A 144,179-nucleotide genomic window follows, 5' to 3' on the forward strand; every position below is an offset into this window, starting at 1 on the left:
AATCACCATAGAAATGCAAAATTTAAATGGCAACTGTGCAATAGAGATTCTCATACTAAGTGAAATAAGTTGGAAAGAGGACAAATACCATATGATATCACTTAAACGTGGAATCTAAAATATGACACAAATGAACCTATCTAAGAAACAGAAGCAGACTCACAGACATGGAGAACAGCCTTGTGGTTGCCAAGGGGGAGGGAGGGTGTGGGGGAGGGATGGAGTGGGAGCTTAGGGTTGACAGATGCAAACTATTATATATGGAAGGGATTAAACAACAAGGTCCTACTGTGTAGCAAAGTCTTACTGTATTTTCAACGTCCTATGATAAACCATAATGGAAAAGAACATTTAAAAAGAGTATATGTATGTATGTATGTATGTATATATAACAGAATCACGTTGCAGATATTAACACAACATTGTAAGTCAACTATACTTCAATTAAAAAAAAATTGCAATGGGCGTTCCCGTCGTGGTGCAGCAGAAATGAATCCAACTAGGAACCATGAGGTTGTGGGTTCGATCCCTGGCCTTGTTCAGTAGATTAAGGATCCGGCGTTGCCGTGATCTGTGGTGTAGGTCACAGATGCAGCTCGGATCCCACATTGCTATGGCTCTGGTGTAGGCCGGCAGCTGTAGCTCCAATTCGACCCCTAGCCTGAGAACCTCCATATACCGCAAGAGTGGCCTGCAAAAAGCAAAAAAAAAAAAAAAAAGGGCAATGAGATGCCACTACACCCCCCATAAGAATGGCCAAAACTGTAGACAACCCAGTTGCTGGTGAAGCCATTAGAATTTCTGTATACTTCCAGAAGGAATATAAGTTGGTACAATCACTTTGGAAAACTGTGGCAAAAGCTACTAAAGCTGAACATATGGCTGCCTGATGACCCAGCATTTCCACTCCTAGATTCCAAAAGACACGTGCAAGAATGTTCATAGCAGCACCACCTGCAACAGATAAAAAACCAGAAGCTACTGGTCTCCCAACAGAGAAGGAAGCCCCTCATCCGCCCACCCCCATCCTCTGAGGACTGAACATGTGAATTTAAGATGAAGCATGGAGAGCTGGGTAAAATACCAGAAAGCACTTTCTGACAGTAAGGTTGTTCCTGGAAGTCTTTAGGGGAGAAGTTTCATATGGTCGGGAAAGAATTTGCAGTGCTTACTGCTAAAGGCAGGAACCGAGAGGGTGAAGTTTCTAAGTTTTCTTGCCTGAGATTCTGTTTCAGTGGAAGTGGTGATTCTCTGAGACTCGGATGATGGGGAGAGAGGTAAAAGGAGTGAGGAAGTAAAGTAGGAACTGAATAGCTTGCTGGTTCACCTCAAGGTGTTAACATTTATCCATTTTCCTCTATTGTTCTTTTTCCAACAGATCTCTGGGCTTGAGTTGCCTTGAACCTTGCTCAGCTGCAGGTCTAGATGGTGAGGTGACTCTGCAGGGCTTCAGCTAAGGCAGGAGACAGGGCAACCACAAATGGTCTAGCTTGCAAGCTTGAGGGTTTTTTGTTTTTTAGCTTTTTGCTTTTTAGCATCACACTGGCGGCATACGGAGGTTCCCAGGCTAGGGGTTGAAACAGCTACAGCTGCCAGCCTACACCACAGCCCACAGCAACACAGGATTGAGCTGTGTCTTTGACCTACACCACAGCAACACTGGATTCTCAACCCGCTGATCGAGGTCAGGGATTGAACCCGAAACTTCGTGGTTACTAGTCAGATTCGTTTCCGCTGTGCCACAACGGGCACTCCCACTTGAGGCTTTTTGCAGGCAGAGCCCTTGAAGCCTTGCCCCCTGGCTGCTGCTACTTTCACTGGGTTCCAGCAACCTGAGGGAGACTCCCCTACGTCTCACTCTACCCCTGCAGAATGAGGCTTTGCTGCGCCTTCAGAGGTGTTAGTGACACTGGGTCTCTGAGCTGAACTGGTGGCACACCTGTTTCTTGGGGATGAAGATCACCCCAGGGAAGCAGGGCTACTCCCAGTCTGAATTCTTCTGGGACCTTGGCTGACCTTGAATCAAGACTGGGTTGGAGGGGTAAGAATCAAAGCCCATAATACTAGTACTCTAAGGAAAATGAGGGGTGAAAAGGAGGTAGGGACTAAAGTGGGGGCTCTCATCCAGAAGGGGCCTGACACTCAGGGGCCCTCATTACTCAGGGTCACCTGGCAGGGGAGCGGGTGAGGGACGAGGGCTTCTGGGGGATGGGAAGATTCAGCCCCACTCCTAGGCGCTGAGAGGGGAGAGCCAGGCGGCCAGGGTTAGGAGGCAGCTCGGGGCATGGAGACATCATGGTGGGTCCCAGGGCCAACCACCAGAGCTTGAATCCTTGTTCAGGATACTCATCTGTTAAGAACGTGAGTTTTTTGTTTTGTTTTGTTTTTTTGTCTTTTTGCCTTTTCTGGGGCTGCTCTCACAGCATATGGAGGTTCCCAGGCTAGGGGTCTGTCTAATCAGAGCTGTAGCCACCGGCCTATGCCAGAGCCACAGCAACGCCAGATCTGAGCTGCGTCTGCAACCTACACCACAGCTTAGGGCAATGCTAGATCCTTAACCCACTGAGCAAGGCCAGGGATCAAACCCTCAACCTCATGGTTCCTAGTCGGATTTGTTAACCACTGCACCACAACGGGAACTCCAAGAACGTGAGTTTTTAACCTCTCTGTACCTCGGAGTGCTTACCACTAAAATGAATAATTCTTACCACTAAATCAATAATCACGCCTGCATCATAGGGTTGTTAGGAAGGTTAAATGAGATTAAGCCGTCAGAAGGCCTAGGGGATGCTAACGGAGCTCTCTCTGACAATGGCCTTCACCCCTTGGCCCTCGTCTTCAGTCCTTACTAGCCACATGCAGCCACCTCAGGTGGCTAGGGAGGCTGAGGAAGTGAGATTTTTAACTGCTTTAAGTTTTTCTTGATTTAAATTTAAATAGCTGCAGTGGCTAGCAGATGCCTTGTTGAATAGGCAGGCTTAGAATAATGCCTGGCAAGTGGCACGTGCTTGATGAAGATTAGCTATTGTTTCAAGGAAAAGAAAGGCTTTTCAAGGAAAAGCCTCGGGCCATCAGAGCCTTCCTCTCAACCTTAGGTTTTAGGGGTAAGGCCCAGAGAGGTGAAGTAATCTGTGCAAAGGTACTCAGCCATAAAGCTGGCTGGGATTGGAGCCACACCACTCCCTGGGACTGGAGGCCCAAGGAAAGACTTGACATCATGTCTCTGTGTTAGAGTCAAAAGAGAGAACAAACGGAGGAAATTATCAAAACCCTAGAATTTAGGACAGGAGTCCACTGATGACGGAGCCAGACTGAGAATGAAGTTCTGGGCCTGACCTGCAGGGGGCAGACGATACCATGAGGCACTTGATCACCACCCTCTTTCCTTCTCCCTCCTTAGAAACCTGGAGAGAGCGTGGAGAGGCCAACAGGAAAGTTTGTTTCAGGTCTGCAGCGACCCCTTGTGGCTACGTGGACAATTGCCCTAACAAAGGACTCCATACTAAAACATCATTCTCCATCCATCCATCCGATTTTTTTATTTTTCAGCTCTTGATCAATCCCCAGCCCATCCTTGCCTCTAGGAGCTCAGGAGGAGACAGACAGATATTCAGTGCAGTCTCTGTGCTTCTTAAAGCATTTTTCCATTATCCTGTTTCATCACATTGTATTCAATTTGTTTTATTGTCTTTCTCCAGCTCCAGTCTGTGATCTCCCTAAAGCCAAGGGCCAAGTCTAATCATCATGGTGTCTCCAGGCTTAGCAGTGTAAGAGCTTCAAGATACACCCAAGTGGAATTGTTAGAAGTTTTGGAGTCAGAGTTGAGTTCTAATTCTGGTTCTGCTGCTTGCTATGTGGGCGAGAAGGCTGGGGAGGATGGCTTAATCTCACTAAGCTTAGGCGTTAAGTCTCCATGATGGTAATAACGATGTTGGTTTCTAGCATTGTGGAGAGGACTGCACTTAGGCACACATGATATTTTGTACACTCATCCCTCCGCCTGAAATTGAGTCCACGGGTACATCTTCTTATCTTCTTAGGTGCCTTGTACCAGCAATGCTCTCTGAACCTTTCTCTCCCATGAGTTCAGTCATGGTGTCTTTTTTTTTTTTTTAAGGTTTTTATTTTTTCTATCATAGTTGATTTACATTGTTCTGTCAATTTCTGCTGTAGAGCAAAGTGACTCGGTCATATATACATATATATATACACACACACACAATCTTTTTCTCACATTATCCTCCATCACGTTCCATCACAAGTAATTAGATATGGTTTCCTGTGCTATACAGCAGGATCTCATTGCTTATCCACTCCAAATGCAATAGTTTGCATCTACTAACCCCAAACTCCCTGTCCATCCCACTCCCTCTCCCTCCCCCACTCCCCCTTGGCAACCACAAGTCTGTTCTCCATGTCCATGAGTTTGTTTCTTTTCAGTAGACAGGTTCATTTGCAGTCATGCCCTCTTGACCAGATTGTTTCCACAGAGGCTTCTGAAAGATGCTTAAGTCTCTTTCTCTTTCATCTTCAAACCAAACCAAACCACTTCAGCTTCCACAAATGCCCTTCACAATCACTCTCTTCCAAATGGTGGAATATGATGGCCCTTTCCAGCCGGAGTTCTGAGGCTCACTGATGTGTCTCAAATGGCTGTAGGCATTATAAGATATTGATCTTCACAGCCCTCAGGGCAGCTGGGTGGGGCCACACTTCCAGCAGGGAGCAGCTACCTAGTGTGCCATGTAAATAAAACTTGCTCACCTACCCAGTGTGCCATGTAAATAACACGTTCTATATGCACCACAAAGCCAAAGTGTTTGGGAGGCACTGACGTGCATTCTCCCGTCTCCGTCTTCATTCTTCTTAACCTGCTCCAGTTTGACTCCAGCCTCCTTCCCGTCTCCAGTGCATCCAACGGACGGGTTTTTGTCCACGTTCTGTTTGATTTCAGGCTCTCGTCGTTACTGCTGATTCCTCTCTCCTTCCCTACACGCTGGGTCACCAGGACACCTCTCCTGATGCAGCCTCTGCTCCCTCCTTCAGTGGCTTTGAAGAAGATTTTCCAACCCCAGTCCAGGGCCCATTTCTCTTTTCACTCTCGGCATCTCTTGCTAAGTATTCCTATCTGTGCCCGTGGTTCAAACGATCACTTCTAATGCCATGGCTCCCAGATTTGTCTTGCTGTCCCAAGCCATGACCTTGCATTTAAGACAGGAAACAGCTCACTGAGAGCTCCACCTGGAGGTCTCAGACGTTTCTTAGCTCCTCCTGTCAAGACTGAACCCAGCCTCTGCCTTCTAACCCGGTCCTCTTCTGGTGTTCCCTGGGTTCACTGGCAGTGCCACTCACCTTCCAGCTGTGCAAGTCACAAACCTGGGTGTCATGATTGTGATTTGCGCCAAAGGGCAAAGTAGCCCAGCAAACATGTTGGCATATTTCACCATGACCCTTGTGAGTAACAGATGTCATGTATGTGTGCGTGCACACGTGCTTTGTATTTCAGTTGTTTACAAGTTCCCCAAGGTCAGCCTGCCCCAGTCCCGGTCATGTCTCATAGATTTCAATGTATATAACCATTCCTAAGGGAGCTCTTTCCTGACCGCTGCCCCCCACCCCCGGCTGGTTCAGGGGCACCGACATCTGTCTCAGCACTTAGCACATCCACCTGGCACTGCAATCGCCTCGTGTGTGCATTCCCCCCCCCGCCCACAGGACTGCAAGCTCTCCGAGGGCATGGGGCATGTTTGTCCTGCTCTTTGCTGTGCCTTCAGTGCCTGGTTCAACGAATACATGTAGGAATGGAGACTGAGATAAATACGTGGACTTTAGGATAGATCTCCCTACCTAAGCTGCTCCGTTGATGCTGAGTTAGCTTAGTATCCAAATAATTCAATACCTCTCTTCTTCCTTTCCTGGCAATGGGAGATCATTAATTTCTTTTGGCGGGGAGGCTTGCATTGAATTATTGCCATTCCTTTGAAACACGACTCCACCCCGGAGCTCCCATCATGGCTCAGCGGTAATGAACCTGCTTAATATCCTTGAGGACAGGGTTCAATCCCTGGCCTGCTCAGTGGGTTAAAGGAGCCAGCATTATCATTAGCTCTGGTGTAGTTCGCAGATATGGCGTGGACCCCAAGTTGCCATGGCTGTGGCTGTGATGTAGGCAGGCAGCTGTGGCTGCAATTCATCCTCTAGCCTGGGAACCTCCATATGCTACAGTGCAGCCCTAAAAAGACAACCCCCCCAAACAAAAACAAAACCCTAAAAAGCCCCACCTCTATTTTCTTACTTTTAACTGTAAACATACACATTATTACTATACATGACCATGTATTTTCCTAAGCAGCGGGTTAACAAATTCTCAGTTGTGCTTTACATAGGGCAGCCTTGACTAGAAGCCTGTGGTCACCCAAAGCAGCCTTAGAAATCAGGGAATGGCTCCAGAGAAGGAGCTGGAAACTGATGGAGGCATTCTTTCCTAGAGACTGAGGAAGAGGAGCATATATAATTAAAGCAATAAATTAGATTGGGGAGGGGGCTGTCTGTTTACCATTGTCAGACATAATCTATTTCATGCATTTACACAGAATGCATAAAATAGGTCAGATTTAATCTTTTTCAGTTTGCTTATTTTCTCCTCCGGTTCCCTGTGTAGACGCAGAACCCAGAGGAAAACGGGAAGACTATAGACTTCGTGTTTAGAGAAGGTGGTTTGAAAGGATTCAGTGCACTGGACCCTGCGAGGAGGTGGATGCCCAGGAGCAAAGAAAAAAACTAAAAAGAGGCAACGAGGTATATGGGGAAGAGAACAGCCCTGGGTTAGAACCCCTGCTGGGCTGCATTCACTGTGCGGCTTGGATCTCACTCTCATTCCTCTCCCCGCTGCGTTCATTCCCTCCACTCCTGCCATCGCCGAGTTCTCTCTCCACTGGGTTCTTTTCATCCACATATGGACATGCACAAACATCACCCCCGAAATACGCTCGCCCTCTGCCTTCCCCATCCCTTTCAGTTCCCACCTATGTTTCTCCTCCCTTTACTGCCCAGCAGCTTAAAAGAGTCACCCACCCTCACCGTCCCCTCTTCTGCAACCTGTACTTACTCCTCAGTCCCTGATGATCTGGCTTCAGCCCTCACTGCACCGCTGACCTGCTTTTGTCACAGTCACAGTGACTCCTGGGTGGCCAGCCCCAAAGACCCTTGCCTGCCCTCCAATCACCTGATACTCAGCCCCATCTCTTGAAATACTTTTCTTTCGTGGCATCTGTCCCCCCGCTCCCAGTCCTCTTACCTCTCTGGCTGCTCCTTCTCATGCTGTTTGCTGGACCCTCCTCTTCCTCTTGATACTGAGCATAGGGATCCTCAGAGTTCAGTCCTGGGGTCTCTTTTCTTCCTTCCCCCTCCCTTTCCCATCTCTTCTTGCTTCTTTTCACCACTATTGGCATTGTCTCCCTAGTCCTACAGCTTTCTCTTTCTTTCTTTCTCCTTTATTTTTTCTTTCTTTCTTTCTTCCTTCCTTCCTTAGGACAGCACCATGGTATATGGAAGTTCCCAAGCTAGGGGTCAAATTGGAGCTGCAGCTGCCCACCTATGCCACAGCCATGGCAACACCAGATCCCAGCTGCATCTGCGACCTATGCTGCAGCGTGGCAATACCAGATCCTTAACTCACTGAGCGAAGCCAGGGATGGAACCTGCATCCTCATGGATGCTAGTCAGATTCTTAACCTGCTGAACCACAATGGGAACTCTCCTACAGCTTTAAATAGTGTATGGTAACCCCAAATTTATGTGTTTGGACCTCAACCGACCTCTCTGGTGTACTTTGACCCCAAACATAAAGGGTTGGCTCTCCTCCACTACTTGGGTAGTTCACAAATAGCTCATACTTAACACAGTTGAAATAAAACCCCCATCCCTCTCCTTCTGGCTGGGAACAAACAAACAAAAAATCGAACCAAAGAAATGACCCTTTTCACCACCGCTGGCCTCCTCCCCATGTTTTCTCATCTCAGTGAGCACCACCACTAGTTACTCAAATAGAAACTTTAGAGTCATTCCCACAGCTAATCTATTACCCAGTTCTACTGGTTCCTCTCCAAAATATATCTCAAACTCACCTAATTCTCCCCATCTTTACTGCCACCATTATAGCAGAGCTCATGATACCCTTTGCCTACATTATTGTAAAATCTCTTAACCCCCTCAACCCTCTTACCCTCCCACGTGTTTCACACAGAAAAGACATGACCTACTCAGAATATAAACAGACCCAGTGTAAACACTCCTGTGCTTAAAACGTCCAATGTTTCCCCACTGCACTGAGAATAAAACATATCCCTTTTTATAGCGCCAGCAGAGGGGGGCCCTGTCTCTCCCACCTCATTTGAAGCCTCCCCCTTCCCTTTGCTGTAGACGATCCTTCAGTTCTGCTAACAACCACAGCGCCTCCCTCCTCACTGCCTTCACCTGCTGTTCACTTTGTGGTGAGGCTCTGCCCCGCCCTCACGCTTCCTCCCCTTGTGATGTGCGCATGCGCGCGCATGCGTGTGTAAGGATATAAACATTAAAAAGTCTAACAGATAACAAGAAACTTCTCGGTACCTAACCACCCAGCTCTATTTAATTCTAAAATGTTGTCATAACTGCTTCAGATTGTTGTCTTTCTTGAAGGCATAACGTAGTATGGAATCTGAAGACTTCCCCTTCTGCCTTTCCCCAAGTCTATTCTCCTCCCTTCCTTCCCAGAAGTAATTCCTGAACTTGGTATTTTCATACCCATGTTGTTTTTACACTTTCCTTACACGTGTGTGCATCCATCAATGATACGAGCATTGTTGGTATAGTTAAGTTTTATGAAAATGGTATTTTACTGTGGGAGGACTCCACAGCTCACTCTGTTCCTCAGCATGGTTTGTGTGATGGATCTATACTGACACATGCGGCTCTTGCTGTCGTTTCCACAGTGGCAGAGTGTTTCCTTGGACACGTGTGTGTATAACTTGATCTGTTCTCCTAATGAATGATAATGGTGACATTTTTGATTTGGGACCATTATAAACACCACTACAAAGAACATGCATTGCAGAAGAACTAAATAGGCATTTCTCCAAAGAAGACATACACAACAGGCACATGAAAAAATGTTCAACATCACTAATTATCAGGGAAATTCAAAGCAAAACTACAAGGAGTTACCACCTCACATCGGTCAGAATGGCCGTCATTAGTAAGTACACAAATAATAAATGCTGGAGAGGGTGTGGAGAAAAGGGTACCTGCCTTCACTGTTGGTGGGAATGTAAATTGGTACAACCACTATGGAAAACAGTAGGGAAGTACCTCAGAAAACTAAATATAGAACTACCATATGCTCCAGCAATCCCACTACTGGGCATATATCCAGAAAAAACTTTCATAGAAAAAATATGTGCACTCCTATGTTCATTGCAGCACTATTCATGATAGCCAAGACATGGAAACAACCTAAATGTCCAATGACAGATAAATGGATTAAGAAGATATGATACATTATATCTGGAATCTAATATATGGCACAAATGAACATGTACACAGAAAAGAAAATCATATACATGGAGAACAGACTTGTGGTTGCCAAGAGGGAGGGGTAGGGAGTGGGAGGGATTGGGAATTTAGGGTTAATAGATGCAAACTTTTGCCTTTGGAATGTATAAGCAATGGGATCCTGCTGTATAGCACTGGGAACTATGTCTAGTCATTGTGATGGAACAGGATAATGTGAGAAAAAATATATACATGTATGTGTGACTCAGTCATCTTGCTGTGCAGTAGAAAATTGATAGAACACTGTAAATCAGCTATAATGGAAAAATAAACATCATTATAAAAAATTAAAAAACTGTATAAAACTTCACAAAAAAGAAGATATGATATACACAATGGAATACTACTCAGCCATAAAAAATAACAAAATAATGCCATTTGCAGCAACATGGATGGAACTAGAGACTCTCATACTAAGTGAAGTAAGTCAGAAAAAGAAAGAGAAATACCATATGATATCACTTATACCTGGAATCTAATATAGGGCACAAATGAACCTTTCTACAGAAAAGAAACTCTCATGGACTTGGAGAACAGACTTGTGGTTGCCAAAAGGGAGGGGGAGGGAGTGGGATGGACTGGGAGTTTGGGGTTAGTAGATGTGAACTATTGCATTTGGAGTGGATAAGCAATGAGATCCCACTGTATAGCACAGGGAACTATATCTAGGCACTTGTGATGGAACATGAAGGAGGATAATGTGAGAAAAAGAATGTATATATATGCGTAACTGGGTCACTTTTCTGTACAGCAGGAATTGACAGAACATTGTAAATCAACTATAATAAAAACTCTTAAAAAAGAACAGGTGTACACATCTCCTTGTGCACACATTTGAGAGTTTCTCTAAGGTAAATAAAACCTTAAAACTGGAATTACGGAATAATAGCATATGCGCCTCTCCAACTTTACTAGATAGTGCCATGTTGCTCTTCAAAGATTTGAACTGATTTCCTCTCCCTTCGCAGCGAGGGCGTTTCCGGTCTCAATCGCTGAGCTGCCGCGCCTGATAAAGCCTCCAGGGGGCGCCGTGCAGCTGGCAGGGATTCAGAGCTGCCAGCGCTAAGAGCTGGTGAACTCAGCTCTTCTCCCTGCTAGATAGATAGTGGTTCTTGGCACCGCAGGTAGTCATTCTTGTGAATGGGATCCTAGAGGCGCGTTTAGGGTAGGCTTCAGCCCCTGGAGGTCGCTGGGAGGTGTGGTCTTAATCCTCCTCTCCTCCAGATCTTTTCTAAAATTTGAAAGAAATGCAAAGCAAAAACTTCTCCATCTTGAACTAAAACCAAAAAGGACTCGGGTTGCTAAAACAAACATCTATGTGCATAACATCCAAAATATACAATGCTAACATTTTAACATGTAATTTGCTTCAGATGTTTTGCTTGTTTGTTTATTTTAAGAAATAAAACATTTCAGTTACACTTGAAATTCTCCTATTCTTTTATTTCCTTGCTTTCCAGGAGGCAGATAATACCCTGAGTTTGGTGAGTATCCAAACCTTTTTTTTTTTTTTTTTTGTATAACATATGTAGGTATCCATAAATAATGTATAGTATTGTTTTTTTTTTTAATTTACACAAATAGTGTTCAGAATCCAATATTCTGCAGGTTTCTTCCCTGTGCACACAACATTGTTTCCAAGATAAATCTAGGTTGATATCTGTATACAGTGTTTATTCATTCTCCTAACAATGTATTTTTAGGTTGTTTTCAGGTTTGGGCTATTTAAATAATGCTGTATACACACTTCATCTGGATGTTTTTTTGTTTTGTTTTGTTTTTAATGCTGCACCTGCAGCATATGGATATTTCTGGGCTAGGGGTCAAATCGGAGCTGCATCTGCCAGCCTACTCCACAGCCACAGCAATGTGGAACCTGAGCCGCACTGGTGACCTACACCGCAGCTTGTGGCAATGCTGGATCCTTAACCCACTGAGCAAGGCCAGGGATTGAACCAGCATCTTCATGGACACTGTGTCATGTTCTTAACTGGCTGAGCCACCACTGGAACTCTGGGGGTAGAGATTTTTATGTTTTGTTTATTCTTACTTTTGAGCCCCTAGACGTGCGCCTGGCGCATAGTAGGGGTTCAATAAATTTGTATTGAGTTAATGAATAAATGAACAACTTTATACATGTTTCTAGGTTGCTCACATGCAGCCTTTGCCCAGAATATACATATAAAATCCAGTGAAGTGGCTGGATTTTCAGGTGAGCTCTCCACGTAACTCTCCAAGGCTCTTGTACTGATTTGTATATCCACCAACAAACTTAAGAGATTTCACTTCCCCTTAGCCTTGCCAACTTTGAAATTTGATGTATGTGTGTGTCCAACCTGATGTATATCAAATCACATATTCTTGTGGTAATTTGCATTTCCCTAATTTCTTTCTGACCCTCCCCCCCCCACCAATTGACTTCCTTTCTGGCTTTCAGGTTATCAGATGAGCAGAAGTGGGTGGGGGTGGATTGAGGCTCACTTGCAAACTGACTCCTTTGTGAGCCTGGAGTTTTTCATGCATTCCATGCCTCCTTCCCTTCCTGGAAGCCCTTTCTTTCTTTCTTTCTTTTTTTTTTTTTTTGTCTTTTTAGGGTGGCACCTGCAGCATATGGAAGTTCCTGGGCTAGGGGTTGAATCGGAGCTACATCTGCTGGCCAGATCCAAGCTGCGTCCATGACCTACACCACAGTTTGTGGCAATGCTGGATCCTTAACACACTACAGAGTGAGGCCAGGGATCAAAACTGCACCCTCATGGATACTGGTCCCACTGGGCCACAATGGGAACTCCTTCCTGGAAAGTTTTGAGTGCGTGTACAAGGCCAGATCTAGGACCTTTGAGGAGCAAAGTATGGAGGCTCAGGGCCACCCTCCCCGCCCAGTCCCACCTTGTGAGAGGCAGGAGAGGGCTCCCTGGGTGCCCATGCTGGTCTGTTATTCCCTGGGTCACTGGCTGGAGGAGGGTGCCATTGTGGAAAGCCCTGCGACCCAAGGTCCCTCTGAAGTTTGTAGCAGCCTCAATGCCTCTGAGGACCCCATGTGTTCCCGTGGTGGGAGCTGTCTTTGGAGTCCCTGGCACTGCCCCTCCTTGGCTCCCTCCATGCCCTCCACTTGCAGGAGAATATGCCATCTGGTCTGTTTGGCTCCTCTCTATTTGCCAGATCGACCACCATTTGGAGAAAAGAAGACATGTTTAAAGGTAAGGTGATGGATGCAATGGGAGAGAGGGCTGGGGAATGTGGGTGAAACTGAGGTGGAAAGTTTGAACTCACGGGGTACCCTTTGGCTTTGGGACAATAGGGAGAAATACTGGGGCACTGGGAAGAATGCAGCACCAGGGGTGACCACTCTTGGGGGCCTTTGGATTTGGTCAAAAGCCCAACATGTGAAATGTGACACCAGTGGATCAGCCAGAGCAGTGCCAGCTGCCATCTGAAAGGCACACATTTCTAGCATGTAGGGATGACACTTGAGATCCTATCCCATTTGAAAAGCATTAAAAAATCATAACCTGCCAATCCAGAGGTGAGCACTCTGATTTGACAACCCCTTCACTTTCTTTGGCAAAGCAAGAATGTCATTAACTTCCAGCAAGCACGGAAAGGTTCTTACTTAATGCTTCTCTTCTGAAAAGTCTTAAATATCAGCAGTGGTGAGACCTTGCCTCTCGTTAGCCGTGTTCAATCAGAAAGCACCGTACCACTGCTAATGGGGCCATTCTGTCACTGCGTAACTTAAGAAAAATGGAACCTAGTGACATGTCCTCTGCTGTGGACCAGATATAATTCTAACCCTTTGGCGTGAGGTTCTGCTGCCTTTTCACTGCCTTAATCCAACCATGTGTTTTCTGCTGCCTACTGGATGAGATTTCTGCCTCGTCCATGCCAACTGACTCCCTACATCTTTCCCTCGCCCTCACTGCCACCCATCCACCCTGCCCACCTCTCTCTCTAAGCCTCCCTCTGTGGACTCTGACACATGGCATGGGTCTATCTATCTATCTATCTATCTATCTATCTATCTATCTATCTTTTGCTTTTTAGGGCCACACCCTCAGCATATGGAATTTCTCAGGCTAGGGGTCAAATTGGAGTTGTAGCTGCTGGTCTACACCACAGCCACAGCAATGCAGGATCTGAGTCGTGTCTGCGACCTACACCACAGATCACGGCAACGCCGGACCTTTAACCCACTGAACAAGGCCAGGGATTGAACCTGCGTCCTCATGGATGCTAGTCAGATTTGTTTCTGCTGAGCCACAGCAGGAACTCCGGGCATGGGTATTTTTAATAACATCCAAGATGCGTGTGTCCTTTTAAGCTATCTGACCTTCACATCTCATTGAAGATCCAGCTTTTTGAATTTTACCAGATACACGCCTCTTATCTCTTCAGTTGCTCCAGCATTGCTTAAGTATTTATGTATTGCACCTTTTTAAATTGTATGTATCCATCTCACGTGCATGCTGAGGGGTGTACATGTGCCATATATCCCCCACTAGATCATACATCCCCTAGATTTCTTCTTCTCTCCCTACTTGTGCATCTATGTGCAGATACGCAGGCAGGTGACAACATGTTGGGTGATCAGCTGCCACATGCTTATAGAGCATCCAGGTGCCAGACATTGTGATGGATGCTACAGGTATGGGCACGGTCCTCAGAATCTAGTAGGAAAGAGAGAAATGAAACAACTGAGTGAATCATTATAGGTGAGCGGAGGGCTGCAAAGTAGAAGGACAGATGCTTTGGGAATATGTGTGAGTAGATGTGATGTGGGGGGTTGGGGGGGCTGTTGGAAATGATGCTAAACTTAGACCAGGAGTGGAGTTAGAATTTGGGAGCTAGACAGGGTTGGGGAACCCATTAGCTCAGACAAAGGGAATAGTGCGTGCCCAGAATGTCATGCAGGGAAAGCATAAAGCATCTGGCGGCAGGCAGGAAAGGGTTAATTCAGGTGGCAGTCTTGCCCCAACCTTATACATTCCCAAGGTCTTCAGGACTGCCCGCTTGACCACCTCCTGCAAGATGACCTCTGAGCTCTTGGAATATCTTACCTGATAAGAATGCTTTGTATACCTGAGTTCTTGGGCCAGGCCAGAGGGTCTATCTAATAGTGACATGGTGAATGCCTATTTGTATGTGCTGAGGCTGATCTGGGCCAACCACATCAGCCTGACCTCTGTGGGGGCTGGAGACCAAGGAGCTGAGATCAGTCATGCCTGTGTTGCCTACATGATACATGACCGACCCCCCACCAAAAACCCTGGACACCAAGGCTCAGGTGAACCACCCTGGTTGGCAGTATTTCTTATGTGTGGTCACACATTGCTGCTGAGAGAAATAAGCGATTAAGAGCAATTCTGGGGAGTTCTCAGTGTGGCACAGTGAAAAACCTGACTAGTACCCATGAGGATGCGGGTTTGATCTCTTGCCTTGCTCAGTGAGTGGGTTAATGATCCTGCGTTGCTGTGAACTGTGGTGTAGATTGCAGATACGGCTCGGTTCCCACATTGCTATGGCTGTGGCATAGGCCGGCAGCTGAAGGTCTGATTTGACCTCTAGCCTGGGAACTTCCATAAGCCTGTTAAAAAAAAAAAAAAAAAAAAGCATACCTGGAACCCTGCCCTGGCTTCTTCTGGACTCTGCCCCACACGCCTTTCTCCTTTGCTGATAGCAATTTATATCTTTCACTGAGTAATCCATCATAGAAAGGATAACAGCTTTCCTTCGAGTCCTTCTAGCAAATCACCAAACCCAAGGGTGGTCTTGGGGAGCCCACACACAGGGAGAGCAGAGAGAACAAGGGCTACGAGGGAGCAGAATGCATGAGGTGAGGAAGGAGATGGAGAAAGAGTCTGGATTCCTCGGGGCCTTATAGATCATGGTCAAGAATGACATGGTCCTGTCTGCGGGCTTAATTCCAATGTGATTATTTACCTCTATTCCATGGCCTTAGGCTGCATTGAGCCCTGACTAGACCTCACAAAAAGTTCCTATAGAAAAGATGCCAGTTGGAGTTCCCGTTGTGGCTCGGCAATTAACAAACCCGACTGGCAGCCATGAGGACACAGGTTTGATCCCTGGCCTTGCTCAGTGGGTTAAGGATCCAGTGCTGCTCTGAGCTGTGGTGTAGGTTGCAGACACGGCTTGGATCCCGTGTTGCTGTGGCTGTGGCATAAGCTGGCGGCTATAGCTCTGATTGTACCCTTAGCCTGGGAACCTCCATATGCCACAGGTGCTGCCCTAAAAAGAGAGAAAGACAAAAAAAGAGAAAGAGAACATGTCAGTCAGTGAATTTACTTGGGGTGGGGCTGGGGAGCCCAAGCGCACATAAAACTCACTGGAGGAGATGTGCAGTGTCACCTATCCAGATGGCTGTACTCCTTAGTTCTCGTATGGTCTGCCTTGACATTGGAGCAGAGCTGCTATTCAATATATATTGATAAAGGAGTAACCGTGGTGTGTTTATTATAAAAGCTTGAGGGGAAAAAAAAATCCCAGAACTGTTTTCCGTATTGAATCCCACATAATGAAAACTCAGAGGTGACATCACCAATCTGTTTCATGATCACATATCCATGGTGACAGAGTAAATCATGGGAAAAAGAGGGTGAGAGAGTGGTTGAAGCAATTGAAGCACTTTGTTGGCACAAAGGACTCCGTTATCAAGGTTGCAAATAAGTCATCAACTTCAGGCATGGACGTGCACCAAAGTGTTTCTTAAATTTCTGCTTGCTTGGTCAAGCGTGCTGCTTTCTCAAGAGTATGCCTTGAATCCATAATAGCCAGAGAATAATTTTAAAGTAATGAAAGAAGTGCTTATGTAATGCATTTCCAAATCAACAGGGGACTATATTTTTGATGGTGCAGGAGGCTTGAGGCAGAAGCCCGTTCGGGGTGATGGCTGTGCTGGTGGCCCTGTGCCTCTGATGGCCTGAGGAGCCAAGGGCCTCGATTCTGAGGATGACAAAGTGCTGCTGTGTAATTTCTAATTACAGTGAAGTCTCTTCTCTCCATTCCCAAGAGGGAAGGCGGTTTATACTTCAACAAACCCAGGTTTGAACCCTGTTCTAGCTGTGTGACTTTGGGGGTGTTACTTCAGCCCTCTGGGCTGCAGTGTACTGATCTCTGCAGTGGTTGTTATAAGTGGTTGTTTATAGGGTTGTTTTGAAGACTCAGTGAGATAATGCCTATAAAGCACTTGGCATAGCGCCTGGCATGCACTAAGGGCTCAAACGACAACACAACCAGAAAGGATATGAAGGTTTTTACTAAATCCTCAGACAGAAAGACATTTTCGAGGGCTCGATGCTGGTGCCTCGTGCCCTAAGACTCAGGCTGTGCAAGGACAGCCATGTGCTCTGAAGCGGATAAGAGTGGATGGGACAGAAGTGCCTAAGGAATCAGCCCTGGGGCTGCATTTTATTTTATCTTATTTATGTATTTAGGGTCACACCCATGGCATATGGAGGTTCCCAGGCTAGGGGTCGAATCAGAGCTGTAGCCACCAGCCTACACCACATCCACAACAACTCGGGATCCACCACAGCACATGGCAATGTGGGATCTTTAACCCACTGAGCAAGGCCAGGGATCAAACCTGTGTCCTCATGGATGCTAGTCAGATTCGTTTCCACTGAGCCATGACAGGAGCTCCTCAGGCGGCATTTTAAACAGCACTCAGGTGCTGCTGGCCTCAGTGTCAGATGCAGGGCTGTTCTTTGGCTTCCTAAGAGGATAAAGAGAGTGAATGCTGGAGGCTGTGCTGCGAAGATGGCCCTTGGGGTCAAGCTCTGATCATGAAGACAGACGCCCCCTCACACACTCTGTGTAACTGGGACCAGGAGAAGGTCTTGGCAGGTGGGATGTCTGGTTGAAGGAGCAAGAACCTGGAGTTACCACTTAGGTTTGATCCCAGCTCCTTGCTACAGGTGTGGGAAGCTCTTCGCCTGCCAGCGTGAGGTTTGGGCAAGTTACTGGTCCCTGAACCTTGGTTCCTTCATCTACACAGAGGGGAAAATATCTAGTTTGCAGAGGGACTGCAGGGATAAATTGATCCAGTGCAATGTGTGTGATACACCTGCTACATGGCAGGCACTTCATAAACGATGATGATTATAATGATATATGTAAGCAAAGTACAGTCATGACAAAATGTGAAATGCATTAGTGGTAATTGATATTGTTCTGTGATGAAGCAATCCTCTGAGATTAAATTAGTTTCTTTCTTAGGAAGAACAGCAAGATACAGACAGCAGCTTTGATAAGAATCTTGGCAGATGAATGCGCTTCATTCTGGGAAACGGTTTATGGTTTGGATCGAATCCCTGCCCCTGGTGACATGTTCATCACTGCCCCAAGAAGACCTGATGCAGGGGATGGGGGATATAAGGGGGACCATCAGTGACAAGTCACCCTATAGAATGTCATGAGCGGCTGTAAGGGATGGAGGGCAGCCGCAGTGGGTATGCAGGACGGAGGCCTCTCTTTGCAGCAGGGAGCTGTGTCTGGGACACGTGGTCTGGGAGGCTGTTATGGTACCTGGAGACCAGAGAGCTCACAGACCCCAGTCTGGGTATGCTGCAGGGGAAGTGGACGTGGGGTAGGCCAGGGAGGAACAGCCTCAGAGAAGGTTTCCTCCTATCCTGACTCCAGTAGCTTCTTCAACAGAACAGTTTTCTGAGAGAGGAACCCAAGAGGTGACAGGTGCAGAACCCAAGTCCTATGGAGGGATGCATTCCACACACAGAAAAGCCTCCACTCAGCAGGGAAGGCAGATCCCACGCCAGAGAGTAAACGTGAATGACACTTTACCAACATTGGGGTGGCGACCGATAGTACAGCTACGCCCACCAGCGACTAGTTGAGAATAATGCCCTCCTGGGTGTAGAGAGTTAAGGGTGTCTGTCACCTCTTGGAAGCCCAGCCTGGGGAAGGGAGGGAACGGGGATGGGTGCCAGACAAGGCTTGAAAAGGTGACAGTGTTTGATGGTGTGCGATGGGCTCTCTCTGCCCACGGGAGAGTGCCCCACAGGAGAAATCCCCAAACATGTTCCACTTCGACTCCCAGAGGAAATGAGAGCCTGTGGCTGCATCTGGTGCCTGCTGGTTTGATGCAGCAATCCTCAGTGGGGCCCGATTTTGTCTTCCTAGGGGACACTGGGCAACGTCTGGAGACCCTTTCAGTTGTCATATTTTGAGGGAGGCATCCAGTGGACAGAAGTCAGGGATCCTGCTGACCACCTTACAGAGTAGCGCTGGGGTTGAGCAAGCTGGGTCTGATGTGACACAGAGGTTCCCTGTCAGTGGAGGTGGCTTGTCCTCTCACACCTGTCACCCCAGCATGGGGTAGAATGGGCTAGTCTGCAATCCCTCATTGGTGGCCATATACTGAAGAGGGGGTGGTGGGGAGGCAGAAAATCGGGGGGGTAGGAATGAGCCCAAAGGGAGCCTCAGGCTAACCTCCCAAGGTAGATGGAAGGATAAGGGCAGGGTTTTTCACTTCCAGTCAACTCTTATTTAAAAACTGATTTCCTTAAGCACATAATTATATGTTTATTTCCCTGAGGAACTCTTGAGGCAGAGACCAAAATTATGGGGATGGAGGCAGCACGCAGGGCTTTAATGGGGTTAGAAAAATGTTCTCTCTCCTTTGAAGGAGGCTTGGGAGGAAGGGAAGGGCAGAGGACGTGGAGGGATGGAGCGAGATAGGAATGGAGGGGCAGAAAGCATGAGGATTGGTTCTGTGACCCCAGCAGGCTGGCATCAGAGTAGAAACATGAACTCTGGTGTGCAGCTTCATGCCTCATCCCTCTCTCCCCCCATCCTGGCAATGGAAGGGAAAAGATCCTGGAAGATCCTGCCCCACCACCTTCTCGTACACACATGCAAACATAATCATATACGCCTTTGGAAGATGTTCTGATTTGCCTCAAGAAATAGAACGGTCCATGCTGCTGGGGGAGGAGCAGGTGGGTGAGCAGGGCAGAGACTCTGATGAGAGAAGGGCAAGGACCTTAGTACCTCCTTTCTTCTGTGATTTTTCATTCCTCTGTTTTAGCCTGAATGCCTGGAATGGTGGGTTCTTCTCTTTAAGAGATGTCCTCACTGGGGTAGGCTGGATGGGGACCAAGGGAATAAAATGAAGAACTGATTACTCAGATTTGATACACAGAGAAAAGGGGGTGGGCGGTGGCGAGGGTACCTTCCACCTTTCTCGCGCTCTTAGATTGGCAAGATTCCTTTTGTGTTAAGAGTGCACGGGGGTTGAGCTGGGTGGACAGCAGTTGGAAGGAAGATGCAGTGAGGAGCGGGTGGCCTGGGGCTCGTGGTGACCTAGGCTACAGAGGATGGGGTCTCCAGGGCAACCCTTGCCTCCTCCCTCCATGTCTCCACTGGACCTGGAATGCATGTCTGTCACAGGGCTTATACGATGTGCTTGGACTGTTTCGTGACCGCCTCCTCTAGGAGGCTGTGACTTATGTCTCGCTCAGCTGGAGAACCTCTGCATCTAACATAGCCCGGTACTCAGGCACTCAGGTCACACGTCATGATGAATTCTGACCTTATCCAGCCTGGCCTGCCATCGTAAAAAAACGGACAGGAATTCAGGTAGCAGTTATAGCAAAGAGAGTCCATTTGGCTAGTCTATCCCATTCATCTTGTCTCTCAGAGCCCCGAGAGACAGATGTGTGTGTGTGATGTGGTCATGGTGATGGTGGAATGGCATCGGATGGGGAGGCAAAGCTAACATCTGAGAAACATGGCCAAGATTCGTAGCCCTGAACATCTTCATTTAATCATCAACTATCCCCTGCGTATCTTCCCAGAGAGGCTGGGTCCTGGCACCGCTCAGCCTGTGGCTTGTGGCTGTGGGGCAGCACACTGTGCTGGAGGTCATAGGTGAGCCTGGCAGCCCACGGCTGGGGAGAGGCGCCCAGCCCCTGGAAGATAAAGATGGGGATTATCTGTGAGCAATGCATCCTCCTGGCCTTCTCTTAGAGGGTGAAAGGGATGGTGCATGTGGGGTATGTGGGCCTGGACTGAGGGGCTGGGTCCAGAGCGGTCCTTCTGGCCTGCAAGCATCAGAGACCAGAGTGCCAAGATCTGTTTCCTTTTCATTGACCAGCATCTGCCCACCTCCCAACCAAGAAACATCAAATATCATCAAAGAGCAGATGCACAAGAGTTTCAGCATCTTAAGAGACTGAAAATGTGTCTTCTTGTGCTGGCCCACTTTCCAGAAGTGTGACCTTCGGCCATTCTGAGCCTTTGACACCTCATCCAAAGAACAGGGATGGCCCTTCTGCCTTTCCTGTCCCACAGGGCTACTGTGAGGCTCAAAAAAGTTGCTGTGTGGAAGCACTTTGTAAACTGTAAAGTGCTATGCCATGTGAGCTGGTTCTTTATTTATTCAAGGCAGCAGCAGAGGAATCCCCAACATCCATGCAGCTCCAGCCATCCCTCCTACCAGGACCTGCCTGCTGGGAAGGAAGAACAACTTTAGTCTCTTGAGCCAGCTGGGCACTGGAGGGATTAGCACTTTTAGTCCACGTGAATGTCTCTGGCCCCATCTAACGCACAGGTCAGGGCCATGGGGGCCCCGCAGAAGGGAGCTGAGGTCCCTTATTTAGTTCGCTGGTAGAACTGGAAGACTGCCTTCTCCTGCTCGTAGGTCTCAATGGAGCCGGGTCGGAGGCGCCGGATCTCAGCGATGGCGTCTCCTGCAGCCAGGCGCCGCTCCTTGACCAGGTAACAGGCCAGCATGGTGCCAGTGCGGCCAAAGCCCAGGGCACAGTGCACTCCCACCGCCTGTGAAGGGGGAGCTGGAGGAAGTGGAGGCCGATGTCCTCCCAACACTTTCCTGCCCTTCACTTGTAACATACAGCCAGGTTTTAAAGATGTGGGATAGCAAAGAATGAAAAAATCTGGTTAAGAATTTATTTTATATTGATTACACGTTGAAATGATAATATTTCGGACTTAACTGGGTTAAATTATATGATCAAAATGAATTTCTTCTGCTTCTTGTTTAACTTTTAAAAAATGCAGCTCCACTATATGTGGGCAGAACCTTACTCTGGAGACTGCTCACCCAGCCCCTGACTTCAACCCCCGTCTCTTTCAAGCCTGTCAACTCACGTTATGGGGTTCTTCGTTTTCTATACTCATCTCCTTTTCTCCATCTACCCCTCCCTCCTCCGCTTTTGTCTAGGTTGCACCTGTTTTCTGTCCCCGCCAGCCGGTCTTCCTCCAGTCTCTTTCCGTGACCTCCCCTGCTTTGCCTGCATCCTCGCTGACCCCTCCCAGACCCCTCCCTCCCTGCGCTGACCCCGCCCACTGACCTCTCCCCGGGCATTGGCCTCGTCCACGATCTGCACGAAGCGGTCAATCTGCTCTGGGCCTGGCGGGCAGAAGTCTGGAATGCGCAGTCGGTGCAGGGTGAGGCCGGGGCAGCTGTCGTGGTGCGGAGGCCCGCGTTCCGTCAGTGACACCAAGTGCCGTACACCCTGGTCCAGCAGGAACTGGTAGTGCGCGGGGAGCCGGGGCAGCGCCAGCCCTGCCAGCCGGCCGGGGAGCACCCACGAGAAGTTGGGGGGCTGCACGCCCATGGCTAGGAGAGGGCACAAGACAGCTGGTCACAGGGGGCGAGGCCGGCCGGTCCCGCTCCGCCCTCCCCCCTTCCGGGTCCGTGGGCCTTGTAACTCTCCACCTACCAAACACTGGCGCCTCCTGGGACCACGTGGTCTCCAGGACTCGACCTAGAGTGCGCCCTGCTCCGCCGCGGGGGATTGGTGGAGCCACTTGAGGGGCGGGGCTAGGGCGCTGAACGCTGAGCTCGGAAGACTGAGAGGAGCGATCCGGTCTGGCCCCAAGCAGGACACCAGTTGATTGGCTGGATGATCAATAGTGGGCGGGATTACTGCTGCGGTGCGCTTGGGGATTGGTGGACCATGCAAACAGCCAAGCAGGAAAACCTAGAGAGAATTCAGAATTGTTTTCTGTGGGGTAAGGAGCCCGGGGTCAGGCTCTGCTGCTCCCTGGCGGTGGAAGGGAGTTATTGCATCACTGACCAGCTGCCCTGCTGCCCAAGGGCCTGTCCTTGTCTTACTGTCTTCAAGATTGGATGCCCAAGGGTTTATGAGATGGCAAATCTACATCCGCTTTGGGGGGAGGAACCTCCTCTTCAATGACTCCGACAAGTCGTTATTGGTGATTTTATGAACTCGTCTAGTAAGCGGGAATCTGTACAGGGGACTGTTCTCATTTTCCATTGCTGGAAATGGTTTTTAAAAATGAGAGTTGCAGCCATCTGGTACTCTGAAGTCTTACCCGGGATAGTAATTATTTAAAATAATAATAACAACATGAGAACCAATAAACTGAGCATTTACCATGTGCCAGGTATTATTCTAAGTACTTTACATATTATTTAATTACATATTTAATTTGACATATATTACGACTTATTTAATTAACATATATTAACTTATTCATTTAGTCAATAATCTTTTGAAGTAGGTAAGCAAATTAACTCTCTTACAGATGAGAAAACTGAAGCTCTGTAGAAGTCCAGGAACTTGACCAGGAGATGACTGGTGGCGGATTTGAAACGGAGCAGCCTGGCTCCAGAATCAAAACGGTATTGTATTCTAAAGTTAAATGGAAGATTACTGCCTCTTTACATAACCCTCTTCAAACCCCTTAGCCGGGTTTCAGGATTTCTTAGTTTCTCTTCACAGCTCCTGATTTCCAGGTGCTCTGAATCACTCTTCCTTGGGGAAGCTTGAGTTTATCTGTCATTCATAAAAGGTGGAGAACTAGATGTGAACACAGTGTCTTAGCTGTGATCCGACTGGTTCATATCCTCGTTTGAACAATGTGCTCCTAGTGATGCAGACTAATTATAATTATGAAAATAGTTAACTTTTGTGAATTTATTTGCTTAGGTACCAGGCCCTGTGCCAGGTGCTTTCTGGAAGACCCTCAGGGGGGAAGGTATTTTTGTATCCCTTTTGCACATGAGTCATCTAAGGCTCAGAGAAGTTGGTTACCTTGGCCAAGCACACATAGCTAGTGAGCCGCTGGACTGGTTGAGCCACGGTCTCTGTCATTCGAAGCCCCGGCTCCTTAGCCATGAAGATGCACTTCCCTCCCTCTGTCCCCACCTCCCCCTGAGACACACATTTGGTTCCAGCAAAATGAAAAGGATTTTTTCTTCCCCCAAAGGTCGAAGCCTGCTCTGACCCTGTGGAAAATGCACTTACCCTTTACCCAGACAACTCTGAAGCTTTACCCCACCTACTCTCTCCACGTTCCAGGAGCTGCCAAATCGACCCTTTCCTCCCCTTCCTGACAATCACAGCCCTGATTAAGCCCTTCCTGTCTGCACTCCCATTTCCCACACAACTCCCTGTGACTCTTTCTAGCCTATCCCAAGTTATTCCTTTCCCCTCTTCCTACTGTGCCTTTCAGCCTCCAGTTGCACCCCCAACCCCCTGAAACTTCTCTTAATCCCTCACTCAGGGGTTTCTGGTTGCATGGCCCCTGGAGACAAGACCCCAGCCCTTGCTCCTTTCAGGGTGACCTTTTCTCAGTTCCTTTGCCTGGCTCTCCTTTCTTGGCTCCCTCCACTGTCAGAGAAAAACCTCCACATCTCTCCCCACCCACTCTATGCCCTTTGCCGGCCTCCTTGAAACCCAGCTCACAGCCCATCCTCAGAGGGAAGATGTTTCTGGAGGGGACAGAGCTTCCCGGTGAGCCTTTGCAGGGGTTGAAGTCCATCCATCCACCCACCTGGGCTTCTTTTGTAGGAATTCCTCCCCTGTCTCTGCTGCTCGGCCTCTGGCTTCCAACTTTGGTCCCAGGTCCGCGCCTTGGTCTGTGTCTCACTGACAAGGATACTATTAAGCTTCTGTCTTGGGCCCAGGAAACCTCACATTGAAAGAAAAACTCTGAGTTTCCATCGTGGCTCAGCGGAAACGAATCTGACCAGCATTCTTGAGGATGCTGGTTTGATCCCTGGCCTTGCTCAGTGGGTTAAGGATTAAGCGTTGCCATGGGCTGTGCGTGTAGGTTGCAGATGCAGCTTGGATCTGGTGTTGCTGTGGCTGTGGTGAAGGCCAGTGGCTACAGCTCCGATTCAACCCCTAGCCTGGGAACCTCCATATGCCATGGGTCTGGCCCTAAAAAGACCAAAGAAAAAAAGAAAGAAAGAAAGAAAAGTCCTTTCTGATGGCTTCCTGCCTAGGACCCCTGCAACTTAACAGTGTCACCTCTTCATTCGTGGCTCCCAGCCCCCTGCAATACTGAGCTTCCTTTCCTTTCTCTTCTGTAAAATGTTTCCTGACCTTTAGGAAGATTTAGCCTTTCTGTATTCCCATTGCACCTTATATAAATATGCACTCCCAGGATAGCAGTTATTTTATTGGATTGGGGTTATTTGTATCAGAGCCAGGATGGCATCGTTTCATCTTTGAATTTCACATGTCTTATACAGAGCCTGATACATGGCACTCAAAAATGTTAAATAGGAGTTCCCCTGTGGTGCAGCAGGTTAAGGATCTGGTGTTGTCATTGCAGTGGCTTAGATCACTGCTATGGTGCAGGTTTGATCCCTGGCCTGGGAACTTCCACATGCCATGGGTGCGGCCAAAAAAAAAATGTTAAATAGGAGTTCCTATTGTGGCTCAGTGGGTTAAGAACCCAACGTAGTGTCCATGAGGATGCAGGTTTGATCCCTGCCCTCGCTCAGTTAAGGATCTGGCGTTGCCATGAGTTGCAGCATAAGTCACAGATGTCGCTTGGATCTGCTATGGTATAGGCCAGCAACTGCAGCTCCTATTTGACCCATAGCCTGGGAACTTCCATGTGCTGCAGGGACAGCCCTAAAAAGAAAAGGAAAAAGTTAAATAAATGAAAAATAAATAAGTCGAATGCATAGGCAAGAGGGTTAAGGTACATTTCTGGGGGTGCAGGCTAGGCTCCAGGACTATGTGACAGTGTGTGTTTGTGTGTCTTTTTTTTTTTTTTTTCACCTGCAAAGTGAGTTTATTCAGGAATAGTAGAGAATTGCAGTTCACAACAAGCAAACTGGCACACCATAGGCAAATCTGGAGAACGGAGGAGAGGGGCTTGCTTCTACGGAGAAAAGGAGGGATTGAGGAGAGCTGTGATGGTTCTTCATTGGCTGCAGGTGGTGGGCAGCTTGTTGGTGGGTCAAGAGGGAACCTTTCTTCCTACTGGGGTGTTTGTCTTTTTAATTGCATGAGTTTGAGGACTGTTTGAGTGCTGTGTAGCACCTTCTTGAGGTGTGCTTTTCTTTCTTTCTTTCTTTGGTCTTTTTAGGGCCACACCTGCGGCATGTGGAGGTTCCCAGGCTAGGGGTCGAATCAGAGCTGTTGCCACTGGCATACACCACAGCCACAGCAACACCAGATCTGAGCCACATCTGTGACCTACACCACAGCTCACGATGACGCTGGATTCCTAACCCACTGAGTGAGGCCAGGGATCGAACCCGAGGCCTCTTGGATACTAGTTGGGTTCGTTAACCGCTGAGCCACAACAGGAACTCCTTAAGGTGTTACGTTTTACATGTCAGTGCTTTTAAGGAGAGAAAGATTGTGTCAGTACAATCCTGGCAAAGTCTAATTACTGTTTTGTAAAAGGGGATAAATACGTCTCGCTGTTTGCAGAGCTCTGCTCCGGTTTTTGTGTGTGTGTGTGGTCGATCGGGTGTGTATGTGAGTGTGTTGAGGGGGACGCTTTCCTGGAAAACAATCTGTTGACACTGATGTTGGGCTGACTAATAAGCTTCATTTCCCTGACTTTGGGGAATTTACAACATACTTGGGGGGATTTAGACTCACAAGTAATTGTTCTCCTAACATATGATAAAGTACTAAATTACTCATCAAAGACAATCAGATAATATATATTGAAAGTTCCCTGTGCGGTAAAAATAATAAGCACAAAAATGTCAGTAGGGGAAAGATAACCCTGGGTTGGAACCACTAGAAAGTGAAGACAGGGATTCCTTCCATTTTCTTCTCTGTCCCTTGTGAAATACTGGAAGTGGCTTTTTTTCAAAGTTCAACAGAACAGTGTGAGGGCATGCTAGCTCCCCCTTCTCCAGCAGATAAGAAAATTTTGACCTAGCTCTCTTTCATGTTGAGACCCCAGGTCCTTGGGGGCTCGATGTCAGTGGCAGTGAGAGGTGAAGCTGGAGTCAGAGAATTCCTTCTTTGAAGTAGGTCCCTGGGTCCCCCCAGGCAGAGGATTGCTTGGGTTTGGGTTCCTGATTTGGACTGCAGTCAGGGCTCTCCGTGTCTTAAGTGTTCTGACTGTCTTTTGTCTTAACACATCTCATACCGGGGACCCAGAGATCTGGAAATTGGATTTAAGGAGGGATGTGTGGTACCCAACCTTGGAGATGCCCCCAGTGAACCATCTCCTGTCTTGTGTGATCCTTTTCCACACAGATGGGGCTGGTCTTGGTCATCAGTAGGATATTGTGAAAACGAGGATGACTTCTTAAGTCATCAAAGACATTATGGGTTTTGACTCGCTCTTTCATGGGAGAAGCCAGCCACCATGTTGTGAGGACACTCAAGGAGTCTTAGGAGAGATCCGTGTGGGGAAGAACTGAGGCTTGTACAGTCATCGTGTAGGGAAACCAGCTATTTTGAAAGTGGATCTTATGGCTCCCTCAAGATTTTAAATGACCGACATCTTGACAGTAACCTCATGGATTCCTTGAGCCAGAGTCACCCAGAAGCCTCTCTTGAATTCCTTACCCACAGAAACTGTGAGATAATAAATATTATTTTAAGCCATCGAATTTGGGGGTAATTTTTTATGCAGCAATAGGAACCCAATACAGATGGGAATATTCAGAAGGAAGGAAGAGAAGTAATTTCGAATAAACTTAAGAAATAAAATCAAGTTTGGGAGTTCCTGTTGTGGCCCAGCAGTAATGAACCCAACTAGTATACATGAGGACATGGGTTTGATCCCTGGGCTTGCTCAGTGGGTTAAAGATCCAGCATTGCTGTGAGCTGTGGTATAGGTTGCAGACACAGCTCAGATCTGGCATTGCTGGGTCTGTGGTGTAGGCCAGCAGCTGCAGCTCTCATTTGACCCCTGGCCTGGGGACTTCCATGTGCCATGGGTGTGGCCTAAAAATTGAGCTTGTGTTTCAAAGAAAGGTTATACTCTAAACAATTGTGGTCTAAGTGTGTGTGTGTATATGTGGGGATGGGTCTACACTTGGAGACCCATGCCATGCAGAGGAACCAAGTAGAATAGTTTGGGTATGGGTTTTGTTTGTGTAAGGTATTGGAAGTGTGGAGTTTTTTTTTTGTTGTTGTTGTTGTTTGTCTTTTTGCCTTTTCTTGGGCCACTCTGGCGGCATATGGAGGTTCCCAGGCTAGGGGTCTAATCGGAGCTATAGCCACTGGCCTACACCAGAGCCACAGCAATGCAGGATCCGAGCCAAGTCTGCAACGTACACCACAGCTCACAGCAACGCCGGATCCTTAACCCACTGAGCAAGGCCAGGGATCGAACCCACAACCTCATTGTTCCTAGTCAGATTCCTTAACCACTGAGCCACGACAGGAATTCCTTTTTTTTTTTTTTCATTTTTTATTATAGTTGATTTACAGTGTTCTGTCAATTTCTGCTGTACAGCAAAGTGACCCAGTTATACATTTATATACATTCTTGTTTTCACATTTCCTCCATCATGTTCCATGACAAGTGATTAGACATAGTTACCTGCGCTAGACAGCAGGATCTCATTGCCTTTCCATTCCAAATGCAATAGTTTGCATCAGAGCTTTTATGTAGTATTCATATATTTAGGGATGATATACAGATTATTTAATAACTGGCATGGCATAGGGAGCAAGTGATCAGAATGGACCCTCTACCAATCAGCACCATTGCCTACAAATAGTGATGTCATCCTGCTGTCTGTTGGATGCATATCAGTTTTGAGTGTGGAAGCTTTGACGCAACCGAGGGTGTGGCCAGATTACCTTGGACATTTAATATCGTCTTTCCACAAGATGGCACTGATCGCTTTTCCTTGTTTCTCTCTCTCTCTCTTTTCTTTTGTATTTGTGATTTGTATACTATTATATAACATATCATGACTGATATCTCACAATTTACTAGTTGATTTCTTGAACTTCGGACCTGCTCTCATCTTCACGACACTTAATATTATATTTTTCCTCTAGAACATTCCAGGAGCACATTGAGACTTTATGTTGAGGCGTTAGGGGGTGGTGCCCTTATACCAGAAGCCCTGATCAGGGGAGTTGGAGATGGTGTTGGGAGGCAGGCTTTGGTTTTTGCAAAGCTATTGAGCATAGGGAAGGGAGAGCAGAATCAGGGGAGAGGGAGCACTCAGGTAAGAGACACCTTGGTGACGAGAACAATTTGGGTGAACTCTCATTTCTGCCATTCGTGCTGCTCCAACCTTTGCTTTGCTTTGGATCTGAAAGGAAGAAATTACTGAAAATCTTTGCATTGCAGTTTTCGCAGCATAAATGGGAAAGCTGGGAAGAACTTCAGGGATCTTCTGGTTTTACCTCCATTTCTAGGTGAGCAAACTTACCTCGTTGCGTCACTCCAGTTGGTCCAGACTAGGACTGAATCCACACTATCGAATGTCACTGGATCACTAAACCATGGGACCTGGACCAAGTTACCTAAGATTTCTCAGACTATTTCAGATGTCTATGATGCTATTGATTACTGAGGATTATTGATAGGGTTAAATAAGCTAGGACTATGTAAAGTACCTAGCAAAGGGCTGGCACATAATGGGTGCTCATAAATGGAAGCTACTGCCATCCTAGGATGATTTAGAGCCCAGTGAGAAGGAATGGAGAAATTACAATTTATGTTGAATTATCTCTGATGTGAAGTGCTGTTACAGGATGCTGTGGTTGGTGGAATTCTAAGATGGCCCCAAATGACCTATATCCTTGGATCACCAGATACCCCCCCTCCCCACAGAGGTTACCTTATATGGCGGAAGGGGGCCGCTCAGCATTGTGGCCCCTAGGAGCTGAGAGCGATTTCCAGTTGACAGCTGCTGAGAAAGCAGGGGCTTCAGTCCTATAGCTGCAAGGAAGTGAATTCTACCAAATGAATAAGCTGGGGGGAGGGCCCAGGGCCTCAGATGAGAGTTGTAGCCTGGCTGGCATCTTAATTTCAGCCTGATGAGACAATGAGCAGAGGATCCAGCTAAGCTGCAACTGGACTTCTGACTCTGACCTGTGGGATCATAAATAGGTTTTTTTTTTTTATACCAAGTTTTTGGCAATTGATTATGCAGCAATAAAAAAAAACTAATACAGCTGCCTTACTTAATTTTCTTTTTTTTAATTTGCTGGTTGCAATACTAGATCTTTGAGGTTTCTCGAATGCGGTCTTAATTCTTATCTCTTTCCCCTTTAAGTCTTCCAGTTTTCATTTTCTTTTTTCTTTTAAATCTCTAGGGCTGTGCCTGTGGCATATGGAAGTTCCCAGGCTAGGGTTTGAATTGGAGCTGCAGCTGCAGCCTATGTCACAGCCACAGCAACGTAGGATCTGAGCCACATCTGTGACCTACACTGCAGCTTGTGACCAACGTTGGATCCTTAATCCACTGAGTGAGACCAGGGATCAAACCTGAATCCTCATGGATACAAGTTGGGTTCTTAACCCACTGAGGCACAGCAGGAACTCCTGAGCCTTCCAGTTTTTAAAACTCTAGATCACGTGGGTCCATTTTTCAGGAGAGATGCAACAGATGCAGCGAATCAATGGAGTGCAGGAATTGCCACTCTCTAGGTACCTCCCGAACCTCCAGGCTCATCCTCTGACCGCTTTTAAACTAGTGCATCTCAAAGTGTGAACCACTTGGGAGCTTGTGAGAAATGCAGACTCTCAGGGCCCACCCCAGACCTGTGGGATCCCCACACCAGTGCCTGAGAAGCCCTGTTATAAGGCCAGTTTGTCTGACAGCTCTGTTTTCCCTTCTGCCTGACAGTCATCGGTAGCACCTAGAACACTGCCTGGTCTCAAGACGTGGTCCTCGGTATCTCCAGTTGTCTCCTCTCTTGAGCTAAGATGCTTTCGCTGACCAGGGCTGTGGGCAGAGGAGCCAATTAGCACAGGGAGAGGCTTCAAAGAGGCCTCACTGGGCTGGTTTTTTAAAAGCCCCAGTTAATTACAAATACCTCACAGTCCCTGGTTGGAACAATCTGTTGCTTTATCTACAGGTTAGGAAGGTATCCAAGAAAAATATACTTAGATGCATGTTGTCACTTTCCTGTTTTTGTTCCAAGGAAGGGCTTTGGCTCCCAGATTTCCTTTCTGGAGGAATTCTTGAAACATCACTTTCCACTTTCTTCACCTTTAAAGTACATTCCAGGCATGGCTGAAATTGCCTGATTTACCATCCTTTCATTTAGGTGCACCAGCCTCCCTCCAGTGTGGGGAAAAGGGGAAGGAGCTATGGGCCACCTCCTGTCACATCCTCTCAAGCTCCCAGCAGAACTTCTTCTCACCCACATCCCATCCTTCTGGAATCCCCTCCGTGGCCCTTTGGACTGGCCTCCACTACACCGGCCTCTACACATCTCTGCACTCTCTGTAGCTACGGTGACGTCCATAGCACACAGACCTTATTCCCTGGCTCATTAGTAATTCCTTATTGCCTTTAAGAAAAAAAAGTCCTGAGAGCTCTAGACTGGCATAAAAAGCCCTCCAGAGTGAGGCGTCTTGCTTCTCTCTTCAGCCTCGTCCCACCTCATTCCTTTGCAACAATGTGTGTCCTCATCACACAACGGGATAGAGGACAGAGCCCTCTCATGTGCCTTTGCACGTGCTGTTCCCTTTCCCTGTCCCATTCTTAGCTTTACCCTGTAGCAACTCCTGATCTTGCTCCAAGTTCAGTTTGGAGCACACCACTCTCTCTAGGAAGCCTTCCCTGTGCCCTTACAATTCATGGTGGTGGTGGTTGTGGTTTTCCTTTGGCCGTGGTTGCAGCATTTGGAAATTCCTGGGCCAGGGGTGGAACCCACGCCACAGCAGTGACCCAAAGCACAGCAGTAACAAGGCCAGATCCTCAACCCACTAGGCCACCAGGGAACTCCTACAATTCATGTTTTGCATCCTTCTTCTGAGCTTCTGTAGCATCTCTGTGAAAACATTTATTACATCATATATTGAAAACATTTTATTGCTATATTATACAAATACCATTTTTATTATAAAAGCATTTATATACATATATATCTATACACACACAGGAAAAACCCGATTACCTATTATCTATTTACATTAGTTAATGTTCAAAGGGAAGAACTCTTGTGTTTTCCAAGTATGAAGAAAAGTGACACAAGAAGTTAGAGGTTTATACACCTGTTAGGTGGGCTGTGGTAGCAAAGGTCTCAGGTGATTTTAACCTGTGGCATCTAAGTGAGAGGCTCTCAAAGATCTTGCCTGGAAGCCATTCCACTCTAAAGCTCAAGAACTTCTGGAAAATTCTCTCCAATTATCGCAGTCTGTAGCACTAATGTGGGGAATCTCAAGAGAGTCGTCTGGATGCTGTTCAGAACCTGTCATCTGCTTATGCATTTGCCCATCCCTGGAAAAGAGTGGCCTCTTCTCTGTTTTGGGAAGAGTGTTCCCGGCCACTCCTTTGTGATTGCAGTGGTCTTACTAATGAGGGGCATTAGATGCAAACTATTGCCTTTGGAGTGGATAAGCAATGGGATCCTACTGTATAGCACTGGGAACTATGTCTGGTCACTTTTTTTTTTTTTTTTGTCTCCTGTCCTTTTAGGGCTGCACCCAACAGCATATGGAGGTTCCCAGGCTAGGGGTCTAATCAAAGCTACAACTGCTGGCCTACACCATAGCCACAGCAATGCCAGATCTGAGCCTCATCTGTGACCTACATCACAGCTCACAGCAACGCCAGATCCTTAGCCCACTGAAGGAGGCCAGGGATCGACCTCATGGTTCCTAGTAGGGTTCATTTCTGCTGTGCCACGACAGGAACTCCTGTCTGGTCGCTTGTGATGGAGCATGATAATGTGAGAAAAAAAAGAATGTATGCATGTATGTGTGACTGGGTTACCTTGCAGTGCAGTAGAAAATTGACAGAACACTGTAAACCACCTATAATGGAAAAAATAAAAATCATTATGAAAGAAAAAAAAATTAAAAAATAAAGAATTCTTGTTTGGGATAGGCAAACCCAATATAGTAAAAAAAAAAATAATAATAATGAGGGGCATTAATGCTAAGTTTACATCAATTACAGACAATTCACCTAAAGATAACCACATTTTGGTACACCACCTTTCATATGTATTTGTGTGTGTGTGTGTGTGTGTGCGTGTGTATAAGTGAATAATATAGATATAAAACTCTCTCTTTACTGTGAGCTCTCTATCTTTATATCTATATACATTTCTCCCCTCTGGCTTCTTGAAGGTTTAATGAGCTTGCTTCTCTACTTTTTAGAGCTAGGATTCCCAGCTCTGGTTTGATGACACCCTGGAGTGTCTTCATTTATCTCAGGGGGTGCCTTGAAATTCACAAAACAAGATTAATTTAAATTCATTTTCATTTAAAAAAGTAAACAGACATTATATAGTAATTACAGGTAGACGTGTGTGTGTTGAAATCAAACTAATAAATGCTTGCCTTAGAGAGGAATCAAGAGGATGGGGGTGGGGCTTGGAAGAGACCAGAAAGGTGGTTTAGTTAGAATCTTTCAAACACATCCCCTCTAGTTACATCCAGGTTGGTAACTCCCCCAAATTAATCATGTTTCTCAAATTGGAAGTCAGGGCTGAGGGGGCAGAAAGCTCCCAGTATGCAGGTCTGTATTCTGCGCCTACGACAGGGCCTGGCATATGATCGGTCTTCAGGAAACACATTCCGATAGACTGTGTGTTGCGGCAGGACATGGCATTGGTGGCTCATGAGAGTTCCAGCTCTGGGGGATTGGAGATCATGTGCTATCTTCAGAGATAGTGGTCTGGGTACCAGTGCCATTCAAATTCCAGGAAAGTGAAGATACCCAGACAGTCAAAGAGAAAGGAACCTAGGCTGAGATTCCCTGGCCTTATATGATTGGCCAGAGGCTTCTATAATTGTCTTTCTGATAACAATTTGTGTGAATCATCAGAAAGATAGGTCAGCTAACATTGTAAGTGTATAAATGTCAGTGACTCGCTGCTGAAGGAACAGTTCCAAGGTCATAGATGCAGGAAGGAATTTTCAGTTCTGTATGAGACCAGTGTCTTTGAAGCAATAGAGCTGGTGGTGGGTTCAAATCCTGACTATGCCATTTAAAGTTATATAACCCTGCATAGACCGCTTTAAACCTCAGTGCCCTCCTCTATAAAGTGGAGATCATCATAACACCTACCTCATAAGGCTGTAAGGCTCAAATACGATAATCTGTGTAAAGTGCTTTGAACAATGCTTGGCACAGTGAGAGATCAATAAACTCTGGCTCTTGTTATCATCATCATCACAGTAGGCTCTACATATTTATCAGGATTAATTGGTAGTTGGTGTTTGCAATTAGACAGTAACTGCAATATGCTTTCCTCTCTGCCCTCAGCTTGGAGTGCATTAGTGACCCCATCTGGTCCCAGAGAATAGGTTCAAGAATTCCTCCTGTGGTCCCCAGGATTGGGGTAGGAACATCATTTGCAGTGCTAGGACTTGAAACTTAGGCAGAAAGTTAATAGTATAATAAGCAAGCAAGCAAACAAAACAATAGAACGGAGAACCACCACATGCAAATAAAAGTCTCAGTGAATCCCCTTGTCACACTTTGATGGGATATTCTGCTTCATTGGGGAAAAATAGTGCAAATATATCTGGATTCTTAGAATCACAATTGGCAGCAAGGGAAGAATGTGTCTTTTAGCACAGAGTTTTATGGGCTATCAATCCTTGAAGGCAAGAAATCATTAATCAAGAGACAGTTTCAAAATGTGTTCGTCATTACCCACTACTATTGATGAAAAACCCCAACCTCTTCTGGAGAAAATGATTGATGGGAAGAGAACCTTTGAGGCTGTTAAAACATGTTCCTGATTCTCTTTATTTTAGTGAAAAACTAAATATACCTATATCCCCAGATGAGAAAGACAAATCAAGCCTCATGTCTGATCTTAGCAAAATTCAAATACTGAGTTTGAAATGCCAATAATTCTATTCAATTCCTTTTCTCTTGTGCAAATACCAAGCAGTATACATTATATGATTATTCTGATGTTCAAACAGTTATTTAAGATCAGAAAACTTTCAAATTCATCTAGAATTTATTTCTAGGATTGCTCATGACCATAACAGAAACAAGATTAATGAGTTAGAGTTATTTATTTAAAATTTGTGATATTCTAAAGACCATCTTTGGCCAGAAACATATTTGATTCACAAGAATGCGGAAAAGTGGTGGGAAGGAAGGTTTTTGTTTGTTTGTTTTTTTACTTGTGAGCTTTGTTTTATAGTATTTGGGATCTCCAAGGCTATAGTAGTCTTAGCTTTTCTGGTCCTTATGTGTATAAAACTCTGTGCCTCTTCAATTCAGTTAAACAAATATATTCCAGGTATGCCTAGGTAAACAAAATATATTGGACTATACCCCCAATATAGTCCAATATATTGCACTATACTATATCGAATGAAGATACAGAGAAAAGCATAAAACTTACATTTTAGTGCTGTGGGAGAGTGTTACATTGACAGCGCTAATGAATCACACATCACATTGACTTTGGACTTGGCCACGTGACTTGCTTTGGCCAATGGTCATCAACAAATATGATGGAGGCACAGGTGTGATAAGCACTTGCATATTGAGGCTTGTCCTCCTGGAACCCTGAGACCACCATGCAATGAACAAGTCCAGAATTAAATGCTGTGTGGTAGGACAGGCCAGTTGAGTCCAGTAACCAAGGGCAACCTTCTCCCCCATCTCTGCTTCCAGCTGAATGTAGCTGCATCAGTGATCCAAGACATGACTTGTAGGAGAATGACCCAGCTAACTCATGGAATCGTTGATAATCACTAACTTTTGGAATAATTTGCTTCAGATATGGAAAACTGATATGAAAAATTGATACCCAGAAGTGGCACATTGCTGTAATAAAAACCTAAACCATGTAGCATTAGCTTTGGGAGTGAGTGGCTGGCAGAAGCTATAGAGACTGCAAGGAGATTGCTGGTGGATTCTGGAAGACCTAAGAGGAAACTGCTGCTAGAGGCTGATAAAGGGCAACCTGTAGTACGTAGTAATGACACAACTGGCAGCACTGTCACTAAAAGTAACTTGGAAGACGAGAAATGTACTTAATGAAGTTGAGGGTTTTGCTCAAGATTTCCATTTAGAATGCTTAGGGGGTCAATTAACTTTTTAATAGTTATATATAATAGGACATGAGAAGAGAGAATTGAACTAAAGAAAGAACTCCATTTGTAAGCAGAATTTAAGGTATATATGGAAGGCCCACGATAAGCTAAGCTGGAAGATAAAGCCCTTTCACCTTTCCTGTCCCTTCAGCTGTTTAAAAAAAAAATCTCAAAGTAAGAAATGACCTCAGGATACAGATCAAATCAAGAGTGTGGCTTTAAGGCTTTGTGAAGACCACAGAAAGATTTTAAATGATATCTACCAGACTGTCTAAGCTAGACAACAGGGTTTCTAAGAGTCTTAACGGCATTTTTTTTTTTCCATAGCACCTTGACCTGCTGACCAAAGTAGACGTCTGTCTTTAAAATAATTATTAGTGTAGCTTTTTGTCTCGTGAAATGGACTATAAAACCTTGTATGTGAAAAGCCCACAAAGTTTAGAGGGAAATTGGACTAGTTTAGACTAAGAGTGCAGGAAGCAAGCTGAGAAAGTTACTCAGCTGCAAACAAAGGCTATTTCTTATGGAAAAGGAAGACCATTTCAGAGGGCAAGCTAACCATGACCAGGGAATAGACCCAAACTCTATCAAAGAATCATTTCCCATGCTAAGAGCAGGAGGCTCTGAAGCATTGCTTGGCTGGATTTCAGAATCGCTATGGACCAGTGAGTGCTCTGTGGCTCCCTGTTCCTCCCCCTTATAAAGGGCAGTGCCTGTTGAGTGTTCCATTCTCATAATTGTGTGCTGGGTATTGTGGAGCAGATAAGTTTTTTTTTTTTTTTTTTTAGCCTATCAGTCTCTGAATGATGAGAACCCACACCTGAGAAGCTGCACGAGGAACTGTGCCTAAGGAGCTTCAACCACATCTGGGCCTGAGTCAGATCAGGAGATTTTGGACTTGTAGTTTGATGCCATGATTGGATAAGATCTTGGTGGTTTGGGGAGGGGTGGTGCATTTTTCAAATAAGAGTATGTGGGGCAGGGTGAAAAGACTATGGTATCTCAATATGGAAATAACTCTCAATAATTTATGCCTTGTGATATTCATGCCTCTGAGTAGCCCCACAATGACTCTATGCTTGCTTTGGTCAATGGGACATCAGAACATATAATACAAGTAAAAGTTTGAAAAGTGCTTTCTTTCACACTGAGCCTTGTCTTCTTGGAAGCTGCCCTGAGATCAGCATGCTATAAAGAAGTCTAACAAAAGAGCACATGGAGGGAGAGGCTCTGTCACTGCAAACTGTCCCAGTTTAACACTGTGCCCAGCTAACCTATCAGCTAAATGTGGTTTTATGAGTGGGTTCTGGCAAGACCAATGGAGAATGGCCCAAAAACTCACAAAATCATGAGATATAATAAATTGTTGTTTTAAGCCATTAACTTTGGGATGGTTTTTATGCAGCAGTAGATGACTGATGCAGGTGTCTGTTACTAAGCATTCGGTTATATCTAGTAAATTGTAGAATAGGAGTATGCTTTTCTTTGGGTTACATGGATTTCTGAAAGTCACCAATGCTCTCTCTTGACAGCTTTTGTATAATATGAAGAACTGATGATGGATTGAAGATTATGTGTTATACAGTTTTACAGCTGTATATAAAGATGCTGAAAAATGGATGAAGTCCTTGATAAATGCGTGACAGAATGGAATGAGCATAGGCTCTGAAACAGTGCAGTCTGGTGCGATTGTAGTTGTAAAACTTAATTTTGGGCAAGTTACCTAACCTCTCAGAGTCTTTGTTTCTGTACCTGTGAAATAAGGATTATCCTATTTTATGAGATTACTATTAGGATTATCTGAGATGATATGTATAAAAAATGCTATGTTTGAGTTCCTATTGTGGCTCAGGGAGTTAAGAACCCACCTAGTATCCATGAAGATGTAGGTTTCATCCCCAGCCTTGCTCAGTGGGTTAAGGATCTGGTGTTGCCATAAGCTGGGGCATAGGTCACAACTGTGGCTTGGATCCCACATTGCTATGGCTGTGGAGTAGGCTGGTGGCTGTGGCTCTGATTCAACCCCTAGCCTAGCCTGGGAACTTCCATATGCCCTAAGATGGAAAAAAAAAATGCTATGCCATGCCTGGCACATGGTAGGTGTTCACGGTATGTTGATTTCTTTCTACTTGAGTTTTCCCTGTTCACCATGAAGCATTTTATTGTGGAATCCCCTGGGACCTTGACCTTGGGGATCATGGAACAGCAACTCCAGGATTGGGAAAACTGGGGAAATTGGGCCCATGATTCCAGGTTTAGGGATCTATAATCCAACTCCAGGGATAGGGGAGAATTTCTGAACCGATTTGTCCTCAGGATTCTTTCACATGTGCTTTCATTGATTTTTGCAACATGTCATGCACTGGCTCAGTCTTTGGAATAGTCTTCCTTTCTCATTTGTCTAAATAATCTGTCCTTAGTCCCATTTTCTTAGGGTCCTGCAGAAGTACTTCCTTGTCTTATAAATGGCTCCTGAAATATGAATTTCATCCAGAAGTTAGAGTCAGTAGCATGTCTCTGATATAACCTAAGATATACAAAGGAAGGCACTGTTTTTGTGAGAAAATGATGATCTTCTGAGTCGAGAATGTTGTGAATGCAGGCAAAGGTGAGGTTTCATCCCTCAGATGATGTGGTCTCAAACAATGAAGATAAGGATGCAGTTGGGCACTACATTTAGGACATTTTCTAAAACAAGGTACCAGAGGAACTCTTGGCCAATTGGAAGGGCACCTGGTTACCAATGAGTTGCCTATTTCAGTCTAGTACCCATTTGAGCTCTATTGGCCTCCAGGATGGTTTGTGGTAGCAAGAAATGGTTACTCTTGGTGCATTGGGGGAAAAAAAGATGAACTAATCTCAAAAGATGAAATGATAGGAGAAGAAAAAAGCAGAAGCTCTTCCAGGGCAGAGAATGAGAATATTCTTTAAGTGACTATTCCTCTAATCCCCTTTGAGAAGGGGATTCATCCATTACAAAGGTCCTCAAAATGTTTATAGGAGACTCAGGGGAGGGTGGGTGTGTTATCAATAACCTATTTCTTCCCATTTTTTTTTCTTGATCCACTTGTGATTTCCAGGTTGGTCTTGAGTTATAAGTCTTCAATTTCCTTTTGTTGGTTTTATTTTTGATTTCTTTATGTTGAGTAAATTTAATGCATCAGATACTGTGCTAGGTATTTAACACATATTTTTCTATTTAATCCTGACAACTACCCTACAATGGACATATTGTTTTCCCCCACTTTGTAAATGATTTGACTTGGAAAGATTTGAAAGCAGGATTTTGTTCTTTCACTGCACCATGGTGGTGGTGGGGAGGGCAGCCTTAAGGCCTTTAACTCAAGAACAATTCCACTAATCTTTGGGGGAACAAGTCTCTTCACTGATTAGATTCTGGTTTTACTTCCTCATGTTGTACTTTGATTACTTCTCACCACCAGAACTGCTCAAGTTCTGCTCTAATTGGGAACTAATTTGTTTACTCTCATTAATTTTATCTGAGGGAAGCCTTCCTTCCCCTGCTTGTTAATAAGGACCATATTCCTCTATCAAATCATAGAGCCACAATAGTGCTGGTTTTGTCTTTCATAAATTATTGTTCTAGATTTTTTTTCTGACTCATATTTTCTATGAGGAACAGGTTGGACTTAGGTAAAATATCCCATCATGAACCATGCTATTATGTGTTGAAAGAATCTGTCAGGAATAGCTGTAAGATTGTTTATGGGAGTTCCAATTGTGGCTCAGTGTAAACAAACTCAACTAGTATCCATGAGGATTCGTGTTCGATCCCTGGCCCTGCTCAGGTTAAGGATCCAGCATTGCTGTGAGCTGTGGTGTAGGTCACAGATGCAGTTCAGATCTAGCATTGCTGTGGCTGTGGCCGGCAGCTGTGCTCTGATTCGACTCCTAGCCTAAAAAAAAAAAAAAAAAAAAAAAAGATTGCTTATAAATGTAATTGATCTTGTGTTGGGTCTTTGTGTATAAAATCTTGTCATTGAGCAATGTTATCAGTCAGGGTTTGTAAGGAAAGGGATGGCACAGACAAACTGAATAACTAAAGAGAGGTTAAGAAAGGGACTGCACTGTGTACAAAAGTATGAGCAAGGTTGAGGAAAACCTACAAGGTTTGATCTAGTACCTGGGGAGCATTGCAGCTCACAAGCCTGAATGATCAAAGGAAGTAAGGGTTTGCTGGAATTCCAGGAGTACAGCTCTCTGAAGAGGGCTGCTGACATAAGCTATAGCTTTTGTTTAGGAAATTAAGCCAATCCATGGTGGCCAGGCAGGGAGGGAACCGAGGGAACAGATAGCCTAACCTTTCTATCTTCTCATCCTCTCATCTCCTGCAAGTGCCTCCCATGGGCTCAACACCTTCAGGAGTTCGAGGGGAAGAGAGCTTGTTGCTGCAGCCCATACAGTTCAGCCTCCTGGGGGCACAGAGCAGTGGGGAAAAGTATGGAGCAAGCCTGGAGATGGCTAAACAGAAGACATTCCACACAGCTGGGGTGCAAGATCTGGTCAGTAATATTTATGTTCAACTTGAGCTTTCCACCACAGTGAACATTCATGAGAATGGTCTCCTAACAGATCAGATAATAATTTCACCCTGTAAAAAAATGGGACTGTGTTCTGCCTCTGCTGCCTCCGACCCTTCTTTTTAATTTGTTTCTTAATGATTTGAAACAATTTGTGCATGATCTAGTTGCATATACCCCTATTATGAACAGTATAAAAAAATCTTCACTACGCTGGCGATATAATTTTGTTGTCACTAACCAGAAATGGCTCCTCTATCTTACTGGAAAACAGAGTGGCTTGAATTCAACTTTTCTAAATCCCAAATCATCATTTTTGGCAGATAGTATTTTCAATCTAATTGCCTTATATCTAATGATTATATATAGCCAGCCAATTTTTTCGGCTGCTTAAGGGTACATATTGCAACCATTTTCCTCTGGTGGTTTCACTAGAAAATTATACTACTTAAATGTAGATATTTCTCAGGTGCATTATTGACATTTGTTTCTGGGGCCCAGGAGATTAGTGAAATCTATTTTGAAAATGTTTTTATGTACCAAGTATAGCATCCATGCCTGCTTAGTAAATTGTGGTTGAATGAAAGAGAGGGAAGGAACTTTGTAGCTTTGACTTTTAGCTTTCTTTCCATGAACTCTTTTTAGGAAATGGTTTTTAGAAATGGTCTTGAAACTTTTAGTCTTGCCAGTATGTCCTCCACTGAAAACTCCCACGTGGTGGCCAGCTATTTGGGTCTTAGTTAGAAGCCTTCATTTACTTTAAAGGAAGTGCAGCTCTCTCTTGCCCTGGTGATGGTTAAGGTGTCTGAGACTCTCCTCCATTAGCAATGCAGATTTCATGCAGCTCATATGCTTGTCAAATGTTAACATTTGGACATTTCTGCTGCCCCATGCCTACCAAGAGCTTAATTAGTCGGATGAGCAATTCTGATGGACAGCTAAAGAATATAGAGTTCTTTCATTATTCTAGATCAACACTGTGCAATGGAACTTTCTGCAATGATGGAAATGTCCTACAGTTGTGCTTTACAATATAATAGTCATGGTTATTAATAACCATAATGTGTGGTTATTAAGCATTTGAAATGTGGCTGTTAAGGCTGAAGACTGGCATTTAAAAATTTGATTTAATTTCAATCTAAATAGACACTTATACCAGCGGCTACCATATTGGGCGGTGCAATTCTAGATACTCTAGATTTTTATCCCTGGGTCAAGTCAGGTTTTTTATCCCTTGTTTGGGTTTCAAAAGAATAGCACTTAAAATTCAAATTTCAAATAGAATTGCAAATTTCTATTGTGTCATTTATGGTAGTTTTTAAACATGTTTTTATATTCTTGGACATCCTTCCATCAAAACATGGAGATGAATTACCCTTCCCTCGAATGCGGGCTGGCCTTAGTGACTTGCGTCTGGCAAGTAGAATGTGGAAAAATTGATGCCCTGTGACTTTTGAGGCTAGTTCATGAAAGGCGATACAGCCTGACTGGCTCTCTTCCTCTCAGCCTGAATTTCCATGTAAGGATTCTGGCTGTTCTCACACTACCCTCCGGGAAGTCACCTATAGAGACCACCTACAGATATCTAAGAGGACCAGCTGTTCTAGCCTCCAGCTTAGAGAATTGCTTATCTGACTCCAGTCGGTCCCCAGTCAGATAATAATAATAAATGATCTCTATGATTTTAAGTCACTATTTTGAGGTTGTTGAGCAGCAACAGATAACTGAACAGTCTTGTAGGAAATAATACAAGAAAAAACAGTTCTCCTTCCTGGTACAGTCATTGTTGGGTTCTTTTGCGGACAAAGTTCTCATGGATATTAATATTAGGAAGCACTGTACTTTCTTGAGCAGCTAAAATCTTGTACTTTAATACCTTTTTGCTTTGATTGCCAGGAAGCTCAATTCCTGAATTCATGCCCCACTTTTGTAACTAAATAGGACTATCCTTTGGCCTCATCTGACTATTCCTGTTATCTTTTTTTTTTTTTAAACCCAGTGCAGTACATACATTATCAAACCACTTTTTTTTTTTTTCCAAACCACTTTGAAAAAGGAGTGCAAGTCATGTTGGGCCTTTGCTGAACCAATGTGAGCTACAAGACTGTCCAGTAGGTTGGTAATGATGGCTGGGAGAGCGCTGGAATGGTATTACTCCCAAATGGCCTTATTTTATTGGTCAGATGTTGGTTCTCTATTCTAGGGATGGGATGGCGGTACAAAGATAAGACCTTGCCAAGGGACAGACTCTCAAGATTATGCCTGGTGGGGACAGTACATGTGTTTAAACATAAAGTAATACACACTTGACTCTTGAACAACTGACCCTCGGCACATTACAAATTCACTTATAATTTATAGTCAGCCCTCCATATACATGGTTTCTTCTGTCCATGGTTCCACATTCATGGATTAATTGACCATGGATCATGTAGTACTGTAGTATTCACTACTGAAAAAATTCCATGTACAAGTGGACCCATGCAGTTCAAACCCATGTTGTTCCAGGGTCAGCTGTACATCGTAAAAGACAAACAGATTACACACTGGAAGTGTTCAGAGGATGAGAGATCACTTCCCAGTGGAGGATCATGGAAGGCTTCACAAAAGAGTGATACAGGAGTTCCCATCATGGCTCAGTGGAAACGAATCTGACTAGCATCCATGAGGACGCAGGTTCAATCCCTGGCCTTGCTCAGTGGGTTAAGGATCCAGCAATGCCATGAGCTGTGGTGTAGGTCACAGACGCAGCTTGGATCTGGTGTAGCTGTGGTTGTGGCATAGGCCAGCAGCTACAGCTCTCATCAGACCCTTAGCCTGGGGACCACCATATACTGCAGGTGCGGCCCTAAAAAAGACAAAAAAAAAAAAAAGTGGTACAGAGCTGGGCCTGGAAGGATGGATGTGATTCCCATGTGTAGACACTGGAAGAGAGGGTGGGGTGGAGGAAGGAGCAGGCTAGCAGCAGTGAGGTCAATGCTGGGAATTCTAGGCACTGTGGCATTTGGTGGGGAAGGTATTTTTAGAAGGCAGCTGTGATACATCTCAAGTTATACTGTATGAGTACTTGCTTACTCTTCTGTTTGTGGGACCGGCCCTGTCCAGGGGCATGTGATCTGCTCGTGTGGATGGGATTGACTCAGGGAGAGAGACCACTGTGATTAAAGTTTCCACTGAGCTGGCTGCTTAGAAAACTCAACACTGAGACTGTGTTCTGAGGTAGCTGCTTAAAACCTTTTAGTAGCAAATAGCTTTTAGACTTCAGTATGGAAGAGAAAGTACTGGAAGGGATTCTACAGCATTGCGCAGCCCTGCAGTCGGGGGCATTTCAGGACGCTTGCAAGAAATCCAGCGGCATGCTCAGCATCTTCTTAGACTGCCTTAAATTTCCTGCAGCCTCCTGTGATCACAGGAGCCTGGTATTCCATGGACAGTAAGCCCAGAAAAGCCAAAGGGTGGACCTCTGTGGGGACAGATCTGCAGTTCTTTCCAGAGCTTGATTGATTTGTTACAATTGGTAATAGGTTAATAGGTGCCTCTCCTGAAATTCCCCAGTTGCCTCTTTTTGTCTTTTCTTTTCTTCTTTCTTTCTCTCTCTCTCTCTTTTTTTTTTGCTTTTTAGCATATGGAAGTTCCCTGGCTAGGGGTCGAATTGGAACTGAGCTGCTGGCCTATGCCACTGCCACAGCCACAGCAACGCGGGATCCAAGCCACATCTGCGACTTACACCACAGCTTATGGCAACACCGGATCCTTAACCCACTGAGCAAGGCCAGGGATGGAACCTGTATCCTCATGGATATTCATCGGGTTTGTTACCACTGAACTACAACAGGAAATCCCACAACTGTTTTTTGAAATAGGAAAAAAACAGGTTATGTAAGTAGGAAACTGCTAATGGTGTGAAAACTTTTCCGGACCATTAAAACAAAATCCTGCCACTTGCCTGTAAGTGAAAGTTAAAACAAACCTCCTTTCTTGTTTAAGAAAAAACCCAAGTCAATATCTGCTTACAGCAAAATTCAATGCTCTTCTGTTGGATTCTTCTGAGGATACAAAACCCCCAAAGTACACCAGACTGGGTGAATGACCTACAAGTGTCCTGACTCAAAATCCAACTTCTTGGGGTGCTTCCCTACAAAGCCTCTTCCAAAAGTGTTAATACACCAATAATCATAGATGCTGTGTTAACTTTGCTCAGAACTGTATAGCCGATCAATCATCTTCATATACAGTATCTCATCTCATCCTTGTAAAAACTCAGTGAGGTGACTGTTATTGTCTACTTTTGCAGAGGAGAAAACTGAAGCCTAGATAACTTAGTTATCCTAAATCTCAGGGTGCATGAGTTATCAGTGGTCTTAGGAAGGTTTATATCTGGTCTTAGGAATCTAAGTCTGCCTGTGTCCGTGTGAGAGGCAAGGTTGGGACCCATAAGTGAGAGGACAGATGCAGCGGTATGTTGAGCAAACCTTTGATCATCTGGGGTTATGCTGTCCCCAGACAGGGGCAACTTTTGCCAGCCTTCTCTCTGCCTGGGAAGGTAATCAGTTAATGGCAGAGACTCCACCCCCAAGTCTGGAGGTGGCCAAAATTATGATGCAGTTCAAATTCCTCATTTTTCAGATGCAGACGTTGAGGTTCAGAGAAGTTCAATGTCTTGCAAAGACTGACACAGATAACTGGTGGCACAGCTGGGATTGTTGCCCAGTTTTCTGGATCTTACAGCAATTTCTACTACTTTCCCTGAACATTCTTCCTGTTCCACAATCTCTCCTTTTGAGTGGGTGGAAATGTGTTTACAATGAAAGGTGACTGGACCCTCCTTAGAGGAGTGAGCTAACATTAACAGTTGCTGCTATTCATCCAACACTGGTGATGTGCCAGGCTCTGTTCTAGGTCCTTTACTACATTCTTCTTCTTCTTCTTCTTTTTTTTTTTGGTCTTTTTGCCTTTTCTAGGGCCGCTCCTGTGGCACATGGAGGTTCCCAGGCTATGGGTGGAGTCGGAGCTGTGGCCACCAGCCTAAGCCAGAGCCACAGCAACGCGGGATCCAAGCTGCGTCTGCGACCTACATCACAGCTCACGGCAATACTGGATCCTTAACCCACTGAGCAAGGCCAGGGATGGAACCCACAACCTCATGGTTCCTAGTCAGGTTTGCTGCGCCACGACGGGAACTTCTTTTTTTTTTAAGGGCTGCACCCCTGGCATATGGAAGTTCCCAGGCTAGGGGTCAAATCAGAGCCATAGAAGCCGCTGGCCTACGCCACAGCCATGGCAATGCCAGATCAGAGCCTCATCTGTGACCTACGCCACAGCTCTTGGTGACGAAGGATTCTTAACCCACTGAGTGAGGCCAGGGATGGAGCCTGTGTCCCTGTGGATATTAGTCAGATTCATTTCCACTGAGCCACAAGGGGAATTCCCTCAGGACATTATTTTTAATCTTCGTGAGAACTCTGCAAAGTGTATGTTATTATCTCTCTGAGGAGACAGAGACCAGCGTTGATGAGGGCTTTGCCAGGACAATACTGAGTTCCTTCCACTGTGCAGTGAATCCTCTGTAAGAATTTATGGAGACTAGGAAACAGACACATCTGAGCTTTTTATATGGTCAAGTATTATTTTCAGAAAATTATTAAAATTCAAATTGTGGGAGTTCCCGTCGTGGCGCAGTGGTTAATGAATCCGACTAGGAACCATGAGGTTGCGGGTTCGGTCCCTGCCCTTGCTCAGTGGGTTAACGATCCGGCGTTGCCGTGAGCTGTGGTGTAGGTTGCAGACGAGGCTCGAATCCCGAGTTGCTGTGGCTCTGGCGTAGGCCGGCCGGTGGCTACAGCTCCGATTCAACCCCTAGCCTGGGAACCTCCATATGCCGCGGGAGCGGCCCAAGAAACAGCAACAACAACAACAACAACAAAAAGACAAAAGACAAAAAAAAATTCAAATTGTGTTTATTCTGGAGTTCATGCTATGGCACAACAGGATTGACGGCGTCTTTGGAGTGCTAGGAAGCAGGTTTGTTCCCTTGCCTGGCACAGTGGGCTAAGGATCCAGCGTTGCTGCAACTGCAGCTCAGATCTGATCCCTGGCTCGGAACTCCATATGCCACGGGGCAGGCAAAAAGAAAAAAAAAATTGTATTTATTTCTAGAACAATATACAATTAAAAAAAGGGATAAGGGAGATGAATCAGTTAGCACTTTTAAACAGAGTCCTTAGAAGTCTTGATTAATAAGGTTTTTTTTTTTTTTTTGTAAAGGGAAACTAACAATGAAAAAAACCATAATTCAAGTCATATTGCTTAAGCAATTTTTTTAGAAGCTCTCTTCTTGGTGTTGGTTTTTTTTTTTTTTAAACTTCTATTCATCTAGAGTGCTAGCGAGAGAGCTCTGGAGGTTCTTTTGTATTAATTAGTTCTCTCAAATTAGAATACCTTTAGGAGCCCTAAGCATATTCATGATTGATACCCCAGTTAGAGTTACTTTGATACACCTGCTCTCCTCTTAGCATCTGTGATATGCTTTCCCAAAAGTTTTTTTGAGAAGCATTTTTTTAAACTTGGAAAATTTTGAGGAAATGGAGAGGTCTGCTTGCCATGCTTCCAAGGAAGTGTATGGACACAGATGGGCAGCACGGAGTTGCTTGGTACTTGGGAATCAGCTGGGAAGGTCACAGAAAACGGGAAGACAGAACTGACAGGGAGTTGGGAAAGTGTCAATGTGAAGTTTCTCAATTTCCATTTTTTCCCCCTGATCCCCTAATGGCTGTTCCTGGCCGGTAGGTCCCCAAATCCTGATACAGCATGGGTGGCTAATTGTTGGCTTAAAGTGCTAACCTTCATCAGGCAGTGCACAGAGGTGTCATGATGTGGCTTTTAGCATGATTCCCAACACTCTACCTCTGTCATTTGATTCCATTCCTTTTTATTCTGCTTCCACTTATACAACCCAGAATGGCTGCATCATGGATTGCCCTCACAGAACTGGGGTAAGAGCCTTCTTCCCTGAAGTAGCCAGTGTGATGATGCGCTCTTAACTGCTGTCGGAACTCTTTGTTTTGGCTGCACCCGGGGTATGTGGAAGTTCCCAGGCCAGCAATCAAGCCCAAGCCACAACACTGACAATGCTGGATCCTTAGCCTGCTGAGCCACAGGGAACTCTGAGCTGTCATAACTTTTTACTTGGTTTCTGGCCCTTTGACTTGTATTTCTTGACTCTAGTGCTGCTTGTGGGTTTCCTGATTCCTAACTGCTGGCTTGGTTTTTAACCTACGTGCTTAATCTGGACTCCTGATAGGCGTCTAATTCCTGACTATTTGTTTGGCTTGTGCCCTGTTTATTGGCTATTCCCATCCCCAGTCCTCTACCTGTGATTTTTAGATTTATTTTCTGTCTGTCTTCCTAGCTTGGCTCTGGAACATGATAATCCTCATCAGGACCAGTCCTGATCCAATACAGTCCATCTCATTGAGCACCCAGTTAAACAAGAGAACTGTGGAAAGGGTTGTCAATTTCATGTCATCATCCAGCATCTGGTAAGATTCTCAGGGTCTTATTGATCATGGGGTTGCTTTTACATAAGAGTTCAAAGAATGCCTGAACAGAAAAAAGCTTTTTATAATCAACGGGCAATAATTGTTATTCCTTCCAGTTGCTGAGTTAGCTATGCCTTCATAAATTGTAACATAATGTTCCAAGTTTTATTGAGTTCCTGTGGTGTCCTGAAATTGGGGTCAGTCCACCTCTCCAAAGAAGACCAGGCATTTTCCTGCGATGCAGGATATTTGCTGAGAGTTCATGGGTGATCATTTCTACTGCTTCTTCCTCACTCTAAGAGTGAACAAAAGTCACTTTCCCCACAGAGCCTAGATTTTTACAGTAACATTACCTATGTGAAATCCCAACTTATCTCAATAGGAGATTATTAAAGAAGGAGAATTTCCCATCCAAGATAACTAGTCCAGATCAAGGTCCTTGGTTGGGAAGCAAAACTTAATATTTGATCCCAACAAAGCTCTGGAGTTTGTCTTGCAGATTTGTGGAGAGTATATAACCATGAGTAATTTCTTGGTCAAATGAAACCAGGATGAATTCCTCACCATTTGCTGGGGCTATGTTGAAGCACCTGCCAATTCAGATAGGATGGGCTCTCCAATATCAATGCTTTTAGATCATTGTTCTTGAGAATTCACGTTAAGCTCATTTCTAAAATTATACTTGACTCTGACAGATGAGTTGATGAGTCAGTGTCCTCTTCCAGAGTTCATGATGATTCTAAGGGCATGTTATCAACCACATTTCTAACCAAAAATCTAGCAATTTTAGGTGTGGCTCTTAAAGTAGATGATTTCCTCAGGGTCACAGTGTACCCTGCACTTGTAGCTGCTTTTTGAGCTATAGGGTTTGGTGGGGCTGGGACTGCTGACCTCAGGAAGGATTTGGGATGGTGCTTGGCAATCCCATGACACGTCAGTTGTTCTTTCCCATCATCCGTCTGGCATCGATTGGCTCAAAAACAGAGCACAATTCCCGGTTGATGTTGAAATTCTCTGTTGTCCTTTGAAATCCTAAGTAATGATTTCCTCCTATTGTGTAACTCAAGAAGTTTGATACAGTGTTATGTTTGGCACTTTGTTTCTGGACAGCTCTCTTTACAGAGGCCACCTATAGGTGTCCTCGAGTTGCTAGAGTGACAGTCAGTGCTGGATGATGCAACAGCGGCCGCAAGTCAAGAGTCTGTGTGGCAATAAAACACATCCTATAGGAACAGAGGCAGAGATAAGCAGGGGCCATTCTAAGAGGGATGCAGCAACAACTCAAATATCTATCACTCAGACAATCAAGGTCGTAGGGAGCAGAGTAGGAACACCAAGAAAACAGTCCCTGATAAACCAAGGCCATAATTGGAAGTGTTTCTGGCAATGTGAAGGAGGACTTTGGAGGCCTCCAGGGTGAGATAAGGCAAGCAATCAACATGTCAAGGTAATTTGTTAGCTGTTCTGGCTTTGGGTCGAGGTGTGTAAACCTGCCCACTGTGATGTATGAAGCCTGCTAACCCGAGGGGACTTGGCCATAGAAGGACAATAGCAGAGCAGAGCCTGCTTGGAACTGACAAGAGGGGCCACCTGTACCTGTCAATGTAACAATGTGTTACATCTGTAACAATGTAACATCTGTCCCAGTGAAGGCAGACCCTGATTACAAACCACACACACACACACACACACACACACACACTCACACACAGAGCAGTAACAAAACCTACTAGTATCAGTGAGGATACAGGTTCAATCCCTGGTCTTGCCTAGTGGGTTAAAGATCTTGCATTGCTGTGAGCTATGGTGTGGGTTGTAGATGTGGCTGTGGTATAGGCTGGCAGCTGCAGCTCCAATTCACCCCCTAGCCTAGGAACCTCATATGCTGCAGGTGCAGCCTTAAAAAAGGAAAAAATAAAAGAAAACCAAAAAAACAACAAAAACCCACTTATAGAGATAGAGGGGTTGCCATGCCCCCCCCACCCCCACCCCATAGAGGACAGCAGGGTGTTTCCCATCTTTCCCTGATCTTACCGAGTTGTTCTTATGGATTGATGCTCTCAGAAAACTGCAAAGTGGGAGTTCCCTGGTGGCTCAGTAGGTTAAGGATTCAGCATTGTCATTGCTGTGGCTCTGGTTGCTATTGTAGCAAAGGTTCCATCCCTGCCTGAGAACCTCTGCATGCCTCCAGCATGGCCAAAAAAAAAAAAAAAAAGCTGCAAAATGATTATAAAGCCTTTAGTGAAATTTTCTCAATGTAGCCCAAACACTAATTATAACTGTCCCTACTCACACTAACTGTATATGCCCCTCACCACCTCACTGAGCCCACATAGATTATATACCGCTCACCGCATGGTTAATCTCACACCCGACTCTACATTTCACACTGATCCACTAAGCTCACACTAACCATACATACCCTTCACCATCTCAGCGATTCGACCCCCACCCTGCCCCGTGCCCGGATGAGCTCGCACAAGCCAGCTCACTGACATCACATGGATTATAGATTGTTGTGAAAGCACTTGCTTTCTGCCTGCTCAATACCTATTTTCCCATTTTTCCTGGAAATAAGCCCTGGCTTTATTCACGGTGATGCTGTAGGCAGCCAGGAGAGTACACTTCTCAGCTTCCCTTACAGTTATGTTGGGTTCTGTCTCTAGGTCTGGCCCAAGAGACTTTAAACACAACTTGTTGGGTGGGATTCCTGGGATGGTTTCTTGAAAGGGGACAGAATGCTGGGGCATAATCTTTTGCCCATTGTATTTGGGTCTGTGTTCCTACAGCTGGATGTCATTCTTACCCACACAACCCCTCGCCATTCTTCTGAGTTCACGCTGACTATGCATATACTTACCGTCCCCCTCGGCCAGTATGCACTTTGCGTATTATCATTTGACCATGATGTCGCATAAGTGGAACAACTGTCTTCTTTTTTTTGTTAATGCCCAGATGAGTCTCTGCATTTTCCTTTCGAGTTATTAGTTGTATAAAGCAGAGTGGACCAGAATCTCTGCAGTACATAAATCCTTCTATAAATGTTAATGGGGAGAGGCTAAGCCACACAGTTGTGCACAGAAACCAATAGTTGGGTGGTGCCGAGAGATTGGAGATTAACAGTGCATCTTCCTCTGGGTCAGCCCCACATCATGTCATAGCATTACTCCTGCATCACAGAGGATAGGGTGGTGTCCTCGAGGGCAGACTTTACAATCTACTAGTGTAAAGCTGAGTCACACCTGCTACACTTCCCAAAGGGTTACATTTGAAAAAAAAATCATATTAATTTCTTTACCTTGCCTTGTACCTTCACCCCAAATAACCAGAAGAAACAAAACTTGAAATACGGGAGTTCCTATTGTGGCTCAGCGGGTTAAGAACCCAACATAATATCAGAGAGGATGCAGGTTTGATCCTTGACCTGGCTCAGTGGGTTAAGAATCTGGCATTGCCACAAACTGTGGTGTAGGTCACAGATGTAGCTCGGATCTGGTTTTGCTGCGGCTGTGGCGTAGGTCTGCAGCTGCAGCTCTGATTCAACACTTAGCCTGGGAATTTTCAAATGCTGCAAGTGCAGCTGTAAAGAGGAAAAAAACCCCAACCAACCAAACAAAAAAACTCTTGAATTAAGATACTGCAACTGGAAAGTGGGCAGTGGAAAGATGGGCTAGAACCAGTGCTGCTTCCTAAAGGAAAACGATGTGAATGGTGCCCCCTGGAGGGTGCAGATCAGTGGCCCTGGTTTGTTCCCACCTCTACCATCTACCTCAGCTGCCATCAGAGTCCTTGGGGATTGGCTGTGGCGAAACCCTTGCTCTGGTTCTGTTCCTCCTCATTCTTTTGGCAGAAAGCCCCTCCCCAAGCTTTAGCTGGTGGAGCGGGGGCGGGAGTCCTCTAAGTAGACACATATTCAGGTAAATGATTTTTCTACCAAGGACTCCTCAGGCTGTGAAGAGTAAGAGGGAGGGGGTGTGAGTGAAATCTCCTGGTAGGACGTGATTACCTTGGCATAAATATCACCTTTTCCTGTTCCAGAAGAAAACTAGGAAGCATGGCTTAAAACGTCAAAGCAGTAGATTTAGAAGGAAAGTGAAAAGAGATGATTTTATTATTTATTTATTTATATTTGCTTTTTAGGGCTGCACCCACAGCATATAGAGGTTCCCAGGCTAGGCGTCTAATTGGAGCTACAACTGCCAGCCTATGCCACAGGCACAGCAACGCAGGATCCGAGCCACGTCTGCAAACTACTCCACAGCTCATGGCAACACCAGATCCTCAGCTCACTGAACGAGGCCAGGAATTGAACCTACAACCTCATGGTTCCTAGTTGGATTTGTTTCCACTGCAGCACGATGGGAACTCCCAAAGAGGGATGATTTAAAACAAAGAGTTTTTGAGTGTCTGGACTCTATACTTCTGGGCCTCTGTTCTTAACTAGTTAGGTACCTGGAAGGACTAGAGAATGCCTCTACATGGCCCCTTTCATGAGACTTGATGGCCGGCTGTGATGGGCAGGTGGGAGCTTATGACTCTTTGGAAGCCTCAAGGTCATCCCTCAGATTTGGGGTTCAGGAGTAGTCACATGTCTGAGTCTTGGTCACCCCCTCATCTTGCTCTTTATCGATTCCACTAGGTCTGGATACACGAAGTCATTTCTTAAAGAAATAACCCATGTTAAAATGAAGGAAAAAAAAAAAAAGAGTTCTGTCAGTTAAGGACCCAGTGTTGTCACTGCTGAGGTTCGGGTTGATGCTATGGCGAGGGTTCGATTCCTGGCCTGAGAATTACTGCACGCTGCAAGCACAGGCAAATAAAGAAAGAAAGAAAGAAAGAAAGGGACAAAGAAGTAACCATGTTCATTTTTCCATGATGGATTTTCCATCTCCTTAACCTCAGGAGTCCTACTGTCTGCCCACCCTGCCCATCTCAGCCTCTGGAGATTCTTTGTATGTTAATGACACACAGCAAAGAAGCTGTTGCTTCCAGCCTTCGTTCTTTCCAATCTGTCCTTTGTTGTTCCTGTTGATAGGGACAAGTCATTTATCTCATTTGCGCTTCTGTTTCCTCGTCTGTGAAATGAAGGCCCACACATGCCCTAAAGACAGGGAACTCACTTGAGACACAAGCGAATCAGTGGCCGAGTCCAGGCCTGCACCCAGGCCTCCTGATCCCCCTCCTCAGGTCTCCAGTGACAACAGTAACTCACGGCTTGTTGTGGAAATCAGATTAGGTGATGTGCTGAAAGGCATTTTATGCTCTGAGAAGTGACACGAAGATCTTTGTGATTATTGTTAGGGATTTATGCTCCCTCACAATCCCAGTGACAGAGTGAAGCCTTGCTCTTAGAGAAAATGACTTTCCTTCACTGTTTTGTCTCTCCCACAAACCTCAGGGGAATGGCTTTTAAGCTTTTTAAAGAGTCAACTAACACTGGGGAGGTTTTAAACTACAGTTGATGAAGCTTCTGTTGGCTTTTTTCCAGTGTCTGAGTCTTTTCTGATCTCACTGTAAGCTGGAGTTAGCTCTGTCGTCTGCCTCTAGGGACCCAGTAATAATATCATCCCTTTTAGGTACGCTGTGTGTGTGTCCCTTCCAAGAGCCACAAGGATCCCTGGTCCTCTTTTATATCTGTGGGACTCAGAGCTGAGCTCAGATCTTGTTGAGGTCTGTAGGAATAAAAACTCTCTAGTGAGGAAGATCCTGAAGAAAGCACATTTTGAGGAGACAGAGACAAAGATCTGAGAGCAGAAACAGGGTCCCTTTGATGGAGACTTTGTTAAGAACCAGTCTTTGGGAGTTCCCATTGTGGCTCAGTGGTTAACGAATCCAACTAAGAACGATGAGGTTGTGGGTTCAATCCCTGGCCTTGCTCAGTGGGTTAAAGATCCGGCGTTGCTGTGAGCTGTGGTGTAGGTCGAAGACAAGGCTCGGATCCCGCATTGCTGTGTCTCTGGCGTAGCCTGGCGGCTACAGCTCTGATTAGACCCCTAGCCTGGGAACCTCCATATGCCGCAGATGCGGACCTAGAAAAGGCAAAAAGACAACAAAACAAAACAAAACACAGTCTTTGGAGGGAAATAATGGAGGTGCAAACATGGAAGCACTGTTGTCCCTAAATGGAAACACTGTCTGTGGTGGGGGGAACTTTAGTCCCGCTGTGGTCCTGGGCCTCTCAGAGGGCGGGGTCCTTGCGATGCCTGCTGGAGATGGCTCCTCCCACTTCAGCCTTAGGCGGCCACCCTGAGGGGCTGACTCTCCTCTCTTTCTTTCTATCTGACCCATGAACCCTTCAGAGCGTCTTAGTGAGTTCTTGAGAGAAATGAGCTTCTTTAAGAGGGTGTGGTCACCAGAAGTCATTGAATTGTAGGATTTTTAAAACCAAAAAGGTTGTAAACTTCGAGGTTCTCACGTTAGAGATGAGGACATTGAGGCCCAGAGAAGTTAAGGGATTCGTTCAAATGTTTGCAGCGCAGTAGCATCTATTTTGGGATGATAATGTAGGTTTCTTCATTTCTAATTAAATGCTCTCTTCTCCTGAATCTTTTGTAATCAGAAAGATGACACTCTTGATAAATAACAATAGGACGGTTAGGGCAGATTCAAGAATTAATTGGTTTATTTTCTGGCGGTAGGAGCTACTCTAAGAGAAAGTGGCTCAGAGTTAGTGTTAAGAAACCATCAGAGTCACAAAAATGCACGAATAAAGTGTAATGTCCCTGCCACACTTCCCAGTGCTCTTCATTTCTCGTTCTGTTAATAGTCCCAAGTTCTAATGTCTTCTCTCTTAACAAATTAAAGAGCACAAGGAGGTATCAGTAGGAGCCTCTCTTTAAAAAATGAAACCAAAAACTATTACTTAAAATTTTTTTTTTCTTTTGTCTTTTTAGGGCCGCACCCATGGCATGTGGAAGTTCCCAGGCTCTGGGTTGAACTGGAGCTGTAGCCAGTAGCCTACACCACAGCCACAGCAGCACAGGATCCGAGCCACGTCTGCTAACTACACCACAGCTCACGGCAATGCCAGATCCTTAACCCACTGAGCAAGGCCAGGGATCGAACCTGCCTCCTCATAGATACTAGTCAGGTTTGCTAACCACTGAGCCATGATGGGAACTCCCACTTTTTTTTTTAATTTTATTAAAATTTTTTTTTTTTATGGCCGCATCTGCAGCATATGGAAGTTCCCAGGCCAGAGGTTGAATCGGAGCTGCAGCTTTGACCTACACCACAACCACAGCAATATTCGGTCCGAGCTGCATCTGTGACCTACTCTGCACCTCACTGCAGCACTGGATCCCTAACCCACTGAGCCAGGCCAGGGATTGCATCCTCGGAGACAATATCAGGTCCTTAACCCACTGAGTCACAGCGGAAACTCCAAAAAACCATTACGTTTTTGTTCACAAACATAGGATCTTATAAAAGCCTAGAAAGGAAGACAATAGGAAGGACACGTTTCCTTCATCCTGATCTCCGCTGACTGATTTTCCTTGCACCCAGGGAATGTGGGCTTGGGCTTATTTCCGGGGCTATGTGTAACCAAGAACTAGAAATGGAAAGCTTAGCAATGGTGTTCAGCAGTTTCCTTCTATTTTTAAATAAAACACATCTCTAAATATAATGTAAATACATTCAGCTACCATGTAAAGTTATAAAATAAAGAGTTCGTGTTCTTACCCAGTGATGTGTTGGAGCTGACCCACACTAACTCAGGAGAATGCACTGTTACTGAGGAATTATTGTGATCCTGTTATGAAATCACTGGTAGCTTGAAATCAGTCACGATGAAAATATTTACACCAGGGAGGTCAGAAAATGCTATAAATCAGGGCTTTCTTTTCTTTCTTTCTTTTTTTTTTTAAATTAGAGAGCTACTTTGCCAATACAACAATATCTTTGCCACATGAGAAGTTCCACTATCCAGAAGTAATCTTTGTTAATTTTCTTATATAAAACATCCCCAGGAGTTCCCGTTGTGGCTTACTGGATTAAGAACCCAACATAGTGTCCATGAGGATGAGGGTTTGATCCCTGGCCTCGCTCAGTGGGTTAAGGTTCTGGCATTGCTGTAAGCTGTGGCAGAGGTTGCAGATGCGGCTCAGATCTGGTGGTGTTGTGGCTGTGGTGTAGGCTTGCAGCTGTAGCTCTGATTCAACTCCTAGCCTGGGAACTTCCCTATGACGCAGGCGTGGCTGTAAAAAGAAAAAAAAAGAAGTCCCCAAAATGACTCTTCATGTGCTAGCACATATGCATGTACAATTTTAATTTATTCATAGAAAGAGAGTAACATTTTACAACATTTTCCTGAGATTTTCCATATCAGCACATATAGATGTAACAACTCACTGTTTTAAATTATAATATGATAGGCTGTTCTATGGCTGTACCATAGTCTCTTTAGCCAGTCTCTCCATGATGGGTGTCCATGTTTGGATTTCTCCAAAAGGAAACCCTGAGGTGTGGGGTTGGGTGCAGATGGTTCATTTGGCAGGTGAATGAGGAAGCACAAATGAGACAGTGAGCAAAGTGGGACGGGGAAGTTGGCTTATTTAAATCAGAGATAAATAAAGTCCTCACATTTGATTGCTTTATATGTCTCCTTTTAATCTATAGGCTCCGCATTTGTCACTTTTTCCTTTTGCAATTTATTTATTGATGGTACCAGGGCATTTTGCTTATTGGGTCCCCATGGCATAATTTAATATGCTCCTCTCATGTACTATATTTCCTATAAGTTATTGTCGGATATAAAGGTAGAAATTTGTCCCAGCTTAATAATGATAATAAAATAATGATAGATACTCTAATTGTTAGGCTCCATTTATTTTCATTATCACTGTTTTTATCATAGGCTTTATATTGGAGAACAATTTTGGATTTATAGACAAATTGAGAAGATAGTACAAAGAATTCCCCATATACTCTCCCTCCCAATGATTTTTCCCTCTTAGGAACTTTTTACTTTGGTATGGTACATTCGTTACAACTAATGAATCTATATTGACACATTATTATTATCTAAAGTTCCCAATTTATTTAGATTTTTTTTTTCTTTTTCAGCCACACCTGTGGCACGTGGAAGTTCCCAGGGAAGGGATCGAATCTGAGCCACAGCTGTGACCTACACCATAGCTGTGGCAACACCTGATCCTTAACCCATTGTGTCATAGTGGGAATTCCCACAGTTTATTCGGATTTTCAAATTTTTTACCTAATGTTCTTTTTCTGCTCCAAGATTGCTCCCAATCAATGCACCCTGCATTTACTTGTCAAGTCTTTTTAGGTTCCCCTTGGCTGTGACCGTGTCTTGTACCTTCCTGATTTTTGATGACCTTGACAGTGTTGAAGCATACTGAGCAGGAATATTGTAGGATGCTAATCTATTGGAGTTTGATGTTTTTCTTCTGATTAGACTGTGTTTATGGGTTTTGAGGAGGAGATCACAGAGGTAAAGTGCCATTTTCATCACATTCTATCAAGAGTACAACCTATGGGAGTTCTCGACGTGGCACAACGGAAACGAATCTGACTAGGAACCATGAGGTTGCCAGTTCGATCCCTGGCCTCGCTCAGTGGGTTAAGGATCTGGTGTTGCTGTGAGCTGTGGTGTAGGTCATGGATGAGGCTTGAATCTCCTGTTGCTGTGGCTGTGGCGTAGGCTGGCAGCTGTAGCTCTGATTAGACCCCTAGCCTGGGAATCTCCATGTGCCGCAGATGAGGCCCTAAAAAGGCAAAAGGCAAAAGACAAAAGACAAAAAAAAAAAAAAAGAGTACAATCTATGGATGTGATTTGTGGCTGTGATGTGGACTCTGACCGCCTGGCAGAGGTAGTGTTTGTCCACTGCAAAGTTACTCTCCCCTCCTTCCTCCATAGTTCCACAGTCTTTGGAAGGAAGTCACTATATGCAGCTCATTCTTCAGGTGTGAGGAGTTACATTCCTCCTCCTTGATGGTGGAGTGTCCATATAAAATTATTTGGAATTCTTCTGCATGAGGTCTTTGTTTCTTCTCCCCACATATATATATATATATATTTTTTTGCTCATTTATTTATATCAGTATGGACTCATAGATATTCATATTATACTTTGGGCTATAATCTAATGCCACTTTATTTTCTTGGCCAAATTGTTGCAGGTTTGGCCAGTAGGAGCTCTTTCAGTTGGCTCCTGTGTCCCTTTGACATACCCCTATCATAGTGCATTATTGTTTATTTGTTGTGAGCAATTCCTTAGTTTCCGGGTTCCATTGGTTTTAAGGAATTGACACTCCGTTTTCCTCAAGTTTTGAGTAGGGGAGTTAAGTGTCATGGCCGGAAGTGCATAAAGATGTGCTCTCCTTTTCCCAACCTAATGAAATGTGATGGCTAGTTTTGCTTGACCTTTGAACCACTGGGGTCAACACCCCACCCCCACCATGTCCCCCTTTAAAAGATTCTTCATTGGCAATTGTTTATTGAGGCTCCCAGTCTTTGCCTTTGGTCTTCCTTTTCTAGCCAAGGCTAGAAATTTTAAACATGCATGGCATATATGTCTCTGTTTCTAGAACAATTTTGGTGCAGATGTAGGCCCAAATTGGTCTGGGCTCTGTGGGTCCTTGTGTGTGTGGTGTTGGGTGGCGTGTGGGGGTGATCTCAGTTCCTGCTCCACAACTGTGTGCAAAAGTCTTATCTTCTTTTCCTAAAGCCAAGACTTGGGCAACTGGGAAAACCACATGCCCTTATTATCTTGCGCTCTGGCTTTTCTGCTCCTTTTTATCTTGTCTCTTGAGACTCTCTTTGCTTTTTTGTAGTTCAACTCTGTATTTTAATATATGTTTGTTATCTTTTACCCAGAATTTCTAAATCTTTTATATTTAAGTTTTGTTGTGTTTTGTTTTGCTTTTTAGGGCCACACCCATGGCATATGGAAGTTTCCAGGCTAGGGGTAGAATTAGAACTACAGCTGCTGGTCTACACCACAGCCACAGCAACCTGGGATCCAAGCTGCATCTGCGACCTACGGCATAGCTCACAGCAATGCCAGATTCTTAACCCACTGAGCAAGGCCAGGGATTGAACCCACATCCTCATAGATCATAGTTGGATTTGTTAACTGCTGAGCTACGAAGGGAACTCCTATAGTTAAATTTTTTAAGTCAGTTATGTTGCCAGAAATGGAAGTCCTACCCTTTACTTACTCTTTTTAATTCACTTTTTTGATTTTGAGAAATTAAAACAATTAAGAACTATGTAGTATTATTTCAAATATAATCCTAACCTCTACCCAGAAATGGAAATTCTTTAATTTATCCCATGAATATTTATGTGCAAGACAATGTTCTAGGAACTTGAGATAAATTGGTGAAGAAAACAAAAATCCCTTTCCCCATGGAATTTACGTTCTAGTGAGAGATGCAAACAAGGAATAATAAACATAATATACAATGATATTGCCAGATATGTAGAAGGGAATAGTGCTTTGGAAACAACAACACGGAAGAAAATCCAAAATAACTAGAGCAGGGCTTGGGAATCAAGAATGTAGGAAAGTGGACTCTCTCTCTTTTTTTTTTTCCTTTTTAAGTAAGGTAGTTCTAGTGAGCCCCACTGAAAAGATCTCATTTGAGTAAGGCTAGGAGGAGGTGAGGGTGTTGGCCAGGTAGATTTCTGGGGGAAGAGCATTTCAGACAGAGGGAACAGTTAATGCAAAGGCCTTAAGGTGGGAGTATGTCTGATGGGTTTGAGAAAAAGCAAGGCCTGTGTGGCTGGAACAGAGGGCATAGGGGGAGGAGCATGAGAGATGAGGTTCAGACAGAGGAGAGAGGGTAGGTGGTAGAGGGACTCATGGTCATTGGAAGAACTTTATTTTTTCTCTGGGTAACATGGGATCCATTGAAGGTGGTGCTTCCCCCACCCCTCAAATTGAAAGAGAGAACATTTGGGTTTCTGAGTCATTTAAGAGTAGGAAGCTCTGTTACCCCCAATTTTTTAATGTATCATTTCTACAAACAAGGACCTCTCCCCTATACAACCACCAAGCCCAAGAAACTAGTGTGGATACTGTAGTACTGTTCTATCTGCAGACACTTCACATTCTACCGACTGTTTCAGATATGTCCTTTTTATAGCCAGAGGATCCAGTCTAGATCACACACAGCTTTTTCGTTGTCACATCTCTTTAGCCTGAAAGAGTTCTTTGCACTTACTTGACCGTGGCGGCATCGGCAAGGCATTGGCACTTTTGCAGATGACAAGCCAATCACTTCGTAGACTGTCCCCCTGTTGGGTTTTGTTAGTTGTTCCCTCATGATTAGAATCAGGTTATTTGATGTAATAATATCAGAGAGTAGGAGTTTTTTTTTTCCTTATTGCATGTAGTCATGGGTGCACAACTTGAACTTTTCTCATTACTCATACAGCTAAATTTGATCATTTAACTAACATGATGTCATCCAGGTTTCTCTTCTATAAAGTTGCTTATATTCTATATAATGAGTAAGTATTTGGGGGAGAGATCATTTAAGACAATGTAAATATCTTTTTCCTCATCAAATGTTCACCGACTATTCTTGTTTTCCCAAAGAGTTTCTGTATCTGTGTGTTAATATTACCTGTAGCAATGATGAGCTGGTTTCAGCACCCCCGACTTTAAAAATGTACTCTGAGAAAGCTTGTTCACATAAATAGGTAGATGAGCTCAGAACAAGTTTTGTACTAGCTCGTTGGCTTAATCCTTTGAACTCCTTCCAAGCTATATGCAAGTCACAAATTAAATTACATATAATGCTCTATCAGCTGATTAGATTATCCTTAAGTTTGTTTAAACAGAAACAATTTTTAAAAGCATACCTTTCAAAAGGATTTGCTTCTTAATTTTCAATTTCTCTAAATTACACAGAAAACTTGTTAAGATTTATTAATGACACTTCATTTTATATATTGCTTTTTTAAAAAAAATTGAAGCATAGCTGATTTACAGTTTTGTGTTAGTTTTAGGTGTAAAGTGATTCATATTCTTTTTCAAATTATTTTCAGATTCTTTTCCCTTGTAGGTTATTACAAAATATTAAGTACAGTTCCTGTTGGTTATCTTTTTTTTTTTTTTTTTGGTCTTTTTAGGGCCACACCTGCTGCATATGAAAGTTCCCAGGCTAGGGGTTGAATTGGAGCTGCAGCTGCTGGCCACAGCCACAGCCACAGCCACAGCAACACGGATCCAAACCCCATCCATAACCTACACAAAGCTCATGGAAATGCCGGATTCTTAACCCACTGAATGGGGCCAGGGATCAGACCTGCATCCTCATGGATACTACTTGGCTTTGCTAGCACTGTGCCACAATGGGAGCTCCATATCTATTTTATATATGGTAGTGAGTATATATTAATCCCAAATTCCTAATTTTTCCCTCCCCCTTTCCCCTTTGGTAATCATAAGTTTGTTTGCTGTGTTTGTGGGTCTATGCCTATTTTGTCAATAAGTTCCTTTGTGTCATTTTTTTTTAGATTTCACATATAAACAATATTATATGGTATCATATGATATCTGTCTGGCTTACTTCACTTAGTATGATAACCTCTAGGTCCACCTGAGTTGCTGCAAATGGCATTATTTCATTTTTTATGGCTAAGTAAATTCCATTGCATTATTTATATGTGTGTGTATATATACATACACACACACACACATACATACACACACACACCACATCTTCTTTATCTATTCATCTGTTGATGAACATTTAAGTTGCTTCCATGTCTTGACTATTGTAAATAGTGCTGAAGTGAACACTGGGTGCATGTATTTTTTTGAACTATAGTTTTTTCTGGATATATGCCCAGGAGTGGGATTGTTGGTAACTCTATTTTTAGTTTTTTAAGGAACTTCCATGCTGTTCTCCATGGTGGCTGTACCAATTGACATTACCACCAACAGTGAACATGATATACTTAAAAGGATTTAGGAAAATTTGAATATTAATTTTAATATGCCATCATTGATACAACATTTTGATAACATACATTTATGATGTAATTTGGGGGGGTAAAAAATATTGGCTCTGGAAATTTAACTCCGTCAATATATGGAAATTACCCACCATATAACCTAATGATGGTGGGCTACTAATTACCATGCCAGGACAACAGGCGTAAATGACTGTCTTGGGCAAACTGAGACATATGTTTACGTTATATAGCAAACAGAGCCACTATCCATTGTCAAACCATTCAGCCAAATCAACTTCTTTTCTGTCAGAAGAAGTCTGACTTCATATTCAATCCAAATAAACATGCTATTATGTATCCCCATGACAACCAGCTCACTTCTAAATGCAGCAACTAGCTGGGGATAAGATGATCCCATTTCCTCACAGAGCAATTTAACAAGATGCAAGTTTAACTCTCTTGATTTTATATTTACAATTTAAATAGCAACATCTAATACTCCCTGCAAGTCAGAACTCCATTTTTTTTTTGCAACGAAAGCTTGTTTATCAATAAAATCATGTTCCCAAGCTAAAGCAAGTTTTAAAGCATGAATAAAAAAAGAAAACAATTTCTGGATAGTCACTGTAACAGTCAGGACCCATTACCTAACTTGCAGGGCCCAGTGCCGAGTGAAAATGTGGGGCCCCTTGTTCAAATATTAAATATTTCAAGATGGGCACATCAGAACCTTAAAGCCAGTGTTGGCTCCCATAAGATGAGGCCCTTCTAAGGTCAGGTCACACCCACCAAGCTGGCCCAGACAAGAGTTTTATTCATAGAGGTCCTTATATCCTGTTCCTAGTATAAACTGGATCAGTGTGTGTACAAATTTCCAAATTTTAAAAATGCTATCACAGAGTCACTCTTTGCATAATTTTTCATCTCCATAAAAGTGGGCACAATTGGAGTTCCCATGTGGCTCAGCAGGTTAAGGATCTGGCATTGTTACTGCTGTGGCTCAGGTCACTGCTGTGGTATGGATTTGATCCCTAGCCCAGGAACTTCTGCATGTTACAGGTGGGGCCAAAAAAAGGGAGGACACAATGTATTAATCAGGAACACTTGCAGATTTTCCTACCTAAAAGGCATAGGAAATCTGTCTATCACAATCTTTTTGTGCATTTTTTAATGAATTTTTCGTGTGATTTTTAAAATAATTTTTATTTTTTCCATTATATATACAGTTGATTTACAGTATTCTGTCCATCTCTAATGTACAGCAAAGTGACTCAGTCATACATATATATATACATTCTTTTTCTCACATTATCCTCCATCATGTTCCATCACAAGTGACTGGATCTAGTTCCCAGTGCTATACAGCAGGCTCTCATTGCTTATTCCCTCCAAATGCGATCATTTGCATCTACTAACCCCATGCTCCCAGGCCCTCCCACTCCTTCCCCCTCTCCTTTGGCAACCACAAGTCTGTTCTCCAAGTCTATGAGTTTGTTTCTTCTCTGTGGAAAGGTTCATTTTGTGCCGTATATAGATTCCAGATATCAGTGATATCATATGGTATTTGTCTTTCTCTCTCTGACTTACTTCACTTAGTATGAGGGTCTCTAGTTCCATCCTATCACAATCTTTACTGTAATCTGCTGAACCGCTTCTCAGTGCCTCACTTTCCTCCTGTAAAATGGGATGATGTTACCTACTCTGAATTGGAAGGACTGACTGGGTTGATGTGGGAATATGCTTAAAACAGTATATGGCATATAGTAGAACTGTAGCTGTTATGGAACAGAGCTCTAGAACTATTTGCTACTATTGCTGTTACTGTTATTATTCAGTAATTTAAGTTACGGTAATGTCGGAATATGGAATTGATTGAATGGCAGAGACAGACTTGCCATGTAAAACCTTTTTTTACCTATCAGTGGCGCACCAGGTATTTTAATCTTGTCCACATTTATGTATGGTTTTCTGTTTTTCACTAGAGAAATATAACTTGGTGAGCAATGCTAATTTTAATGATGCTCTCCAAGCCAGCCCTGCTAACTGTGTCTAAATGTGAAGCTTAGTGATAAATTTTACCAGTGTCCTTAGCTTTCCTCACAGAGAATTAATTGATTTCATTTTAGAATCTGAACATTCTGTAAATAATTATTGCACATTGCATTAGAGATATTTTTCATACTATTGTTTGATAATTTTTTTCTTATGATGAAGATCGCGAAGTAGAATTGTTATTAGAAAGAAATACATGTTATACATAAGATTCAGTATGTTTAGTTTTGGTGTCTTGCTTTTAGATCAGCTTTGGTAGTTCTTTGAACGTTGGTTGAAAAACTTCTGTCATGTTTTTGTTAGAGATTTAGTCTCTTATAAAAACTCCCTAAGTGTTGATTTACTGTGTCCACGGAAATCCTTAAGTTTGCTTTCTGCAACACTGATTCCTCCTTTGCCACAGAAGGGCAAATTTTAAAAAATTTAAATGCTATTCCATTGTGGCTCAGCAGGTTAAGAACTCGACATAGTGTCTGTGAGGCTACGGGTTTGATCCCTGACCTCGCTTAGTGGGTTAAGGATCCAGTGTTGCCTCAAGTGCGGGGTAGGTCGCAGATATAGCTCAGATATGGTGTTGCTGAGACTGTGGCATAGGCGCGGCCATAAAAAGAAAAAATTTGGGAGTTCCTGTTGTGATGCAACAGAAATGAATCTGACTGATATCCATGAGAATGCGGTTTGACCCCTGGCCTTGCTCAGTGGGTTAAGGATCCAGCGTTGCCATGAGCTGTGGTATAGGTCACAGATGCAGCTTGGATCCCACGTTGCTGTGGCTGTGGTATAGGCCGGCACCTGCAGCTGTGATTTGACTCCTAGCCTGGGAACTTCCATATGATATAGGTGCAGCCCTCAAAAAAAAAAAAAATTTAAATACTATAGGAAGTTCTCGTGAGGCTCAGTGGGTTAAAGATCCTGCATTGTCACTACAGTGGCTTGGGTTGCTGCTGTGATGCAGGGTTGATCTCTGGTCCAGGAATTTCCATATGCCTCAGGCATGGCCAAAACCAAGGTTCTAAATGCTATAAAATGTTGACTCCTTTTACTAGAAAGTGACAGTGCAATTCAAAATGGCAATCGCATTTGTATAAAGCACATCTATATTAGTTTCCTAAGGCTGCCATGACAAAGTACCACAACCTGGATTGCTTCAAACAACAGAAAGTGACTGTCTCAGGGTTCTGGAGGCCAGAAATGTGAAATCAAGGTGTCAGCAGGGCCACACTCCTTCTGAAACCTGCAGGGTATCCTTGCTAACTTCCTAGCTCTTGGTGATTGGCCAGCAATCCTTAGTTCACAGCCCCATCCCTTCAATCTCTGTATTTTGTCACACTGCATCATCCTTTGTCTCTGTCTTCAGCAGCCACCTTCTCATCAGGACACCAGTCTTACTGCAGCCTCCCCCCCCCACTCTACATCAGCCTAATCTCATCTTATTGTAACTGATTATATCAGCAACAACCCTATTTCCACATGAAATCACCTTCGGAGGTACTGGTGTGTTAGAACTTTAGCATTTATCTTTTAGGGAGATGCAACTCAACCCATCACATCCAATAAAAAACTTTTTGTAGCAAAAGGTGAAATTTCACTGCAGACTTTTAATGATATCAATTTATGCAGATTTGGGAGGAGTTCCTGTTGTGGCTCAGTGGAAACGAACCTGACCAGTATCCATGAGGATGTGGGTTTGATCCCTGGCCTAGCTCAGTGGGTTAAGGATCTGGCATTGCCGTGAGCTGTGGTGTAGGTCACAGACGTGGCTCAGATCCTGCGTTGTTGTGGCTGTGATGTAGGCCAGCAGCTGTAGCTCTGATTCAACCACTAGCCTGGGAATCTCCATATGCCAGATGCGGCCCTAAAATAAATAAATAAATAATAATAAGTTCTGCAAACATTGGAAAAGTTTGCATCACAAGGTTTTCCATTGCAATTAAATATGTAAGCAAATTCAAATTTTATATGTCAATAACAATGTCCATTTTGTTTATGGATAATTATCTGTTTTCAAGGAACACACATCTGTTTTCAAGGAACACACCTAACTACTTAGATTTGTATTTCCAAAGATTATTACAAAAGCCACTAAGAAATAAATTATGGAAAGAATCTTGTGATAGAATTCAAATCAGTAAGGTCCAGAATAAAATGGCATAGAGTGGATGTGATTATTCATTTTTATAATAAATTATATGCAATGTGACAAAATCATATATCAATTGTGCTTATTCTCATTACTTAATTTGTGATAATCCAATGTAGTGTGAAGCTAAAATTTAATGAAGCAATACCATAAAACACATGGTATTTCTTCTGCAAATATGTGTGAACACTTATCAAATTCTGGGGTTTTGCTTTTGGAGGTAAGTCAGTCAGAATCATGTATTAATATCTGAAATTGTTCCAATAACCTCATGAGACATCGTGACTAAACTTTGTTCCTGCATGTGAAGAAAGAGAAAGGTGTGTGCTTTAATCAGCCTGGGTCTGTCATTTTTGATTGCAAAACAGGAGGTAGGAAAGGACAGCCTGTGAGATGCCTCACGAACAAATATGCGCTCAGAGGGCTCAGTTCCAGGAAAGACTAGTGAGGAAGTTGAGCATGTGCAAATCAATTCCCTGGGAATGTCTTTGAGCATTCGAATAGCTGTGAGTCTTACTGCTTGGCAAAGCTTATGTCACATGTGGAACCTTAGCAGCAAAAGATCTGGGAAATGTAGCGTGCAGCTTTCCAGATAGGCTAGGCTAGGGAGGCAGGCTGGGATGTGGGTCTTGGGTGCACCCAACTAGTTTACAAAATTTACCACTATGGCTTTCGGTAGAAATTACCAACAGTGTTGCTCGGCACCTCACACTGAATGGACTTAGCACTAAGTCTGTGTGTGTGAGTGTATCTGATATTTAGCACTGTCATCTAGAAGTCTCCTGGAAATTGGGGTAGCTGGCCCATAGGCGCATAGTCTTTTCCCTGTGAAGGGAGGTAAGGTGATTTTTGAGGCCTAGAGCCAGAGATGAAGTCACCCTATTAGTGAGTGCAGGACTAACTCATAAAACTCTGAAGAATGATGCCTGCAAAGGAAGAATCTGGAAAGCATCTAGACAATTTTTTTTTTACAAGTGCTTTATCAGATTTCATGCAGTGTCTCATATTAATTATTTCCTTATGTCTATTTATTTTCATTACTCTTTATTGTAGCTAACAAAATCCAGACCAAAACCTAAAATGTAAAAGTCTGTAAATTTATATGGAAGAGGAACAGCAGATAAGTGGAATGGAAGTGTTGAGATACACCGATTCTGTAGCTCGTCAAGGGAGAAGCTGTAAAAATAAGATAAAATAATCCCCTAAGAGGAAAGGACAGAATACAGAAAATGGACCTGATATGGCTAACAGGAACCCCACATGTATATATTTGTCTTTTTAGGGCTGCACCTGCAACAATTGGAAGTTCCCAGGCTAGGGGTCGAGTTGGAACTATAGGTGCTAGCCTAAACCACAGCTACTTGGGATCCGAGCCACGTCTGTGACCTACACCACAGCTCATAGCAACGCCAGATCCTTAACCCACTGAGTGAAGCCAGGGATCAAACCTGTGTCCTCATGGATACTAGTCAGGATGGTTACCCATAAGCCACAATGGGAACTTCCACAGGGACCCCAAATAAAACAAACCTAGGCAGTCATGATAGCTCTTGGGTTCCTTCCATCGTGTATCCTGTTCTTAGAAAAACCACAGACAGACAGCTCTAAGGACTTCTGATTCTGCTAAGCGTCCTACCTGGAAAAGCCCCAAGCAAGAGGCTCCAATGACAGCCAACCAGTGGAGACTTGCGGTCAGACTGGGAAAACTTATGGTCAGGCTGCAAGGGCTATCCAATTGCCTTTGTAAGTCCCCCAACTGTGACTTCTGTGGCTTTTGCTTCTAAAAGTCTATCACCCCCTTCACCCCGCCCCAAGGATGTATTTTTGGTCACAGCTGAAGCCTGCATAGCCCCAGTTTGCAAACAGTACACCTTGTTTTTTGCTTGAAGACAACCCTGACTCTTCTGGGTCTTATTTTTGATTTAGGGCATCAAAGAACAAAGTGAAATGGGCTGAATCCACAGAGGCTGTGAGGGACATGTAGGGGTTGTTAGGGCCTTAGGGTCCTCAATTATAAAAGAAGAGCATTGGATAAGATGGTTACACAACAAGGGCACTTTCAAGTTTGCTGTTCATCAGTGAGTATTCCCAAGGAGACCTCATCATCCCTGCTCCTGGCTCCTGGCCTAGAATGTGGACGGGGTGCCTGCACTTCCAGGTCCTCCCAGTAGGGCAGGGGAAGGGCCATAACCCTGGAAGAGTGAGGAACAGCAGGCTATGTGGTTTCAGACAGGTCACTGGATGTCTCTGAGTTATTTAGCTGGGTAAACTCTGAAGTTCTTTCTAGCTCTGATGTGCAGTCGTGTTTTCCCCTGAGATGGGCTGTCTGTTCAGGTTGCTCCCTGGAGTCCTAGGCGTGGAGAATTGGGGCACAGGATGGGAACTCACGCCCCGATACAGAGACAGAGACGTCCTTTGGTCCCACGCCAAATACTTTTCATCTCCCTTGACTTTGAATCTGCACTACCTGGAATTGGAGCTCTGTAGTCACAAGAACCTCTAACATGTAAGACGTCCCTACTGGGGAATTGTTTTCCTTCCATTCCTGATAAAGCTTTGAATCTTGTGCCCACGATACGGTTGTGAAACCTTCCTTGCCTTCGTGGCCATTCCCTTCCCAGTCTCTGCAGGGTCCTATGTCCATGCTGTCCCTGTCACAGCCCCGGCTGAAGGGAGGCGTGTCTATGCCATAAAATGGAGGTGAAGACTTATTCCTTCTGGCTCAGTTTTTACCTCGCCGGGGCCTCCAAGAAGGGCCACGTGGGTAGAGTGTAGCAGGGCCTGGGAAGACACAGCTGGCTTTTTCTAATTACCCATGTTTCCAGTCATTTTCTCACAGTTGCAATGCCAACAATGCAACCCTCATTCCTTCTCTGGAATGAAATTGCTACCTTAAGCCCCTGGAGGCTTGACTCTTGGCCCCAAGGGGGCGAGTCCAGGAAATCATTTACATCCCAGCACTGACGGCCCCAGTGCTGGGGGGTATAAAACCCAGAAAGAAGTAGGTCTTGAGACAGTGGCGTCTGAGTCGTTGAGGCCAGGGGCATCCTCTTCATAGACGTGTCCTCAAGACCCCGTGGCACAGCGAGCACACATGATGAAGCAGTTGCTGTGTTTCCTGCTGCTCACCAACCCTCAGTGTTCTTTGCCCAGGAAGGTAGCGTTTGGCGCAGGCTGTGCCTGTGGCCCTGCCTGAGGGATCCGAGGGTGCTCAAGTCAGACCCAGGGAACTCTCAGCACAGGGGAGGGCCTGGGGTGTGTGGTGTCCTACTTTAATGGAGAAGTGAGAGAGAGGTCTTTGCGCTCCAAGTTGTGGAACTTCTTTCTGTCTATCTCCCTTTCTTGCTCGTAGACACAGATAGGGAAGACTTTGTGGTCTCCACGGTGTCACATGAATCCTTTGCTGCACTGAAGGGGCAGCCAGAGGAGCCACCAAGACCTGGCGTACAGTATGTGTCAGAGTCTGCACTAACCTCACCTGTGATATCGTCTCTGACCTTATGACATCCTGGTGTAAGAAAATGAGGTCTTTCTCTTTACAGAAAAGATTGAAGGTAGAGTGGGGGTTCGTGGGAGGTTTTGATATCTTTTCCCGAAGTCCATAGAGCTCTCCTCATCCAAAGCACCCCTGTGTGGCTGGGATGCTGCCCCAGGGACTACAGAGCTCTGGGTGGATGGGACTCTGGTGGTGAGGAGGCGTCTGGAGAAGGAAGGGGTTCTCCATGGGGACAGAGGCAAGCATTGTTCTGGGGCAGGAGCAGGAGGATGCCTTGGGTGGTAACGTTGATAAGAATCCATCTTTGGTGAGAGAGTTCCTCTTGTGGCTCAGCGGTAACGAACCTGACTCGTATCCATGAGGAAGCAGGTTCGATCCCGTGGATCTGCTCAGTGGGTTAAGGATCTGGTATTGCTGCAAGCTCTGGTGTAGACTGGCAGCTGCAGCTCCAACTTGACCTGTAGCCTGGGACCTTCCATATGCTTCTGGTGTGGCTCTAAAAAAACAAGCAAAAGAAGAATCCGTCTTTGGGGGGAGACATTGGAGATGTGACCAATTGTCACCAGTTGACATTAGCAGTGTCTATCATGGGGGGACTCTCAGTGTCTGAGGTGCATGGTGAGGGGCTCACCAAGCCCCAGGTGTGGCCCTGAGGTCCTTTCTGTTCCTCTCAGCCATCCAGGCCTGAAGGGCAAAACTTGGAGTGTAAACCTCTCTCCGCGAGTGTCAGACTCTCTAGGGCTTGTTTGTTGCCGGTACCGGCACCTTGCCTCAGCTCTGCTCGGACCCCTTTCCCCCCTCTTCAGTGCGCTATTGCCTGAAGGGCATGTCTAAGGGTCAGTGGGCAGCCTATTGAAGCAGTTATCATTGGGAGTCACAACCGAGGGATTTTTTTGAGCTTAAAGTACCTTAGAGGCCACATGGAATCATAGTTTTCATACTTTCTTTTTTGTAAACTTGATGCCAAATAAGTCTTTTTTTTTGTCTTTTTTTGCCTTTTTCCAGGGCCACTTCTGTGGCACATGGAGGTTCCCAGGCTAGGGGTTGGATCGGAGCTGTAGCCACCGGCCCACGCCAGGGCAACAGCAACATGGGATCCGAGCTGCATCTGTGACCTACACCACAGCTCATGGCAACGCCGGATCGTTAACCCACTGAGCAAGGCCAGGGACCGAACCCGCAACCTCATGGTTCCCAGTCGGATTCGTTAACCACTGCACCATGATGGGAACTCCCTAAATAAGTCTTAATGGGAGTTCATGTTGTGGCTCAGCGAAAACGAACCCAACTAGTATCCATGAGGACGCAGGTTCAGTCCCTGGCCTCGCTCAGTAGGTCAAGGATCTGGTGTTGCTGTGAGCTGTGGTGTAGGTCGAAGACACGGCTCAGATCCTGCACTGCTGTGGCTGTGGCATAGGCTGACAGCTGCAGCTCCAATTCGATCCCTAGCCTGGGAACCTCCGTATGCCTCGGACACAGTCCTAAAAAGGAAAAAAAAATATATATATATTTTAAAGGAGTTCCCTTTGTGGCGCATTGGAAACGAATCTGACTAGCAACCATGAGGTGGCAGTTTCAATCCTGGCCTTGCTCAGTGGGTTAAGGATCCGGCGTTGCCTTGAGTTGTGGTGTAGGTCGCAGACATGGCTCGGACCTGGCATTGCTGTGGCTGTGGTGTAGGCTGGCAGCTGTAGCTCTGATTTGACCCCTGGTCTGGGAACCTCCATATGCCACGGGTGCGGCCCTAAAAAGCAAAAAAAGAAAGGACAGCCACTAAGTAGTTCTGACCGAGCACATGGCCAGGTGGACTGAGGAAGACTATTTTATTCTGCATTCCTCTGGTGTGCTGTACTCCCTTGTTTCAGTGATACTTTGTGATAGCTGCTATTATTTGGTGGTGGAAAATAGCAACTGGCTGAGAAAAAAACCAAAACAAAACAGTGATGCAACATCTATATCACACTGCTATCATTCCCCTGCTTATTAGTCCCACCTGTATTTGTTCATGTCATAAAGCACAAGCTGTAGCTGAACAGAATGTACTAAAGACCAGTGGTACTGCTGCTGGAATTTCTGTATAAAGGGGCCATAGGAGTGGCGGTCTAGTTGGAAGGGAGTCTTGGGGGTACTATATCAAAGCTATATTTGAATAGCAAGCATGTTTTATTATTATTTTTTTTTACTTAAATCACATTGTCCCCTCCCGAGTTGGCTCTGGCTTTGTTAATTACATAAGACAATGATGCAGCAGAAAGAAGCCTGTTTAGAAATGAGCTGGAGCATGAAGTAATTTCTTTTTTCTTTCTTTCTCTTTTTTTTTTTGCCTTTTCTAGGGCTGCTCCCGCAGCATGTGGAGGTTCTCAGGCTAGGGGTCTAATCGGAGCTGTAGCCGCCAGCTTACACCACAGCCACAGCAACACCAGATCCAAGCCACGTCTGCGACCTACACCACAGCTCACAGCAACACTGGATCCTTAATCCACTGATGGAGACCAGGGATGGAACCTGCAACCCCATAGTTCCTAGTCAGATTCGTTTCCACTGTGCCATGACGGGAACTCTGAAAACTATTATATTTAGAATGGATGGACAATAAGGTCCTACTGTATAGTGCAGGGAACTATAACTGATCTCCTGGACAGACCATGATTGGAAAAAAAAGAGTGTATATATATGTACGACGGGGTCATTTTACTGTACAGTAGAAATTGGTACAATGCTGTAAATCACCTATAATTAAAAAGTAATAAAATACTAAAAAAATAGGTGATTAATAAGTATCTACTGTATAGCACACACAGGAAAATCTACTCAATAGTTTGTAATAATCTATGTGGGAAAAAAAGAATGGATATATGTATATGTATAACTGATTCACGTTGCTGTATACCTGAAACAAATACAACATTGTAAGTCAACTATACCCAAATACAAAATTTCTAATGAAAAAAATAAAGTCTCATTTCTTTGGATTTTTAACTCATAAGGATGAGGCCATTTGAGTTTGGACTTTCCTTACAAGATAATTTAATTTTTGGATTTTAATCTCTCCCTGGAAATCTAATAATGAAGAGATTTCATATTTAGATTTGGGGCATTATGGGTTGTGGGGGTTGATTACTGAAATGAATTAAGGTTGTCATTTAATTTCATTGCAGAACTTTTGATGGCACTCTATTTGGACAATATGACTAGAAATCATTTGAATTGGGAACAGCAGGGAGGTACTTTTAGATTTGGTTGTTGCATAGCCTCATAGTTAATTCATTCATCTGTTATTCTGATCCACTCCACACTCCACAGCTTCTGGAGCAAAATCTGCACTGACCATCAGCAGGCTAGGAGAATTTACAGGTGGGGATAGTTACATCTCTGGTTGGTCACAGGTCTATGTGTTGAACCATATGGATTAAAAGAACAGGAAACAGGTATTTGGGTTTGAAATATTTGCTCCCCATTCCTGAAGTCTCCTTCCAGGTATGATGGAAGCAGCAGCATTAAAGAAATGTCCCTGGCCTCCCTCTCCTTATTTTCACTCCTCTCTAGGGGAGAAGTCAGTTGTGTTCTGCTGCTGCCTAAAAAAGCCTCTTCACACCTCTCCCCAACTCTGCTTTCAGTGACACCACATTGGGAGTTTGAAATCAGCCCTAGTGGGAGCATTTACAGCATAGAAACCAGAAAATACTCCAAATCAGGGCTTTTTGTTCCAGATAGCTGGTTTTCTAGCAGTATTATTATCATCTACTCTGGAAGGAATGACTTATCCTATTGATGACTTTGGGATAAGCAACTGAGCATAGGTATGTCAGTCCTTTTCTCTCCCCTCCCTCTGTGTGTGTGTGTCGGGGGGTGGGGTAGGGGGCGTGCAGATATGGCTATCTGCAGATAGCACATGTTTGGGTCTTCTGTCAGCTATTTGGTGACTTTGATAGTAAATACTCTGCACCAATGAGGAGATCTGTCTGGTCTAGCACCACCAGGGACCGGGAGAGTCAAGTTGTTTATGTCTAGGGATCAGTATTAAGTCACTGTCGCCAAGCCAGACCCCAGCTCCTTTCAGTTTTAAAGTCAAAGTTTTGAACTCTGTCTGACTTCTTAATTTCTCTCAATCGGTTCGAAACTCAGACGGAAAGGAGCATAGAATTTATAAGCACCTTTACACCTCAATACAACATTTTCTCGAGTTTTTTTTATTTTTAACTTTTTTTTTTTTGTCTTTTGTCATTTTTTAGGGCTGCACCCATGGCATATGGAGTTTCCCAGGCTTGGGGTCGAATCAGAGCTGCAGCTGCCTGCCTACCCCACAACCACAGCAATGATGGATCTGAGGCGCCTCTGCAACCTACATCACAGCTCATGGCAATACTGGATCCTTAACCCACTGAGCAAGGCCAGGGATCGAACCCGCGTCTTCATGGATACTAGTCCGGTTCATTAACCACTGAGCCATGATGGAACTCCGGTTGTTTTTAACTTTAAAATATTCGAGTTTTTTGTCTAAATTATATTTTTATTTTGAGAAATGATCCTACCAAGAATTGGAAATTTGTGTCAGAATTTTAAAAACTGAAACAATTCAAGGAAAGCTTTATCCTCTGTCCAGAAGCAAGCACAGTAATGAAATTATTTTACATATTTTTTCAATGAGTAGAACTTTTAAAAAGATTCTTTCCTTTTTGAAATAATTTTAGATTTATAGATAAGTTGCAAAAATAATTCAGAGAGTTCTTATATGCCCTGTACTCAATTTCCTCTATTTTTTTACTTCTTGCATTATCACAGTACATTTGTCAAAACTAAAAAAAAAACCCAGCATGGGTCCATTACTCTTAACTCCAGTCTTCCTCTGTATTTCCCTAGTTTTTATACTAATGTCCTGTTTCTGTTCAAGGATTCCATTCAGGACATCACACTACCTGTAATCATTATGTCTCTTGTGACAATTTCTCAGTCTTTCCTTGTGTTTCACAACTTGGACATCTTCGAGGAGTACTGGTCAGGTATTTTGTAGAAAGTCCCCCAGTTTGAGCTTATCTGATGTTTCTTTCATTAGGGTGGAGTTGCGGGTTTTCTAGGATAAGTTATTTATTTAAAAAACACTTTATAAACACAATAGATATTTAGATATTTATGGACACTGTATAATATTATTTTGAGTTTTAAAAGCTGAGTCAGAGATCACATTTACATAGCTTTTATTTTTTTACTTGCTCCCTTATCCGAGTCATAATTCTCTGCCTTTCCAGTTTGTATAGATTTTTGGTGTGGTCTCCTTTTCAAGACAGTAGAGTTGTAGCCTCTCTTGCTTCTGAGGTCTGCCTACCTTGTGGCTGAAGTTGGTACGGGGGTGGGGGGTGCTTGCTGTAGGCTTCCTGATGGGAGGGGCTGGTGCCTGCGCACTGGTAGTTGGAGCTGATTCTTACCCTCTGGTGGGTGGGGCTTTGTCTCTGGGTGAGATTAGAGGCGGCTGTGTGCCTGGGTGCAGTGGGGTGGGGTGTTAGGCAGCCTGTTTGCTGATGGATGGGGCTATTCCCACCGGGATTATTGTTTGGCTCTGGGGCTTCTCAGTCCTGATGGGTGGGGCCAGATTTTTCCAAAATGACCATGTCTGGAGGAGTTCATGCTGATGATTTTCCCAAGACCTTTGCCTCCAATGGGCCAAAGTCACCCCCTGTTTTCCCGGGAGATCCTCTAAGAACCACAGTCAGGTCTGATCCAGATTCCTATGGAGTCTCTGCTTTGCCTTGGGACCCAGTGCACATGAAAGCCTTTGAGCACCTTTCAAGAATGGAGTCTCTGTTTCCCCCAGTCCAGATGGAGTTCCTGCACACAAGTCCCTCTGGCCCTCAACACCAAATGCTCTGGAGGCTCCTTCTCCCAATGCCAGATCCCCAGGTGTGGGGACCTGACGTGAGGCTCAGAACTCTCATTCCTGTGGGTGAGCCTCTGTGGTGCAGTTATTTTCCAGTCTGTGGGACGCTATGGGGCTGCTTATATCGCATAATCACCCCTCCCACCGTCTTGATGTGGCCTCCTATTTGTCTTCTGTAATAGGATATCTTTTTTTGATAGTTTGCAATCTATTTCGTTGAAGGTTGTTCAGCAGTTGGTTGTAATTTTGTTGCTTTTATGAGAGAGGGTGAGCTCCAGTTCTTCTACTCTGCCATCTTAATCCCATCTCCAGTTTTTGTTTGTTTGTTTTAATTTTTTTAGGCTGCATGTATGGCATGCAGAATTTCCCAGGCCAGGGATCAAACACTTGCCCCAGCAATGAGCTACTGTAGCGACAGTGCTAGATCCTTAATCTGCTGAGCCACATGGGAACTTGTTATAAAAACAAGTAGTTTTTATAACTTGCCTTTTTTTTTTAGGGCCACACCTGCGGCACGTGGATGTTCTCAAGCTAGGGGTCGAATTCGAGCTACAGCTGCCAACCTACACCACAGACACAGCAACATCAGATCTGAGCCGCATCTGTGACCTACACCACCGCTCATGGCAACGCCAGATCTTTAACCCACTGAGTGAGGCCAGGGATGGAACCCACAACCTCATGGTTCCTAGTTGGATTCACTTCCGCTATGCCACAACGGGAACTCCTGTAACTTGCCTTTTTAATTCAACTTTGTTTCAAGATCCATCCCTTTTTAAATGAAGGCTTTTTTTTTTTTTTTTGCTATAATGTGATATGTGTATTTCTGAAAACCCTTATATTCTGCATAATTGTGCACTAAAAATAGCAGGGCTTGTGGGATAATTAGACCCATAGATAATTAGGGACAGACCACTCAAAACCTATGCACAACACACCAGAGCACTAACAAGAACAGTAACAATCCCTATCAAATTATTAGCACGGTAAAGGCTGAATTTTCAGACTCTTGGTGAAAGTGTCACCGGCCTCACAGTTAGTGACACTTTTGCAGCTTTCAGCCTTTAGCCTAGGACTCATATGACCTCCTTTGAGATGTATGTTTTTGAGGGCAATCACCTCCAATAGATGTTGGTTTCATCAAAATTTAAACTCTGATTCATAGTGTAGCTTCACACATCAAAAAAAATTTTTTTAAGGAAAGAAGGGAAATATCTTGGCAGCTTCTTCCTCAGCATTTGCAGCACCGCAATATAATTGAATGCTGTGGAATACACAGCAATTTTTGAAGCCACTAAACCATCTCCTGCATGCACTAATGGCATTGGCACTTAGGCAGAATTTTCAGCCTTTTCATTATTATCTCCATATCTTACTAAGGATTTTCTTTGATTGTGAGAGAGTGTGGTCTTTATTGCTTCACTACATTAACCTATTAGGGAAGATGGCATATGGATGAATATAACTTCTATATTATTCTGACCTTGTTCTTTTATTTACCAGTGAAATACGGCATCTAATTTGCAGCTAGACACTTGTATTTGTTTCAGAGCAGGGTGTATATGTATTTATTTCATTCTTTTAAACTGAAGTATCCCATTTCTTCATATGAATATGCATTTCCCAACTGGTGGACATTTGGATTCCTTTTATTTTTTTCTCCAATTACAAACAATCCTGCAAAAAATTTCCTTGCACATGTCTCTGAGGAAGTTTTTATAGCTTATATTCCTAGAAGAATTATGGGGCCATAGGATATGGACATATTTAATGCCATATGCAGTAACATGGGGAGTACTAGCACCATAATGATATTGGGTCAATTGATGTGTATAATTTAGCTACTGATTTATTTGTTTGTATGTATTTTAATAGTATTTTATAATTTTTAAAATAAAAGAGTTGCATATGTCCATCAAACTTACTTCTGGTGTTGTGTGGGTTTTATTGCTCTTGTGACCGGGATCTTTTAGATGTCATATTTTCTAATTGATTTCTGCTGTGGGAAACCTTTTTTATATGTTTATGGTTTTCTTCCATCAACGCAAATGTTGAACTTCTATTGATTCTAATGGTTAGCTTTTCCAGGATTTTAAAAATAAACAACCACATGTGTAAATTGTACATCTTCTTTTCTGTTCATTGGATCATTTTTTTTTTTCCTAATCTTACTTCACTGGCTAGGACAGTGCAGTAGGTTGATAGTAAGCAACTTGCTATGTCCCCGATTCTAAAGGGAAGTTTCTAACGTTTCATTTTTAGTGTGACATTTGCTCTAGGTTGTTAGTAGCTGCTCTTTTTACTCTTACTTAGGATGGGTAAATGAAAATTTTCTAAATGTTTCTGGTATCTGTTCAAGTGATCTTAGGATGTTCCTGTTTAAGTCTGTCAAGGTGGTATAAATTCTATTGATAGCTTGTTCCAATTTCAAACCATCCTTGAATTTCTGAAGAAAACCTTTGCGAGGTAATGTTAATTATTTTACCGTGTTCAGGATGACTCCTGCAGCTGGCTACCCAGAAAAGGTGCTGGCCTACCGTAAATCCCCATGGAAACCGCTGAGGCAACCAATCGTTGTCAATTGTCAGGCTTAAACACATGCTCCTCCCTCCATGCCAGGGGCAGTCTCACCATGAATGTAAATATGGCTCATCCTTTCGAAGCTTGCAGAGTTGTTTAGGTGCAACTACAAGGTTTAGACCGCAGCCCCCAACCCCACCAGGGGAAAACTGCCCACTCCAGCCATGAATGCAAAGTTGTCATGCCATTGCTTCTTACCACACCAGGGGAGAAGCTGGCATTTCTTTAATCACACAGCTTCATAAACCAAGGGTAGGGGTCCCTCTCTAGAGTCTGATGTTTTGCCCTGCTACTCTCTGAGCACACTCCTAGAATGTGATGGTTTATGGCGGGGACACAGCTATGACTGTGAGTGTCCCCAGTAAATGCTGTTTCAGCACTGGGAATATTTGCCATTTGCTCCTGTTTGCTTAACAGCTCTACTTAGTCGTGATGTTCAAAACATTTTTATGTAGTTTAATTTGACTCACATAAACTTTATGTAGGATTTCTGCATCTACGTTCATGAATAAGATTAATCTTTCAATTTCTTGTACTGTTTTTTTGCCTTTTTTTTTTTGTCTTTTTAGGGCTGCATCCATTATATATGGAAGTTCCCAGGCTAGGAGTCGAATCAGAGCTGTAAGTGCTGTCCTAGACCACAACCACAGCAACGCCAGATCTGAGCTGTGTCTGTGACCTACGCCACTGCTTATGGTAACATGGGATCCTTAACCCACTGAGAGAGGTCAGGAATTGAACCTGCATCCTCATGAATACTAGTCATATTCATTTCCACTAAGCCACAATGGGCACTCCATGTTGTACTGTTTTTATTTGGGTGGTCACATTAATTTGTTAAAATAAGTCAGACAGCTTTCTCTCTTTTTAAAAAATTCTCTTTTCTTCATAGTTTTCTCTTTGTTCTTTCAACATCCATTGATTCTTAATCCTTTCTAGGATATATATAAATATATATACACACACACACCACACACACATACCATCTAGAGATTTTTCCAATTTTTCTCCTTTTCCTGATTATTAAGCTACTTAAAATTACGAGACATGAATCTTGTCTATACACTCTGCTTGGTATTTTGTGGCTCTTTCAATCTGACCATGTTTGTCATTCATTCTGGGAAAATTTCTATTATTTCTTTGATTATTTTCTACCTCTAATCCCAAAGTTTTCTTCCTCTGAAATCCATGTTTTGAGTGTCATAGTTTTTCATATTTTTGCTTTTTAGGGCCACACCCTCAGCATATGGAGGTTCCCAGGCTAGGGATTGAGTCAGAGCTATAGCTGCCAACCTGCACCACAGACACAGCAGCACCAGATCCGAGCCACGTCTGTGAACGTCACCACAGCTCACGGCAATGCTGGATCCTTAACCCACTGAAAGAGGGTCAGGAATCAAACCCGAAACCTCATGGTTACTAGTCGGATTCTTTTCTGCGTGCCACAACAGGAACTCTGAGTATCATGGTTTTGAGTCCCTAGATTTCTTTCTTTCTTCCTTCCTTTCTTTCTCCCTTCTTTCCTTCCTTTCTTCCTCCCTCGTGTTCTCTCGCTTTCTTTCTTTCTTTCTTTTTTTGAACCTTCTTAAATTAAAGTATAGTCGATTTACAATGTTATGCCACTTTCTGCTGTACAGCAAAGTGAACCAGTCATACATATATATACCTTCTTTTTCTCATATTTTCTTCCATCATAGTCTATTCCAAGAGACTGGGTATAGTTCCCTGTGCTCTACAGCAGGACCTCATTGCTTATCCTTTCTAAATGTAACCGTTTGCATCTACTAACCCCAAACTCCCAGTCCATCCTGCACTCTCCCCTTCCCCCTTGGCAGCCACATGTCTATTCTCCATGTCTGTGAGTCTCTGCTTTGTAGATAAGTTCATTGGTGCCATGCTTTAGACTCCACATATAAGTGATATTATATGGTATTTGTCTCTCTTTCTGGCAAGTCAGACTTTTACTTCCATGTTCAAGAAGGCTCCAGAGCCTCTCACTGACTTTGAAAGACCTTAGGCCCAAATGTCTATAGATTATTTCATTAAGAAGTTGTTATAATAGTGACAACGGTGAGGGACAACAATCCTTTACAAATACAACTGTAATTATTTTGCTGGCAAAGCAGAACAGCAATACTAATAGTAATTAGGAAGTAGGAAATACCACGCAGAGAAGCCACACTAATGAATCTGTTAATGTAGAGAGTAAATAAAAGAAGGAATTGGTACATCTGCGGAGTAAGGATATCTCAGAATTTTGCCTTGCAAACCAATAAAATGTTGGGACCGAAAAGGCATGGATTCTCTAAAATGGATTGTCATGAATAGGGAGGTTCAAGCAAGCTTTTGGAGTTTGGGAATGAAACAGTAGAAAGTGAAATTTGTGGTCACTATTGCTCATATTATTCTCTTCGCCTTAAAACTCCTACTCCAGTTTTTGTGGCTCAGCTTAAATGCAACTCCTTCCATAAAAACCCATGCTTCCTTGGGGTAGAGGATTCCTGTGGCAAGGATACCAGTGGATGTTTCATTTCAGGGCAAGTAATAATCGGTTTGGACAGACAATGCCTTGGATTTGGGGCAGTGTCCGGGAGGTGTTGCGATTTGTCAAAACTCATGCAAATGTAAGTGTCATAAAACCAAGTAAAATAAGTAAAAAGAAAGTTTTTGGGCTAATAGACTTCAGAAGAACTGAGGTGGAACTGGTGTCAGATGAGACTGGATTCACTGACTCAAACAATGTCCTTGGAGGCTCTGGCATCTCTCAGCTCCACCTGAGAATCAAGGCTGGAGAGAGGTGGAAGGCAGGAACACTTGTTGTAGGCATAGGGCTTTAAAATTATTTCATGTTTTAAAAAAGCTCTGTGTAGCTGTTCAAGAGGAAGTTGTGAACCGTATTGAATTTTGTTGCTGAGAAGCTGAACCAAAAATCAATGATCGAATTTGACACGAGAAAGGTTTTTGTTTACATTGGTTTCACTGGAGTGGCAGAGGCCAAAGTCTGGTTTGCTTGGATTGAGGAGAGAACGGGAGATGGGAAAATGGATATTGTCAGTACACATAACGCTTTCCAGGAGTTTTGCTGTAAATGAGGGCAGAACAAAAATGGACCATAGCAGAAGGAGATGAGGAGTCTTGGGATCCCTCCCTCCTTTCACTCTTTCCCCCCTTCTTTCCTCCCTTTTTCTTCTCATTAAAGATTAAACATATCCCAGTGTATTTGTTTGTTGGGGGGAATAATTGAGTAAAGATGAGGTATTTAATGATCTAGAAGATAGAGAGAATACCTGCAGGAGCAAAATTCCCTGAGTGATCAAGAACGTCCGGGATCCTTTGCAGAAGTGCAAGGGTTGGCCCTAGATATACACAGGGACCACTCATCCCTTGTTATAGGAAGGAGGCAGAATATGTGAGTAAAGTGCAGAAAGATTGGTACACTTGGAGTGGGAGGATGTGTAAGGTTATCAGCTAGCCTTTATAATAGGAAGATCAAATTAATGTTCGAGTAGGTGGTCTAGAGCCATTATAGCGGTTCCAGAATCAATTATCCAGGCTCCATCTATCTGCCAGCTTCAGCGTGCATCTTACCCATGGTGGTCAAAGGTGATATTCTAGCTCCTGCCATCATGCCTCACACCAGGCAAAAGGAAGGGAGAAGTGGAAGGTAGAGCAGATGCCTTCACTTTAAAGGGCACAACCTGGAAATCAGCCCTCTTACTTCTGTTCATATCTCACTGGCCAGAACATACTCACATTCTCATTCCTAGCTGCAAGGGAGGCTGGGAAATTCATTGGCTAGATGACCATGTGCCCAACCACCAATGCCACTCTTACTGTAGGAGAAGTGGAGAATGGACACTGGGGAGCTAGAAGCCCCTGCTACAAAAGGTATGGTCATTCTTCTCTGATGACTTCTATTTCTCAATAAAGAAAAAGTGAATGCTGGGAGTTCCCATCGTGGCTCAGCGGAAACAAATCTGACTAGTATCCGTGAGGATGTAGGTTCAATCCCTGGCCTCACTCAGTGGGTTAAGGATCCAGTGTTTCTGTGAGCTGTGGTGTAGGTTGCAGGTGCAGCTCAGATCCCGATTTGCTGTGGCTGTGGCTGTGGCCAGTGGCTGCAGCTCTGATTTGACTCCTAGCCTGGGAACCTCCATATGCCGAGGGTGTGGCCCTCAAAAGACAAAAAAATAAAAAAAAATTGAATGCTGAGTATAAGAATGGATGAGATTTGGGGGTAAGAAGAGAGGAGGAGAAAAATAATCATCCTGAAGGGTGATTTCAGTAGGGAACTGTACTAAGATTGCCAGGCATCATGGAGAAACTACTTGAATTTTGTGAATAAAGGAAATGGCAGGGTCAGATCATCCTGACACCTCCCTAAACCCTAACATATTGAGAAAATATGAAGACACATTGGCATATGGTATATTTGTGATCAGGCACATGTTTCACTGCACCAGAGATTTCTTAAAAATTAAATTCAATGTGCTAAGAAAAATTTGTCCTTGGCTCAGCAAATGGCATGTTTGTTTTCAGCATTTCCCAATCTGTCAACTAGAGGCTTCTGTAAAGGGTGAGCCATGATGGTCAGCTCCAGAGGCTCTTCGCTTTCTTCCAGAAAACCCAATGACCCAATGACTTGGGCTGAAGAAGGTGCTAGAGTTGCAGCTATCATGTGCAATCAGATGGCTATTCTTCTACTAAGATAAGATTTTCCATTATTTCACAGGATAGACAGCCAAAGTGGAGTCCTTGGGGAGCTTCTTCATTTCTCCTGTCACAGAGGCGACTCAGTCATCACAGGAGTTTGTAATAAATAACCCACATCGATTTCTCTGTTCTGGAACTGTGTTGCTTCCCTTCCTCCCAGAGCCCTGACACTGCGAGAAGCAGAATTGGAAGTCATTTACATAGTGGCACAGACGCTTCCACTGCCTTGGGTATAAATCCAGGCAGGATGGGGCAAGTCTTGAGAGGAGGGATCTAGGACTCCTGGTCCCTGAGCTTTCAACCAAAGGCATCTTCTCCAAGAGGGTGAATCCATATTCTGTTACCACTGGCAGCAGAGAGTGACATGGAGAAGCAGTTGTAGTGTTTCCTGGTCTTGATCAGCTTCTCCAATGTTTTTGGCCAGTCAGGTAGGGGCTACCTGGGGCTATGCCAGCGATTTGATCTGAACGATGAAGGTGAAGTCAGAGGAACATCCAGCCTAGACGAGTGTGTGTGTGTGTGTGTGTGTGTGCGCGCGCATAACTGAGGAACAATCAGTCTATTTCTCAAGCCCAAATTCTATATGTAAGGAATAGATCTTTGTGATTTGAGAAATTTCTCCTCTCTCTTCTGTTTTCCATCTCACAGACTTGCATAAGAAGGCCTTTATGTTTCCCCGAGAGTCGGATAATTCCTACGTGTCCCTGAAAGCGCAGTTAAAGAAGCCACTCAAGGCCTTCACTGTGTGTCTCCGTATCTACTCAGAACTGGCCTCAACCCGCGGGTACAGCGTTTTCTCTTATGCCACCAAAAAACAACCTAACGAGATCCTCATATTTTGGTCTAAGGGCAGAGGATATATTCTTGGAGTGCGTGGGACTGAGGTATTATTCAAGAGTCCTGAAAACACCGTAGCTCCGACACACATCTGTGCCAGCTGGGAGTCCGCCTCTGGGATTGCAGAGTTCTGGGTGGATGGGAAGCCCAAGGTGAGGAAGAGCCTGGAGAAGGGAGCCTCCGTGGAGGCAGAGGCAAGCATCATCCTGGGGCAGGAGCAGGACACATTCGCTGGGGAGTATGAGAAGAACCAGTGTTTGGTGGGGGACATTGGAGATGTGAACATGTGGGACTATGTGTTGTCACCAGAGGAGATTAGCACCGTCTATGCTGGTGGGACCTTCAGTCCTAATGTCCTTAACTGGCGGGCGCTGAGTTATGAAATGAGTGGCGAGGTGTATGTCAAGCCCCAGCTGTGGCCCTGAGGCCACGCCGCTGTGGTCCTGGAGGTGTTTCCTGACAGTTGCACTCTGTGGTTCTAGACTGGCCCCAGCCCCTGTACACACACTGCAGGCCAGCTCTGTGAACACAGGCTCTCACTTCCCTGCTCTACCCTCCTCAGTGCCAGAGAGGGCATTCAAGTGTCTGGCTTGGGAGGCTGTGAACTACATTGGGAAGTTTTTGTTTTTGGTTTTTGGTTTTTACAGCAGGATCAGAATTGCAGGTGTGTTTGGTTCTGTTATCGTTATTTTTTTTTTTAAGTTGAAAAGATCTTAGAGACAATCCCTTCCCTTCATGTAGATGAGAAAATTGGGACCCAGAAAGGAGAACTGATTTTTTGTTTTAAAGTCACAAGGAGAATCTTTCTCTGAGTTGAGAAAGGTGTGCTGTCTTCTACCTAATTTCCTACCCAAGACCTCCTAGAAAGTAGGAGGGACTTGCCCTTCCATCTCAGAGTTATGACATTGGGCCAGGTCTTTGGAAATGGGAACTCCTAAAAAAGACAAAAGACAAAAAGGAAAAAAAAAAAGAAGAAGTGGGAAACCTGGCAATACTGTACATTCTTCCCATTTCTCAAAGTACCCCAGAAAGGCAATCAGAATGGCCCTAGTAGAGAAGCCCTATCTATTTCCCTAGGCAAAGTGGAGCATCTAGATATAGCTACTGTAATTATTAGTGCCAAGGTCTTACAGAGCCATGTTTTTTGTTTGCTCACAGTGATTTCTTAATTTTGTGGTTCTTTCGGGAAACTCTTCTCAAACTCCACCTTTTCCCCAACATACCCAGGCCACAGAGTGGCTGTGACCCAGGCTGTCCTAATAGAGTAGCCCCAATCCTGTTTGGAGATTGGGGGGGATGATTGTATGTTCCTGGAAGGACCAATTTTAGTCTTCCCAGGACTGTTTTATGAACTTTGGGAGTGAGACATCTTCCTGCTGGAATTCCAAGCTATGAGGGTATTAGCCTGAGATCTCCAAAAGCCATCTCATTTAAACATGGAGAAGGAATATGAGGCAAGAAGCCAAGCTGGGACCAGCAGAGCCAAAGGACTGACAGCACAGACAGGCAGCTTTGACTGCCCCATTTGAATTTCTGAGTCACCCTTGCCCAGAACCAGATCTGTATCTGGACGTCCCAACTTACTGAACTAATAAAGCCCTCATTTACATTAGTGAGTTTCAGCTGTTCTTTAATGGTTGCATTTGAAGCGGTGACCAACTTTTCTAACGATCCTCTGAAACCAAGTCCCTGTGAGTTCAGACTGGCTGTTACCTGTCCTGCAATAACATACCTATGGCACTCTAACCTCTCCTAGAATCTCCTATAGGGATTCTCTCTGATGAGCATGGCTTCTCTTTTGTGATAGCTGATCATTGATGTGAGGTCAAATGTGGGGGTTTAAAAAGCTCACTCTAGGGAGTAAGAGGTACACATTATTATGTTCAAAATAAGCTGCAAGGATATATTGTACAACATGGGGAGTATAGCCAATATTTTGTAACTGTAAATGGAGTATAATCTTAGGAATTGTGTCTCACTACATTGTACACCTGTAAATTTTATTATATTGTACAGCAACTATACTTGAATTAAAAAAAAAATCTCTCATTCAATCACTATTCTAGTTTGAGGAACAAAGACTAAAGATCATTGAGATCCAAGAATTTGCTAGTTCCCGTCGTGGCGCAGTGGTTAACGAATCCAACTAGGAACCATGAGGTTTTGGGTTCGATCCCTGGCCTTGTTCAGTGGGTTAAGGATCCGGCGTTGCTATGAGCTGTGGTATAGGTCGCAGACGCGGCTCAGATCCCGAGTTGCTGTGACTCTGGTGTAGGCCGGCGGCTGCGGCTGATTGGACCCCTAGCCTGGGAATCTCCATATGCCGTGGGAAGCGGCCCTAGAAATAAGGCAAAAAAAAAAAAAAAAGAATTTGCCGTCAGGTTCAATGACTGGAATGTACTTTTCCAGGCTGTATGGGTCCCTGTAGAAAAGGACCCCTCAAAGATGATGGCTGCTGGTTTCTTCCAGAGGTGTCCTTCATCTTGGTCTTTCAGTGCCAGGTGAGCTACTGAAGGTATTCCAGAGGTTTCATCCAGGTATGAAGTATGGGGCTCCCTGTAACTGTATATCAAATAGTTACTTTAGGGAAGGCATGTGGTAGACTAGTTAAGTGTAGCAGTTCTGGAATCAGACTGCCTAGGTTTAAACCCTGGCTTTACAGCTTCCTGGCTATGTGGCTTTAGGTAACGACCTCTTTATGTCTCAGTTTCCTCATCCATAAAGTGGTGAGAAGTAATAGTAATTAGCTCAAAGATTTGTTAAAAGAATCAAGTAAGATTATGCATGTGGGGAGCTCCCACTGTGGTTCAGAGTTAACAAACCTGACTAGTAACCATGAGGTTTTGGGTTCAATCCTTGGCCTTGCTCAGTGGGTTAAAGATCCAGTGTCGCCATGAGCTGTGGTGACAGACGCAGCTTGGATCTGGCATTGCTGTGGCATAGGCTGGCAGCTACAGCTCCGATTCAACCCCTAGCCTGGGAACTTCCATATGCCACGGGTGCAACCCTAAAAAGATAAAAAAAATTTATGCATATGGAGCATTTAATGTAGTGCCTGGCACATAGTAAGCTCTCAAAACTGTTATCTGCTGTCATTATTATTAGACTGTTGTATATGATATCCCTGAACATAGGTTCATTATATACCATGGGAAATCCAACTTGGCGAATTTGGTCTGGGTTTACAGCAAATGAAGGGTCTGATTTGCTAAAGGTTAAGGTCAGGAAATTAAGAGGGTGAATTTATGACTATAGCATTATGAATATTGATTCCCATAATTGACTTTTGATAGCCATTTGTAAGCATAGAAGTTAAAGATCCATTCTTTTTTATGCTTTTCCCTATTTTTTAAAGTTTTATTGAAGTATACTTGATTTAAAATGTTGTGCCAATTTCTGTTATACAGCAAATTGACCCATTCATATATATATATGTGTATATATATATATATATTTATATTCCCTTTCTTATATTATCTTCCATCGTGGTCTATCCCAAGAGACTGGATATGGTTCCCTGTGCTATTCAGTAGGACCTCATTGCTTATCCATTCTAAATGTAATAGTTTTTATCTACTAACTCCAAACTCCCAGTCCATCCCACTGCCTCTCCCTCCCCCTCGGCAACCACACGTCTCTTCTCCATATCTGTGAGTCTGTTTTGTAGATGGGTTCATTTGTGCCATGTTTTGGATTGCACATATAAATGATACCATATGGTATTTGTCTTTCTTAAGGATCCACTCTTGAGTAAATATGCGAGTGCAGCTCTTCTCTGTTGTCTAATTAGGGCAGATCCCCACACCCTGACATTCAGTTAATCAGAAGAAAGAGTTAACATTTTTTTTTCCAGTTAAAGAATCTAGTCAGGAGATATGTCTTAATAATAGAAGACTCCCCAGGGATGTGGGCTGAGCTAATATTTTTCTCAGAATTCAATTACTGGTACCTTGCTATACAGAGTTTAGTGGACAGCCTCTGGCCCTAATAATTTTAGCCAGGAAAATTTTTAAAGCTGGTATTTGCATTCTGTGAGCATTTAACAATCTCAATAAAGCATTCCTAAAATGTTTAAATTTAAATAGTTTAGCTAACTGGTAGATACTTCAATGTAATCTTATTAGAGAAGAGAATATATACCCAAGGTGACTGGTGTATGGTTGTACTATATGGAGTTGTTTGACAAAATCCAGTTAAATGTTAGATGACATATGCCAAAGATGATGATTTTGGTTTGGGTGAGTTGATTCTAAGCACTTCTTTTTCACAATAAATGGAGAATAAGATTAATTTTCCCATTTGGCCATTTCTAGCTGATGTTAATAAAGCCATGTCATTAGCGCTGGTTTTCCTTTATAGCAGGGACTATGCATCCGGTTGGTCCAGAAGTAAGATCAGGTATTAAGGCTCAAGTTAAAGAGATAGAGGACCAAATGATATATAAAACTACAACAAAAACTACTGTAGAAGGCTTCTTTGAGAAAAATGAGGTAAACTACATTGAGGGCACTTGCATAGTAGACAATAAATATTTCTTCCCTTCGAAGGGTGAAGGGGAATAGATTTATAGACTTCCATTAATGAAATAAAGTTAAGTGTGACAAGAACAGCAGCCCAGTGCCCAAGGACACACTGTAGTATATTACAGGCCAAACATGGGGGGGTTGACCAGTCACATAACGTCAGAGATTGTAAATGTAGAACCATAGGGAGATGCTAGAGGCTGCTACCTGATTGGACACTTTCCTTTGGCGTCTGAAAATAGCCATGTTGGTACAAGTGGAGGAGCCAGGCCTTCAGGTCCAGGCCTGCAGTCACCCAAGTGTGAGCACCCAAGTGTGATGCAACATGGTGATGTGCACATCAGACACCTAGAATCTCCCGGTGTCAGGGAGAAATATTGGATCATTGGTCACAGTGACTAGCCTTGCATGATGCCCGGCCAGATGCGTGGATAAGGACCCATCCCTGTGATCCATCCAGGGCCTGGAGGAGAGACTACAGGCCACCTCAGAAATGGGACTGGACCTGATGGAAATGGATTTGGAGTCCCAGATGACAACGTAGGTAGGGTAAGTCTGTGACTTTTTGCCCTATGCTTTTTACTGTCTCTAAGATTGATCTCCAGGGAAGCAAGGATTGACCAAAAAAAAAAAAAAAAAAAAAGCACAAATGACTCCAGATCATTAAAACAAAACAAAACACAAAAAAACCCATCAACAACAAAAATACTCAAACCAGGTTTCCAAAGTATAGATTTCTGATCCTTAGAATCTCAGGGAAAGAACAGAAGTGTTGTGTTGATTTCTAAATAACTTTATCTTAAGATAACGAATCTCGGAGTTCCCACTGTGGCTCAGCAGTTTGAGAACCCAACTAGTATCCACGAGAATGCAGGTTTGATCTCTGGCCTTGCTCATATGGGTTAAGGATCCTATGTCACCCCAAACTGTGCTGTAGGTCACAGATGCAGCTCGGATCCCACGTTGCTGTGGCTGTGGTGCAGGCCGGCAGCTGCAGCTCCAATTCGACCCCTAGCCTGGGAACTTCCGTACGCAGTGGGTGCAGCCCTAAAAAGAAAAGGAAAAAAGATTACCAACCTTTAGTCTCAGGTAGGTTGGCATAACTTGTATGGATTCCTTCCTTGCTGTTTTTCACCTCCATCTTATCCAGGCATCTTTTCATTTCTCCTGTAGCAGAAAGTGGGTTAAGTGGGCTTGCTAGCCTTCTTCAGAAAATGCAGATTCCTAGCTCGATTTTCCTAGATTGCCTGGTCCAGTGATTCTTAAACTGTGGCCTGATGATTATAAGCATCATCATCACCTGAGGTGTTTATTGTAGAGTCATTGACCCCAGGCCCACTAGAGTAGACTCTCTAGAGGGAGAGAGTCTGGACTCTGCAGCTCACAAGCTCTTTTCCCCACTATGTTTTTCGACTCATCTCTTCAGTGTCTTCTTGGCAGCTTAGATGACTTATCTGGGAGACATGCCTGGCTTCCAATGAGCTTGAAGACAGGTAGTAAGTAATCTTTAAAGAAGGATCTAGCATATCATGATGCAGCTAATCCCTTTGGCTCATTCAGTGTCATCCCTCTCCCCTATGTCATTTATTTATTTATTTATTTATTTATTTATTTATTTATTTATTTATTTATTTATTTTAGGGCTGTACCTGTGGCATATGGAGGTTCCCAGGCTAAGGAGCTGCAGCTTCCAGCCTACGCCACAGCCACAGCAGCCTGGGATCCAAGCTGCGTCTGCAAACTACACCACAGCTCTCGGCAATGCCGGATCCTTAACCCACTGAGTGAAGTCAGGGATCGAACCCACATCCTCATGGATCCTAGTCGCGTTTGTTAACTGCTGAACCATGAAGGGAACTCCTCCCCCATGTCATTAACACCCACAGATAAGCAATCTCATAAATATCCATCACCACTCCCAGGATGGTAATTGCTTAATCACACAGGACAGATCACAGACCGTCTTAAAAACACCTTACACATACTGAGCTCTTATCATATTCCATGCACTGTTCTAAGTCCTTTAGGTATATTTATTTGTTTAATGACCACCTTTTGTTTTCGTTTGATAGGACAGCCCTATGTGAGGTAAGTACTGTCTTATAGTTCTCATTCTACAGTTGAGGAAACTGAGATCCAGAGAGGTTAATAACTTGCCCAGAGTTGCCGATTTACCTAGGCGGTCTGACCGCAGGGTCTCATGCCTCTGACCACTGTTTTCTACTGCCACATGCACTCAAAGTTCATGTGCTGTACTTACACCCCTGGTGGAGGAGGATGAGTGTGGGGATGCTTGCGGGGATGTTTTCTCATGGGGAAGCCTTTCCAGGATGCCATATATCCAGCGTGTTAACTATCATTTGAGGGGCACTGGCCATCTCCCAACTTTTCATTTCGTTATTGTATGTTTGGGAGAAAGGCTGGCACATAAAACTCCTATTCTGTTTTGGCATGAACATAACATTAGGCTGACTGTGCCCTTGCCACACCGCCTTCTTTTATTTTTACTTATTTATTTATTTATTTATTTATCTTTTTAGGCACATGGAGGTTCCCAGGCTAGGGGTCCAATGGGAGCTATAGTCCCGGCCTACGCCACAGCCACAGCAACGTGGGATCCGAGCCTCGCCTGTGACCTACACCACAGCTCACGGCAACACCAAATCCTTAACCCACTGAGCGAGGCCTCATGGATGCTGGCTGGGGTTGTTAACCCTTGAGCCACAATGCGAACTCTGATACACTGTTGTCTTTGATTTGGAAGCTGTCAGCTTTTCCACTGTTAGGTACACGCTTAGACATAATTTCATATTCTAGGAAGCATTCATTAAGGGCTCGGGATCATATGAGAAACGCTCTAGGCCAGTGATTGTCAGATTTAGATGCTAATAGGGAGTTCCTACTGTGGCTCAGTGGTAGTGAACCTGACTAGTATCCATGAGGACGCAGATTTGATCCCTGGCCTCGCTCAGTGGGTTAAGGACCCATCATTGCCATGAGCTGTGGTTCAGGTCCCAGGCTGCTGTGGCTGTGGCATAGGCCGGCACCTGCAGCTCCAATTCAACCCCTAGCCTGGGAACTTCCATATGCTACAGGTGTGACCCTAAAAAGCAAAAAAAGAAAAAAAAAATAGAAGCTAATATTATAACCACCTGGGAAGCTTTTAAAAATCCAGTTGCCCAGGTCATAAACTGTGACCTAATTCCCTAGATCATTACGGCAGATTCTCTGGTGGCAAGACCCAGGCCTGTATTTCTAAAGCTCCTTAGTCGGTTACAATGGACAGCCACGTGTCTCACAGTGGAGGCCAGGGAACCACTATTCTAGGCTGAGTGATAGCTTTGAAAAGACTACTGTTGTCTCTGACTGGAGGTGTGTTTTTTTCTGACCACAGTGTCCCTTGCTTCCTCCTCAGCTCATGTCACAGCGGTTTCTGTTTGAATGGTGGGAGCATACCAGACTTGCTCCCTGTGCCCTGGAGTCTAGCAATGTAGCTACCCCAGGATTAAATAAAGTGATAGCTCTATATTGACCATGCTCTTATTCATTGGAGAAAGCTGCACCGTGATAACAAACATTCTGTTTGTCTTGCAATGTTTTTCTTTCTCCCCAGTGGATACTCAGGGACTCTACCGTGGAAGTATTTATCTGATCGAAACAGATCAACACCACATCAAGGAGAAACCAGGTGTCAAGATGTCTAGGAAAGCTGAGGTCCTTACATGTCTTCCCAGGAGCATCAGGAGCTGTAAAAGAAAGGAGAGGCCTCCCAAGCAAACATTTCTGGGGCACATGGCCAGCTGATCTGTGACACCTCTCTTCTGGTAAAGTTCACCCAGTGTCACAGGGTGTGAGCAGTTACAGAGCTGCTTTGGCAGATTCCAAGAACCAGAAGTGGCTTTTGAAATGCTTCCTGGAAAGGTCTCTCAAGTTCCTCTCTCCCTTTTTCTCTCTCTTCTCTTTTCAGTGCGTTAGCTCTTACCATCCCTATCTCTAGGTCTCTCTGTGTCTCTCTCTTTTTTAGTTTTAAGCTTTGTTCAGAATACCCCTTATGGAGATAGCGCTGATAATGTGATGGGCTCCTTGAAATCAATAATGTTTCCAAAGTGTTTGCCCATCATACTCATAGCTACCTCCTTTGACTGACCTTGGAAGCCCAAGGCTTACATGAAAGTAGCTTGGGTCCTGGGAAAATTCTTTCCTTCTTTGTCCCAATCTTTTACCTCCTATACATATTTTTTCTGCTCAAATGATGCATATATCTTTAACTGGGCAAATGAATTAGAGTAAGAAGAGAAAAGCTTTTGAAGCAATTACTTTAAGCCAGTCTTACATTTAAAAAATAAGATGCAAAGAGTTTGGGAAAGGGTAATTAAAAAGAAAATTTAACCATACATCACTAAAAAACAAAACTTTCCAGAAATGAACTATCATTGGTAATTGTTCTTTTGTGTGTTTAGAATATGATACCCACATGTTAGTTTGTTCTTCCTGTCAACTAAAAAATAATGTCTGTTATCAATTTCTCATTAAATATCAATGGAAAAACTCATGATACATAAGCTCAAGATTCTTTTTACATGAAATTATAGTGTTTTGGGGATTAAAGCCAAATAGCCACAGAGTGGGTGTCCAAGTCATGAAATGAAACAGTGGCTTTTGGAGCTTCAAGGACTACATATCTTTATTATATTTTCTCTTTCTTTGCTTCTCGATTACACACAAACACGCGCGCACGCACACACACACACACACACACACACTTTATTTTAGAAGCTATATAACCTCATTATGGAAATGTTGTTAACGAGAGAAAAATAGCCTTCATAATTTCATTACTGTGATGAGAACACTTACTTTTGGGGGTATCCCTAATAGATTTTTTTCTAAACTAGTTACTTCTTTTAAAAATTAGTGTATAAACAAATGTACATTATTTTTTCCCATATTATACTATGATAAGCATTTTTAGATGTTGTGGCATTAACTTCATAACCCACACATTAAATGCCTATCCATTCTATTTAGTGGGTGTAGATGTATACAATTTACTTAAATATGCCCCAGTTTTCTAACTTTTCACTATCCTAAGTGGGGTTATGCTTGCCTTTGTGAATAAAATGCCTCCCCCTTTCCTCTGAAATTTTTTACATCATGTATCCAGAATGGATCCCCAGGACGTGACTCTTAATTCACTAAGCACGGCCATACAGAGCTGTGGGAACACTAGTAGGCACCATGGAGCCTCCAATAAATGACCCATATTGATCTCTTGTTTGTGATTTGTCTTGGTTTATTTGCTCTTAGAGCTTTGATTCATGACTCCAAGAAGCAATTTTGGAAAATCATTTACCCATCAGGTGAGACAATCTGACTATGGCACATAAAAGGTCAAAGTGGAGTAGACCTGAGTCAGAGGGCTCTCAGACATCCGAGCCTGGGATAACTCAGCTACTGCTGCTCTTTCCAGGAGGATAACCCAGATTCTGGGAACGGTGACCACAGGGAGGGAACATGGAGAAGCTGTCACTGTGTCTCCTGGTCATCATTAGCCTCTCTAATGCTTTTGCCCAGACAGGTAGGCACTGCTCCAGATGGGAGCTGGGCTTTGGTATCAAGGTTGCCTGTGCAAAGCCAGGTTAATGGCCGGCATGGGGGAGGGGCTGTGGTCTGGGCAAGAGGGCAGTCTGTGGTTCCTCAGTGTAATCTGCGAGAGAATACATCTTGGTGGCCTAACAAGGTTAGAAAAGAGACAACAGGCCCAAAATGGCATCACTTGAGATAAGTGCCCCCATCAGCAAACCAAGGCTTAATACCTAATCTAATTGCTGCTTCAGCTTCTCCCAAGAACGTGACCTTTAACCAGTCGATCTGGAATTACTTGGTTAGGACGAGTGAGGTAGTCCACCAGATAAGTCTCTTTCTTTCCCCCATAGAAAGGTGATCTCACCTGAACTAATCTGCCATTTGCTAAAAATTTCTTCTTTCTACCCCTTTCTGCCTATAAAAGACTTTCATTTAGTACAGCTCCTCCAAACTCCTTTCTGTCTGGTAGATGGAAAGCAGCCTGATTCATGAATCATTGGACTAAAAGCCCATTAGATCTTTAGCTTTACTCAGGTGAATTTGACTTAATTTAACAGATTTGTCTGCAGCGATGAAATCCAGAAATGACTTCCAACGCTTTCTGAAACGAGAAAAACGGGACCGCCCGTTGTTCGGTTTGAGTTCTATCTTTTTCTCTGGGGTCCAGGGTAAGTTGCTTATGTTCTGAGCTCCGCTCTCTTTGCATCAAGCTCCTGATCTAACTGGCTTGCCAGTCAATTCCTTACTTGACTGGACATCTCAGCCTTGATATCTCCCCAGATTCCACGTTGGGAATGACCAATGGCTCAGTCTGGAGTTCTCCATTGTGAGGGACTCCAGTTTGCAGTCCCCATTCTTTGGCGTTTGCTGATTCAGTCTTTTCCCCAACCCTCTAAGTCCACATTGGGAACAGCTGGTGGCTTCTAGCCAGAGTTGTGCTGGGTCCAACTGAAAAAATGGACTGGGTTGGGGATCAGATTGGTCCAACTTAAGCTGGACTGGGCTTAATAAATGAAAGCTATTGCTAATAGGAAATCTTACAAGTTAACAAAAAGAAGCCATAAAATTGGTAAGCATAGCCCAGACACTTAAAAAGCTCTTGGGGTGTTCACCACCTAATGCTAAGACTCCCTTGTTAGGATAAGTTGGCCATGGAACCCAGGTTAGATAGACACTAGATTACCTGCCAACCTCAAGAAAATTTCCATGCAATGAGGTATACTGTAAAACACTACACAATCCACAGCCCAGTGGCACATTTCTCTTAGGTATTATTGACTAGGAGAAATCCAAAGGCTTACTTAAAAAAAAAAAAAGGAATTCTTGAATTCAACAGAGTTGAGCCCAGGAGTTCCTTGGTGGCATTGTGGTTAAGGATCCAGTGTTGCCACTGCTATGCCAAGTTGATCCCTGGCCCAGGAACTTCTGCTTGTCACAGATGTGACCAAAAAGAAAGAATTGGAGTTCCCATCGTGGCACAGCAGAAATGAATCCGACTAGGAACCATGAGCTTGCGGGTTTGATCCCTGACCTCAATCAGCGAGTTAAGGATCTGGTGTTGCCGTGAGCTGTGGTGTAGGTTGCAGACCTGACTCAGATCCCGCGTTGCTGTGGCTGTGATGTAGGCCAGCAGCTGCAGCTCCAATTGGACCCCTAGCCTGGGAACCTTCATATGCTGCAGGTGCAGCCCTAAAAAGCAAACAAACAAACAAACAAACAAACAAAAACCCCAAAAAACAAAGAGTTTAGACACCATCTTCCAGTATACCTGCTTATTTTATGTCTATGAATGATAGTCCTGGAAGCTGTACATACCTACAAAAATGGCAAAAGTCTTACTGAAAACAATCTAGAATTACAATGGCCATTATAGAGAGTGTTCCAATTCGATAAGATTATTTAAGAAGCGCACTTGAGGAGTTCCTATTGTGGCGCAGCGGAAACAAATCCTGCTAGTATCCATGAAGATTCAGGTTCGATCCCTAGCCTTGTTCAGTGGATCAGGGATCCAGCGTTGTCATGAGCTGTGAGCTGTGGTGTGGGTCACAGACGTGGTTCCTGTGGTTGCGGCACAGGCTGGCAGCTATAGCTCTGATTCAACCCTTAGCCTGGGAATTCCCATGTGCCTTGGGTGTGGCCCTTAAAAAAAGCAAAAAACAAACAAACAAAAAAAAACTGCGCTTGAAAGCAAGCACTCTCAAGTCAAACAAGTGGAAAAGAATATCTATTTTAATCAGCATGCAGAAGCCCCCCAAAGCCTCCAAATTCCAAAATAGCTTCCTTTAAAAATGTGCTGCAAAAGGCTAATGAAATAAACATAGAAAGTACCTAAAACAAAACTCTAAGACCAATGTGCTTTCCAGTGTTTTCTTATCCCTCCTTTATTGAGTGCTCAGTCTACTAATCCTCCCTCTGAATTGTTTTTACATGACTCTAAACCTAAGTTGCCTTACAGACCCCATGTCTACCTTCCATGGAGGGTCCTATATGGGTCCCTCCCAGAGGTGATGAGATGCTGAGGGGTTTTTCTTGTAAGCTGCTATATTATTCTCTTAAATATCCAAAGAGAAATTAAAATTAACTAAAAATTGGAGTTCCCATTGTGGCTCAGCAGGTTAAGAACCCAACTAGTATCCATGAGGATGGAGGTTCCATCCCTGGCCTTTCTCAGTGGGTTAAGGATCCCACATCATTGCTGTGGCTGTGGCACAGGCCAGCAGCTATCTCTGATTTGACCCCTAGCCTGGAAACTTCCATGTGCTGCAGGTTTGGTCCTAAAAGCAAAAAAAAAAAAAAAAAAGAATTTATAAAACTAATGGAAAACCTGGATTCAAGCCAACATATATTAATTGCATGAGACTGAATGAATTAAGGAGGATGATTATAATTTTTTAAGGATTTTTTGGTTGGAAACATTACTGGTTCCTTAATCATTATTTCACCAGATTTCAGGAAACCTTTTTTCTTAAGCTATTTACAGTTTAAAGCAATTTGGCAACGTATACCTGTGCAAACAAAGATGAAACATTTACTTTTTCTCTCTAACTGATCCCTCCTGAATTTGAAAACTCTTGAATATTCTTTTCATGGCATTATAGTTAGTCATTTACATAAATTCAATAAGAGTCTGTTCTGCTTGTAACAGGACACAATTGGAAATACTGGTTATATTGCAAGGCTTTGACAGAAATGTCATAGTTGAGGGAGATGTGCATAGACTTAGATGTGCCCAGACAGTTTTAAGGTATTGATATTAACATTCTGGAACCAATGAAGCCCCTCAGAAAAATCAGTCTGGTACTTTGCTTTACAAGGTTCCAACAGAGCAGTCTTCAAGAGAGCTTCTATGATCAATCACTATTCTTGCTGTGTTTCTGTAAATAATCAGGCCAAGCTGAATGCAAACAAATTAGTTTTACTGTGGTTATCTTTGATTTTAAAAAGGGGATATTATATAGAGAAAAATTATATATGCACCTTTCTAGATGTTAAATTTTAATCCTATTAATTGTCTTTGGAGTTTTGTTATCTATCTGTAAAGTTGGACTGGATCCTGAATTCTTCTATTTTTCTAAAGAATTTGGCTATGACTCTCTAATGAATGATTCCAATTTTCTGCCATTCTGATTTGGAATCACCAAGAACAAAGACTGCCTTGAATCTCTTTGGAAGGTCCTCCTCACTATACAAGTAGCGGCCAAAATTCAGGGACTTGAACCTTAGGTACACATCTCACAGTAGAAGAAGCCTCCATTTGACTTCTAGTCCTGCGCAGCAGCTGGAGACATTAAAATCAAATAGATGAGGAACAGAACTAGCTGACATTGATATATACTGCTTCCACCCAAGACACTGGATCACTTCACGCTTCAACTAAACACAAAGCCCTCTCTTCTGCTCTCTTTCCTTTATGCTGACATTTGCCTAGAAAGATAACGCCATTATCCATATCTCCCGGGCCACTGCTAAGGGGAGTCATTGTTTGGACTGCTATTTGTCATCAAAAACTCTGATGGGTCCATGACGCTAGGGTTCATTAACTGTGTCACCTTAGCAGGAGTGGTTTGTGTCCTGACAGGATTCATCTTTGTCTGTGATGATTGTCATTCTCCTTGGGTCTTATAAATGCCTAGATGGCTGGCATATAACCAGGCACTGCCTCTTAGGGTATCTAACTGTGCCCCTAACTGTCCACAAACAAACAAATAGAACTCACTGGTTAACTCCTCTGAATTTACATTGTTAGTTAGAAAGAACCTACCAGGAAACATTCATGATTCAGAATTTGCTTCCTTTGGCAGGTCCTGACTTCCATGGCTAGGAATGAATACAAAGGAGGCTATAATCAGGAACCACTCCCTAACTCTTGAAAATATTGCAGAATTCACTGCTAAAGCAGTAGCTGTCCAACAAAAATCCTTAGACTCTCTGGCCAAAGTTGTTCTTGCAATAGGATAACCCTTGATTGTCTCTTAGCTGAGGAAGGAGGTGTCTGTACGCTAGGCAATGCCATCTCATGCCCTTGGATTCATACATTTGGTGGAGTTGAGACTCAGCTACAAAAGATCACTGAGCAAGCCATTTTGCTTAAAAAGGTGACCATTTCAATGGAGTCTTTTTTTTAAACTTTTTTTTTTTTTGTCCTTTTAGGGCTGCATTTATGACATACAGAGGTTCCCACGCCCGGGGGTCTAATCAGAGCTACAGCTGCTGGCCTACACCACAGCTACAGCAATGCCAGATCCTTAACCCACTGAGCGAGGCCAGGGATCGAATCCGCAAGCTCATGGTTCCTAGTTGCCAGGATGGGAACTCCTCTTTAACTTGTTGGATTTCGATTGCTTTGAATCTTGGGGACCAGACCTCCAATGTGCTCTGCAAACATTTGGAATAATCCTGCTTGTGATAGTCATAGTCATCTTCCTGGCATGCTGTATTCTCTCACATGCTCTATTTATTTTATTTATTTTTCCTTTTTTAGGGCTGAACTCGAAGCATGTGGATGTTCCCAGGCTAGGGATCGAATCGGAGCTACAGCTGCCAGCCTACTGGCCTACACCACAGCCACAGCAACGCAGGATCTGAACCATGTCTGGGACTCATGCCACAGCTCATGGCACCACCGGACCCTTAACCCACTGAGTGAGGCCAGGGATTGAACCTGCATCCTCACGGATACAAGTCAAGTTCGTTAACTGCTGAGCCACGAAGGGAACTCCCTCTCACAAGCTTTAAATGCATGTTTCACAGCTGCTAATCACCAAGAAAATGATCTCCCTACATTAGGAAAGGAATGAAGAAAATGATCAAATAAAAAAATTTGAAACTCTGAATGCCACAGTGATTCACTGAGAAAACATCATGACCTGTGAATATTACACAGGATCGGTCAGAGATACAAGAACTACAGAGCAGTAGCTATCAAGTGGGGCCAATGCCTTAAATTTTGAACACATCTCTCAAGTTGATTAAAAGGGGGGGCACTGCTACTAAAAAAGAGAAAGAGAGAGGGCTAGCCCAAAATGGAGTCACTTGTGTTTGCCCCATGTCATCAAACCAAGATTTAATACTTAGCCTAATTGCAGTTTCAGCCTCTCCCAGGAATTACCTGGTATTAATTTCTATTAGTCTGGAATTACCTGGCTTCTCTAATGAGATAATCCACCCAATAAAATCCCTTTCTCTCCCCATAGGACGGTGACCTTGCCTGAAATAACCCACTCTTTGCTGGAAACTTCCTCTTTCCACCCTCCTCTATCTATAAAATCTTTTGCTTTGTCCAAGTCTTCGAAGTCCCTTTGTATCTGCCAAAGGAGATGCCTGATTCATGAATTGTTGAATAAAGACAATTAGATCTTTAAATTTCAGTCGAATTTTGGTTTTTTTTTAAACAAAGCTCTGCTGCTGACATTTCCCCTCTCTGTTTTTCATCCTACAGATATGGTCGGAAAGGCCTTTGTCTTCCCCAAAGAGTCGGAGAACTCCTTTGTGAGTCTGACTGCAAGGCTCACTAAACCACTCACGGCCTTTACTGTGTGCCTGCGTGTCTATACCGACCTGAACCGTGACTATAGCCTCTTCTCTTACGCCACAAAGACCCAGTATAACGAGATCCTCCTCTTCAGAGGAAAGACTGCTGTGTACAGTATATCCGTGGGTGGTGCCGATGTCGTTTTCAAGCCTCATCAGAGTTCCGAACCCATGCACTTCTGTATGACGTGGGAGTCCACCTCAGGGATTACAGAGCTCTGGGTGGACGGGAAGCCCATGGTGAGGAGAAGTCTGAAGAGGGGCTACTCTCTGGGGACACAGGCAAGCATCATCCTGGGGCAGGAGCAAGATGCATTTGCTGGGGGCTTTGAGAAGAACCAGTGTTTGGTGGGGGACATTGGAGATGTGAACATGTGGGACTATGTGTTGTCACCGGAGGAGATTAGCACCATCTATGCTGGTGGGACCTTCAGTCCTAATGTCCTTAACTGGCGGGCGCTGAGGTATGAAATGAGTGGCGAGGTGTATGTCAAGCCCCAGCTGTGGCCCTGAGGCCTTTTTGTGAATCCCAAAGGTGCCTCCTGGGGTTACACCTTATGTTCCCCTTGTCTCTGGCTCTGATGTTTTACAGTCCAATACACTGGGCTCTTGTTTTTGCCTTCTCCGTTCTCCGCTCTTTTTCCATCAGCACAAGGGGCTGTGCCAAGCAGAGGATCTTATACAGGGCTGCACATTAGAGCTAGCAGGCCACATCCCAGGCCAATTAAATCTGATGGGGGGTGGGGGGACACTCAAGCATCAATGGGTTTTTGATACTGTCGTTGTTGTTTTGCTTGTTTGTTTTGGCTGCACCTGCAGCATGTGGAAGTTCTCAGGCCAAGGATCCAACCCACCCCACAGCAGTGACAAGGCCGGATCCCCTGCCTGCTGCAACACAAGAGAACTCCTCATCCATGTGTTTTTTAAACCTCTCCAAGTGATTCCAATTCCTTCAGCTGAGGTTGCGAGCCGATGCATTTCAATGCATGTTTAAAAGCAAGTGAGGGAGTTCCATTGGGGCTCAGAGGAAACAAATCTGTCTAGGAACCATGAGGGTGCGGGCTTGATCCCTGGCCTTGCTCAGTGGGTTGAGGATCTGGCATTGCCGTGAGCTGTGGTGTAGGTCACAGAGGCAGCTCAGATCTGGCATTGCTGTGGCTGTGGTGTAGGCCAGCAGCTGTAGCTCCGATTTGACCCCTAGCCTGGGAATGTCCATATGCGGCAAGTGCAGCCCTCAAAGACAAAAGAGCCAGTTCTTTTTCTCCTAGACAACTGCCTAGTCCTGCCAACATTTTTATTTCCATTTATAGGCACATCCACCCCATTTATTGTGTTTTATTGAATTACCTAAAGAATGAAGAAATAGAATTTTTCCAGCATTCTCCCCCACCATCAAGATGTGGTCATTACATATTAGAATTATCTTTAATTCTTTCATTTTGAATATCCAAAAATCTAAAAGAAATGTGTTTGCTGTTGTTTCTGTTTAATTTTTTCTATTTTTTCTTTGGGGTCACCAATTTTCATTATGTGAATTTTCCATTATTTTTTCTTCTCATTTGTCATCACCCAGATCTCTTTTATCTGTGTCCTTTATCCTTATATTTTGAGTTTCTATTTTTTCAAACCTATCCTTCCTATTAGTGTTCCAGAGGAAGATTTTTTTTTTTTTGGTGACATGAGACAGATTAACAGAATGGGACACAGAGAGGCTTTGGTCACAGTGGCATATAAGCCCAGTTGCCTGACTTGTCCTTGCATCTCATTTTTCTTATGGGGCCTCCATTCATACATAATTAAAATTTTCTCCTGTTAATCTGTCTCATGTCATTTTAATTCTTAGATGAGCCAAAAGAACCTAAAAAGGGTGAAAGGGAAAATTCAGCCATAAGGTTGATGTGGTACTTTTTTTTTTTTCAGTGCTATGTCCATTTCTCTGTTCCTGGAGAACCCACAGGGAAGAAATGAAATTGTCCCCTCATGCTTCCTTCAGGGGCATGAAGAGAGAGATAGAACCTTCTCTCTTGAGAGATTCCATATTTTATGGTCCCCCCACCTGCAAGCAGCAGGAAGAGGAGCTGAGCAGACTTCAGACTTGTTAGAGCAGCAGCAAAGTAGTGGACAACCTCTCAAAGATAGCACACAGGGTCTGCCATTGTCAGGGACAGGGTTATACTGGCAATCAGGGCAAGCTTATCCATGAGTTCCAACTCTTAAAAATTGGGAAGTCCTCCAAGAGCTGGGATATATTTGAAACAAAAGGAATTGAGTCCTGGTGCCTGACATCTTTGGCCTTTGTACTGTGGGTGCCAAGCACTGATGCATGGAACTAGAGCCTCTTCCTTTCAATATGCTTTATTCATGTTCAAGGTCAAAGAGGAGCTGAAACTGACAGCACTTATGACTTGAACCTAGCCAGAACCCAGGTTGGAACTTGAACCCACAGTTTTTAAATTAGAATCACTCATCCAGTGTCTGGACTGACTGAGGTTCAGGTTCTTTGTGCCTCTGAGCAGAAGGAATTCAGCAAGATACAAAGTGATAGGCAAGAAATAGATTTATTAAGACACTTGTGAGAGATGCAAGCAGGCAGGCAAGGAGGCTCTGGCCTGAGGACTAGGTGGGCTACAGTTTTATAATCCAAGGGCAGTAGAGGTGGGAAAAGATTGCCTCTTCCTCTTTCTTCAAGTAGTAGCTCCTTCTTGGTATCTGGTAAGAGAATATTTGATTCTATAAGTTCAGACTGGGACTGCTATGGTGCTTATCAAATCAGCAGAAGGGTGGTCCTTAAACTCCTGCCCTTGGTCTGAACCTGAATGCAGGCCTCATATCACCACCCCCTGCCTCCCACACAATGATCTGAGGCATATCTTGTACCTCCACTAGTCAAGTAAGCCTTCTTCATTCTGATGGCTTTCTCGAGCAATTATTAACTTACAGGGGTCTCCCAGAGCCCCTTAGGTTTCCCTCTGTATCTATGATCCCTTATTGGGACCTTCTACAACTACTTGTGTAACTATTCTACTCCATCCCCATCAGAGCCACTGAAGGTCTTATCTGTACATCTTCATGGCTCATTTTCAGTGTCATATAGGCTCCCCCCTACTTCCCCATGACCTTTCAACTAGGCTGTAAGATAGCAGATTACCTGAGCTCAGATCCTAGTTCCATCTCCTAAGGTTGAGCAAGTTACCTAAAATACTGTCTTCAGATTCCCTCATTTCTAAAATGGGGGCATAGGACCAACTTCACGGGTGCATAGCTGGTGCATAGCGCATGTTACCTACAATGACCTCATCATATTGTCAGCTGGCCCACCATTGGGGATTTCAAAGACTCAGGCTCCGGATCAGAGACCCCGTAGGTTGAAGGGATTCATCACTGAATAGATAGAGAAGAAAGACTCTGACTCTGTGAACCATGTGTCAGCTTGTGGTAGAGAAAAAAAGTCGTGGAAATTATCACAAACTTAAGGAACAAGGGAAACACTTGAAAGGTACCTGGAAAGCTTGTGGCTACAGAGAACAAATTTGCTCTGCCGCAGAATGAAGATGAGAGTGAGAGGGTGAGGAGCCTTCAGAATTTGGCACGTGGTCAGAAATGTCTCCCTTGGATTTTTAGGAGAAAGTCAGGAAGTCAGGGAGGATGAAATTGACTTAAAAGGACAGTCAGAACAACAGGAAATGGAAAAGGAAAGGAAGATGCTGTGATCTGATCCGTGTTGGTCCTACGGGGAGTAAGAGAAGCAGCATCAGTGTGGACAGTGGGCTGCAGTATCCCCAGCTCAGCAGCAGGCTCGCTACAAAAGAACAGGGAGAAAGGAGGTGGAATCAAACCTCTGAGGAAAAGAAGGTGGAAAGAAAGGTTTCTGTATCATTGAATAGCCCAGGTCATTTTGGGTCTGGAAACTAAATCTGAAGGAAGGTGGTGGCCCGGGCGGAGCTGGGCTGCAGGTCACCGGAGTCAGCGCTGAACTCCCGTGAGAGCTAGGCTTTGCAAGTGCTAACTGTGCAGCACAAATTCAGAGTCCACAGACTTCTTGCTGGTAGGTCAGGCTCAAAGAGGAAGCTTTTCCACACAAGCTTCCCTATTTCCATTAAGCTGATCTTTTTAAATGTAAATAAGATCAAGTTCCCTCCTAAGGACAAAGGTTTCCCATTGCACTTGCAATAAATTACAACCCTTAACCTGGTCCTCAAGGCTTCCTGACTTCTGCCTCCCCACCCCCATCCCCACACAGCCTCAGACATCTCTCCCTCATTCCCTGATTCTGATAGGGGATGGAGTAGGATAGTTACACAGGTAGTTGTGGAAGTTCCAATATGGGACCATAGTTAGAGAGGGAAACCCGAGGGAATTTTGGGAGCTCACTGTAAGCCAATAATTGCTTAAGAAAGCCATCAGAAGGAGGCAGACTTGCTTGACTAGTGGAGGCTCAGATATGCCTCAGGTCATTGGGTGGAGGATGGGGTGAGGCCTACATTCAGGCTCAGACCAAGGGTAGGAGTTTAAGGACCACCCTTCTGCTGATTTGATAAGCACCGTGACAGTCCAAGTTTGACCTTATAGGGTCAAATACTCTCTTATCAGATACCAAGGAGGAGCTACTACTCAAAGAAAGAGGAAGAGGCAATCTTTTCCTACCCCCACTGCCCCACTTAATTCTGGGGGCAGAGACTGCCCGCTTGCATCTCTCACAAGTGTCCTATCTTAATGAATCTATTTCTTGCCTATCACTTTGTATCTTGCTGAATTTCTTCTGCTCAGAGGCACAAAGAACCTGAACCTCGATCAGTCCAGACACTGGGTGAGTGATTCTAATTTAAAAACTGTGCCTTCAAGGAGTTCCCATCGTGGCTCAGTGGTTAACAAATCTGACTGGGAACCATGAGGTTGTGGGTTTGATCCCTGGCCTTGCTCAGTGGGTTAAGGATTCGGTGTTGCCGTGAGTTGCAGACATAGCTTGGATCCCACTTTGCCGTGGCACTGGCGTAGGCCAGCAGCTGCAGCTCTGATTAGACCCCTAGCCTGGAAACCTCCATATGCCTCGGGTGTGGCCCTAGTAAAGGCAAAAAGACAAACAGCAAAAAGCAAAAAAACAAAACAAAACAAAAAAACCCCCTGTGGGTTCAGTCCCAGTCCGGGTTTTGGCTTGGTTCAAGTCCAGACACACGGTTTGTGTCCCAACCTGGGTTCTGGCTAGGTTTATGCCATAAGTGCTGTCAGTTGCAATTCTAGCCCTTCTGCTATTTTGTCTGTTCATTTCTTCCATGTACATACATTGAATGCTTGTGATGTGGAGACACACATTTGAAATAAGCAGTAAAACCACCGAAACAACCACCACAACACACACCTGGAACTTACAGTGAGTTTAAATATGCTTGGCTTGTTTGCCCAAAGACTCTGCATTTGCCCTTCCTCCAGACCCTCCTGTGGCTGGTTCTACCTCATTTTGTCTCTGATCAGAAATCTTCTTAGGGTAGTTCCCATTGTGCCTCAGAGGAAATGAACCCAACTAGTATCCATGAGGATGCAGTTTTGATCCCTGGCCTTGCTCAGTGGGTTAAGGATCCAGTGTTGCCATGAGCTGCAGTGTGGCTGCAGATGCGGCTCAGATCCTGCATTGCTGTGGCTGTGGTGCAGGCCGGCATCTGCAGCTCCAATTCAACCCCTAGCCTGGGAACCTCCATATGCCACGGTGTGGCCCTAAAAAAAAAAAGAGAGAGAGAGAGAGAGAAGGCTTCTTAGAAAGGAACTTACCCAGTCATTTTTATTATCTGTTATTGTTTTCTAGCAAATATCACCATCTGAGAAAAACTTAGAGTGGAGGGAGTTGGATCTTTCTTATTTCCTCCCCTAGTGGATTGTAAATTCCATGAGAGCAGAGACATTATTTCCCATTGTATTCCCAGGTTCTAGAATGGTATGGCTCATAGTACTTTGTCCATAAATATTTGATGAATTAATTAATTCTGGAGGAGGCGGCAACAGCGAAGAAATGCTTTGGATGCTGCTGAGGATGAAGAAATACTTAAAAGAGCGAGAAATTGTAAAACCATAATTTTGCTCACAGAATGGCCTGTTATAAATGGCCTGTTCCTTAGAAAAGGGAGGCACCAGCCACAGAGTCTGCACTGGATTCAGAGTAAGCTTCTGGGAATAAAGCAGGTAGGGAAATGGAAATTTAAAAATTACTAAGAATAAATAGACCAGACAGTAGAAGGATCAGGTAACTTCAGGAGAAATCTGCTGACTGCAGACCACCACAAACCTCTAAATTTTTGAGTCAGAAGTGTTTCCGAAGGCTAATCTCCATAATAAGAGGCAGAATACATATTGATGAATTTTCCTCAAGGATCTGGAGAATTTTGTAGCACAGTGAAATTTTATTTATTTATTTGTTCATTTTTGGCCACGTCTGAGGCATGTGGAAGCTCCTAGGCTGGAGAGCACACTCACGCCACAGCAGCAACCCAAGCCACAGCAGTGACAACACTGGATCCTTAACCTGCTGTGCCACACGGAAACTCCACAATGAATTTCTTGATAGGTGGGAGATTTCTCCCCAATGTGTGCGTGTTTGTATATTTAATGCTTGTGCTGACCTGTTATGCTTAACTTTGGCCGGGTTCTCTTATCAAAGAATAATGAAGGGAAGGAGTCCCCACTGTGGCTCAGTGGACTAAGAATTCGACTGCACCAGCTCGGCTTGCTGTGAAGGCACAGGCTTGATCCCCAGTCCAGCTCAGTGGGTTAAAGGATCTGGTTTTGCCACAGCTGTGGTGTTAAGTCACAGCTGGGGCTCGGATTCAATCCCTGGCTTGGGGAATCCGAGTGTGACCATTAGGGAGCTTGGGGTACATAGATGCAGAATGTTGCCTTTGGGATGGATCAGTAATGGGATCCTGCTGTGCAGCACTGGGAACACTTGTCTAGTCACTTATGATGGAACATGTAATGTGAGAAAAAAGAATGTATACATGTTTGTGTAACTGGGTCACCATGCTGTACAGTAGGAAAATATATATGCATATATAAATAAATGATAAAAAAAGACAATCCCCCCCAAAAAAGAAAAAAAAAAGGTATAATGAAGGAAAGTAGAATATACAACCTCAAAATATACCTCTTTGACATCTTGATTATTTTGAGCTGGCTATTTTTTCTTTTTGGCCTCGACAGTGGCATGCAGAAGTTCCTTGGCCAGGGATTGAATCAAGCTGCAGCACTGACAGTACCAGATCCTTAACTCTGCCCGACAAGGGAACTCTGAGTTGGCTATTTTAAAAATAGAGATAGCAGGAATTCCCATTGTGGCTCAGCGGAAATGAATCTGACTCATATCCATGAGGTCATAGGTTCGATCCCTGGCCTCGCTCAGTGGGTTAAGGATCCAATATTACCATGAGCTGTGGTGACCCCTAGCCTGGGAACATCCATATGCTGCAGGTGCGGCCCTAAAAAGACAAAAGGAAAAAAAAAGAAGGAAATATCAAACAGGAGAGAAGCTCTGAAAACCGAGAAGTTTCCCTTTTGTAAGAGAGATTTAGATGTCTCCTTGTGTGAGGGTGCTTCCCTCTCAGTACCAGGAAGAGAAGGTTGACTCCAAATCTCTGGAAACCTCTTATCAATGGAGAAGGCAAGGACGCAAATCTGCGTAACAACTTTATTCTTGTTTATGGTGTTTTCCTGGCCTCTTCCCCACGCCTCTCCCCTGCCCCCAACATCTTTCTTTTGTCTTTGGCTGGAGATAGTATTCAAGGAGGTATCTTGAGCCATTTTGGCTCATTATTCCATTTTCCTGGATCTCTCCCAAGTATACCTGTTATTTAAACTTTTGATTTTCTCCTGTTAATCTGTCTCAGGTTAATTTAATTCTTAGATCAGCCAAAAGAACCAAGAATAGTAGAGGAAAATTTCTTCCTCCCCAACGACCCTATACCCATCACCCTGGAATACTTCAGAGGGTAATTCATGCAAACAAAGATCACTTACATAACTGCAACACAGCCATCAAAATCGAGAGCTATCAACACATTGCTATTCTCTAATTTACATATCCTATTCAAGTTTCGACTGTCCCAAAGACATCAAGTGTATAGTGTCGACTAAAAGGAAAACACACAATGCAGAAGTTGTGACTGAGGGAGTTCCCGTTGTGGCTCAGTGGGTTAAGAACCTGACTAGTATCCACAAGGATTTGGGTTTGGTCCCTGGCCATGCTCAGTGGGTTAAAGATCCTGTGTGGCTGTGAGCTGTGAGCTCTGGTGTAGGTCTTGGATGCAGCTTGGATCTGGCATTGCTGTGGCTGCAGAGTAAGCCAGTAGCTGTAGCTCCGTTTCGTCCCCTAGTCTGGGAACTTCCATATGCCGTGGGTACAGCCCTAAAAAGACAAAAAAGTTGTGACTTAAGTTTTGTTCAGTGACCTTACTGGGAACTATAGCCTGGGAGACAGCCTCTCAGTAGCTCTGAGAAAATGTTCTGAAGAGGTCAGGGAGGAGTCAGCATATACATGATATTTTGGGGCTAGAAAATACATGTAGTCAAGCATACATCTTGGTAAAAGATTGCTGCTAGTCACAAAGCACAGCCATCTCAAGTTCATGGTTTTAGTGCTCTTTTATATATGGGAACATGCAAGCATCTGGGTCATTGAATTTTTTTTTTTTTTCTGCTTTTTAGAGCCACCCCTGCAGCATATGGAAGTTCCCAGGCTAGGGGTCGAATCGGAGTTACAGCTGCCGGTCTACGCTACAGCCACAGCAACGCCAGACCCGAGCTGTGTCTGTGACCTATACCACAGCTCACGGCTGCACCATATCCCCAACCCACTGATCGAGGCCAGGGATTGAACCCACACCCTCATGGATACTAATTGGATTCATTTCCACTGCTCCACAACAGAAACTCCTGAAATTCTTCCTGAGAGGTACTTCTCACTATCTAAGGGTCTGTTTATCCAAAGCACAGAGATCCTCATCCTGTTTTTTTCCCCATCCTAAATTGCCTTCAGGGCACACTGTCTGTGGGCATCCACAGTGAATTGCGACTTAGCCCTTTATATACCTGGATGATGAATGACTCTCTTTGTTCTTTTTTTGTTCACAATAGCGAACTGGTCCAGTGGAGGATGGGGTTGCATTTGTTTCTTTGTCTCTTTAGTCTCCTTCAATAACTGCAGCACTTCCTATTCTTTCTTGTCCTTTTTTTTAACTTTCATAACCTTAACACTTGAAGGCTATAGGCCAGAGTATTTCTCAACTTGGGTTTACCTGATATTTTCTTTTTTCTTTTTTTCTTTTTGGCTGGGTGCACAGTGGCTTGATGTGGGATCTCAGATCCCAGATCAGGGATTGAACCCGGACCACAGTGGTGAAGGTGCTGAACCCTAACCACTAGACCACCAGGAAACTCTCACACCTGGTATTTACTTTCTTTTTTTTTTATTTTTTATTTATTTATTTTTTTTGGTCTTTTTGCTATTTCTTGGTCTTGGGCCGTTCCCGCGGCATATGGAGGTTCCCAGGCTAGGGTCCAATCGGAGCTGTAGCCACCGGCCTACGTCAGAGCCACAGCAACGCGGGATCCGAGCCGCATCTGCAATCTACACCACAGCTCACGGCAACGCCGGATCGTTAACCCACTGAGCAAGGGCAGGGATTGAACCCGCAACCTCATGGTTCCTAGTCGGATTCGTTAACCACTGCGCCACGACAGGAACTCCACACCTGGTATTTTCTAATGGTTGGAGTCAGGTTATAAATTTTTGGCAGAAATATCACAAGATTGAGGTTGTATACTTCTCACTGAATTCCAACAAGAGGAACACATTTTGATTTGTCCTGTTACTTGATCATTTGATTAAAGTGGTTTCATTTGGTTTTCTCCATTTAAAATTACTGATTTCCTCTTCACAATGAATAAATATGTTGTGAAAAAATACTTTCAGACTATGTAAATATACCATTCCCCATCAAACTTTCACTCACTAGTTTTAGCATCCTTCAATGTTTCTTAGATGAATTATTACTGTGATAGTTTGTCAAATGGTGATTTTCTAATTCCATCATTCCTTCTAGTTTATTAATGATATTCTACTGTAAAGGAAAAAATCTCTCTTCTCGTCATTAATTCATTCTTTTATTCATATCAGTATGGACTCATATTTTATTTTTGATTTCATTTTACTGTGTAGCACTTTCACTTGAGTGAAAATGGTAATTGTCACTGTCAGTTTCTTATTCCTAATCTCAAGGGGAATGTTTTCAATGATTTGTGATTAAGTATGGTGTTTGCTCTGTGTGCATGTGTGTTTTCAAAAAAATACCCTTGTGTCTTCTTATGGCAAAAGCGAAAGTCCAGCCTTGTAAGCAGGCCTTTCCGAGTATAACAGTCTCAGACCTATTATGCTAACATTTTTCTGTGCAAGATCACAGCCTTTTGGAACTATCAGCTACCTTGACAGGTAACATGTACTTTGATGCAGGGATAAGATCTTCTGCCCTGGCTTGTTCTCCTGTTGGTGAGTTTGAGAGTGGGAATGGGGTACATCCCAGAGTAGAGAGCTTCCACTATCGTAGTATGGTCTCAACCACTTCCCATTTACTTCATTCCACCCATCAAGTGATCTTGTCCTTCAGTATCCCCTACCCACTTCATATCTCTGCCCTCAGTACTTCTGTTTTCCAGAGGCTGTCTTCCTCTACTGTGACTGATTCTTCCACTGGGTGAGGGATGAGGGGGAAGGTATGGGAGGGAATGCTCAGTGGTCTTTTTAGGGCCACACCTGTGGCATATGGAAGTTCCCAGGCTAGGGGTAGAATCAGAGCTGTAGCCGCTGGCCTACACCACAGCCACAGTAACAGGGCATCCGAGCCATGTCTGTGACCTACACCCCAGCTCACAGCAATGCTGGATCCTTAACACAGTGATCAAGGCCAGGGATTGAACCCGAGTCCTCATGGATACTAGTTGAGTTCTTTACCGCTGAGCCACAGCAGGAACCCCCCCCCCTTTTTTTTTCTGTGTGCACTTCTTGTTATCAACTCTTCACTCAGGTAGAGTCACCCCACTGTGAGTGTGCCACTTAGGGCTGGAGCTAGAACTGTGCTGGTGATGCTGCCTTCTCACCAAGCCATAGTGAAGGGATGGGCAATAATCCTCCCACGGCAGTGTGGGCAAGAGACTAAAAGGCCCAATTAGGAAACTGCTTCCCATCACTTTCCCAGTCATAGAGCATAGCTTCCTTTTGCCAGAACCTTCTTTCCTTTCACACAGGGGCTCAAGCACTCATTTTCCCAACCATTTCTCTCATTCCCTTCATATTAGGATCCAGTAACCTCCCTGTCACTTTGTGTCTTCTCCAGAGTTCAAGGGAGGGAGCTACGAGTTCATGCTAGTTTGTCATATTCTGCAGAACTGTCAATCTCTTAAGGAAGAAACTTAATGGAAGTCATAAGATCTATATGAAGGAAAGAGGAGTGTTACTGAAGGATAAGATATGAATAAATTGGAAAGATGTCATATTCCTGGCTGGGGAGACTATATATTATAAAATCCCAATCATTCCAAGGATGTCAGTCATTCTTAAATTAATATATAAATGTAATTTAATTTGAATAAAATTTCCAGCTTATTTTAATAAAAGAAAATAAATCAGAAATTGACCTTGAAGAATAATATGTTACACCCAGCGAGAAATTTTTCCAAAAAAAATATTAAGGGGAACTTGTTTTTTAATAGATTCCAGAGCTTACTATCTATAAAGCAATAGAATCAAATTAATATGGCATCTGGATAGGAAGTGGACACTAGACCAGGGAAACACAAATAAGAACTCAGAGACAGTGTGGCATTGAGAACTATGTCTAGATATTTACATCGCAACAGAACAATGGGAGGAAAAGAATGTATACACGTATGTGTAACATGGTCCCCATGCTGTACAGTGGGAAAAAAAAAAAGGAACTCATAGACAGATCCAGTTATAGGTGGAGTAAAACCAAATCTCAACAGAGAAGATGGCTTAGACAATAATTGGTGATGGCAATGCATTTGAACTAAAGCAAAACTAAATCTTAATTTTGTACAATACATAAAGTTAAAAATTTGGTGGGTTAAATCTTTCTATATAAACAACAAAACACCAAAAAGCATTTAAAAATTTAGGAAACCATTTGTAAAATATCAAGGTCATGGAGACTTTTCTCAGCAACAAAGGAAAGGCATGACTATATAAAAAACTTGCTATAGCAAAAGTCAATATAAATAACAACAAATATCAAACAACAAACTGGGAGAATAATCTCTTCCCTCTTTCTGTGCGTGTGTGTGACAAAGGGGTAATAGCGCTTATGAACAGATTTAAAAAATTAATTCAATGGGCAAAGGGTACGTGTGAAACGATGATCACAGCACAGAAATTGCAGATGGCCAGTAAAAATCTGAAATGACACGCAATCCAAGACATGCAATTTAAAGGCAATGATAGTATGCTAGTTTTTTGTTTTTGTTTTTGTTTTTGTTTTTTGCCTTTTCTAGGGCCATTCCTGTGGCATATGGAGGTTCTCAGGCTAGGGGTCTAATTGAAGCTGTAGCCGCTGGCCTATGCCAGAGCCACAGCAACGCAGGATCCAAGCTGTGTCTGTGACCTACACCACAGCTCAGGGCAACGGTGGATTCTTAACACATTGAGCAAGGCCAGAGATCAAACCTGCAACCTCATGGTTCCTAATCAGATTCATTAACCACTGTGCCACGACGGGAACTCCAGCATGCTAGTTTTTAAATATGATTAGATTGGGAAAAAAGTCATTAATATCCAGTTATTAGCAGGTTATGGAAATATAAGCAGTTTCACGCATTTGTGCTGGGAGTATAAATTTGTAGAAGTTTATTGGAATTTAATTTGACAGTATCTATTAACATTTTGAAATGCTCGTATTCTTTCACCCAGTAATTCTGCTCATAGAAATCTATCCTACATGAATAAAATCAAAGCTCCTAAGGAAATATGTAAAAAGATATGCATTATAGAGTTCTCAGAGCAAACATTTGGAAAAACGCACATGCTCATCAATAGGGAATTTTTGAATTGGTTGAATAATATGCTACAACCATACTACAGAACACTGGGTAGCTATTAAAAAATACTGAGATATATCCACATCTACCATTCAGGAAAATGGTTCAGGGGAAAAAAACAAGTTGCAGGCCAGCATGTGCAGCATAGTTCCATTTTGCAAAAACATTTTTATGGATATGTAGGTGATAGGTACATAAGCAGATAGATAAAATGTAGGCAGATATATTGGGAAAGATTATTCTCATATTACCATAAATAGGCACAGGTGGGAATTCTCTACTAGTACTTTATTACAAAAAATTTTAGACTGGATTGTGTCAGTCGGTGTTTCACATAGAAAAGAGAACTGGAGTTCCTGTTGTGGCTCAGTGGGAACAAACCCAACTAGTATCCATGAGGACTAGGGTTTAACTCCTAGCCGTGCTTGGTGGGTCAAGGATCCGGTGTTGCCGTGAGCTGCGGTGTAGGTCACAGATGGGGCCGTTGCTGTGGCTGTGGCATAGGCCAGCAGCTACAGCTCCCATTCCACCCCTAGCCTGCGAACCTCCATACGCCTTGAGTGCGGCCCTAAAAAGACAAAAACAAAACAAAACAACAAAAAAAAGAAGTGATAGGAATTCCCATTGTGGCTCAGCAGTTTAAGAATCCAACACTAGTATCCATTAGGATTTGAGTTCCATCTCTAGCCTCTCACTCGGCGGCTTAAGGATCCAGTGTTGCCAGTGAGCTGTGGTGTGGTTTGCAGATGCGGCTTGGATCCAGTGTTGCTGTAGCTCTGGTATAGGCTGGCAGCTGCACCTCTGATTGGACTCCTAACCCAGGAACTTGCATATGCCATGCTATGGCCCTAAAAAAGACAAAAAGGAAGTGAAAAAAAAAGTGACAAGCTGGGGTCTCCTTTGAGGCCACTGCTGGAACTCCAAATTCAAGAACACAATCTCACCGACATCTCTCAGAACGGCTTTTATGAAAAAACAGGAGATAACAAATGTTGGCAAGGACAAGGAAATGTTGGAAAGGACATGGCAAGAAATGCTCAAGAGCCCTTGTGCAGTGTTGATGGGAATGTAAATTGGCATTTGGAAAACATGTGGCATTTGGAAAACAATATGGGGGTTCCTCAAAAAACTAAAAAGGGAACTGCCATATGATCCAGCAATTTCACTTCTAGTTATATATCCAAAGGAAATAAATTGCAAAAGTAAAAGTAAATAGTGAAATGTTATGCATTGATAAAATGAGGCAAATCCTGCCATTTGCAACAACATGGATGGACCTTTATACTAAGTGAAATAAATCAGAGCAAGAAATGTGGAATCTTTGAAAAAGATTATAGGGAGTTCCCATTGTGGCTCAGTGGAAATTAACCTGACTAGTATCCATAAGGATGTGGGTTCCACCCCTGGCCCTGTTCACTGGGTTAAGGAGCTGGCATTGCCGTGAGCTGTGGTGTAGGTCACAGATGTGGCTCAGATCCTGTGTTGCCATGGCTGTAGTGTAGGCCAGCAGCTGTACCTCTGATTTGATCCCTGGCTTGGGAACTCCCATATGCTGCAAGTGTGGCCCTAAAAAAAAAAAAAAAAAAAAAAAGCACACACACAAAAAAAGAAAAACTGTATGTGGAATCTTAAATGTGGAATCCTAAAAAAACCCAAACTCCACTGCTTTGTAAAGTAACTATACTTCAATTTTAAAAGATGCATAAGCAGAAAAAAACAAAACATAAAAACACCTCAAACTCATAGAAACGGAACAGACTAGTGATTACCAGAAGAACGGGTTTGGGGGAAAAAGATGAGGATAGTTAAAGGTGTAAGCTTCTAGTTACAAGATAATTAAGTTCTGGGTATATAATGTACAGCATGGTAACTATACTTAAGAATACTGTACTATATATTTGAAAGTTGCCGGAGTTCCCGTCGTGGCGCAGTGGTTAACGAATCCGACTGGGAACCATGAGGTTGTGGGTTCGATCCCTGGCCTTGCTAAGTGGGTTAGGGATCCGGCGTTACTGTGAGCTGTGATGTAGGTGGCAGACGCGGCTCGGATCCCGAGTTGTTGTGGCTCTGGCGTAGGCCAGTGGCTATAGCTCCGATTCGACCCCTAGCCTGGGAACCTCCATATGCCACCGGAGCGGCCCAAGAAAAGGCAAAAAGACAAAAAAAAAAGAAGTTGCTAAGAGAGTAGACCTTAAAAGTTCTCATCACAAGAAACTAAAATCATAACTATGTGAGGTGATGGATATTAATGAAACTTTTTGTGAAATAATTTCTCAATACATACATCTAATCATTATGTTGAGCACCTTAGATTAATACAAGGATATATGTCAAATATAACTCAATAAAACTGGGACATAAACAAAACCCCAACAACGCCCCCTCCCCAACCCATAGTCATCATCCCACGGTCAGAGAGTTAGAATCACGACGCAGTGGCAGCTGTTTCTCAATGCCTAGATTACTGAAGAATGGACGAGGGAGCTTCAAGGGAGCCTGGGAAATGTAGTGTGTAGCTTATCATCATTCCAAAGAGAGGATGGATGGAGATTGCAGGGATGCACAGCATCCACCAAGGGGATTATGCAGGAAGCTTACTTCATTGTGTTTTAAAATAGTTTGATATGAGCATATGCCCACAATGCATCTTTTTTTCTTTTTTTTTTTTAGGGGCATACTCACGGCATGGAGGTTCCCAAGCTAGGGGTTGAATCAGAGCTGCAGCTGCTGGCCTACACCACAGCCACAGCAACACAGGATCCAAGCTGTCTGCAACCTGCACAGCACAGCTCACGGCAATGCTGGATCCTTAACCCACTGAGCAAGGCCAGGGATTGAACCTGCATCCTCATGGATGCTAGTCAGATACATTAACTGCTGAGCCACAACAGGAACTCCCACAACACATCTTAATTTGAAAGAATTAATAGTGATACCCCTATTTGTCCATTTTTTTTATATGGAGGGCACGCAAATACACACATATGTGTGTAGGGGCTCAGGGAAATACAAAAGGGATTCAAACTAACATGGTAAAAGTGGTTTTCTTGGAGGGGAAGTGATTACGGGTAGTTTAAAAAAATCATTGGCATTTTCTAAAATAAGTATACCCTGTTTTTAAAAAATTAAAGTATTTTTAGAGTGGTTTTAGGATCATAGCAAAAGTGAGCAGAAAGTACAAACCCCTGCCCCACACATGAACAGCTTCCTGCACTATTAACATCCTGAACCAGAGTGGTACGTTTGTTAAAAGGGATGAACCTGCACTGACACATCGTTATCACTCAAAGTCTGTATTATGTTTACATTAGAGTTCACTCCTGCTGATGTAAACTCTATGGCTTTGGATAAATGTATAATGACATGTAGCCATCATTACGGTATCATATAGAGTAGTTTCGCTGCCTTGAAAATCCTCTATTTTGCCTATTCATTCTCACCCCAAACTCCAGTATCTGGCAACCACTGATCTTTTTACTGTCGCCATAGTTTTGCCTTTTCCAGAACATCACATAGCTGGAACCATACAGTATTTAGCCTTTTCTATTAGCTTCTTTTGTTTTATAATATGCATTTAAGTTTTATCTTGCTTTTAAAAAGTGAAATTAACACTGAGCATGAACTAAACAGAGAAGACAAAACTACCCCTTGTCATAAAGAATGAACTAAACAGCAGCATCCAGATTAAAAGGTTTAGGATGTTCTTGGAAACCTGTTCAGATAGGTTACGTTGAAATGTGAATAAGCAAAAAACATTTTTTTCTTGTATGATAAGATCTGCTCACTCTTTTTTTTTTTTTTTTTTTTTTTGCCTTTAATGTCCCCACCAGGGACACATGGAATTCCCAGGTTAGGGATTGAATTGGTGCTGCAGCTGTTGGCCTACACCATAGCCACAGCAATATGAGTTTCAAGTGGCATCTGCAACCTACACCACAGCTCATGGCAACTAGATCCCCAACACACTGAGTGACGCCAGTGATCAAACCTGCATCCTCATGGATGCTAGTCGAATTTGTTTCTGTGCCACAACGGGGAACTCCAAAATCTGCTCACTCTTAAATTTGGAGGTTCCATATTAAATCTTAGGAAAGATATGGAGTTCCTGTTATGGTGGAATTCCGTCGTGGCGCAGCAGAAACGAATCAGACTAGGAACAATGAGGTTGTAGGTTCAATCCCTGGCCTTGATCAATGGGTTAAGAATCTGGTGTCACCTTGAGCTGTGGTATAGGTTGCAGACATGGCTTGGATCTGGCATTGCTGTGGCTGTGGCGTAGGGTGGCTCCAATTGGACCCCTAGCCTGGGAACCTCCATATGCTGTGGGTGCGGCTCTAAAAAGACTAAATAAAAAAATAAATAAATCTATCTTAGGAAGAATACTCACATGCATTCACCTCTCAAAACATAATTCTTTCCTGGAAAAATTTGATGTAATTTGTATAGTTTTGCTTCTAATTATTTAAGAAAAATTATTTAATTTAGATTCAGCTGTATTTTTTGCACATTTGTCATATTTGGGAAATTTTTGAAAGGGAAAAATTATCCATGCAAATAATAACGTTAATGTAAAAAAATTTAGTTTTCAGTTTTTGGGTTTTTTTTTGCCACACCCATGGCATGTGGAAATTCCTGAGCCAGGGATCAAACCCACACCACAGTAGTGACCTGAGCAACAACAGCAACAATGCTGGATCCTTAACTTGTTAGGCCACCAGTGAACTCCAAGTTTTCAGCTTTTAATAAAAAAGTTATTTTCTAAGGGAAATTTATTATGAACAGGGAAACAGTTTTGAAAGTTTTTTTTTTTTTTTTTGGCCTATTGGCCATATATATTCATACTGAATTCTTTGGAGGTGTTGTGAGAGTTTATAAATTGAAGATTGATTTATTACATAACGGTACAGAAAAGAAGAGGTCCTCAGAAAGGATAAGTATCTAAATAGGATGAATTGATTACATTCTTATCTTAATAATTGATAGTGGGCCACAAATTTGACTTATTTAGCAATTTGTAAGAGCCTGAATGCTCTTCAATAAATAACTGTAAGGCAAAGCTATTAAAGTTTTTATGGCATATAACAAACATGCTGAAGTGAAGATGATCTTTGAGAACTGATGAAAGAAAGTTGATTGTGGAGACAATCGTGAAATTCTTTATTCATGCAGATGTAATGCAAATTATAACTTTGGTGGTAAAATAAAGAACAACATCTTTACCATATTTCTTTGTTGAAGACAAATTCAGTATTTTCCCAAAACAGTCAAATAAACTGGCCAGTGCACCAGTGGGTGTTTTAGCTGAACAAATGACAAAAGCTACTTGATTTCTCTGCAAGAAAATATGCTGATCAAAATTTCCACCAAGTTCAAGTTGATGGGGGTTCCCGTCATGGCTCAGCAGTAAGGAACCTATCTACTATCCATGAGGACTCAGGTTCGACCCCAGCCTTGCTCAGTGGGTTAAGGATCCGGCATTGCCATGAGCTGTGGTATAGGCTCACAGATGTGGCTCCAGTTTGACCCCTAGCTGAGGGAACTTCCATATGCAGCAATATGGCCCTGAAAAAAAAAAAAAATTCCACCAAGTACAAGTTGTAAATGTTGGCACGTCAGGAGTTCCCTTTGTGGTGCAGTGGAAAGGAATCTGACTAGAATCCATGAGGATGCGGGTTTGATCCCTGGCCTTGCTCAGTGGGTTAAGGATCCCGAGTGGCCCTGAGCTGTGATGTAGGTTGCAGATGCAGCTGGGATCCCACAACTGTGGCAGTGGCATAGGCTGGCAGCTATAGCTTCTATTTCACCCCTAGTCTGGGAACTTTCATATGCTGCAGGTGTGTCCCAAAAAAGCAAAAAAAAAAAAATTTTTTTGGCACATCATTGGCAGTTTTCTGGTACCTCACCGAGGTGATCTCTCTGACGTAATAATAAATACTAAAATAAACAAACAGCCTCTTACCTCATAAAACCACCACCACCAAAAACTGATTCTATTTGTATCTACATGAGTGAGCCCAGACTCTTGAAATGTTATGATGCCCAGACAGATAAGAGCAATCACTTGATTGCTGAATCTGATTTATCAAGTGTCAGTTCAGTTCAATTCAGTCCAGAGATTAAAAGCGACATGTTTAGAAATCAACTTCTTACCTGCAGGGCAGTAAGACAGGTGGGACACGGTTGGGTTGTTTAATGTGATTTTGAGTAATTTTAAACCTAAAATGGATAAGAAAAAAAAATCAATATAATAGAAATGAGAGTGCAAAATATGTACACATTTTAGGATAAAACACAAAACTGGTAAGACATTTCATATTTGTGGCAGGTTTGCTTCATGGTGCAATCCAGGGTCTCCTGAGGGATATATGTTTACTCTTATCTATTCTACGGTTTGTGTGTGTGTGTGTGTGCAGGCATTCATGTACACAAGCAATGTGCTCTGAGTTGGGTGTTCTGAAGTCAAAGCTAAGACAACTTGTCTGAGGCAAGCCAACAGTCAAGGGGCAAGGTATACATAAGAGATAAGATTTAATGGCCAAGAGAAGGGAAATAGAATAACCATTTAGGGTGGAGAAGCAGCCCACAGGAGCTGACAGTGTAAGGAAAATATTTTGCCATATTACCCCTACTATAGGCTTATTTCTTGTCCTAAGTTTGGGCTATTATTGTATTCCAAATTTGGATTCATAGGTAAGGCCCACACAAAAGTAGGATCTCAATTTTCCCACAAAATATCTAGATATTTCCAGGGCCAATTATTATGGGAAGAGGATGATCTTAATCCATAGGAAGATGATGGTGGACCTTAGCAGGAGGAAGAGGGAGTTCATTCCTCTCTCAGGCCCTCACTCACCTGGGGGGAGGGTAGAAATATGTCACGGTATTCCTCAGCTCTTAGCTCAGGGCATCCTTTGAGGAGGGAGATCTTTCTGGGTTCTTGGACCCCATTCCAACCTGAAAGTGTGTGTGAGGGGTTCCCCACTGCAAGCAATGCTCTGGACACCATCTGGGTGTCCCTTAATTCAACCCAGTTCTGCTTAATCCTGAGCTTGATCTACCTGCAGATAGCATCAGATCCTACAGGTTGGCAGGGGGTTGGGGGTTGGGGGGGTGGGACAGTCCTGCAAGATCCCCCTCCCACCCCCTTAAGATGTCAATAGCCAGCCCAGACTGTTACACGTGTTCCTGAGCAACCGGCTGTAAATCAGAGGTTCCCGTGACCTCGTCCTTGAATCTGATTGATTTGCTAGAGTGGCTGACAGAATTCAAAGAAACATTTTAATTACTAGTTCACTGGTTTAACTCAGAATGTAACTCAGGAACATTCAAAAGGAAGAGATGCTTGGGGCAAAATATAGGGAAGGGCAAGGAGTTTCCATGCCTTTTCTAGGTGTGACACTCTCCCCAGTGCTCACCAACCCAGCAGTTCTCCAAACCAAGTCCTTCTGGGGATTTTTTTCTCCTTTTTTTTTTTTGCCCACACCCATGGCACGTGGAAGTTCCCATGCCACAGCAGTGACGATGTGGGATCCTTAATCTGCTGAGTCACCAGGGTATTCCCCCTTTGGGGTTTTTAATGGAGGCTTCATTATACAGGCAGGACTGACTCAATCTTTGGCCATTGGTGATTGAACTCAACTTCCAGCCCTTTTCCCCTCCACAAGGTCTGGATGTAGGACTGGAAATTCCAACCCTCTAAACACACACTTGGCTCCACTGGCAAGCAACTGTCATCCTTAAGTGGTGTCCAAGTCACTTCATTAACATAAAAAAAGATACCTTTACTGTTCTTTTCAGGAAATTCCAAGAACTTTAGGAGCTCCATGCCAGAAACAGGTTAAAATCAGATAAGTATGTATCATTATATTTTTATTATTATTTTTTCTTTTACTTTTTCTTTTTTTTAAGGCTGCACTTGCAGCAGATGGAAGTTCCCTAGCTAGAGGTCAAATAGGAGCCGCATCTGCAGCCTTTGCTTCATCCACAGCAACGCTGGATCCTTAACCCACCGAGTGAGGCCAGGGATGGAACCTGAGTCCTTACAGACACTATGTTGGGTTCTTAACCCACTGAGCCACAACAGGAACTCCTGTATTTCTTATTATAAATCACAGCCTCACAGGAGAGATGTAGGCTGAGGCCATCTGAGCAGCATAAGCCAGAATGTGTAGCCTCTGAGAATAATCACATCCAGGAACCAGATCTAAGAATTTTGAGTTTGTTGTTGTTGTTGTTATGTTTGAGAATGCAGTAAAGTTTTCCTAAATATGACAGTATGGGCTTAGTTGTGTTATGGAGAATTGAGGGAAGGATTTATGTCCATTTTAAGGAGTTCAGTCAAAAGAGGGAGAGAGGCACCTCTGAAGTCATTATGCAGGGATGACAGGGAGCCCCTTGGGAATGTGGATTTCAGGGAACCAGGGTTGGAACTACCAAATTCAGTGTCCTTTCATAAAAATAGATTTTTTTTTGTAGTCTTTTACTTTAAGGGATTTGAAGAGATGAGAAGCAATATAGACAGGCAGACAGTGTGAAATGTCACAGCAGAAGTACTAGGAAGAAGCCACCAAAGAATGGAAGATCAGTTTTTGGAGGTCTGGGGCAATTATTTATTCATTAATTGGCCATTTCTTTCTCTTTGCTCATGAAACTAGTCGTTTAATGTCTTTTGAGATAGGAGGCTGGTAACATTGTCTGGCACATAGTGAAACAAGGTATTTGTTGAATAAAGGAATGACTGAATAAATGAATGAATGGATAGGATGTAGCCTCAGTCCTTGTAATTCACAGATTAGGAAAACATACACAATTGCATTGCAATGAGACATGTGTTGTAACAGATTAGTAAATGAATAAACTATGGGAGTTAAGAACTGATAGAGTGATTTATTTTTTCCTTTGAAATAAGGAAGAGGAAGATTGTGGATGGAATGAAGGTCAAGGAAGTATTCAAGGGTTGTGATATTTTTAATAAAACTTGAGAACAAATACATTTTTTCCCCCTGGTGGGGAATATTTGAGAAAAAGTTATAATGGAGAGGACATAGCTTCTTAAAATAAATGAGTCAATGTTTTGTGATCAACTTACAATGAAAGTCTTAAGGCTCTGAGACAGAATTTTTAGATCATTTCACTTTGTCCAGTTGTGTGCAGAGGACAATAAACGGGAAATTTTCATATGACAGCTTTAGAATTTTCCACAGGGAGGTTAGAAGACGCAAAGCCATACATACTCTGCAAATCTTAACTAAAGCTTTATGTAAATCTTAGGGATCCTGGTTATAAGATAAGACATCTTGCTTTTATGTCTATGGTTTAGAAATAGGCAGGGATATATGGTTGAGCCTAAGGAAATAAAAGCAAGGGTTCTACTAGAAAATTAAAGCAAGTTTAATATAGCAGAGATGATAAAATGGGATTAGGACATGTCTCATGAAATAGAGGCAGAACCAGGAGGAATGAATTTTCCTAAGGACTTTTGGTTCTACAGAGAAGAGATGGAATTTGCTTGGGACAATTGGGGAAAAAATGGAGATGGAAGAATAGTTTAGTGTGTACATCAGATTCTTTTCCTTGTTGGGCCTTGCTGACCCATTCTTGAGCATTCTGGAGATTTGAGGTGATAGGTAGAAGCCAAATAAGCTGCCATACTGGGAGGACAATAGAAGATTTCCTCTTCCATGATGCTGGGAAGAGATCAACTTCCCTCCAGGTGAGGCAGCTGTGGAAGACCCAGCATCTCTGGAATAAACCTTGGGCTTCTCCTTGAGGGCAGTGTTGGCAGTGAGAAGGAGGGAGGTTTTTCGACTTTCAGAAAAGTGAATGACAGTAAAAGACCATGAGGGGACTAAGTTCTTGTTAGCACCGCCAGGGACCCTCAGAAATAACTGAGTGTGACTCTGGGGTTAGGGAAGGGCCATAAAAGGCTTTCGATTAACATGACTCAAGTCTCTTTCCTAGGTTGATGAGGTCTGGGAAAAGCCAGATGTCACAGAAAAATCAATAGAGAGCATTGACCCCTGGCCTGGGAACTTCCATATGCCATGGTGGCTGCCCTAAAAAGCAAAACAAACAAACAAAAACAAAAACATAAAAACCAACAACAAACCCACAAAAAACCAAACAAAACAAAACAAAAACAAAAACAAAATAATAATAAACAAAAAAATAATAATAAACAAAACTAATAACAAATAGAAAGCAAGCACTCCCAGGCTTTCTTTTGAGCAGGTGCATAAGCACATAATGAGACTTTATCATTAAGTCATCAAAACAAAGAAGTAGATCAACTTGGCTGAGGTTTTGGAATATCAGTTGATATTCCAAAGAAAGAGCATCTAGACGTGACCAGGACAGACACTAGTTCATTATCTTTCAGGCGTTAAGGGTTGTCCTATTCTTCAGTGAAGCAAAACAGAAAGGCAAATCATTACATGTGGTCTAACTTGAAAGACCAAGCAGTTATAACCAATAAACATTGTTCTCATTATAGAAATAAATTCAGTCACTCTCAATGGATCCACTTGCTATTTTTCTAAGATTTTCTTTCTCTCTCTCTTTCTTCTTTCTTTCTTTCTTTCTTTCTTTCTTTCTTTCTTTCTTTCTTTCTTTCTTTCTTTCTTTCTTTCTCTCTTTCTTTCTCTCTCTCTCTCTCTCTCTCTCTCTCTCTCTCTCTCTCTCTCTCTCTCTCTCTCTTTCTTTTGTCTTTTTAGGGCTGCACCCGCAGCATATGGAGGTTCCCAGGCTAGGGGTCCAATTGGAGCTATAGCCACCAGCCTATGCCACAGCCACATTGACTTCAGATCCAAGCCCCATCTTCCACCTACACCACAGCTCATGGGAATACCAGATCCTTAACCCACTGAGTGAGGCCAGGGATCGAACCTGCAACCTCATGGTTCCTAGTTAGATTCGTTTCCACTGTGCCTCGATGGGAACTCCTATTTTTCTAAGATTTTCAATGAATGTCTTTCATGTATTCTTGTATTAAGAGAGCTTGACATAAAGGATCTGAATTTTTAGGTTAAAACAAAAATGTCCACAGAAAATAAAACCAAGTAATAAGCATCACTTACAGAACTTTGTCATTGTGAGGCTTATTTTTCTCTGGGTGTGCCACTGTCAGTTTGAATGACTGCTTATTATTTCATCCATCGCATGTATGAAGTATAAATCATGAAGCCATCCATTTATGTAACAAATATAAATCTTATTCAATAAACTCAGGTGAGCCAGAAATGCCACATCTCTATTTGCTTTAAATCAAATTAAATAAGTCTCTGGACTTAAGTCCAATGAGCACTCTAACTTGGTCATTATTGGGGTTCCCTTTCTAGTGACCCAAGATCAGATAAAGGTTCTAGGAGTCTTTCATTAACACTCAAATGTCAGCAAAGTGCAAGAAAGGTCCACAAAGTACTGCTGAGATGTCCATTGTTCAAGTTCTCCTGGACCCTCGAAGTCTGCAACTCTGCTGCTTCTGCCAGATGGACCACAGGCCCCTTGATCTTGGTCCAGGTTGGGAGTCCTAGGGATCTAGATGTACACTTTGTGTCCATCCTCTCAGAGACTTTGCTCCCTCTCCAGAGGGCAGATAGTGGAGAGCGAGTCCTGGATACACAATGGACCTGCCAGTCTCTAGGCTTCTCCTATCCTGGGGTTCCCTTTATTCCCCTTGGATGCCTCCATGTGTCTGCCTCCCTCAGCTCCCAGCATGGACTCTGCAAGAGCTCAGGGTTTTGGCGAACACATGTTCAATAAAAGATTATATCCAACAACCTTGGTTGTTTGCTGTTACAAACCTTCCCTTGCCACAAGGAAGCTCAAAGCAACTTGCTTAGAATAGGCTATGTTCAGCAACAGCAATAGCAAATTATTACTTCAGGGGGTATCCTTGTGTTATTTGTTCAGTAGTGATCTACCTCTAATTATATGACAGACTCTGGACTAGGCATTGAGTGCACATGACAGAGCCTTATCACCATCTTTAAGGACATTTTTATAGAGGACCATATATACAAGTCAACAGGCAATGACAACACAGTCAATTAATTTGGGAGAGCCATGTATCTAGAGTGGGGAGGTGCGGAAATCATTCTTGGAGGATGTTTCATTTAAGTTGAGAGTGAGTGTTAGCTGGTCAAGTGAGGATGAGAGTCTGAATGAATAACACATGCAAACATCAGGGGTAAAAGAGATACCAGCGTGTTCTAAGAATTGAAAGATTGAAGTTTCCATTGTGGCTCAGTGGAAATGAACCCAACTAGCAACCATGAGAATGTGGGTTCCATCCCTGGCCTCACTCAGTGGGTTAAGGATCCAGGATTGCCATGGGCTGTGGTGTAGTTTGCAGACAGGACTCAGATCTGGCATTGCTGTGGCTGTGGTGTAGGCCGGTGGCTACAGCTCTGATTCAACCTCTAGCCTGGGAACTTCCATATGCCACAGGTATGCCCTTAAAAATAAAAAAAAAAAAAGAAAGATCAACTAGCCTTGGATGCTGGGGTTCATGGTGGGGTGTAGTGAAAAATGAAGCTGGAGGATTAAACACAGCTAAACAGAGCTGCAATGCAAGCTTAGAGCTAAGGGAGTTAGCTCACTTAACATCTCCTGATTGAGCCATCTCAATCTCATTTTTTCTTGCCTTACTTTTCCATTATGACTAGAAAATTAAAACACAGGGAGCTAAACATATGCTTTAATTGTGAGAGCTGATGTTTTTGTTTTGGAATGATTGTTCCAGCTCCTTTGTGAAAACATCTTTGGAGAGGACAAGAGTAGCTATGAGGACAATAAGAGGGTGGTTGGAAATCCAGGTGAGAGATGATAGCAGCTGGCCTAGGTCCAAGGCAGCAGTGCTGGAGAGACACAGGTAGGTTTGAGGTGTGCCTACATGGGAAATGTGACCTACAGTTTAGAAACACAAAGCAATCAAGAGGTTTCTGGATTGAATCAGTGGGTAGAATGAATATTTAATCTATATCTAATTATTTACCTCTCTAGATAATTCTGGGGTTAAAATTTTTTTTTCTTTCACATTTTGAATAATTCCCTTAAACTGATAGATGGAATTTTCCCCAAGGTTTTAATCATGACTGTAGAGATGTGGAGCTCCAGGAATGCCTGAAATCTCTAATAAATAACTTGTCATTTTCCCAATTTGGGAATGATTCTGTTCCCTTTGCTCCCAGCAGCAAACTACTCAGTGGTAGTTTTGGAAAATGTTTCACACCTTAGCTGATATCTGGAGTTGAGGTTGTCTAAACATTTAGGTCCTGAGAATGCTGCCACTCATGTCCTCGCCCTGGAGAACAACAACAGGAAGAGTGAAGATGGCAAGGCTCTCCCTGTTGCCTAGTTCCCATCAGTCCCCTGGGTCTCTGCCCAGCAGTCTGTTTGCAGCCTCAGTCTATGTCTGTGATCTGTCCACTGGGCTGTGACCGTGTTTTTTTTTTGTTTGTTTGTTTTTTTGTCTTTTTAGGGCTGCACCTGTGGCATATGGCGGTTCCCAGGCTAGGGGTCCAATCGGAGCTGTAGCTGCCAACCTATACCACAGCCACAGCAACTCGGGATCTGACACATCTATGACCTACACCACAGCTCACGGCAATGCCGGATCCTTAACCCACAGAGCGAGGCCAGGGATTGAACCCTTGTCCTCATGGATATTAGTCAGGTTTGTTTCCGCTGAGCCACAGTGGGAACTCCACCGTATTTAATTTTAATTAATTTAGATTCAAATAGCCATAAGTAGCCAGTGGCTACTGTATTGGACACCACAGATCTAGACTCTTTCCCTGAGATAAAGGGAAATAAATGTAAGATGTAGGAAAGGATATTATGATTACTTTTTAGCTGTACCCATGGCATGCAGAAGTGCCCTGGCCTGGGATCAAACCCACACTATATAGTAACCAGAGCCACAGCAGTGACAACACTGGATCCTTAACCTGCTGCACCACAGAAGAACTCTGGAAGGGGTATCATTAAACATAAAAGCTTATAATTAGGAGAAAAATGAAGTAGAGGTTTCCAAGAATAAAGAGAGAAGAAAACCTGGGAAGGTTTAAAGATTGTCTTCCATCAAGCCAGGGACCTAATTTTCTCTTCTTTCTACCAGAGGGCAAATAAGCTGTAATCACATGGTTTCTGTAAACTTGATGGTTTTTTTTTTCCCCCTTCTTTTGTATTCAGTATTTTTCTTAGGGATCATTTTCTCCTTTATCTTTTTCTCTTTCTCTTGAATAGAAGTGAGTTTATCTATACTTGCTGTTTAGTTGAAAGAAAAAAGTAAGCTCCTAACATCCTTTGATTTTGTTCCCTTGCATTAATAGTAGGGCTTCAGCAATAGTCTTTCTCTTGGGACTGTTGAGTTCTAGGTACAAAAGGCACTCCAGGCACACTATGCTGTAGTGGCATTTTATGTACTGTCAGTTCAAAATTGTTCCCAGGATGATACAGAGGCCTTAGGCTTGAAGAAAGAGAAAATATAGCAGTGGGAGAATTGTTTGGGATCAGGACTCAGGTCTAGGGTGCTTATTAATAAGAAGCCTGCAGTTTCCCTAACAGAAAGTTAAATGTGCCTTTTGCTGATCAGGCATTGCTGTGAGCTGTAGTGTGGGTCACAGGAGCAGCTCAGACCCCGCGTTGCTTTTGCTGTGGTATAGGCTGGTAGCTATAGCTCTGATTTGACCCCTAGCCTGGGAACTTCCATACGCCTAGGGTGCTGCCCTAAAAAGCAGAAAAACAAAACCACAAACAAACGAGAGTGTGTGCTGCAGCCTCTTTCGATAGGATGGGGGAAGTCAGTGTCTGGAGGAGGTCCTAGGACTGAGGAAGGGGACTCAGAATGAGTCAACAAAATAGAGGCCTTGTAGGAGATAGAAAACCAATGGGAAACGAGAAAGGCCTACTGTATAGCACAGAAAACCATATTCATGGTCCTATGATAAACCATAATGGAAAAGAATATGTAAAAAAAAAGATAATGTATATATACATACACTGAATCGCTTTGTTGTACTGCAGAAATTAACACTGTAAATCAACTATACTTCAATTAAAAATAAGAGTGTATATAATACACGACTATATATAAAATAGGTAAACAACAAGGACCTACTGTATAACACAGGGAACTATACTCAATGTCTTGTAATAACCATTATATAATGGAAAAGAATATGAAAAAGTATATATATATAAGTACATACACATATATGTTATGTATATATACAACTGAATCACTTTGCTATGCACTCGAACCTAACACAACATTGTAAATAAACTATACCTTAATAAAAAATTAAAAAACAGGAAAACAATGGGGGCAGCTGCTCTCCTAGTTTTGCAGGAGGGAATGTAGAATAGATAACAAGCACTTGGTGTCAGCAGGGCAGGCTGCCCTTCAGTCAGCAGCACCCAATGGGAGCTGAACTAGGGTCAAGATATAGGAAGCAACAGAAGAGTTAGAGAAAGGAAAGAGAATGGCAATAAGGAACAAGAAAGGCAAAATGATGGGGCTAACTAAGAGTGTGAAAGATGCCTAGGCATTGCAGCTCCATCTGCTATGAAAAACACAGGGGCACTCAAAGGAGGGCAAGAGAAAGGGAGCAGTTCCTAGAGGTATCAGTACAAGACAAGAGGGGATGCTGACAATGGGTTGCTTTCCCTGACATTTGTAGCACCGAGGAGATAAGCAGCTGCCTACAGGAGATTACCGTGGTGGGAATCCCCACTGTAAATGCATCCTGCACATCCAATACAAAGAAGACTTTGTAAGTTACAGATGAGTAAAAGGATATGATGTGTCTATGAGGAAAGACTAGGAATGAGGGGCATGAAAACTGAAATGCTTTTTGAATTTTTCAGGAAATCCTTCACTCTTTTATCCACTTACCCACCACAGAGATCCACTAATCTAGAGCGGCTTTCTCACTTTGCAGAGGAGCTTACCAAGGTTCAGGCAGGAGGACTGCTTTTCTCAAAATCGTGTGGTGAGTCAGATTCAGATATGGGGCCTAAATCCAGGTCTCATGTCTTATTCAGTGTATTTTTTTCCTGTCTGAACCTGCTAACATTTTGGGGATTGAAGGGACAGCTTTATTTGTGGGGGGCTAGGAAATTTCATATAGTTTTCAAATTATCCATTCTCTTACCAGAATCCTTGAAGAAAATGGTTGTTTGAAAGATTGTTAGTTGTTTAAATGATCTCATAAGATATTTATTGGCCCTGTTCACATTTCCTCTATCTATCTGAAAGCCCAATGTCCCAAACCTCACAAATAGATGAAGTAACCTGTCCTTTAAAATTTAATAGATATGCATTTTATCCAACTAATATGTTTGTCATTTTTAATTAAATTATAGTTGATTTATAATGTGCCAATTTCTGCTGCACAGCAAAGTGACTTGGTCATAATATATATACATTCTTTTTTAAAAATTATTTTCCATCATGGTCTATGCCAGGGGATTGGATATAGTTCCTTACACTGTACAGTAGGACCTTGCTATCTATCCATTTTAAATGTAATTGTTTGCATCTACTAACCCCAAACTACCAGTCCCTCCCCCTTGGCAACCACAGGTTTGTTTCCTCTGTTTAAGAGTCTGCTTCTGTTTTGTAGATAGGTTCATTGGTGCCATATTTTGGATTTCACATGTAAGTAATATCATATGGTATTTGTTCTTCCCTTGAGGACTCACTTCTCTTAGTATGAGAATCTCTAGTTGCAATAGTCTACTGCTTCAGCATTCTACCTTCAGTCCCATTCTACAAGACAATCACTTTGAACTTTTCAAGTTATTTATGTGTTTTACGGAGGTAGTCTCCACTTCTCTAGTCCTACCTTGTTATTTCTTATTTTGTCGATTTTAGACATTATCTATAGACTTCCTCATTAGTATTATTGTCTTTTTAGGGCCGCACATGTGGCGTATGGAAGTTCCCAGGCTAGGGGTCTAATCAGAGCTGCCGCTGCTGGCCTACGCCACAGGCCCAAGAAAGTGGGACCTGAGCCGTGGCTGCAACCTACACCACAGCTAATACAACTCCGGATCGTTAACCTACTGCTCGAGGCCAGGGATTGAACCCGCATCCTCATGGATACTAGTTGGGTTCGTAATCCCTGAGCCCCGACAGGAACTCCGATTTCCTCTTACGATGGAAATGGAGTCAGTGCACACTCACCACTTGCCCCAAATGAAGGTACATCACCATGTTAGTCTATGGCTACTTTGTGTAACATTTACTTTAATCCTAGTCAGCAGAGGTACTATATACAGTATCTCTTAACTCCTCGCTCTACATTCTACAGGATGAAAAAATTAATATCCCTATATTTTTCATTTCCCACTCCTTTTCACTTACCTTATATCTTCTATATTTTCAGATCACTAAGTTTAATAGTACTTGCAATCTATTAACATAATCAAAAATTATGAGCTTCATCCACAGAGTGGTTCTAAAAGTTGAAACTCAGGAGTGTTTACATGATATGATTTTGTGAATGTTGTTCACTGCAGATCCAAATTATATGCTATGATTATATTTCCCTTCTAGCTTTTCTCTTTTTTGAATTTCTAATTGCCTTTTTCCTTATATTGTCTTTGTAGCAGTAACAATACTGTTAAACCAAAGTCATCTCTTTATCCTCCCCACCTCACCCCGATCTATGGATTTTTTTGGGGGGAAGAGGGGAGCTAACTCTTTTCTTTCTCTTCTGGGCTGATTACTCTCTAGGTTGGCTGAAGAGATGTCATTTAGGGTCTTCCCATTCTTGTTACTCTCCTAGGCTGGAGTTCCAGTGTTTTGATTGCGTATCTATCTTCTTTTGTTTTGTTTACCTCAATTTGTTGGAGCATGTCTTAAGGTAATTTTCCAAGAAAGAGTATGGTAGGAGGGAGATAAATGCTCTGGGTCTTTACATGTTTGGAAAAAATGTCTTTATTGTTCTCTCATATTGAGTTGATAGCTTGGCTATCAAATTCTAAGATGAAAATATTTTTTGCTTTCTTACTTTGGAGAGTTTCATCTTTTAAAATTCATGTTGATTTGTCAGGTCTAATGTCAATTTGCTTCTCATTTTTGAGTGAACTGTTCCCCCCCACACACACTTCAGGCAATTTTTAGGATAGTTTCTTTACTCTCAGTGTTCTGAAACTTCAAGAATTTGGGATTAGATGTGGGTATTTTTCTCCTCATTCATTGTATTGCACAGATACTGGACCATTTTAGTCTGGAAAATTGTTTACCTAATTCCTGGAATTTTCTACATTAGTTCTTTAATAATTACCCACTGTTTCCTCTATCTAGAATTCCTATTGGATGGATGCTGGAACTTCTGGGCTGATGTTTTATGGCTTTGTTTTCTGTCTCTTTGTGTTTAGGTTGTACTGCAGAGAGATTTTCTTCATTTCATCTTTCAATCCTTTGTTAATACTTTTAAAGTGGGTAATTATATGTTTTTATTTCTAAGGTTTTTTTCTGGTTTTTGTGATTGCTCCTCCTCTGATGGAGGTCATCGAGAGTTGATTCCTCCAGGGCAACAGGAGGCTCCTCACTCCATCCCTGTCCTTGGAATGCATGTTCCACCCACTGTTCCTATACTAGGAGCTCTTTTCAAGGATGCTGCCTGGAGAGAGCATTGTGTTGTTGAGACCCTTTGGACTGGATAGGCCACTGAACCACCTTTAGGTCTCTATATAAACTTTCAAGATTTTGGTGGGCAGGTGTGGAGATCTACTCATTTTGCGAATGCCCAAGTAAGCCTTGTGTGTAAGTTCCCTTTCTTGCCACCTACCAGTCTGGAGGGGTCTGCCTCTTCTCTTCGCCCTCTGAGTTTGGGAGTCAGTTTCAGATTTTACTGGGAAACCCTGAAAGTTGGGAACCAGTGTCCCCCTGCTCAATATATGAAATTATGTCTGAAAATATTAGAGTTTCCTTTTAAAGTTGTGCTCCCTAAATAACCTGTACTGCCTCCTGAGTTACTTTACTCCTCTTTATCTAAATCCTTTGTTTCATGATGCATTCTTTCCTACACAAAGGATACTTGGTTATGCATCTTTTTTTTTTTTTTTGTATTTTTGGGGACACACCCACAGCGTATGGAGGTTCCCAGGCTAGGGGTGGAATTGGAGCTGCAGCTGCTGGCCTACGTACGCCACATCCACAGCAATGCCAGATCTGATCTATGTCTGCAATCTACGCCACAGCTCATGGCAATGCCAGATCCTTAACCCACTGAGGGAGGCAAGGGATTGAACCTGTATCCTCATGGATGCTAGTCAGATTTGTTTCTGCTGAGCCATGACAGGAACGTCTATGCATCATATGTAAAAATAACACTATAGAAAAAGTCCTGTGTGTGTGTGTCTCCATTGCTGGGCTTTCTTTTTTGGATGCATGTGTGGAGACAGTTACTTAGCTGAAGTAACACAGCTAAAGGGCCCTCTGGACCTTTGGGACCCTTGGGTCATGACTGGCTTGCTTTGTTCCATTTTCATCAATTTCTTCTAGAAAAGTGCCCATTGTTTACCTACTGATTTTTGGCCTGGAGGTAAAATACTTATCTACCAACTATTCTTGTCAAACCATTATGGAAGGGATTGCTGGGTATGTGTGTGTGTGTGTATGTGGTGGGGGGCAATGCTATTAACAGTTTTCAGGGTCCAGTTCTCATTGCCTGTGGTTCCCAGAGTCTTGGAGGCAGGCTGGTGTCTCTCCAGTTCTCCTGAGGTAGATTTTTCCCCTCCTTGGCTCCTTATCAACCTTCCCCTCCCTCATGTATTTCAGGCTATGGTTTCCTTTGCCCAGATTCAGAATCTTTCATTTGCTTTCTCCTCTTCCAGAAATGTTTAGAAATATTTCACTTGCTAATAGTTTCCCTCCCGTTCTCTTCATTGTTGTGAATTTATATCATTTTTGTTCTTTTACCATCTCTTTGGGAAAGTGAGCAAATAAACATTTTCACACAGCTTGCAATTTTGAACTAGAAAGTCCTCTGTATTTCTTTTTCCCTGATTTGATAAAGGCTTTTTGCATGACATTTTTAAAGTATAGGTAATGCATGTACATATTACAACATTCAGGAGATGCAAAAGGGTATATAGTAAATTTAAGTCCCTCTCTCATTCCTCTTCCTTAGGTATCCAGTTCTTGTGTGCCCTTCCAGAAATACTCTACACAAATGCATATTCTTTTGAATTTAAAAATGCAAACAGAAGCATAAAAACACACTCTTTCCATACTCTTCTTTTTGCACTTACCAATATCTTGGAAATCATTCCATACTGGTACAGAATAGAGCTTTTTAAAAATTATTTCTAACCTTCCCCCTTGCTAGAAACCATCCAGATTACAGTTATCCTGGGCCTGGGATTCACATCAAGGGTCTGAAAGTGATATCAAGACAAAATTTGACAATATATTTCCTGACAGCAACATTATTTCCAGCGAGCTACTGAAAACTTTTTTTTTCTTTTGGTCTTTTGTCTTTTTAGGGTCACACCTGTGGCATATGGAGATTCCCAGGCTAGGGGTCGAATCGGAGCTACAGCTGCTAGCCTACACCACAGCCACAGCAATGCCAGGTCCAAGCCGCGTCTGTGACCTACACCACAGCTCACAGCAACGCAGGATCCTTAACCCACTGAGGGAGGCCAGGGATTGAACCTGTATCCTCATGGATGCTAGTCAGGTTTGGTAACCGCTGAGCCATGATCAGAACTTCTGAAAAGTAATTTTTAAGGAAAAAGTACTGATTATGTCCCAAACAAGAGGTTATTAACTGGAAATCTCCCTAGAATACTTTTATCTCAGCTTGGAAAGAAAGATAGGCTCCTTTGTGCTGTATTAGCTTTTTAACAACACAGTCCTTGATCAATTAGGTATCCTGAGTTGATGTGCAGGTGAATGGCAGAAGAAGAGAAAAAAAAAAAATGTGTTCTCAGCTGCCAGCGTTTATTTTAAATCTTTATCACTGCATTTAAACGGTTTAAAAAAAACAAATTCCAGATATGAGTTGTTGTTAGGAAGGCATCAGCAAAGAATTTCCTCTGTGCTTAACCAGAACAACTGAAAGAAAAAAAACACCATTGAGTACATATTATGTCAGTTTCAGTCAATTACCTTGATACTGTCAAACGGAAACAAATAAACTGGCAAGGTGTAAAGTAAAAACATTTAAAAAAATTTTCTGCAAAGTGTTTCACTAATGAATACATTGTAATTTATTTAACTTTTTTCTTTCCCTCCAATCTTTTGCTTTTATGTACAAATGTACAATAAATTTTCTGATAAACTTTTTTCTTTCCTCCAGTCTTTTGCTTTTATACACAAAGATACAATAAATTTCCTTTTACACACAGCATTTCACACACAAATGAGTAAATCTGTGATAAATTCCTAGCTGCGACATTAATGGTAAATTCCAGCTTTCTTGGATGTGTGTGTGTATCAGTTAATGCCAATAATGTTTGAAACTGCCCGTGTCTCCACACCTTTGGCTACTGTACCAGCTAAGATCCAATCATTCGCCAAATTACTTAAACTGAGTTTCACATGAAGAACTATTCACTAGGTATAAAGTTGTCAAGAAGACAATTAAGACAAGATGAGAATACTAAGGTACCAGGGAGGTAGCAATTGCAAAAAGCAGCTATCATCTCTAATGCTGGAGGAACAAGTGAGGAGGTTGAAATAATTAAAGCTTACACGTTTAGAGGAGGGAACCTCATAGTATTGAAATGCTCTTTAGAGGAGGATCTTACTCACCTGGTGCTCTGAGCTTGGAGGAGGGACCCCATGGGCCAGGGGACTAGACTTTCAAGGAGGGAGTATTAACTGGTTAGTGATGGTTTACCTAGAGGGGAAAGGTCAGACTGACTCTGAGTGCTGGAAAAACCACAATCTGGATTCAGCTGCAACTGTGGTTAAGGATTGATGCTACAGGTGAAAATAGTTGCTGGGGTAACGTGGGCGGGAACAGGAAGCGGAAAGGGTGGAGCAAGTCCCTTCTCTGCTTTCAGCCTTTCTCTTGGCCTCTGGTAGCTCCTGTTGGCTGACTCTGCACCCGCGCCAGATCGCAAAGGGGAAAGGCGGTGAGCAGTCCCAGATCCAGCCTCCGCGAGTTTAGAAGGTGGAACTGGAGGCGAGAGACAACTCAGACTGGCAGAGCACCTCTGTGAGTTCTCAAACTTTTTGCTCAATGTCAATGTGACAGGTGAAAACTCAGAGCTTGTAGTTTTGATTAGCATTTTTTCTAGTTGAGACTGAGGCCGAATACCTCTTAATCTTTAGAATTGTTTGATTTTTGTTTCTGCGAACCCTCTTTTGATGTCCTTTGTTTGTGCTTGTTTTCTTTGGTCGTCGTTTTTGTTTCTTACACGAGAAATTAGACTTTTGAATATAATGTTAGAAATACTGCTCTACGTTTTTCATTTATCTTTTGATATATGGTAGTCTTTTTTAGGTATGCATTTTTATTTTTACAGGGTTGAATTTATCAGTGTTTTGTGACTCCAGTGTTTTTCTTCACCTGTAGAAAGGCCTTTCCAACTTTGAGATTATAAAAATGTTCTTCCGTTTTTTTCCTCTAGTGCTTTTTATGGTTTGGGTTTTAAAGTTTAAATATTTACTCAATTTGGACTTTTTCCTGTTACAAAGTATTAATCCAAATGTGTTTCTTCTTTCTTGCTTTACTAACCAGATGGCCCAACAGCATTTATTGAATAATCTATATTTTCTCCACCAATTTGAAAATCAACCTTTATAATTCCTGTATGGTGTATAATTTTCTTGGTCTATTTCTGGACTTTCTAATATGTTTTATTGATATGTCTACTTATGTACTAGTACCACACTTTTAATGTAGTTAAATATCTCCTAGAGCATTTCTTCCTCATTGTTGTACCTTTTTAGATTTTTGATGTTATTTTTTTTTTCCTTTTCTCGTAGGAACATTATAGTCAGTTTGTCTAAATTTAAATCCTGTTGGTGGTTTCATTGGGGTTGTATAAATATAGGTTATGAAAGTGCTAACATTATGTTTTTCTGTTTAAAAATATGGTATACCTTTCAATATTTAGGTATATTTAAAGGTGTTTACTCTGTCTTTTTTCTCCTCATTTGTTGCTACATGCATCTTGCCCTGGTATTTTCCCACACCCCAATTTTATCTTCATTGTGTATGGCAGCCACAATTTTGTATTGTGTTCAGAGTTACAGATACCTTGTTCATATATTGGGTTCAGAGTTACAGATATCCTGGTTTTATTGAAAATGGAGTTTGCCATTTTGTTTTTTTCTCTTGTTGCTTTCGGATAATTGAGAGAATAAGGGGAACAGCTTTTTCCTGTTATTTAGTAATCTGATGCTATTTCAATTACATGCTCAAACACTTTGGGATCCCATCACACTGACTGTAAGAAATCCAGTTATTGTCCCATATTTCTAGGAATCTCTGGAATGATAAATATTTCCACAAATATAGTGAATTGTCATTGCCACTTCAGCTAGGCATCTGTGTCTCAACCATTCTGTACTAAGCATCCATCTCAAGACCAAAGTGTTGCCCCTTTCACTATCCCACCTGTTTTCAACCTGGGGCAGACATTTCCCTGGCTGTACATGATGGCCTTCCAAGGACCAACAAGAACAGTGATTCTGGATTCTCAATTTCTACGTGATTGCTTCCCTAAAATTGATCTGCCTGAGAATATGCCAGTGGTTTGCATGTTCTCTTTTCTGACTGCCCCTTCCATTTTTCCTCTTGCATGCTTTGTTAAGGAAAGGCATTGGTCTCGCCCATTCTAAATCTTTCTCTGTGCATTGGCTTGGGGTGGAAAAGCTTCTAAGGAGCAATCAAGGGGCCGCATTAGAGTGCTGGTGCAAGAAAATGAATGGTTATCAGTGCAGTTGTAACAGAGCCTTTAGCAACTCAGGTGGTTCCAATTCTTTGCTTGCATTAAAGCCGAAGGAAGACTTAAAGGGGTTTCAATGGGTAGGTGATGTAAATTAATTTATTAGGTTTTTTGCTTTATATGTCACTTGTAAAGAATTAAGGAAAATGAAAGCCATTACTATAATAAAGTTCCTTGCATTTGCACTTACTTGTATATATGAACAGTTGTCTAAAATGCTTACATAAAGAATAAAGTTGATAAATTGTCTCTAGTAATGGAAAATGTTCTATGTATATGTAAAGTAATTTTAAAAAGCCACATCCATCTCATTAAGAAATGCCTTTCCTGTGAAAACATATGTTTTAAATTTGAAATTACTTATCAAAATCACCTACAAATAAAAAATTAGTATGATAACTTAATTAGAAGAAACTCTTTAGCATTTAGATCTGTACAGCTACTGGAAATTAAATAAAATGTATTTTCATTAATTTACTTATTTTTATTGCAGAGAATTATAATAGGGTGATCAATAAAATACTTTCAAGCATAAAATTTACATTATGATAAAAATCTATGGGGGAAGTGGATTGGAAATATAAGTTCTGGGAGGAAAAGGAATGATGTAAAGTATGGACTGTTAAAATAGAGCTTGTTAATGTTTTAAGTGGATGAAGTATATGAAATCTCAATATTCTGTGGAAAGTATTTAACAAATGATGCAACATTTGGATTTCTTTTTTTTTAACGTTTGGATTTTAAAATGGCAATATTCCTAATATGCCACAAGTTGGTCTTTGCAGTTATTTAAACTTGTGATGAAAAATTTTAAATTACCAAATTAAAAAATGTATGACAAAATACATAGATTTTTTTTTTTTACATCTTTTAGAGGATTTTCAAGCCCCAAACTGAAACAACCCTAAACCTCTGCAAAACGAAAAACAAACTCTTGGCTATTGCCTTAAACCTTCACTGCAAGGAAATAGTTAGTTTTAACCTGAAACTTTGAGAATAAGAAAATGGATTAATGAACATACAGGGAAGGTAAATAGACCCCAGATGAACCTGGTTTGGGAGTTTGGGGGCACAAACTACTCTATATGGGTGCCCTAGTGGACCAGTCTTTGCCTGGCTCTGGCTTCTTTTACTATGTACATGTCCCTGTCCCTGAGCCCTTATTAAAGGAGTACTCTCCCCTTCTCATCTCAGTGAGAGTACCTTTGAACCTAAACCTTTTACATCTAGAACCCAGCTTCTAAAAGCACAGGAATATGGAATAATCTCCTTTTCTCAGGTGAAGCCCCAAGTTTCACCTGTGAAACTTGCCTGTCAACCAGGATGATAAGTGTTACTGCTCATTTCCTTTGGAAAGCTGGAATCCATGCTTATTCCCAGCTGTGGTCCTACCCTCAGGCTTCCCGTGGTAGATAGACGTCAGACCTTTTGACGCTATCTAGATGATTTGTTTTAAATAGCATCACTTACCAGAAGTTAAAAGTCCAGATGGGGCAACGATCTGGCCATTTTTTTTTTTTCTGACTTGTTTCCAGTGATGAAATGTTAAATGTGAGCATCTCTTTCTAGTCTTTTGGTGAATGAGGGCTTGAAAGATAATGCACAGAGCTTCCAAGAATTGGTAAGAAACTCTAACACAGGGAAGATAAATTTACCTATTAGAATACAATCTGCAGAGATAAAGCTATGTTAAATGGCACATGCAATTTACATCACTTAAGGGAATGCAGTCTGCTCAGCTGAAACATTTTACATTTGATTATTTCAATATCTCTTCCAAGTTCAATGCGAGGGCTTAAAGTACATCAGAAAATTAAAAAGACCTTCATGGGATTTCTTCCCCCGACCCTTCAGAATCAAAGGTGGCCTTTCCCAAGAAGGCTGATCTTCTCTGCAGCTCTTAAAGGACTGCATTGCAAACGAACCAAAGATTATCTTATTTCACAGGTCAAAGTTTCCCCGCTGATTCCACCTTTCACATCCTCCCAATTTAGCAAAAAGAACCCAAGGAGTTGCCTATTAGTCTCTCTCAGGGTCAGAGTTTATCCTCTTGATTCCTATAGATTATCCTATAAAATCCTATAGTTTCTCCTAAGAACTCCAGGAACAAGAGGCAGATGTGCAGTCTATCAGCTATGTTGCTTGGTTCCTTTGCGGCCAGGCCATGTGGAGTTGGGTTTATATAATCTTCTTTTTAAAAATTTTATTAATAAAATTGTAGAAAATGACACACGAAAACATTGTCAGCAATTCAAACTTTATAGGTGAAGTTAAAACCAAAACAAAGCAAAAAATCAGTAATCCCATTTACCACTCTAGAAATATTATTACTTTTGTATATATTCTTCCAGATCCTCTCTTCTCCCTAACTCAGCTTAAAAACACATATATGAGTGTAAATGTCTTTCAGCAGCTTTTAAAACTCGATGCATTTGGAATGCTTCCTTGTGAATGGAGATTTGGCTACCTCACTTTAAAAAATTGCCTTATAGTATTAATGTCTTCTAATAGGATAGTTTATTTTGAAATTCTCCTCCTGATAGGTTCCAATTTCTCATAACTCTACAGCTATCCTTGTACTTGACTCTTTGTACATACTTAAAAAGAGTTTCCCCTTTTTTTTTTCTTAGCTTGTTTGCCCTTTCCTGATGTTAAGGAATATCTTTTGAGATTTTTTTTTTTTTTAGATACAAATTCATTTTCATTTGTAGACCTTGGAAAAATTTTCTCCTTCTCTGTATCTTTTAAGGTTTTAATGGTGTCTTCAGTCTTAGAGAAGTTAGATTCTTGATATAGCCAATTATATACATTTTTTACTTTTATTTTTGTTTTGTTGCTTTAAGACCTTTAAAAACCAACTCATAAAATAGTGTCATATATAATATATTATGACTATACATCATATAATTTAAACATTTTATGTTCATATGAATGATTTGCTTTTGAGAATGTTGTGAGCTTGGACCTTATTTTGTATCTAAATTGACAGCTGATTGTGTCTGTATTGTTTATTGAACAGTATGTCTTTTTACCTACATAACCTGAATGCGACCTTTACCAAATATTAAATCAATTTTGTTTTTGGATCTCTATTGTGCTCCATTGCTATACTTGTCTGGCACAGCCCCAGTAATATGCTTGGCTAGATAGCAGACTATAATGTTTTGATACCTGGTAAAGTGAGTCCCTACACTTTTAATTCTCAGAGTATGTAATTATTTTTGTTTTCTGCTCTTTGTTTTTGTCTTTTTAGGGCTGCTCCTGTGGCATATGGAGGTTCCCAGGCTAGGGGTGGAATTGAAACTGTAGCCTCTGGCCTACACCACAGCCACATCAATGCAGGATCCAAGTTGCATCTGCGACCCACACCACAGCTCATGGTAATGCTGGATGCTTACCCACTGAGTGAGGCCAGGAATTGAACCTTCGTCCTCATGGATACTAATCAGATTCCTTTCTGCTGAGCTATGATGGGAACTTAAGCTCTTTGTTATTAAAGACCTTCTTACTTAATGGTATTTTAATGTTACTGCTTTTGAACTGGAATGTTTTCTTTTTGGCTTATCATGTATTTGGTCATTCTCTTGTTCTAACTATCAACTGGTTGTTTTGGATTTTCTGGGTAATTCTATTCTTTGCAAGCAATTAGTTTTATATATCACTTCCAATATTCATCATTTGTTTTTATTTTATTATTGCTCATTGCTAAGACTGCTAGATAATTTGAATACTAGGTGTAAGAGAAGGCATCTGTTCTATTCCTGACTTGTAATACTCATAATATTTCAGCATTAAGTATATTTGCAAGTTTATTCTTAAGTATCCTTCTCAAGTGAAGTTCCTGTCTGTTACTAACTTGTTCACTTAAATAATTGGGTTTAAGTTTTATTAACTTCTCGGTATAGCTGTTTAATATAGTCTTTTGCTCACTTAATGAAGTAGAGTATTTTGATATATATTTTTTCTATTAAAACATTCTTGCATTCTTGGGATAAATATTGTTAGGTTGTAAGGAGTATGTATATTTTCCAGACAGTGAAGTGATGAAGTTGATTTGTTAATAGTTATATAAATTTTTATATTTGCATTCTTTAAGCATAATTGAACTGTAATTTACAATGTTGTTAGTTTCAGGTTACAACAAATTGATTTAGTTATACATATATATATTTTTCAGTTTCTTTTCCATTATAGGTTATTATAAGATTTTATATAGTTCTCTGTGCTATACATCAGGTCCTTGTTTATTTTATGTTAATTCCAAACTCTTAATTTATCTACCCCCCTACCCCATTATCCCTTTGGTAACCATAAGCATGCTTTCTATGTCTGTAATTCTATTTTTGTTTTGTAAATCATTTGTATCAATTTTTTATAGATTCCATATATAAATATCATATTTATTTTTCTCTTCACTTAATATGATAATCTCTAGGTCTATCCATATTGCTGCAAATGGCATAATTTCATTCTTTATGACTGAGAAATATTCCGTTGTATGTATATACCACATCTTCTGTATCCATTCATCTGTTGACGGACAGCTGGTTTGCATCCTCTTGGCTATTGTAAGAATGCTGCTGTGAGCATTGGTGTGCATGTATCATTTTTTAAATTTTATGGTCGCACTTGCAGCATATAGAAGCTCCTGGCCCAGGGATTGAATCTAAGCCACAGCTGCAGCTTATGCTGGATCCTTTAATACACTGCACCAGGCCAGGGATTAAACCCATGCCTCCACAGTGACCCCAGCCACTGCAGTCGGATTCTTAACCCATGGTGGGAACTCCTTGTATTCTTTTTTAAAAAATTGAAGTATAGTTTAATTACAGTGTTAATTTCCATTGTACAGCAAAGTGATTCAGTTATACACATACTTTTAAAAAATCTTTTCTATTATGATTTTAATAAAGGCCATATATGACCAATTCACAGCTAACAGACTCAGTGGTCAAAAGCTGAAAAGCATTTCCTCCAAGATCAGGAACAAGACAAGGATGCCCACTCTTGCCACTTTTATTCAACATGGTTTTGGAAGTCCTAGCCACAGCAATTAGAGAAGAAAAATAAAAGGAATCCAAATTGGGCAAAAAAAAGTAAAACTGTCACTGCAGATTACATGATACTGTACGTAGAAAATCCTAAAGATGCCACCAGAAAACTACTAGAACTCATCACTGAATTCTATAAAATTACTGAATACAAAATTAATATACATAAATTTTTTGTATTTCTATATGCTAATGAAATATCAGAAAAAAAACTTAGGAAACGATCCCATTTACCATTAAATCAAAAAGAATAAAATACCTAGGAATGACTTACCTAAGGAAACAAAACTAAGACACTGATGAAAGGAAATGACACAGATGAAAAAATATACTGTGTTCTTGGATTGTAAGAATAAATATTAATAAAATGACTATACTACCCAAGGCAATCTACAGACGCAATGCAATCCCTATCAAATTATTAGTAACATTTTCCACGTAACTAGAACAGAAATTTTTAAAATTTGTATGGAAACGTAAAAGACCCCAAATAGCCAAAACAATCTTGAGAAAGAATGGAGCTGGAACAGTCATGTGCCTTGACCCTCTGACTATACCAAAAAGCTACAGTAATCAAAACAGTATGGCACTGACACAAAAAAGACACAGGGATCAGTGGAACAGGATAGAGAACCCAAAAATAAACCCACCTTCTTATGGCCAATTAATCTACAATAAAGGAGGCAAGAATATACAACAGAGAAAAGATGGTCTCTTCCATGAGTGTACTGGGAAAAATATACAGCTACCTGTTAAATATCTGTTAAATAATATTTGCATCCTTAAATGAGATCAGTGTACAGTTTTCTTCTCCTGTCTGGTATTTGTATTAACATGATAAGAGAAATTACTTTCGTCTTTTTCTATATTCTGAGACAGTTGGTTTATGGATAAATTCTAAGTTACTGCTTAGAAACAGATTACTCCCAAAATATACCATTTGGGACTACTGCATTTTAAGGGCAATGGATCTTGATAGACTTTTTAGTTTCTTCTGTAGTATTGGTCTTTTAAACACTTTACTGCTATTCTTTCCCCATTTTTGAAAGCTCATATTTTTCTAGAAATTGTCCAATTCATTTAGATTTTCATTTTGTTGATACAGTATAAACTTATAAAGTAGTATTCAATTTTGTCTCTTTTCTCCATTATAGTTTATATGTTCTTTATTTTTCTCTGATCAAATATATGATCTATTTGTTGGTCTTTTTCAGTAACCAGCCTTTGCTTTTAGTACATGAGTTTCTAGTTATTTATATTTTAATATTTATCTTCATTACTACTATTATGCCATTTTCTTTTGAGGTGTTTTTTTTTTTTTTTGTCTTTTGTCTTTTCAGGGCTGCACCCATGGCATATTGAGGGTTCCCTGGCTAGGGGTCTAATTGGAGCTGTTGTTGACAACCTATGCCAGAAGCCACAGCAACGCCAGATCCGAGCTGCATCTGCAACCTACACCACACCTCATGGCAATGCTGGATCCTTAACCCATTGAGCAAGGCCAGGGATGGAACCTGCAACCTCATGGTTCCTAGTCAGAATCGTTTGCTCTGCACCAAGACAGGAACTCCCTTCTTTTGAGTTTTTTGTCTTTTGAATTAAAAGCACATTTTTCTTATTTTAAACTTCAATAGTATTTAATAAATGCATTTTAAACTTCAATAGCATTTAATAAATGCATTTATAAATTTTTTTGTGTGTGCTTTTTGTACATGTCTGAAGTGTTGCTATGTGTAATTTAATTCATCCTAAGTTTAAATTGCCATTTTCATTATAAACAGCTTTTTGGGGAGGCAATGGAGAGTTAGTTTTTACTTTTCAATGTAATTGTATTGTATTATAATCAGTAAATGATGTCAGTCTTTTGGAATTGGTTGAAATGTGCTTTGTGGCCAATACATGGTCGAATATGTCTGTTTCCTGTGAACAGTCACACATTCTTGGTTTATATACAAGTATGTGTCTGTGTGTATATGACTGATACTATGTTTTATGTGATTCTTTCTCATTTTTAAAATTAAGGTACTGTTTTCAGAGAGCTGTGTTATAGTCCATCCAGGCTGTGGATTAATTTCTTTCTTTCGGTCTTTCTTTTTTTTCTTTTTTTTAGGGCCACACCTGTAGCATATGGAAGTTCCCAGGCTAAGGGCCAAATCAGAGCTGTAGCTGCCAGCCTATACCACAGCCATAGCACCACACAGCTGCAACCTACACCACAGCTCGTGGCAACATCAGATGCT

General features: G+C 42.9%; 3 protein-coding genes across 7 annotated transcripts; 2 read left to right on the top strand and 1 right to left on the bottom strand.

Annotated features, from left to right (window-relative positions):
* Positions 1 to 19,195: 19,195 nt before the first annotated feature.
* Positions 19,196 to 22,396, bottom strand: DUSP23 (dual specificity phosphatase 23). Of its 3 annotated transcripts, none has more exons than XM_047784200.1 (3): positions 22,311 to 22,396; positions 21,939 to 22,207; positions 20,976 to 21,462 (listed from the first exon to the last, which is right to left on the bottom strand). In XM_047784200.1, the coding sequence occupies exons 2-3, from the start codon at positions 22,203 to 22,205 to the stop codon at positions 21,220 to 21,222; spliced, it is 510 nt and encodes a 169-aa protein (XP_047640156.1). In that variant the 5' UTR covers positions 22,206 to 22,207; positions 22,311 to 22,396; the 3' UTR covers positions 20,976 to 21,219. The 3 variants fall into 3 exon arrangements, with proteins under 3 accessions (XP_047640158.1, XP_047640156.1, XP_047640157.1); XM_047784201.1 differs by having other exon boundaries at positions 20,976 to 21,405; positions 22,311 to 22,395; XM_047784202.1 differs by lacking the exons at positions 20,976 to 21,462; positions 22,311 to 22,396 and adding an exon at positions 19,196 to 19,711 and having other exon boundaries at positions 21,939 to 22,304.
* Positions 22,397 to 23,142: 746 nt separating this feature from the next.
* LOC125129476 (C-reactive protein-like) lies at positions 23,143 to 86,102 on the top strand. 2 transcript variants are annotated; one of them, XM_047784203.1, is made up of 3 exons: positions 23,143 to 23,236; positions 47,989 to 48,118; positions 83,553 to 86,102. In XM_047784203.1, exon 3 carries the CDS (start codon positions 83,573 to 83,575, stop codon positions 84,164 to 84,166), a length of 594 nt encoding a protein of 197 aa, XP_047640159.1. In that variant the 5' UTR covers positions 23,143 to 23,236; positions 47,989 to 48,118; positions 83,553 to 83,572; the 3' UTR covers positions 84,167 to 86,102. The 2 variants fall into 2 exon arrangements, with proteins under 2 accessions (XP_047640159.1, XP_047640160.1); XM_047784204.1 differs by lacking the exon at positions 23,143 to 23,236 and adding an exon at positions 40,027 to 40,562.
* Positions 86,103 to 93,689: 7,587 nt separating this feature from the next.
* LOC125128845 (C-reactive protein) lies at positions 93,690 to 101,345 on the top strand. 2 transcript variants are annotated; one of them, XM_047782990.1, is made up of 3 exons: positions 93,779 to 93,842; positions 99,789 to 99,911; positions 100,302 to 100,676. In XM_047782990.1, exons 1-3 carry the CDS (start codon positions 93,779 to 93,781, stop codon positions 100,391 to 100,393), a joined length of 279 nt encoding a protein of 92 aa, XP_047638946.1. In that variant the 3' UTR covers positions 100,394 to 100,676. The 2 variants fall into 2 exon arrangements, with proteins under 2 accessions (XP_047638945.1, XP_047638946.1); XM_047782989.1 differs by having other exon boundaries at positions 93,690 to 93,842; positions 99,789 to 101,345.
* Positions 101,346 to 144,179: the final 42,834 nt, after the last annotated feature.

Source organism: Phacochoerus africanus, chromosome 6, assembly GCF_016906955.1.
Source record: "Phacochoerus africanus isolate WHEZ1 chromosome 6, ROS_Pafr_v1, whole genome shotgun sequence".
NCBI lineage: Eukaryota > Metazoa > Chordata > Mammalia > Artiodactyla > Suidae > Phacochoerus > Phacochoerus africanus.

What these genes read in the sequence shown, in the direction of transcription:
- LOC125128845 (XM_047782989.1), top strand. Translation starts at nt 93,779, where the DNA reads ATGGAGAAGCTGTCACTGTGTCTCCTGGTCATCATTAGCCTCTCTAAT. An exon ending in TAATGCTTTTGCCCAGACAG is followed by an intron (nt 93,843 to 99,788) that starts GTAGGCACTGCT and finishes TTCATCCTACAG; the next exon opens with ATATGGTCGGAAAGGCCTTT.
- LOC125129476 (XM_047784203.1), top strand. Translation starts at nt 83,573, where the DNA reads ATGTTTCCCCGAGAGTCGGATAATTCCTACGTGTCCCTGAAAGCGCAG.
- DUSP23 (XM_047784200.1), bottom strand. Translation starts at nt 22,205, where the DNA reads ATGGGCGTGCAGCCCCCCAACTTCTCGTGGGTGCTCCCCGGCCGGCTG. An exon ending in AGGCCAATGCCCGGGGAGAG is followed by an intron (nt 21,463 to 21,938) that starts GTCAGTGGGCGG and finishes TTACAAGTGAAG; the next exon opens with GGCAGGAAAGTGTTGGGAGG.